General features: G+C 47.5%; 2 protein-coding genes across 3 annotated transcripts; both read right to left on the bottom strand.

Moving 5' to 3' along the window:
• Nucleotides 1–11144: 11144 nt before the first annotated feature.
• Nucleotides 11145–27168, bottom strand: L3MBTL2 (L3MBTL histone methyl-lysine binding protein 2). Its single transcript, XM_049771568.1, has 17 exons — nt 27078–27168; nt 23683–23923; nt 20805–20938; nt 18919–19042; nt 18420–18499; nt 17394–17511; nt 16107–16241; nt 15679–15767; nt 14583–14814; nt 14301–14377; nt 13965–14069; nt 13446–13590; nt 13276–13358; nt 12900–13134; nt 12735–12800; nt 12351–12440; nt 11145–11365 (listed from the first exon to the last, which is right to left on the bottom strand). Exons 1-17 carry the CDS (start codon nt 27099–27101, stop codon nt 11253–11255), a joined length of 2091 nt encoding a protein of 696 aa, XP_049627525.1. The 5' UTR covers nt 27102–27168; the 3' UTR covers nt 11145–11252.
• A 9097-nt stretch (nt 27169–36265) lies between these two features.
• On the bottom strand, nt 36266–121545 carry EP300 (E1A binding protein p300). Of its 2 annotated transcripts, XM_049771527.1 has the most exons (31): nt 121441–121545; nt 101341–101978; nt 96733–96909; nt 94607–94868; nt 90322–90435; nt 88568–88804; nt 84944–85037; nt 84338–84475; nt 82495–82612; nt 80959–81127; nt 78280–78354; nt 76648–76757; nt 74330–74467; nt 72141–72575; nt 69593–69775; nt 68910–69054; nt 67581–67699; nt 64274–64513; nt 63817–63905; nt 60847–60927; nt 56215–56271; nt 54840–54917; nt 52056–52123; nt 51088–51238; nt 50822–50968; nt 50121–50234; nt 47609–47774; nt 46580–46744; nt 44996–45157; nt 39054–39335; nt 36266–38857 (listed from the first exon to the last, which is right to left on the bottom strand). In XM_049771527.1, the coding sequence occupies exons 1-31, from the start codon at nt 121532–121534 to the stop codon at nt 36686–36688; spliced, it is 7218 nt and encodes a 2405-aa protein (XP_049627484.1). In that variant the 5' UTR covers nt 121535–121545; the 3' UTR covers nt 36266–36685. The 2 variants fall into 2 exon arrangements, with proteins under 2 accessions (XP_049627484.1, XP_049627485.1); XM_049771528.1 differs by lacking the exon at nt 88568–88804.
• Nucleotides 121546–125745: the final 4200 nt, after the last annotated feature.

Raw genomic sequence — 125745 nt, 5'->3', positions numbered from 1 at the left:
AACAGAGATCCCTAAGTGTGTTTTGTGGCATCAAGAGGATTTGGTTCCTCTAACAATGGCTCTTCTTTCTGTTTGGGGCAACACTATAAGTTCTCTTTTGTTTATTGCATTTGAGGGAGGGAGCCCCAAGCCCTGCTCAGGAGGCTTGGAGATTTCCTCAGTGAGACTCAGTTATCAAGTCAATTGCTAGCTTGGATTTTATGGTAGACAGTTTTGATGTAGGAATAAATGATGAAGGCCAGAGTGGTAGTGCAGTGGTTAGGGCATTTATTTGCCTTGCATGTGGCCGACCTGATGTCCATACCTGGCACCTCAGAGTGTCCCCTGAGCACTGCAGGAGTGTTCTCTGAGTGCAGAGCAGGAGTCAGCCTGAGCATTCCAAAGTGTGGCCCACAAACTAGAAAAAAGAAAAGAAATTCAACTAAAGAATCGGTCAACTCAATTCATTTCCTGGGCATGAAAGAACATTTTATTTAAAAGTTCTTTCCTTATTAAATTGGGATCATCTAATAACTTTAACTTTTACAGTCCAAGAAACTGCTAAGTACCTACATCAGGTTTATTGTGTTCCCTGGTAAAGAAAAGAAAGAGCATTTAAATCTGTTCCAGAACCTTCCAAAGTCAGTCCAAGAAACACGAGGCCAGAGAGATAGCATGGAGAAAGGTTGTTTGCCTTGCATGCAGGAGGACGATAGTTCGAATCTTGGCACCCCATATGGTCTCCCTGAACCTGCCAGGAGCGATTTCTGAGCATAGGGCCAGGAGTAACCCCTGAACGCCACCTGGTATGACTCAAAAAAAAAAAGGAAAAAACAAAAAACAAAAGAAATAGTAGAGCTCCCAGACTTGCCGGGTCTCATATCAACATAGTGTGTTCAGATCTTCAAACCCGCTGATCCTTCTACAGACGAGACCAAAGAGTTCGTGGACCTTCCCATGGAACATTGTCACAGATTTCAAAGTGAGTTTCAAAACTGTTCTCCTTTTTCAAACAAGACCTTCTGAGAGCTGTGTGCATATTGCCAACAAGACACAAGAATTCCTATCCCTGGTGGCTCTGCAGAGCCAGAGGACAGGTGCCAGGATGGGTTCCTGAGCTCAGCTCACTGAGGGATGACCCAAAGAGCTCAGTCATATTGGGGCCTTAGAAAGTGGTGGTGGGCCCGGAGAGATAGCACAGCGGAAGTTTGCCTTGCAAGCAGCTTGATCTAGTACCAAAGGTGGTTGGTTCGAATCCCGGTGTCCCATATGGTCCCCTGTGCCTGCCAGTAGCTATTTCTGAGCAGACAGCCAGGAGTAACCCTGAGCACTGTCCGGGTGTGGCCCAGAAAAACAAAAAAAAAAAACAAAAACAAAACAAAAAAAAAGAAAGTGGTGGCAAGGGAGATAAAAGACACTAAGTCACATGCGGGCTTGTACCCCTAATGCTTACAAGAGCCCCTGATCCTACCAGGCACTCACGACATGGAAGAGAGGAAGAACATAGTTGCAGACACAAATGTCTGTTCTCCTTAGTAGTAAGTTTCCACCAGCTCCCAGAACTTTTGCCTGTTTACTATGTCACCCAACTTGGCTCACTGGAAAATGTGGGGGGGGGCCTGTGAGAGAGATGAGAGAGAGAAATGAGAGAGAGAGAGAGAGAGAGAGAGAGAGAGAGAGAGAGAGGGAGAGAGAGAGAGAGAGAGAGAGAGAGAGAAGAGCATACCAAGTCTGCTGGCTTCTTTACTCCATGTCTTAGCAATCTATATTCCTAATGCAACTCTTGCCAGACACATGGTAGTAAGACCAACCCTAGTCGTGGCCCTGGACAGTCACAATTTGAATAAGTCCATCGAGCTTCCTCACAGTAGTGATGGGGCTTTTATGGGGGTGGGGTTAATCCTCATTTTACTACAATTGAAGGAATTGATTTGATCTATAAGTGTTTCTCAGTGCAGCACTATTTTCTGCACGGGGGAACCCTGGAAAGAGTAGTAGGGAGAGCTTTGTGCTTTTCCTCAAACCTGAGATGCATCACGATGTTTGTTCAGCTGGGGATCTAAACTATCTCAGTTACCATACAGTGACCCCAACACAACACTTGAAGCAATCCCCAACACTCTTCTGAACCTCATCTTCCTCCCACAAGATTAACAATGGACAAACTCCTGGGAAGAAATGCATAGGGGCCAGGGAGATAGAGCAGGGAGGGGTATGGGCGCATGCTCTGCCTGCAGCTGACCTGGGTTCAGGGTCGCTGTGGCATCCCTTGAACACCGCAGGGTGTGGCTCTGAAGGTCCCCAAAGCGTTTCAACCCCAGCACCCCGGACACTATTTACATCAATGTAAGAACAGTTCAGCGCAGATGAAGCTGGGAATGACAGCAGTGCAGATGAAAACTACCCACAGGCATGGCTTTACCGTATCTGACTTGAGGAGAGGCGAGACCCGAATTAGAATTGGACGTCCCACAGGCTCTACCCTTGACTCAGTCGGTATGATAAAGTGAGTCACACGGACAGTGACTGGCATGCCTGAAACCAAGGGATCACTACGTACTGTTTTTCTAGAACTCTCCTCTGACCCTGGCCCCTTCTGACCTGTCTTCTTCCTGTGCTCCCTACTTCTGTTTTACTGGTTGCCTTCCCTAGTCCTATGCTGTGCCCGTTCTTTTTTGGAGTGCTTGATTACACCGGCGATGCTCAGGATGCCCCTTGCTCTGGGCTCAGGGATCACTCCTGCAGTACTCAAGGATTACTTCTGACAGTGCTCAGGAGTTTCTCCCAGCTCTGAGTTCCAGGAATCGCTCCCCATGGGTGCCCCGGGGACCCTATAGGGTGCCGGGAATCCAAACCCCGGATCATCCCGCCCTTCCCGCAGTGCTCCTGCTTGGGCCTCTCCTTTGGGCAGTTCCTTCTCCAGCCCCCGCAGCGGCTGACTGGCCCGAAACCCCGAGGGAAAACACGCACTCGGCGCCCCCCAAGCCACCCGCACCGCTCCCGGTGACATCAGCACCCTTAAGAAACAGGATGTCAGCTCCATTTTTCTCAGGGCTTGAGTAATCAGTCTTTTAATTGCATATACATTTCAGTATTATCTATCCTGTTTCCTTGAATGATGTGATTAGAATTTTGATCATTACTACACTGAACCTGTACGATACCTGTATAACGTATTGCTAGGATAGCAATATGAGATTGCTAATTCTTCATGTCCATCAGCACAGAATATCTCTAGATTGCTCGTGCCATCTCTTTCAACTGTGACATAGTTTACTTTCATCTTCTTTGTTAAGCTTCTTCTTAGGTATTTATTTATTATAGATGCTGTTATTAAAGTTATTGTTTTCTTTCTTTTTGGGCCACACCCAATGACGCTCAGGGGTTACTCCTGGCTAAGCGCTCAGAAATGGCTCCTGACTTGGAGGACCCTATGGGATGTCAGGGGATCGAAACTTGGTCCTTCCTTCCTTCCAAATGCTCTGCCACTTTCACCACAGTTCCAGCCCCCCAGGAGTGATTTCGGAGCGCATAGCCAGGAATAACCCCTGAGTGTCACCGGATGTGGCCAAAAAAATAATACTATGTCTGGAGTATTATTTAAAGGTTTTCTGTGTTTGTTGTTATGGTCACATTATTTTTATCTTTTTTTAAATTAATTGGTTTTCACAGATTGAAAAATCCTTGTATCCCAGGAATAAATCCTACTTTGTCATGATATTTGATCCTCTTACTTTTGTGCAGAATTAATTTACGAGGATTCTATTCTGCAGTATATTTTTCGTCTATTTTTATGAGTTGTAGCTGTCTGTAGTTTTCTTTCATTGTGTGATATGTCTGTTGGCTTTTAGGATTAGGTTAATTTTTTCTGATGGAAACTGTTAGAGGTTTCTTCACAATTTAGAAGAGAAAGATGAGTTGAAGAGTTGACAAAATTTATTTTAAAGCCATTGGAGTCTCTGTCTCTGATTTTGTTTTTGTTGTTTTGAATAGAGGGGGTAAACATTTTTATTACCATTCCAGTTTTCTTGCTTGTAGTTAGTTCAAGTTTTCTGCTTCATTCTGATTAAATCTAGAAATATTTGACTCTAAAAGTTTTCCCATATCATCTAGGTTTTTCAACTCAGTGAAAAGCTTTTTGTAGGCCTCTTTCATGATATTTTCATGATATTGTGATTGCTTGTAAATTTCTCTCCTTTTATTTATTTTCATGTTTATTAAATATATCTTACTTTTGTCTTATGGAGTCTTTTCTTTTCATATGAGTTTGCCTATTTTATTTATAAATAAAATAAAACAAAATGATTCTTTCTAAGAAGCATCTCTAGTATTTTATTGTGATTAAATTTTATTTATGCTCTTTTTTAATTTCTACATTTCTTTTTTTTTTTTTTTTTTTGGTTTTTGGGCCACACCCTGTGACGCTCAGGGGTTACTCCTGGCTATGCGCTCAGAAGTTGCTCCTGGCTTCTTGGGGGACCATATGGGACACCGGGGGATCGAACCGCAGTCCGTCCTAGGCTAGCACAGGCAAGGCAGGCACCACCGCCCGGCCCCTAATTTCTACATTTCTAATTTAAAGTATGAAGTAAGGGGCCGGAGAGATAGCACAGCAGTGTTTGCCTTGCAAGCAGTCGACCCAGGACTTAAGGTGGTTGGTTCGATCCCAGCGTCCCATATGGTCCCCCGTGCCTGCCAGGGGCTATTTCTGAGCAAATAGTAACCCCAAAAACCAAAATAAATAAGTAAATAAAGTATAAAGCAAGACTCTTTTTTTTTTTTTTTTTTTTTTTTTTTTTTTTTTTTTTTGGTTTTTGGGCCACACCCGGTAACACTCAGGGGTTACTCCTGGCTATGCGCTCAGAAGTTGCTCCTGGCTTGGGGGACCATATGGGACACCGGGGGATCGAACCGCGGTCCGTCCAAGGCTAGCGCAAGCAAGGCAGACGCACCTTACCTTTAGCGCCACCGCCCGGCCCCAAAGCAAGACTCTTTTAGATATTTTAATATAGCTGTATTTCTTTTTTTCTTTCTTTCTTTTTTTTTTTTTTTTTTGGTTTTTGGTTTTTGGTTTTTGGGTCACACCCACCAGCACTCAGGGGCCACTTCTGCCTCTATGCTCAGAAATCACTCCTGACAGGACCATATGGGATGCCGGGATTCGAACCTAAGGCAAATGCCCTCCTGCTGTGCTATATCTCCAGCCCCTATAGTTGTATTTTTATTTACTTCCCCTTTAAGTACTGATTTTTGTACCCCATGTATTCTAATTGTTTTCTTTTTTAAGATTTTAAAAATATATACTTTTGGGAGGCCAGAGAGATAGCATGGAGGTAGGGTGTTTGCAGCTGCCCACAGGCCTGCTTCAGTGACAATTCCAAGCGACACATCACCTGCCAGCACCAGAACCTCACAGAGGTGCCAGATACCATCCCTGAGGTCACTGGGGGCAGTGGGCAGAGGTGGGGCAGGTCGAAAGGAGGCAGGGCTGGAGCACCTTGTCAAATCATAGCCCTCAGCCTGTTTCCATGGTGAAATGGAAATAGTCATCGATGTGGGTATCCTCTCCCCCAACTTCTTATTTATCCCACCTGAATGATCAGAACTGCCCACACCTGGAATGGGTGGGTAGAGGAGTTTGCAGGGGGAAGAGAGAGAGGATAAGAAGGAGCGTTAGAGAGAGAAGTGAATGACAGGTGAATGGCAGAAGCGAGAATCAACGTCGAGATTCAATAGAGATTCAGCATCAGATTCAGCATCAGCAATTGAGCATTATCAAAGAAGCAGCAGCAGTAACATCACCAAATTGGAAGCCTGGAAAAAGCAGCGGAAAGGAAGACAGAGGCCGAGAGAGCCAGAAGGAACAGAGAAGTGGCTGCTAGGAAAAGGCTTAGCATAGAAGACGTGTGAGGAAATGTATGTTAGATTAGGACTGTGAAATCAAGCTGGCTGACTCCTGGAACTTCATCTGACTGCTCTGTGAATCTCTCTGCCCTCACCCTGAAACCTTCAGACCTGCCAGGCTGTAGGGGCTGCGGGAGCCGGGTCGAACCCAGAAAGGCCTCACCATCTCCACACCAACACTAGACAAATTGCCTAATTTATATTAAAACAACAATCAACACTAGGAACCCGAGAAAGAGGACAGTAGGCCAGGCATTTGCCTCCCACTCAGCAGGTTGGGGTTTGATCCCCAGCACCACATACAGGCTCTTGAGCCCTGCCAGCAGTGACCCTTGACCACAGGTCAGGATGGGACAAAAGGGATAGCACAACAGTAAGGTGTTTGATTCGAACCATGCAAGGCAAATGCCCTACCTCCATGCCATCTCTCCTGCCCCACCAAGAGTAATTTTTGAGTGCAGAGTTAGGAGCTAAGCACCGCCAAGTACGATCCCAAAATTCAAAAATAAAAAAGACTATCGCTTGTGGCTGGAACAAATAGGTCAGTGATAAACTTGGGCAAACAAACAAACAAAACCCTGAGGGTCCCTGAGCTCAAACAGCATCCCGCGGGATCCAGAGCTGGCGAGAAAGCTTCAAGGCTAGGTGCGTTGGCGATGGCACGGGAGGGTGCCATGAGTGGGCCGAGGAGTCTTGGTTGGTCCCGGCACTGCCGGGACGGGAAGCGCAGCAAACGGGGCAAGGAAGGCGGCTTCCTGGGGGCGGTGCGAGGGAAGGAGTGGCAGGCGAGTGGGGAGACCCGGGGAGAGAGCCTTCCAGGTGAGGGAGGACCCCCAACAAGGCTGGCGAGGGCCCTGCTCCCCGCTTCACCCCCTGCTCAGCCGACCCAGCGGCTGGATCTCCGGGGCCACCTGCCGGCCGCCCTCCAGGTCCTGGGCCTGCGGCACTGCCAGGCGGGGCGGGTGGCCGAGGGCGCCTTCCTGGGCCTGGCCCCCCTGCTCGCCCTCCAACGCCAAGGCCGAGGGGGGCCTGGCGGACACCCCGGCCCTGCGCCGGCTGCCCCTGAGCGGCCACCGCCTCGCGCACCTGGCGCCCCGCACCTGCACCTGGAGCGCAGCCGGCCGGGGACTGCCGCGCGGGGCCGGGGCCGGGCTGCTCTGCTCGGCCTCCTGGAGCTGCGGCGTGGCTCTCGGGGAAACCCTCGGCTCGCTGCCCGCCGCCGCCGTCCGGGCCCTGGGCGGCGGCTGCGGCACCTCTTCCCCCACGGCAGCGGCCCGGAGCGGCAGGTGCGCACGGAGGGAAGGAGGCGCAGGGACCCCAGATGCCGGGCTGTGGCCGCCCCCGGTCAGCCACCGGAGCCCCACCGTCACTCAGGCCGGTGCACCACGGGGCCGGGGACGTGGGGCTCTCGGGTCACCTCCTGGTGGGCCCTCGGAGCGCCCGGCCGGTGGGGCCCCGAGAGGCTCCGAAGGATGCGCGGGGGCCCCGGGTGGGCAGGCCAAAGCTCACACCTGCTCCGCCCGCCCGCAGGTGTCTCCCGCGGCCTTCTCGGGTCTGGAACCTTCGCGCCGGGGCCTCCACCTGCAGGGGAACCGGCTGGCGGCGGGAACCCCTTCCACTGTGTCCCAGCACGGCACTCCACCGCGTGGCTCCCTTCCCCAAAGGGGCTGCGTCCCTTCGCACTCGCATGGGCAAGCCCTCGTGTGCGGGGCCGTGGGCTCCGTCCTGTCGCGTTCCGCTAAGAGAACCATGAGCAAGCCTGCCACCCGTCTGGGGCCTGTGGTCACGTCGGGGGTGATGGTCCCAGCCAGGCCTCCAGTCCCGTTTCAGGGAGACCCCGCCGCCCCCCAGGGCCTGCTCCCTGGCACGGAGTCCTCCCAACTCTCCCTCCTCGCGTGCCTGGCCGGGCTGAACCTGCAGGTGCAGGTGGATGGATGGGGGTGTTACCGATGCCTCCCCGCCGCGTGCCCGTGGCCAGAGCCTGCAGGCTGCAGCTGCCGCCTCGGAGGCCTGCCCAGGCCAAACTGCCCCGACGCATGCAGGCCGCTGGACGGACAGATGGCCAGAGCGGAGCAGGCGGGCCACGGAGCAAGTGGGCAAAGGGGCAGGTTCGGGAAGGGGTACCCCGCACTAACTGCGGGGCCCTTACGGAAGCCTCTGTTCACTGGCACCCCGTCCTCTCCCCGGGCACCCGCAGGTTTGAGGTGACCAATGCGTGTGCTCCAGGGGCCAATGTGGGAGTTCTGGACCCCGAAGGCCCTTCCCCACGGGAGCCTAAGTCTGCAGGAGGGGGTGGCAGTCATTGTAGCTGTACCCTCCGACTCCGAGATGTCCCGCGGGTGTGTGTGTGTGTGTGTGTGTGTGTGTGTGAGCTGTACCCTGTCCCGCGGGTGTGTGTGTGTGTGTGTGTGTGTGTGTGTGTGTGTGTGTGTGTGTGTGTGTGTGCCGGTCCTTGGGACCCATGTCCCCATGCACCAGCGGCTATGGCAAAAATAAACAGCCAAGAAACCACAAAGCAAAAAAAAAAAAAAAAAGGGCCAGGGCCGGAGAGATTGTATACAGGTAGGGTGTTTCCTTGCAAGGACAGTGGTTCGAATTCCAGCATCCCATAGGGTCCCCCGAGCCTGCCAGGAGCGATTTCTGAGCGGTAGAGACAGGAGGAAACCCTGAGCGCTGCCGGGTGTGACCCAACCCCTCCCCCCCCCAAAAGGGCGAGTGATAATACCTCAACAGTAGGGCGTTTGCCTTACAAGAGGCCAACCTGGGTTCAACCTCCGGCCTCCCGTAGGGTCCCCGAGCCTGATAGGGGTGATTTCTGAGTGCAGAGCCAGGAGGAACCCTGAGCACCACTGGGTGTGGCACCCCTCCCTTAAAAAAATACCACCACAGGGGCCGGAGAGATAGCATGGAGGTAAGGCGTTTGCCCTTCATGCAGGAGGTCATCGGTTCAAATCCCGGCGCCCCATATGGTCCCCCGTGCCTGCCAGGAGCAATTTCTGAGCGTGGAGCCAGGAATAACCCCTGAGCACTGCCGGGTGTGACCCAAAAACCACAAAAAAAAAAAAAAAAAAACCACCACCACAAAGCCATTTGGGTGGAGTGGGGGGACCCCTGCCTGTGGAGCCTCTGCTTGGGCCTGGTAGAAAAACAGAGCAAGGGCTCTCCTCCCTATGAATCTGTGCCAGGTCTGGGGTGACCAAGGCCAGTGGCTGTCTTCTCCCATCCTTGGTACTTGGTGTGATGTGTGGTCAGAAACAACTGTTTATTCTCTTCAGGGTTAGGGTGAACTGAGGTGCAGGGGGGCTCTGGACCCCTCAGGGCCCCACATGCCCACCTTCCCAGCACATCTGTTCTCATCCTTTTCCCTGGGCTGGGTTCACCTTACCAAGAGCCATGGGAAGCATATGTAGAGAAAGAACCACAGGGGGCCAGAGCTATAGCACAGAGGTAGGGCGTTTGCCTTGCATGTGACCAACCCAGGACAAACCTGGTTCAATTCCTGGCATCCCATACTGTCTCCTGAAGACTCGGGAGATTTGCAAGCAGCCAACTTGAGTTCAATCTCCGGGATCTCATAGGGTCTGCCAGGAATGATTTCTGAGCTCAGAGCCTGGAGTAACCCGAGCACCGCCGAGTGTGACCCAAAAGCCAAACAAACCAACAAAAAAACCTTAGGGTCCAAAAGTTTTGGAGGGAAACTGGAGGGTACCTGAAGAGTCTATGTCCCCCCATAAAGAAAAGCCATTCTGCTTGAAGTAGTGCTCCACCCAGCCACCCACTGACCCAAGCCTCCAGGCGAAATGTGGTGTCTCCCTCCCAAAGGCAATAGGGATGGAGATGGGGCAGGTTCCGGCCTACTTTGCTAGGTCACGAGGCTGGCACACCGCAGGAGTCTCCATGCCACGAGAGGTCTCTTTAATGAGAATCAATACCCGAGCCCTAGGCTGGTATTCCAGGTAGCACTTCCCTGGGCACAGAATGTGGAGCTGCTCAGGCCTCTAGAACTACAGCTGGGGACAAGGTGCATGACCCAAGCGGTATCCCCCAGATTAAGTGTCTCCGGCCACATAGGTAACGCTCAAGGCTGACCCAATTCTGCACTCAGGCATCAGTCCCTGCAGGCTCGGGGAATGCAGTATCAATCCTGGCTAGGCTGGATTAGGCACGTCCTCCTCCTACTCCCAGCCCCACAGTGCTAAGGCTCCACGCAGATCCCAGGGACTGTGGGACAGGGTGGGGGCACTTGCAGCACCCGCACCCATGGGAGCCACTCTGGGCCTCGACTGCTTGATCTGTGGAACCTAAGCCGGAGTCCCCTGGATGACAGGGCTGCAAGGAGCACCTCAGGGCAGGGGAAGGCCGAGCCCCAAGAACCAGCTCTGAAAAGTTGAAAGTGACACTTTTATTCTAAGGACTGAACACAGGTCAACAAGGCTGTGGCAGTCTCGGTGTGGAGGGCCTCAGGATATGGGGCCCGACACGGGAAGGGGAAGCTGAGCACTGCACCCCACAGCGGCAGGTTCGGTAGGGTCGAAGCAGTGCGGGGCCCCAGGGAGCCTGAGCACTAAGCTGCCACTTTGCTCAGGAAGGAGTGCTGGCAGAGGCCTGTCCACCCCCCACTCCCACGAGCCGTAGCTTTCCCAGCTTCCTGGCCACTGAGACATGGTGCTCACAGGCCACGGGGCTGAGGCCTCACTGTTCTCCCCAACTCTGGGTAAGGAATCGCCTTGCTACAAGCAGCTTGTCCCATCTCTGGGATGATCCCAACAGCAGGGTCCTGAGCACAAAACACGGCCATCCCCCAAAAGCTCAAGACACGAAGGCCTGAGTAGTGCAGGCTGTGCTGAGCATGCAGCCGCCGCCTCGTTTCTGTGCAGAGGGATGGAAGCTCAGGCACCATCACGGCCTGCACAGCAACAGGCCTGGGCTCCCGGGCCCTGGGAGCATCTTCCGCACTGAGCAGCAGCTCCCCTGAGCCTCAGTCCGCTCAAGCACCATGTTGGGGTCTCCAGCACCAGCCCGGAAAGGGAGAGAGGACATGGCATGGCTGACTTGCTCGGGCAGGCCTGGACACAGGGACATGTCCAGACAGAAGAGTTTGTTTGTTTTGCGCTCTCACAACTACACTGGTGCTAGGACCCAGAACTTCCTGCGTGTCCATACACAGTCCCTGTCCGATCCCACTGTCTTGTCTCTGTCTCTGGACAAGCCCAGCTCGGCAACAGTGAGACGTGGATATGGAGGTGGTGGAGGACTTGGGGACTCCAAGCCTGTCCAGAAGGAAGCAGAGACAAGCACCGGGGCAGGCCCAGCAGGCGGAGACAGACAGCTCTGCCTCAGGGTCCTCAAGCTGTCTGCAGCAGCTGAGTTCAGATGTCCTTCTCCTGCTTGATGCTGTCCACGGGGACAGGCAGCTCGGGGCTCGAGGCACAGTCAGGGCTGGCCGAATCGAGCAGTTCCTCCTTCACACGAACAGCGATGACTGGCGGGAGGAGCGCGTGTGGGTACCCAAGGATGGGGCAGAGGTGTCTTCCCTCCCTGCTAAGTGAGGGTGTTGGCTAGTGTTACCCCACCCCCCATTCTTCCTGTGCAACCTTACCTACAAGAAAGACCTGCCATTATTGGGAGGGGTTTTGGGGAGGTTTCAAAAAGTTTTGGCCAGAAGGCCAGGGGGAGATTAGAGGATTGATGGAGGATAGAGGCAGCAGAAAGAGAATGACTGAAAGAAGCTAAGACACGGGCCCGGAGAGATAGCACAGTGGCGTTTGCCTTGCAAGCAGCCGATCCAGGACCAAAGGTGGTTGGTTCGAATCCCGGTGTCCCATATGGTCCCCCGTGCCTGCCAGGAGCTATTTCTGAGCAGACAGCCAGGAGTAATCCCTGAGCACCGCCGGGTGTGGCCCAAAAAACAAAAAAAAAAAAAAAAAAAAAAAAGAAGCTAAGACACAGGGCAAGCTGATGAGGAGAGCATGCTTAAATAGGCTTAAGATAATAGGCCGGGGGCCGGGCGGTGGCGCTCGAGGTAAGGTGCCTGCCTTGCCTGCGCTAGCCTAGGAGACGGACCGCGGTTCGATCCCCCGGCGTCCCATATGGTCCCCCAAGCCAGGAGCGACTTCTGAGCGCATAGCCAGGAGTAACCCCTGAGCGTCACCGGGTGTGGCCCAAAAAAAAAAAAAAAAACAAAAAAAAAAAAAGATAATAGGCCACACATGTTGGCCAGGGCTGAATAAAGATGTTATCTCCAGAAGCCTGGCTGCCTGTGAGTTTTCTACCTGCCTTTATCCTGAAAGCTGCTGACCAGCCGGCGGGAGAGGGGGTTGCATACATGTGGTCCTGGGCTGGAGGAGAAAGGCCTCTCATCCCTCCATCACCAGCCACCACCATCCAAGCCCATCCAAAGGGCTATTATTCTACAGCTGGGGCTGCAGTTCAGCTGGGATCAGAGTGAGGGGGGACCCCAAACTTACTCTCATCGGGCTCCTCAGCCTTCTCATCCAGCAGCCGCTTCTTGGAGGCTTGTCTGAGGGGCCGGGTCTTGGCAGGGGGGACCCGCTTCCCTGTGAGTGAAGTAGGAGTTCATGGTACTGGGGCTAGTGAAGGATGCGTGCCTAGCCCAGGGACAGGGCTGAAACCCTCCGTAGGGGTCTGAACTGCTCCACCCAATACTGCAGGCCCCCCCGGCAGAAACAGTTAATCCAGGGTAAAAGGAAGAGGGCAGCCGGGGAAAATGTGCGGGGTCTGTCCACTTGTGGTCCTCAGCAGGTATAGGGACCTCTGCATTGCCCAGACCCTGCAGACCCAGGGTGCAGGCAGCAGGCCCAGGCACCAGGAGCCCCTCCGAGGCCACTTACTCTTCTTCCCAAACTGCTTCTTCCTCTTCTTTGTAGCCTCCTTGGCCTTCAGAGGCGTAGACGACTCTGGAGGGATGAGCAGGGCAGAGGTGAGGAGGGTCTGAGGGGCACAGGTCCTGGGGATGCCCGAGAAGGGATGGAAGGCAGGACTCGAGAAGGCCCTACCGGTGGCCACGGGCGGCTGCAGCTGGTAGCCGGTGAGCTCGCACCAGCCCACGGGGTAGATGTCGGGCGACTCGCAATCCACCCACTGGTCATACTCGCTGTCCCAGCCGTCAAAGTGAATGCTGAGGAGCCGGTGCACCACGCGCCTCACTGTGGCCACGCAGATAAGCCGCGGCTCCATCAGGTCCACGGCTTCCAGCTTCATGCCCACCTTGAAGCCGTGGTTCGGGCAGTCCTGGGCGGGTGGAGAGGGAGGTGGATCAACCCGCCACATGGGCCACACCTTTGGCCTCAATATCGCCCACCCCAGACCAGGGCCCCCTGAGACACTGCACCCAATGCAGCCCAGGTCCTGGCTCCTGTCCCTGAACCTCACCATGTTGAAGAGTCTCGAGGGAGCTGCCTTGGCCTTGGTCTTCTCCAAGTAGGAGTCCCAGTTGAAAGTGCCACGGTCAAAGCCTGCAGGACAGTGCCGTGAGGACAAAGGCAGGCATACAGGGGCCCACCAGCATGTCTCCCTCCCTAGGGGCCCCAGGTGGCGCTCACCTTTTGGAACCGTGAGCTCGATGTCGTTCTTCTGGCAGAAGGTGGCAGGGAAAATGGCGTGGGATGAGGCGTGGTAGCAGAACCAGTCGCTGCCGTCCGAGGAGGCCCCATCCACACAGATCATTAAGTAGCCGTCCAGGAGCACCTAGAGGCAAGAAATGGGAGCAGGAAGGCAGTGACGAAGCCTGAGGACAAGGACAAGTAACTGGCATGTTTGGGGCCTCTGATGGTGACTTCTTGTTCTGGCTAGACAGCAGAAGCCACAGCAGCAGAGACAGTGTCGGGCTGTGGCCACCTATTCTCATGGTGGGACTCACGGCTGGGGGGCTTCAGAACAGAGGGAGGCAGAAGCAGAGCAACCAGAATGCGGCTCTCAGCCAGAACAGCGCCCGATGGGGCAGGAGTGAAGGCTGGGAGTCTGGGCTGGGGATTCCGGAAGCACCTGTGCACCCCGGCTCTGGCCCCAACAGCACCAAAGGGCTGCATCCATGCCCCTGGACCCGAGGCCACCCAACTCACCTTGCAGATGGTGGCCACACAGATGTTGCCCAGATTCAGGGGGTCGATGGCCTCTAGCTTCATGCCCTCCTCAAACCAGCCACCTTCTGTGTAAACGGCTCGAACCTGGAAGGAGCCCAGAGGTTGGAGACTGTGTGGGTCAGCCCTGGAGGTGTAGGGGGTTGGGAGGCCCAGTCCACCTTACCATTTCTTTTTTTTTTTATTTTGGCCAGAGCACTCAGGGATTACTCCTGGCAGGCTCGGGGAACCGTATGGGATGCTGGGGATCGAACCCTGGCCAGATGCATGCAAAGGAAACCCTCCTCACTGTGATACCATTCCAGCCCCTCGCCTCACCTTCTTGAACAGGTAGGGGACAGCGTCACAGTAGATCTTCCGGAAGGTGGGGTGCTGGGCCATGTCCCCACGCCTCTCTTTGGGGGAGAGAGGGAAGGGGAGAAAAGAGAAGCTGAAGGCAGCAACCAATGCAGTCACAAACCCCCAGAAACACAGGGGCCACCTGCAAATGCCTGACTGAACCTTCCGCATCTGGGCCAAAGGGAAGAACCCCAGGGCTGTGTGCGGACATTGGGCAAATGAGGCACGATGGCCCCATCCCTGGGTTGGGCAGCTGCTGACCTGACAGCCGGATGCCATGGCCGACACGACGGGACCAGCCCACAGAGTGGATCAGGGGGCTCCACATGTGGCACCAGAAGTCATCGTCGCTGTCACCGTCCTCATAAAGGAGCCGCAGACGGCCCCCGATCACCGTGTCCACCACAGCCATGCGGGTCCTGGACACCTGCGACTTGTCCACCACCTCCAGCCGCATGCCCTGGCGGAAGGGGTACTTCATGCTTTCCACCATCTGCAATGACAGGACACAGATGCCAGGCCACAGGCCAGTGTAATTCCGAGTATTGCCAGGAGGGGGAGCGCCTCAGCAGTACAAAGGTCCCCTAGGAAAGGGTCTGCAGAGGTGCAGATGGGGAGTATAGGTTGCTGGAGGGGCCCCAGCCCCACCCCTAACACAGGCCCTTCCTCTGGAACCTGAGTGGTGGGGTCCAGAGTAAGAAGCTGATTTCCAATTGTCTCCAGCATCTGCCCGTCTTGGGGCTGTACTATCTCTATCCAGCCCTGCCATAAAGTGGAGCTGGAGCAACAGTTTGGGAGGATTCATGCTCTGCATCCCAAATGGTCCTCCCAACCTGTCAGGAGTGAGCCCTGAGTAACACCAGGTTTGGCCCCCAAACTAAACTAAACTAAACTAAATTAAAAACAACACAAAGGTAGCTGGAGAGATAGCACAGCAGTAGGGCGTTTGCCTTGCATGCAGCCAATCCAGGACAGACAGTGGTTCAATCCCAACATCATCATATGGTCCCCCGATCCAGCCAGGAGTGATTACTGAGTACAGAGCCAGGAGTAACCCCTGAGCAACGCTGGATGTGATCCCCCCCCAAAAAATACCATCACAAAGTCCAAGGCCCATCCCTGGCTAGGAACGAAGTTCCCCCCTTCCTAATGCCTACATGCTATCCACCGAACTATCGAAACTTTCTGCCACAGTGGAGTGGCCCCAGAAACAGCAACCCAATGACGGTTCCTCAAGAGCAGTTATGAGCCAAGGCAGGGGTCCAAGAGCAAAGGGCGGACCAAGCCATGTGAAGTGATGGGATGCGGGAGCCTGGGAGGAAGTGCTGGGACACAGGGCCGGGACAACCAGGCTGACCTTGATATGGAAGTCCACAGGCAGCGTCCTGGAGCCCACCAGGCGTTTCAGGAGGTAGCCCTTCCAGTCGGTGAACTTGGCATGGATGGCTGCGGGACACACAGAACCAGCTTAGCTGCCGCCCTCCCACCACCCACGAGCCCCTCACCCACAGGCTGGGTCCTACCTACCCTTCTCCCAAGAGCCCAAACCCCAAACATTTGGATCTGAGCCAAAGAGACAGACAGTACAGTGATAGAGCATTTGCCTTGACGCTGCCGACCTAGGACAGACCTCAGTTTGGTTCCTGGCCTCCCATATGGTCCCCCGAGCCTGCCAGGAACAATTTCTGAGCACAGAGCCAGAAACACTGCCAGGTATGGCCCAAAAACAAAACAAAACAAAACATTAAAGACAAAAACAAAAACCAAACATTTGAATCAACTTACTCCGTGGGGGCACCAGAATCTTGCTGTTGACAGCGCACCAGCCGATGGGGTGCACATCCACAGTACCCAGGTTACACCAGAAGTCGTGGCTGGCATCATTTTCGAAGCCTTCATATCGGAGCAGCACACGGTACCCTAAAAGATGAGATAGCTGGAGTGCTGGGACCAGCAAACATAAATAATGCCTGCAACTTATTCCAGAAGACCCTCTTGGCCAGGGGTCTGGGAGGAGAGTCTGAAACCCAACAAGCGAAGCCCCTTTCCGGAGACGCAGCAAGCATGTCTGGAAGCAACGTTATCACTGGGTCACTGTGGGAGTCACCTTGGTTTCCCCGTTTTCTCCCGTGTGTTGTTTTGTTTGGGAAGTAATACCCTACCAATGCTCGGGACTTGCCATTGGCTCTGTGCTCAGGACACAAATATGATGCCGGGGATCAAAGAGGCTGGGAGGAGCTTACAATAGTAGAATAGTACAGTGTGGTAACGTGCTTGCCTTGCAAACAGTCATCCGAGGTTGATCCAGAGCATCCCATATGGTCTGCCAGGAGTAATTCCCAGATGTGGCCCCATAACCAAAAATCATAAAGGCAAACAAAACCCTGGGTTGGCTGTGTGCAAGCAAGGCAAGGACCCTGACTTTTGTGTTCTCTCTGCAGACTGGGAAGCACCTTTACAAGGAGGAGCTCTGGGACTGGAGTGATAGAATAGTAGGCAAGGCCTTACATATGGCCAACCCAGCTTCAATCCCTGGCAACGAACCCAAGTGGTCCTCTGAGAACTGCCAGGAATAACCCCTACCTGATCCCTGAGTGCAGGGTAAGTCATGAGCATCACTGGGTATAACCCCAAATTCCCCCAAAAGTAAGTAAATAAAATAGAAAAAATTTAAAACGGGGCATGTCCGGAGAAACATAGCAGGTTGGAGCACAAGCTTTTCACCAGGAGGTCTGGGGCCGACACTGTGCAGCTAAACCCAGACATCAAGTCAGGAACAGTCCCATAGCAGTGCCAGAAGCAAAAGGAGGCAGGGGTGATGCTCAGAGATTGGGGGGGTGGGGGTAGAGTGATACCCAGAGGGCCGGCCGAGGGTGCTTGACAACCTGGCGCCCCAGAACCAATCCCACCAACACATCATCCCTGAGCACCAAACAGCAACCTCCCGCCATTTTCCCCCCTATGGGCATGGTCAAAGACACAAGGGGAAAGGGGAAGGTGTCCCCAGACTTGCCAAGCCCTGGTTCCTGGGGGGAGGCAGACTGGAAAGAAGTGGCAAGCCCATGGGCGCACCTGCGGCCTGGATAACCGATGCGATCCAGTACACGCGGCTCGGCAGCACCGCGTCGCTGTTGAGAACCTCCACCTTCATGCCCTTCACCACGTCCTCCCATTGGTCGTAGAGCGGAACCTGTGGGCAAAGGCAGGTAACCAGCCTGGGCCCCTTGGCATACGCCATGTGTGGGAGCCTGGCTTGAGGGGTAGTGGGCGGTGAGCAAGCCTGAAGAGGGTCCAGTAAAATGGGATGGGGGGCCTGGCCCAAGTCTGACCCCTAGCACCCCATATGGTCTCTAGCCCGGCCGAATGATCTCTGAGTACAGAGCCAGGAGTCAGCCCTGAGCATTAGAGTGTGGACCCCAAACTAAACAGGTGCAAAGACCTGAGCTGGGGGTGGGGAGAACCAGGGAGGATCAATGGGTCACCCCGAGGGGCCCGCTTCTCAATACCCAGCACCCTTGCCGGAAGCATCTGACACTCAGTGTGGGCCAAGCAGGCTACAGGAAGACTCAACTCCTTAGTAAGAACTGCAGCCACGTTCTTGGCCTGATCCCCGGGGCCCAGGACCAGTCCTTCTCCCTCACCCTGCGCCCTCTCCTGTCCCCAGGCAGGGCTGCAATCCCCACTCTGCAGTCCCCAGCTCCAGGAGGCCCGTCAGGAAGCTCATTCCACCCCTGGCACAGCAGGACCCAGACACTAAGCAGAGTCCAGATGGCTGCGCTACAGCACCAGCCCCGACCCAGATGTAGGGAGAGACCTGCTGTGGCTGACCGGGTCTCCAGCACTAAGATAGTGTCCTGGATGGAGGCTTTGTTGCTTTGACTCTCCAAGCAAGCCCTCCCCTCATTTTCCACCAAAGGGGGATGGCTCCGAGAATTCACATGAGCCAGTGGAGCAGCAGAAGGTGCAGGCTGGCCAGAACCCCAAAGCCAAGGACCTCTGAAGCCGAAGCCGCAAGAAGTGGACCCAGGATGACCACGAGGAGTGGGGTAGGGGGTGGGGAGGGGTGGGTCCGCCCCCATACAGCCCCAGCCCACTCACATGTTTGAAGCAGCTGACAGGGGCTGCTTTGTAACTGTGGTCCTTCAAGAACTTCCCCCAATCGAACCCCAAGACCAGCGCTGCGGGGCAAAGACAGGGAGTCAAGGTGGGCACAGGAGTCTACAACCCTCTCAGCTGGGCATCCTGCAGGGGCCAGACCCTTGCAGCCAACCCACCCCGCCCCCATACCTGTGTGCGCCATCAGAGAGCAGGGAGGAAAGGGTAGGTGGGGGGGGAGGTTCTCCCCAAAAGGCAAAGCCCCAGGGTGCATCCCAGCCCGCCCCCAGCCCCTCATTGGCCACAGGTGTGCAGCCGGATGCGGGCGGGGCGCAGCTCCCGCAGAGCAGCCGGTGCAAAGCAGAGCAAGTGTCCCCTTTCCTCTCCTGCCCCACGGCCAACTCCCAGCAAAGAGGAACAAAGCTGCCCAGAGCCCAGGGCGTGGGCTCCCCTTCTCCAGCCTCGACGGGGCTCTCGGGGCGCCCCCTCCCCGAAGCCATACCGTCCTGGCCCGTGGGAGTGCCGTCCGCCAGCTGGCCGGTGCCCTGCGCGTGGAGGAAGGCGCCGATCTTGGCCGACCATGCCGCCTTGTGCAGGACCTTGGCTTTCTTGGTGGGCGGCTTTCCCTGGAGGGGCAGGGAGGGGCGAGAGGTGGACCAAAGCCCTGCATTCAGGACATCTCAATGACAAAGCTGGACGGCTTCACTTCCTCGGACCCCTCCCGAGCCGCCTTCCTCTAGGCCTAGAGCATTCAGGAACTCAGGGGCCCACTCTAGGGAGTGCTTTGAGGGTAGGTAAAGTCACTAGTTTCAGGGACTCAGAAATAGGCACGGGGGGGGGGGGGGGGGGGGGGCTAGCACTTTCCTTGCAAACAGCCTATTCTAGCACTACCAAGAGTGAGCCCTGAACACAGAGCTAAGAGCAGCCCTTGAGCACAATCAATGGCCCCAAAAAGTCTCAGAGGCCAGAATGATAGTACAGCGGGGAGGGCTTTTATCTTGCAAATTTACTCCTCAGCATCCCTTATGGTCCCCCAGAGCTCCCCAGGAGTGATCCCCAAGCTCAGAGCTCAGAGCTGAGTAAGGCCTGAGCACTCCCAGGTATGGCCCCAAAACAAAAAATAAATTAAAATGCACTTTTTTCATTTTATTTATTTATTTATTGGGATTTTTTTTTGGCTTTTGGGCCACACCCGTTTGATGCTCAGGGGTTACTCCTGGCTAAGTGCTCAGAAATCGCCCCTGGCTTTGGGGGACCATATGGGACGTCAGGGGATCGAACCTCGGTCCTTCCTTGGCTAGGGCTTGCAAGGCAGACACTTTACCTCTAGCGCCACCTCCCAGGCCCCTATTGGGATTTTTTTTTTGTTTTGTTTTTGGGTCACACCCAGCTTCCTGACTGCACTCAGAAATTGCTCTTGATAGTACAGGGGGACCATATGGGATGCCAGGATTCGAACCACCCTGGATCCCTCCTGGATCAGCTGTGTGCACAGCAAATGCCCTACCCCTACCGCTGTGCTATCTCTCTAGCCCCACCAAAAGGCACTTTGTTTTGTGGGGTTTTTTTTTTTTTGGTTTTTGGGCCACGCCCAGTGATGCTCAGGGGTTACTCCTGGCTATGCTCTCAGAAATCGCTCCAGGCTTGGGGAACCGTATGGAACACGGAGTGGGGGGGATCAAACTGCTGTCCTTCCTAGGTCAGCCACGTGCAAGGCTGACTGCTGTGCCACCGCTCCACCCCCCAAAATGCACTTTTTAAAGGGACCAAATTTTGATGGGACCAAATGCAAAACTTGCAAAATGCAAGTTCCTCACCAAGAAGATTCTTCCTTGGTGTGTATTTTTTGGGGGGTAGAGGTGCCACTCCCAACAGTGCTGGACAACTGTGGTATCCAGGACTGAACCTGAGGCTCCCACATCCAAAGTAAGCGCCAAGCCTCGGAGCCAGGCATCTCCACCTGATGAGACTTCCTCATGTTTTGGGTTTTGGGCTGCATGGCAGTAATCACTCAGGGCACCATATGCAGTGCTGGAGATCAAACAGGCAGGTGCCATAACACTGTACTATCTCTCCAGCCAGGGAGAGGACTTTCCTATTCTCTTTTTGGTTTTTAGACCAAACCTGTTAGTGCTTGGGATTTACTCCTAGCTTTGTGCTCAGTGATCACTCCTGGCAGTGCTGGTGGGGCCATACGTGGTGGTGGGAACAAAATGGGGGTTGGCTGCATGCAAAGCAAGAGCTAAACCTGTGTGATCTCTTTGGCCCCAGAGTGGGTCAGGGTGAGAGTAGAAAGTCAAAGACTTTCTATGCGAAGGGCATTCCCGAGGGGCCTGGCCGACCCTCAGCACCTGCAGCCCTCCCCAACAACCAACGGCAGGCTCTTACCTGTAACCGAGCCAAAATGCTGGCTTTCTTGGAGTTGGAAGAGTAGCTTCTGGAGCAGGAGACGCTGCAGAAGCGCTTGGTCTTGGAGAAGAAGGCTTCCCGGGTGCCCACGATGCCACACATCTCACACACGGCTGCCGGAAACATCAGCAAAGAACTCTGGGCACGAGTCACCAGACTCAAAACCAGTTACAGGTCCCTGAGTAGTGAGCCCTGGTCCCCCACTCAGAATGCCAGGATAGGGACAGAAGAGGAGAATCTAGGCTGTGCACATGGAACCTAACTAAGCTGCCTGGAAGCCATTGGCTGCACAAGCAGAAGAGCAAAGAAAAAGCCTAGGCAGGAAGTGAGTGCCAGAAGTTGGTGGAGTTCCATGACAAGCAGCCCAGGGCTTCCCTTGGTTTCACTCCCACAGGTTTCACTTCGCCAGTAAAGTAAGACAGGCCACCACAGATGTACTCACTCGATGGGACGGCACAACCATGAATCCCAGCACCACAAAATTTCAATCAAGTTCAAAGATTATTTGGGGACCACATCCAGCAGTGATCAGGAGCTACTCCTAGGAGGTGCTCAGGAGTCAGGAAACAACTCCAGGCCCCATAGAAGAAAAGCCAGTGTTCCGGCCTGCTAAGCCATTTCTGGAGGCTTGCTGAGCTTCAAACATTTTTTACTAGGAGAGGTCAGAGAGAGTCCAATGGGAGGGCACTTGCTTTGCATGTGCTGCCTGGGCTCTATCTCTGACACCCCACAGAACTGCCAGGAGTGATCCCTCAGGAGTAACATTGGGAGGTGTGGCCCCTAAATAAAACAACAAAAATAGTTTTTCTTGGTGTCAGAGAGACAGTACAGGGCCTAAAGCAACTATCTTGCACAATGCTGACTCTGGTTTGATCCCTGGAACCACATATGTCCCCCGAGCCCACCAGAGTGATCTTTGGGCACAGAACCAGGAGTAAACCCTGAGCAAAAAAAAATAAAAATAAGAAGCCAGAGAAATAACTATGACAACTATGGTGACAATGTCAATGAGTGAGAGAAGTAGAATGCCTATCTTGAATACAGGTGTGGGGGGGAAGGGGAGATTGTGGACACTGGTGATAGGAATGTTGCACTGGTGAAGGGGGGGGGGCGTTCTTTCTATGACTGAAACCCAACTACAATCATGCAATCATGTTTGTCATCGAGGTGCTTAAATAAAGATGATATTTAAAAAAATAAAGGAGCCAGAGCAATAGGAGACTTGCCTTGCATTCATCCAACACAATAAATAAATAATGAGAATTAAAATAGGGGCAACCATCCTGCCATCAGAAAGCCCAGCAGCCCCCGTCCACCACTGCCACCTTTTTAGCAAAAAAACAACCGGGTTCCTCCCAAAACTCCCCCCAAAATTTATGACCACTGATAAGTCCCATGTAGCCAGGTCCAGCCTGATTCACTGGGGCCTTCTCAGAAAGGGGGCTGGGGGTGGGCAGAGTCCTCTTTCTGCATGAACCACATCCTACATCCTCTGACAGAAATGGCCCAGCTCCGAGACTAACCTCATCGAACTGCCCAGCCACCAAATTTGCTTCAGATCTAAATAAATCTTGGACCGAGCCACCGCACAACACCTCAATATTTTATAGTAATGTCAGCCCAGTAGGATCACAGGGAACCTGATGGGAAAGTTTCATAGAAGACCACAAGCTCAATGAGCCTAAACAGTAACATGGAAGGCTCACCTAGCACCAACCACAGCCCAGCAAATCCTTAAGACAAAGACTTTAGTAACACTGCGGGAGAATAGAACAATCATTTCAAATGGACCCCAGTTGATAATAACAGGCTCCATAATCCCATCTGCCTCTATATTGTAACAATATAAAATTAATTTGTTTGTACCTGCATGGAGGCAGGCTATGGTGGTGGGTGGGAAATTGAGGACACTACTAAATTAGGGACACTGGTGATGAAACTGGTGGGTTTTTTTTTTTTGGTTTTTGGGTTGGGGCCACACCCATTTGATGCTCAGGGGTTACTCCTGGCTATGCGCTCAGAAATCGCTCCTGGCTTTGGGGGACCATATGGGACGCCGGGGGATCGAACCTCGGTCTGTCCTACGCTAGCGCTTGCAAGGCACCTTACTTCTAGCACCACCCCTCCAGCCCCGAAATTGGTGTTTGAACTATTTTTTGTTTTTGTTTTTGTATCATACCCAGCAGTGCTCAGGGGTTACTCTTGACTCTACACTTAGAAATTGCGCCTGGCAGGCTCGGGGGAATCATTTGAGATGCCAGGATTCGAACCACCATCCGTCCTGGGTCAGCCAGCTGCTTACAAGGCAAACGCCCTACCGACTATGCTCTCTCCGGCCCCTGGTGTTTGAACTTTTAACGCCTGATATGACTCTGCTATGAACAACTAGGTAAATTGCGGTGTTATAATAAAAATTATAAAGAAAAATAGATTAAACTTCAATGGCATGAATAAAAGGGAAATAAACGAATAAAATGAAGTAGGGCTCCAAGAGAGTATATAGTTAGTAGGAAAGTTGCACTGCATGCCACCAACCCAGATTCAATCTGTCACCTTCTATGGTTCCCCGAGTCTCCCAAGAGTAATCCCTGAGCACAGAACCTGAGCAGCCCTGAGCATAGCCTGATATGGCTCCAACACAAAACCGAATCAAAAGTTGAAATCACTTCCACAGAGGAACTAATCCCTGGAATTTTCATGAGTGCTTCTGTGTCTCAGTCCTTAGAGAGCAGAGTCCCGAGAAACTACCTCCAACTGTCCTTAATCCCTGCAAGCCTCAGTGCACATGGCCTACTGCCCCCTTCACCCACAGCCTCCTGAACCTCACTGTTTTCAGGGAACACCTGTCAGAAGGTACCTGGCTCTGAACCGCTGCCATCCAAGGAGCGGGGCGTCCCGGAGTTGAGCAGGTGCAGTGGGGAGGTGGGCAGCTCCCCAGCTTCCCTCTCCTCATTTTCCGGTTCACTTGATTCCTCTAGGTAGGAGCTGCTCTCGCTGGCAGCGCTGCTGTTATAGCTCCGGAAACTGTCATAGCCACCGAAGAGCTCCAGGTCATCTTCTTCCTCCTCCTCCTCCATTGGCTCAGAAGATGGAGCCTCCTGATAGAGGGGGACACAAGCAGGCAGAAGAGCCAAGTCAGCCTAGGGTCTAGGCGCAGGGGTCTCCAACTCGCAGCCCTCCGTACAACATTTTGGGGCCCTGCCCTAGAGGAATCTTTTCTTGTTTTGTTTGAGTTGTTTGGGTCCCACCCCCCAGTGTTCAACGCTTACTACTGACTTTGCACTCAAGGATCACCCCGACTTTGCCTCCTGTGGCCCCCAGGTAAATTGAGTTTGAGACTCCTGGTCTAGGAAGAGCAGGCAGTAGGGCTATCACACCCTTTCCCGCTCTAGGTCAAAGTTTTGGGATGGAAAGAACAGCGGCAGAATGAAAAAGCCCTTTTACAGGCACAAGGGATTATACTTAGTCATAAATCAACAACAGTTTACACAACAGAAAACATACACTATGGGGTCAAGAGAGACAGTAGAGGGTAAAGTGTTGCCTTACATGCAGCAGACCCAAGTTTGATCCCTGCCATCCCATATGTTCGTTTACAGGAGCTCACTAGGAGAGCTCCCAGAATGCAGAGCCAGGAATCGGGCCTGAGAACAGCTGGGTGTGGCCCCAAAACAAAAACACAACAAACCACAAAAAAGAAAACATGCATTAGGAATTCACCAAGCTCCATCTGTGGATTTATGAGCCATGATATTTTAGCAGGATTCAAATAGAACACAGTAATGTGACCCTGACTTAGATATAACAGGAGACCTTTTGGGACCAGAGAATTGGAAAGGGAGAGGAAGCTCTTGCCTTGCATGAAACCAACCCTGGTTCAATTTGAAGTACCCCATAGGATTCCCAAGAACTGCCTGTTGTAACACCTATGTACAGAGCCAGGAATATCCACGGACCCTGAGTGAGGCCCCAAACCAAACCAAAACAGAAATTAGGGGCCAGAGAGATAGTTCCGGGGAAACGCTCTTGACTTTCTGGAGAAAGGCACACAGTTAACCATAGGTCAACCTCAGCACATAGCCAGGGGTAACCCATGGGCATCACTGGGTATGGCCCAAAAGCAAAACAAAACAAACAAACAAAGAAACTCAGACCAGTGGTTCACACAATATAGTAAGCACTCAATAAATGTGTGTTTTTTGGTTTTTTTTTTTTTTTTGGTTTTTGGGCCACACCCGGCGTTACTCAGGGGTCACTCCTGGCTGTCTGCTCAGAAATAGCTCCTGGCAGGCACGGGGGACCATATGGGACACCGGGATTCGAACCAACCACCTTAGGTCCTGGATCGGCTGCTTGCAAGGCAAACACCGCTGTGCTATCTCTCTGGGCCCATTAAATGTTGACCATTGCAACTAGTTAAAAAAAAATAGCATGGGAGGGGCCAGAGCAGTGACACACGATGTAGGGCATTTGCCTTGCACCTGCTAACCTCGGATGGACCTCGGTTCAATCCCCTGGCGTTCCATATGGTCCCCTAAGATTGGAGCAATTTCTGAGTGCATAGCCAGGAGTAAGCCCTAAGCTTCACCGGGTGTGCCAAAAGCAAAAAAAAAAAAAAAAGGCATGGGTTCACATCTGGAGAGATATAGTTCAGTAGGTAGGACACCCACCCGCTTCAATGCCCTGGGCATCACCAGGTGTGGCCCCCCCCAAAAAAAAAACAATAGATCGATTCTCCTGGCTTTTGGATCCTTTCTCTAGTCGAAATTCAGTTACAGATGACCACTATAGCTAGCGGACTTGGTGCAGTACTTCCTTGCTCTCTCTCTCACTCACTTCCTCACACTACAAAACAAGGCCCTACATGGAGGAGCTTGACCAAGAGCAGCAAGGGAAAGGCCCTCTCTGTCTCACAGCACTGAAGGGGTAGCTGAGTGAGAGTTCTTAAGTGAGTTCTTTCATTGGGGGGGGGGGGGAAGAGTTGGGTCACACCCAGCATCGCTCAGAGGTTCCTCCTGGCTCTAAGCTCAGAAATCGCTCCTGGCAGGCTCGGGGGACCCTATGGAATGCTGGGATTCAAACCATCAGCGTCCTTCTGCATGCAAGGCAAACGCCTTAACTCCATGCTATCTCTACAGCCATTAAGTGAGTTCTTAAGAGTTCTTAAGTTCTGAGTGAGGACTCCTGGACTCCCCCTTCCACACCCCATTTCCTACTTGCAACTTCAGCTGCAATGGGAAGGGGCCAGAGAGGAAGAATAGATAGATAGATGATAGATAGATAGATAGATAGATAGATAGATAGATAGATAGATAGATAGATAGATAGATAGATAGATAGATAGATGATAGATAGATGATAGATAGATGATAGATGATTGATAGATAGATAGATAGATAGATAGATAGATAGATAGATAGATAGATAGATAGATAGATAGATAGAGATATAGAGATAGAGATAGAGATAGAGATATAGATGCCTACCCAGCAGCTGAACTGGGCAGCCCCAGGTTTAATCCCCACCACCCATCCCATAGGATCAGATCGACCCCCATCCCCCCTCCCCCCCAATGCAGAGGTGTGGAAACTGGGCCTGAACACAGCTGGGTGTGGCCCCAAAAACAAAAACAAAGGAGCCTGAGAGATAGCATGGAGGCAGGGCGTTTGCCTTGCCTGCAGAAGGACAGAGGTTCCAATCCCGTCATCCCATAGGGTCCCCCGTGCCTGCCAGGAGCGATTTCTGAGCGCATAGGTTGGAAGAACCCCTAAGTACTGCCGGGTGTGACCTCCCCCCCCCAAAAAAAAGTGCAATAAAAGGGAAAACGGGCCTGGCCCACCCAAGAAAACGTTGACTGGCCCAGCTGAGCCGGGGCGTGGGGGGAGCCTGCAGGAGGGCCCGAGCCTCCTGGGCCACGAGGGGTCCCGGGGAGGCGCAAACCGGACAAGTCGGGGAGCCCTCGGACCCCGGGCCTGCGGCACCCCGCATCTCCCTGCCCGCTGGCCCGGCACGTGAAGCGCCTCGCGAGGGGCCCGAGGCCGAGCACGGCTGCAGACTCGGGAGCACTCAGCGAGCACTTCGGCCCGGGTGCGGGGCCCGGGGCCCCCCGAAATGCGGGAGCCCCCCGTTAGGAGGAAAGCCGGCTCCGGGCGCTGCCTGACTCAGTTTCCCCACCCCGCACCCTCCAGGCTAGCGCTCCCAAGCCGGAACGAAGCTTCCCTCCCTCGGGGACCCCCTGAACCCCCGTCTCACCTCCGCTCCCCGAGGCTTCTCCATGAGTCTCTTTCCTTCTTCCCCCAACTTCCTCAACCGTCACCAGGTGCAGGGAGCCATGTTGGTCGCGCCGCGCTCTGGGCGCGCGCTTATTGGCTGTCGGCTGGGAGCCGCGAGCCAATCGGCGGAGAGCAACGGGGAAACGTCGCTTCTGCGCTTGCGCGTTCTGAGACCCGGAAGCCGCGGGGCGTGCTGGGACTTGTAGTTTGGGCCGAGAGTTCGGCTGATGGCATGTGGGATGGGAGCGTTTACTAGGATGAAGGAATGAGTGGCGGTGGTGGTGGTGTGATGGTGGTGGTGATGGTGGTGGTGTGATGGTGGTGGTGTGATGCTGGTGGTGCAGGACTCCCCCGTCCCATGGGGAAAATCTTTGGCTGCGATAGGGTGTGGGTCACCCCTTACCTCCCCCAAAAAGGGCAGAGCACAAGGGATGAAGAGATAGTACAAGTGTTGAGCTGAGACCAATTTGATCCTCAGTACTATCTGGTCCACTGAGCCCTCCCTTTCTTTTGAGGGGCCACACCTTAGTGACGCTCAGGGGTTACTCCTGGCTTGGGGGACCATATAGGACGCCAGATAATCGAACCCAGGCCTGTCTAGATTAGCGCATGCTAGGCAGACGCCCTAGGCTTGTGTCACCGCTCTGGGCTCTCCAGTGCCCATTTTTTTTCTTCTTTTTTCTTTTTTTTTGGGGGGGGTTGTTTGTTTTTTTTTTTTTTTTTTTTTTGGGTCACACGCGGTGGTGCTCAGGGGTTACTCCTGGCTGTCTGCTCAGAAATAGCTCCTGGCAGGCACGGGGGACCATATGGGACACCGGGATTCGAACCAACCACCTTAGGTTCTGGATCGACTGCTTTCAAGGCAAACACCGCTGTGCTACCTCTCCGGGCCCGTCCAGTGCCCATTTTCTCCCCGGCAAAGAACCAGTAACCCCAGAATATCTTTTGCCCAAAGACAAAATCAGACCGAAGACACAGTACAGAGGTTAAGACAGCACAATTTGAATTACATTGAAATTACAATTTGAAATGCATTTCAAATTACAATCCCACATAGGACCCAAATACCATCACAGAGCCAAAAAGAACTGTAAAGCATCTCCAGGTGTGAACCAAACTGTCCCCCCTCAAATAAGACCGACTGTATGTGAGCCCCAGTATCCGTCTTTTTCGTGGTATCTCAGTGCACAGATCATCAACAACACAAATAAATGAAGGGGAAAATTAAATAGGAGCTGTCTGATTTAATATGTCAACTACTATGAGTTGTACCTTGTGGACTTTGGGGGAAGGAAAGGAGCAGAGTTGGGTCTTAGTGACAGGAACTGTTGATGGAAGTTGAAACGGCAGTTGGTGAAGAATTCGGTTGAAATATCTTGTTAAATACAGGTTGCTAAGCAACGGTGACCACTCGGAACAGAGCCACCAGTTGGTACTGGCTCAGAGCTCCTGGGGCTGTTTTTCGTGGTGTATGGGACAAAGCACCTCTTTTTGGCCGACTGGAGCCATGTTGCCACACATGTGTCCAGGCTGGTCTTCCCTTCCTTCTGCAAGCCACACTTGTCCCTCCTTCAGGATCTTCATCTCTCTCTAGACTCATTCCCAACAGAAACACAAGAATGCTCTTCTGTCACCAACACCATTTAGATGCCTCTAGCCCAGCTCCTTTGTGGTCCATGCCATTGTGCTTTCCCAGCAATAAATCATTTGAAGGACTTGTTTGCACTAAGAATTTTGTCGGGGGCTGGAGAGATAGCACAGTGGTAGGGCATTTGTTTGCCTTACATGCCAAAGGACGGTGGTTCGAATCCCGGCATCCCAAATGGTCCCCCGAGCCTGCCAGGATCGATTTCTGAGCGGTGAGCCAGGAGTAGCCCCTGAGCGCTGCTGGGTGTGACCCAAACGCCCCCCCCAAAAAAAAAAAAGAATTTTGTCAAGTTCATGTCCACTTGCCCTGAGATATAATCAAGCCTCTTTTCTCTGGGTGTTGAGGATTTACCCTTTCACAAATGCTATCCTTCTTAAACTCTTTCTTTCTGTTCCTCTGCCTCTCTGGCCAATCTCCCCTTTTGAAGGCTCCGTCTCTTCTCCATGATTCTACATACTGATGTTCTCCAGTGCTCAGCCTGAGGCTTGCTCATCACTGTTACATCAACGGTGTCCAGGTTTAGTGTAGTCTTGTTATGTCCTAGACTCACACCTCCAGTCCTTGTGTGTGCTCCGAGCTCCTCTCATATACCCATCTGACCAGATGAAAACTCAACATAGTCTCCCAAACCTATAAACACTGCACTGTCTCCCTACTCTCCTAGTTTTCACTTTTTTTGGGGGGGTGAGAGGGGCACATCCAGTGGTGCTCAAGGTTTACTCCTTGCTCTGTGCTCAGAAATTGCTCAAGGGAACAAATGGGATGCTGAGAATCGAACCCGAGCTGTATGCAAGGCAAAGGCCCAATTTTCACTGTTTAATGAGAGGGCAAAGCAACCATTCAGGAAGTAAATCTTTTTTTTTTTTTTTTTTTTTTTTTTTTGGTTTTTGGGCCACACTCGCGGTGCTCAGGGGTTACTCCTGGCTGTCTGCTCAGAAATAGCTCCTGGCAGGCCCGGGGACCATATAGGACACCGGGATTCGAACCAACCACCTTTGGTCCTGGATCGGCTGCTTGCAAGGCAAACGCGCCGTGCTATCTCTCCTGGCCCCAGGAAGTGAATCTTGATTCCTCCCTTCTCCAATCCTAACTTTAATTTTTTTAGATTTATGGGCCACACCTGGTGATACTCGGGAGTTGCTTCTGACTCTGCACTCAGGGGTTATTCCTGGAGGTGCTCAGAAGTCCATGTGGGATAATGGGGATACCAGGTTTTGCTTGCAAGGCAAAAGCCCTACCTTTTATGGTATCGCTCCAGCCTCTTTGTCCCTTCAATTCAAATATTTCCTTTTTTTTGTTTTTGGGTCACACCGACAGCACTCAGGGGTTCCTCCTGGCTCTACATGCAGGAATAGCTCCTGGCAGGCTCGGGAGATCATATGGGATGCCACGATTCAAACCACTGTCCTCCTGCATGTGAGGCAAACACCTTACCTTCATGCTCTCTCTCCAGCCCCTATTATTTACTTTTTTTTTTGTTGTTGTTTTTGGGTCACACCCGGCAGTGCTCAGGGGTTACTCCTGGCTCTACGTTCAGAAATCACCACTGGCAGGCACAGGGACCATATGGGATACCGGGATTCGAACCACCGTTCTTCTGCATGAAAGGCAAACGCCTTACCTCCATGTTACCTCTCCGGCCCCCCTTTTTTTTTGTTTGTTTGTTTTTTTTTGGGGGGGTCACACTCAGCAGCACTCAGGGGTTCCTCCTGGCTCCACGCTCAGAAATTGCTCCTAGCAGGCTCAGGGACCATTTGGGATTCCGGGATTCGAACCAATAACCTTCTGCATGAAAGTCAAACGCCTTTCCTCCATGCTACCTCTCCGGCCCCGATCACTCACTTCTTTTATTATTATTATTATTATTTTATTATTATTATGTTAAAAATGTACTTGTATTTGATCACACCTTGGCTCAGAGACCAATCACTCCAGCTGGGGCTCAGACACAGAACAGAACCTGAGTAGGCCAAGATGCCAGGCAAAGGCCCTACCTGCCGGACTACCATCTAATCAACTCAGTTCTGTCTGGTTTGTGCCCAGTTATTTATTTATTTATTTATTTATTTATTTATTTATTTATTTATTTTTGGGTCATAGCCGGCAGTGCTCAGGTGTTACTCCTGACTCTACGCTCAGAAATCGCGTCTGCCAATCTCGGGGGACCCTATGGGATATGCCAGGATTCGAACCACCGTCCTTCGGCATGCAAGGTAAACGCCTAAGACTTTCATGCTCTTTCCGGCCCTGCTCCCCGTTATTTTCTAAGACCTTTCCGAGGAGTCAGGGTGATTGTCTAATAAGGTTAGAAGAATCTTCCCTGCAGATCATTTTGGGGAGTCCAGTGAAACTCAAAGGATGGGCACCGCCACCCAATAATCCATCCTGATCAGTTCCATCCAGAGGCAAAGCGACTAGCGCTCTCGCTCTCTCTGGCACATGCCAAACAACCTCTTGCACGCACGCACACAGACACACACACACAGACACACACACACAGACACACAGACGACACACACAGACACACACAGACAGACACGCAGACACACAGACAGACACACAGACACACACACAGACAGACACACAGACACACACAGACACACAGACACACACACACAGACACAAACACACACACACACACACACACACACACACACACACCCGCGATCCGAGCTTCACGTAAGGCTTCGGGCCACCACTTCGAAGGCCTCCCGGTGGCTCCCGGGCACAACGGGCTCGGCGCGAGGGGGCGTGGTCAGGGCGTGTCCGTCCCACGCCACGCCCACTTTCGCCCGAAGGGGCGTGTTCGAGTCCACGTGGTCGCGCGGCGCGCGCTCCGATTCGAAGCGCCAACCGCCGGCCCCGCCCCGCCCGGCTTGGCCCCGCCCCCGCGGGAAGGCGGCCAACCTGCAGGTGCGAGCGAGCGAGCGCGCGCGGCAGAGCGGGCAGGTGGCGGGGCGGGGCGGGGCGGCGCGCGGGTGGCGGGGTGGGTGGCGGGGTGGGAGGCCGGGGCTGCGGGGCGGGTTGGGCCAGCCAGGCTGCACAGCCCTACGCCGGCGGGCTGGCATCCATCTCGGGAGACCCGGCTCCTGGTGTCCACGTAGCCCGAGGTGAGGGGACGCGGAGCCCCGGCCCGATGCGATGCGAAGCGATGCGACGCGATGCGGGGTCCCGTGCTGGGCTGCTTGCTTGCAAACCCCCCGGGCCGGCGGGGGCGGAGGCCTGGCCCCAGGGTAACCGCCCGGCGTCCACGCCACGTCCCGCCTCCGCCTGATCGGTGGCAGCGGCCCGATCGGCCCGAGCTGGGGCGACGAACCCCGGGGCACACGCGCCGGGCCGGCCGGGGCCCAACGTGGGCCCGGCGGGGACCGCTGCCCCCAAAGCCGGCTGGGGAGACGGACGTTCGAGCCCGCGCTTTTTTCCCCCTCCTCCGTCCAAACGGCCGCGGGCTGCTGCTTGTCGGGCGCTGCACCCCAATGGAGCCCCCCATCCCACCCTGTCCCACCGTTAAGTTTCCACCGCGGATTCGTTTTGGGGTTGTGAGTCGCCTCTTTTGGAAAGGGGAGAAGCGGGTGACAGACATCAGGGGCCAGGAGAGCACTTGCTGCAGAGGAATTGGGGGGGTTCGGGGACCCCCTCCAGCCTCGAGTTCTTCAAACTCGATTGCTGATTTCAAACCATACCTGGACTGTGAGCTGACCGCTGCTGCCCACCTCCACCACCACTCCCGCTCCAGCTCCAGCTCTCCCCCAAAACTCTGCAACTCCTGCGATGTGATATGTGTGAACTTCTACCTTTGTTTTGTTTTGTTTTGGGGTCACACCCGCTGACCCTCAAAGGTTACTCCTGGCTGTGCGCTCAGAAATCGCTCCTGGCTCAGGGGGACCCTATGGGACGCCGGGGATCGAACCAAGGTCCGTCCTGGATCGGCTGCGTGCAAGGCAAACGCCCTACCGCTGTGTTACCGCTCTGCCCCCCTTTATGTATTTATTTATTTTGGGTCGATGTGTGCATTTTAATGTCATTCTATGATGGTGTTTATTTGTGCTGGTTTGAGCTGGGCCAAGTCTGAGGGGCCCGCCAGGGGTCTCAAAGTCAATTTACCTGGGGGCCCACAGGAGGCCAAGTCGGCCAAGTTGAGTGCAAAGTCAGTAGTAAGCCTTGAACATTGGGGGTGTGTGACCCAAACAACTAAAACAAAACAAAACAAAACAAAAAAGATTCCTCTAGGGCAGGGCCGCAAACGCGAGCTTGAGACCCCTGCTAGGCCAACTCACAACTCGGAGGTGGTTGGATGGGGGTTGACAGAATTCTGAGAATTCCAACTGAGTGTTTTGCCTTTTTTATGTAGCAACCGTTTTGAAGGGCAGTGGGGATGCTAACGACTCTTGTCCTTTTGGTTGGCAGGTTCACCTACTAGGGAACTTTTGGCAACACCATGAGAAAAGTAAGTTGGGATGTTGAAGGAGCTGTTGAAGGATCCCAGATGGTTGTTTTTAGAATACTGAGAATACTGGCAGTTAATTTGGTGGAAGCGTTTGTGGAGGCTTGAGGCTGGCCTGCCTAGTAACTCTGGAGGGACTTTCTCTCTCTCTCTCTCTCTCTCTCTCTCTCTCTCTCTCTCTCTCTCTCTCTCTCTCTCTCTCTCTCTCTCTCTCTCTCTCCCCTCTCTCTCTCTCTCTCTCTCTCTCTCTCTCTCTCTCTCTCTCTCTCTCTCCTCCTTCTCCTCTCTCCCTCCCTCATTCTCTCTCTCCCCCCTCCTCTTTCTCCCCTTCTCTCTCTCCCTCCCTGTCTTACACAACTCCTTAACAAATGCTGGTTTCTGAGGAGTGACACAGACACACACACACACCCTTTGCCTCTGCCAACATTATATCCTGGGGGGGCACACCTGACAACACCTGACAGGGGTTATACCTGGTAGTGCTTGGGAGCATATGGGATGGTCGTAATCGAACCAAAGTTGGTTGCGTGCAAAGTAAACAAAAACACCCTTCCTGCTGTGTTATCACTCTGATCCTCAACTTTATTCCATTGAACGAGGAATTTAGATGTCCCAGCACTATTTGTTAAAAAAATTTTTTTTTATTTCTGTTGAGTCCAACCCACTTTCCCTCAAATCAAGTAAACATATGCATTTAATTCTGGAATATCAATCCTATTCTGTTGAACTATCCATCAGGTAGTATACTTAAAAAAATTTTTTTATAGAAGCCGGAGATAGCATGAAGGTAGGACGTTTGCCTTGCATGCAGAAGGACGGTGGTTCAAATCCCGGCATCTCATATAGTTCCCCTGCCAGGAGCGATTTCTAAGTATAGAACCAGGAGTAACCTCTGAGTGCTGCTGGGTGTGACCCCAAAAAACAAAAACTTACAGAGCTTTATTGCTGCATGAGCCCAGTTCTGCTAAGGGGCCAAGCAGCTTTGGGAATCAAAGACCCTGCTTGCCTTGCCTAAGGCCAACCAGGTTCAATTTCCAGCATCCTACATGGTTCCTCAAGCTGCGAATCCTCCATACTTCAACAAGATATTTTGGGGTCCAGCAAGTAAGTACAGGGGTTAAAGCATTTGCTTTGTATCGTCTCAATCCTCAGTACCCCCAGGTGCTGCCAGTCATGATCCCTGAGGTCCCCTTCAAAGCTTTATAGCAGAGGAAAGGATTTGGAGAAACGCAGAGGACCTTTTACTTACTGTGGTACTTTCTGGGCTGTGCATGTTTCCTCAAACGGTGTTTATGGGTCTCATCTGGTGGTACTCCAGGGGTCACGCCTGGCTGGCTTTAGGGAAATTAAATCTTTTGGGTGATGGAGTTTGGTGGTGCTCAGAGCTTAATCCTGACACAGAATGGACTTGATACTGGGCCACATACAGCTGTGCTCGGGGGACTATTACGGGGGTACCAGGGATGGAACCAAGGAAAGCCAATGATAGTTTCCAAGATGTATGCCTTTGATCTAACCCCGTTTTATTTAGGGAAAGGCACAGTGGACATATGGCTGTGCTTGAGGATCATTAATCATGCAGTATCAAGTTCTTTAAGCCATCTCCCCAGATGCAGACCTGAGCCCTTGAGTTCTCATTCACTTAAGAGATAAAATAGCTGGAGTCAGAGAGAGAGCATGGAGGTGGGGCGTTTGCCTTGCATGCAGGACAGTGGTTTGAATCCCGGCATCCCATCTGGTCCCCCTAGCCTGCCAGGAGCGATTTCTGAGCGTAGAGCCAGGAGGAACCCTGAGCACTGTCGGGTGTGACCCAAAAATATACACACACACAAAAGGTAAAACAGCAAGACCATCTATTTAGGTTCTGTAGATGAAGATGTCTGAAGCTACAGGAAACGCAAAGAGCCAAGTTTGACTCCAGGCACTACATAGTCCCCTGACTACTGGTAGGCTCAGAAAATAAAATTTTGGCCGAACATTGCAAGGAACAGCCCTGAGATTTAGTACTCAAGAGCTCCCGTGCCCACTTCTCCTCCCAGTACCGTGCTATTTTGCACTTAACAAACCAACAACAATCTGAATATTAACTCATTTTATCAAAGAGGGAGGCTGTGAGCTAGAGCCTATTTCTTTCTCTGAATATACTACATATATATCATAGTATAATAATGACTATGCAGGGCCCGGAGAGATAGCACAGCGGCGTTTGCCTTGCAAGCAGCCGATCCAGGACCAAAGGTGGTTGGTTCGAATCCCGGTGTTCCATATGGTCCCCCGTGCCTGCCAGGAGCTATTTCTGAGCAGATAGCCAGGAGTAACCCCCTGAGCACCGCTGGGTGTGGCCCAAAAACCAACAGTCAACAAAAAAACAAGAGACCCATCATTTCTGTCTTCACACAGTTTATTTAACAATAGGTAATAAGAAATCAAATTTAACAGTCTATACAGTGATCCGAAGTTCATATTTATAAGTAATCAATTTTAATTGCATGATTTACAACAGTTGAGGGTTTTTGCTTTCTATTTTCAAGTTTTACAGAAAGTATGGTGTTTTGGGGGTCGGGTGGGAGGCAAGTAAGGAAGAAGAAAGCAAGCAAAGAAGAAACCCCAGGGACATTTTGCATGTTAAAAATCACTCCACTGGAATCGTTTCTTACCCTCTTTTTAATTTTTTTTTCCTGTTAGATGTAAAAATAACGAAAAATCTTTCAAGAAACAGAACCACAATATATAATACATCAATTTGGCAGCTGCCCCTGTATAGTTTGAAAAAGTCGTGTCACTCTACATGTACAAATTATTTTAATACTTGAAGTTTTTACGCTCAAGACTTAAGGAATAGAAAATTTTCTGGAGCACAAAAGTTGACTTGGGGAGGAAAGGGGATTTTTTTTTCTCCTTTTTTTTTTTTTTTTACATCTTAAAAAGAATGAACATCTTTGCACCCAGAGAAAAAAATCGGTATTTTAATATATATTTATATATATATATATTTATATATATAGAATGTAATTTTAAAGTAACATTAACCCCTTTTGTCCTCTGGTTTTAGAAATGTTCTTTTTTTTAACTATTCAATAAAGTGAGGAAAACAGGGAAAAATGTCAACCATCTGCACCAGTAAATAATAACTATTAATATTACATATTTTCATTAATTTAAAAAAAATAATAAAACCTATTGGAGGTGCAAGGCAGGAGCATGTGGTTGGCATCACAGACCTCAGCCTCCTCCCAGTGCACACTTGAACCACACACACAAGGGAAAAAAAAGGCTGAGAGGAACCAGCCATAACAAAAATATATTCTTTGTAATCTATCGTCCCTCAGGTTCTCTTGCATGTTTGTTTTAACCACAAACAGACCTAATGCAGTCCTTATATGTTCCAAGGAAAATTGTCATTTAGGCTAAGAAAGATTCAAAAAATTGTTTTCAGTACAAAAAGTCTTATTAAGAGAAAATAACTTTTTTGCTCCCAAAATACTACAAGGTGTCTCTAGTGTATGTCTAGTGTACTCTGTGAAAGGTTCGGATTCAAGTCTGAGTTCTCGGTGCTGAGGCCCAGGTCCGTGGCACTTGCACCATGGAGGTTTGCCATGCCTGGATTGTTAGCAAGCTGAGAAAGCATAGAATTCTGGTCCGGGCTGGCAAAATGCCCTTGTTCCATAGGATTGGCCTGGGCAGCTACTAGTCCGGGGTGTGGGGAACTGGTCTGTGGGGAGACGTGGTGTGGAGAAGGTTGCGGTTGCATCCTTGGGGAAGGGCTGGAGTGGGGGGGCTGGGATTGTGGCCGCGGTGAAGGGACAGGCTGAGGAGAGCGCACTTGATTGGAAAGAGACGGGATCTGCTGGCCTTGCAGGTGCGGTGACTGGGCCTGGTTTGGGAGCATGTGCTGTTGGGGACTCATGGGGTTGGGCTGAGCAGGCGACCCCATTTGCTGCTGGAGGAGTCGCTGCTGATAGGCCTGTAGACTGCCCGCGTCTCCTGCCAAGGCCTGGGGGAGCTGGCCCATCTGTCCCATGCTGCCCTGCTGCATCTGCTGCATGTGGTGCTGCAATCGCTGCTGCTGCTGCTGCTGCTGTGGGGAGTAGCCCACACCTTGGGGCTGCTGAAACTGGCTGTGGTTGGCCATCCCAGGACCGAGGCCTGGGCCTGCCCCTGGCTGCTGCTGCCGTCTCAGGATGTCCCGGAACTGCGAGGGCATGGCGCCGTGGTTCATGTTCATCTGCTGTGCCTGGGGGCTCAGACCACCCATGGGCGGCTGCAGCTGCTGTTGTGGGGGCTGTGGGGGCAGGCCAGCGCGGGGGACACCTGCCTGCATAGGGTTCATGTTTTGCATGGTGGGACTGGAGTGGACACCCTGCTGCGCGGGCATGGCCGGAGGCTGCAGCCCAGGCTGGCCCTGGGGCAGGCCAGGCTGCCCAGGGAGGGGCTGTGGATTCGAGTTGGCATACTTGGCAGCCCGCTGCTTGATGAACGCAGCCAACAGCTGGGGGTTGGCATGAAGAATACTGAGCACCTGTTGCTGCTGTAGGGGCGAGCTGGGAGACCTGAGAGTCCGCAGAAGGTTCTGTAAGGCTTGTTGAGACACAGTGCCTGTCTTTAGGGGGTTCATGCCAACCTGGCCCAGTCCTGGCTGCGGAGCCATGTTCAAAGGCTGCCCATGCTGGGACACAGACATCATCGCTGGCCGTGGCATTCCGGACTGGAGTGGCTGGGCTTGAGGCAGTCCTCCCTGGGCCCAAGGTGGCTGCTGCTGCATCCCTGCAGGTCCCATCCCCGCTTCCAAATGCCCGCTGGGACCTCTGGCCATGGGTGGTGGGTTCATGCCCATGGGGGCCATGGGGGCCATCTGCGGCATCTGGTGCTGGATGGGCCTTTGGAAGATCTGCACCTGGGCCATCTGGCGCTGTGTCTCTGCTGCTCGCTGAATCTGCATGGCCATTTCTACCGCTGCTGGTGGGGGACCCGGAAGGGGTGGCTGTGCAGTTTGAGGAGGCGTTGGTGGGGTCACCTGGCCTGGCGCCTTCCCCTGGGACACAGGGACAGCTGCTTGAGTCCTGGGCATGTAGGGCGGCATGCTATTGGGAGGAGTGGGCTGTGGCTGCGCAGGGGGAGGCTGCGGTGTCTGGGGGGTGGTTGGCTGCTGTGCAGTAGGCGTGGTTGGCGTGGCAGGGGTGGGGGAGGGCAGGCCCTGCTGCTGCCCGACCACCCCCGTGCGCTGCATACTGGCCATCCTCCTGCGCAGCATCTGGGCCTGCTGAAGCCGGTGCTGTAGCTGCTGCTGCCGGAGCTTCTGCTTGATATTTAAGCAGAAGGGCACCGGACACTTGTTTTCCTGGCAGTGCTTGGCATGGTAGCAGCAGAGGGCGATGAGCTGCTTGCAGATGGGGCAACCGCCATTGGTTTTCCGCTTGCAACCCTTGGTGTGCTGCACCACGCGCTTCATCTTCTGGCAGGATGGCAGCGAGCAGTTGGCATTGCGGCACTGGCAGGCATGCACCAGAGACTGGATGCAGCGCTGGATGCTGAGGCGGCGCGAGTCGCCCGGGCTCTGTGTGGCTACAGCCTGTTGGTTGTTGCTCTCGTCGTCCAGGCCTAGGCCGAGCTTTTCCATCTTGTGGTCGTGGTTCTTAGTGTTATAGCAGGTGATACACAAGTCATAGTCCTGAGGGGCAGAAAAACAGGTGCGGGTTAACTCAAACGACCCTTTATGGTGCCAGCCCTTATACCCCCATCTTAGGTACTTGCCAAAGGGAGCTGACCGAGAAAGTCTCCATGTACCTAGGTCTCAGCTCTTAGGCTGTCAAAACTGCCCAATGCCAGCACCAACCAACCTCTACCGCGGTGCAGAAGACGCTCACCTCGCAGACAGTACAGTGCCAGCGTGTCTCTACATGGTGCTTGCACTCGTTGCAGGTGTAGACGAAGCGGTCCTGGCTCTGGGTGTGGAGCTCTACCAGCATGCACATGGTGGACCACTGTGCCCTTCGCAGTGAAGAGAACTCCAAGTGCTTGTCGCGGGCCAGAGTGAGGAAGGCATCCCGCCCGTCCATCAGGTCACAGGGAATGAGGGGGTCCGGGTCAACAATGGGAGGCATGGAATTGGCATTAGGGCTAGAGGTGAGACGGATGACAAAGAAGACCTGCAAAACAGACCATCGTGGTGAGCCTGTGGCATCTGCTGCTCGGCCCCAGGACAAGGTCACAACGGCCTCTCCTCCTCCACTGATGCCACAAATCCAGAGACTCAGAAACACGGGCCCAGAGCAACACCCAATTCACCTTTCTGACTCAAGTCATTTCTTCCAAAAGTGAATGAATTAAGTCAGGTTGAGCCACAGGCACAGTAAACATCTGGCATCCAACTGTTCTACTTTAAAGATGTGATTCATGGCTCACTGTACCCAAAAGGAAACAAGTGAGACAAACAACAAACACAGCTGATCCTACACCAATGACAACTGGCACAGGCTTCACATGGTGGCACTGGATACTTTCCAGTGTGAAACCATGTGGTAATTTAAGTGTGTGATCTATGAGAGATAATATGGGAAAAATAATACCGAATGGTAGATCTAAATGAAGGTAAGGGTATGGTGCGACGATTTTCCAAATTTGAGGGGAAAAAAAAACGGTGGAGGTGGAAAGCTGAAAGTAACCAGTTTCTGTCTGAAAACTCTGGATTAGCATTACTCCCTATGAACAGCAGCATAAGGCTTTGGCAAGCGGGTCCTGTCCTTACATTTAAAATTTATCTAGTGGGGGCTGGAGAGATAGCACAGAGGTCTTTGCCTTGCAAGCAGCCGACCCAGAACCTAAGGTAGTTGGTTCAAATCCTGGCGTCCCATACGGTCCCCCGTGTCTGCCAGGAGCTATTTCTGAGCAGATAGCCAGGAGTAACCCCTGAGCACCACCAGGTGTGGCACAAAAAAACAAAAAAACAAAACAAAACAAATCTGGTGTACACTAAAACAAATGGGCCTTCCACGGGCTCAGGAACACTAGTAGTAAAGCATTATCAGTGGAGACTCTTTTGATTTTGGGCCTCATCCGGCAGCACTCGGGATACTTATGGCTTTGTGCTGAGAAATTGCTTCAGGCAGGCTTGGATGCCAGGAATCAACTGGTCCATCCCGGGTGGACTACAAGCAAGCACTGCACCACTGTGCTATCACTCTGCCTAATTATTTCTGATTAGGATAAAAATCACTTACAAAAGAAAAGGACACAGAATGGAGACAAAGAAACTAAGTGCCAGAAATTTTTTTGTCTTTGGGCTACACTGGCAGTGTTCAGGGTTGCTTTTGGGGAGTCATGAGTAGAACTGGGACTTTGGCCACATGCAAACATTTTTTTTATAAAAATCAACAAAGGAGGGCCAAAAAGATAGCATGGAGGTAGGGTGTTTGCCTTGCATGCAGAAGGACAATGGTTCAAATCCTGGCATCCCATATGGTCCCCAAGTCTGCCAGGAGGAATTTCTGAGCGTAGAGCTAGGAGTAACCCCTGAGCTGCTGCTGGGTGTGACCCCAAAGCCAAAACAAACAAAAAAAAAGCTTCAGAGGAAAACAATAATAAAAATTTGCTGCACTGCGAGTAGTAGTAGGTTCTGGGTTCTGAAACCATATATCCATACAAGGAACAAACGAGACCATTCTATCAATCGCAACCACTGATGAGCACCCAAGGTATGCTAATACAGGCTTTTCCCCAAATTCACAACCTTAGACCCTAATTCCTAACAGATGATTGATTAGGAATCATCTATGTGGGAGGAGGTGCTCCACACCTAGTGGTGCTCAGGTGACCAATACGGTTGGTTGTGTGTTGAGAATCAAACTTCAGTTGTATGAAAGGCAAACATCCGGCCCAGGACCTAAGGTGGTTGGTTCAAATCCCGGTGTCCCATATGGTCCCCTGTGCCTGCCAGGAGCTATTTCTGAGCAGACAGCCAGGAGTAATCCCTGAGCACCACCAGGTGTGACCCCAAAAAGAAAAAAAAAAAGATGACTCCTGGCTCTCTGCTGGCCTTTTGCCTCCTGCCATACCTTCCAATTGTGTTGGTTTATTTCCTGCATTGGAGTTGCTACCAGATGAATCTGCATCTCTTGTCTACCTGGACAGGGGGCATGGGAATCCCTCTCCCTCATCTGGGGATTGTGGAACACACAACCCACCATTCAACAGGAGACCATATAGGATGTAGTCAATCGAAGCAGGGTCTGTCTGGGGTCGGCCACACGCAAGACAAATAACCTACTGCTCCGGTATTGCTTTGGCCCCTCTTTATTTTTAAACTAAATCACTAAGTTCATAATGACTTATACTAAATCTCTCACATGTTTATCTTAGATTTTTTTTTTTTTTTTTGGTTTTTGGGCCACACCCGGCAGTGCTCAGGGGTTACTCCTGGCTGTCTGCTCAGAAATAGCTCCTGGCAGGCACGGGGGACCATATGGGACACCGGGATTCGAACCAACCACCTTTGGTCCAGGATTGGCTGTTTGCAAGGCAAACGCCGCTGTGCTATCTCTCCGGGCCCTTTATCTTAGATTATTTTAAGTCTGAAAATCCAGGACCAAAGGTGGTTGGTTCGAATCCCGGTGTCCCATATGGTCCCCCATGCCTGCCACGCTGCCAGGAGCTATTTCTGAGCAGACAGCCAGGAGTAACCCCTGAGCACCGCCAGGTGTGACCCAAAAACCAAAAAAGAAAAAAAAAAAAAAAAGATTATTTTAAGTCTGAAAATGAAAGAAAAAAAATTTTAGGGGTCGGAGATAGCATGGAGGTTTGCCTTGCATGCAGGAGATCAGTGGTTCGAATCCTGGCATCCCATATGGTCCTGAGCCTTACAGGAGCGATCTGAGCATAGAGCCAGGAGTAACTCCTGAGCGCTGCCTGGTGTGGACACCCCTATCCACCAAATTTTTTTAAAAATATTTTCAAGACAGCAGCCTTGAAATTCTAAGTCAGACCTTAAACACCTAAGAACAGGGGTGGCGAACACGCGGCTCTCAAGCCGCATGAATGTGGCTCTTTGTCTCTTATGTGTTTAATATATTATTGTTAAGATTATATGCTTTTGTGTGAGTGTCTGTTTTGGAAGGTCACTGTGTGGTGTGGCTCTCTGACTCTCACAGTTTAAAATTTTGGCTCTTTGTTTCGAACTTGTTCGCCACCCCTGCCTAAGCAGGACCAGGGAGATAGCACAGCAGTAGGTCATTTGCCTTGCATGCGGCCAACTGGGGAGGAACAACAAACCCAATTCTGCTACAAATGAACTATAATAAGTTTAAAGTTTTAATTTCCCAGAGAGTGGGTTACATACAAGTGCATTCCTGATTTTTCCAGTTCACATTCAATGTATGACTCCCTTTATGGTTTTTGGTTTTGGGGCCATATATGGCAACACTCAGGGGATACTCCTGGAAGGATGGGGGAGGGGGGCTATATGGAAAGTCAGGGATCAAATCTGGGTTTGCCGCATGCAAGGCAACTGTCCTTCCCCACTGTGCTATCACTCCGATGCTCCATTTATGATTTTTTTTTTTTTGGTTTTTGGGCCACACCCGGCGGTGCTCAGGGGTTACTCCTGGCTGTCTGCTCAGAAGTAGCTCCTGGCAGGCATGGGGGACCATATGGGACACCGGGATTTGAACCAACCACCTTTGGTCCTGGATCGGCTGCTTACAAGGCAAACGCCGCTGTGCTATCTCTCCGGGCCCCATTTATGATTTTTTAAAACAGGCTACACCCAGAGATCTAGCCACGTGGAACTGGGACCAGAACATCTGAGGTTCGAGCTTGACTGCTTTGCCCTTTCCCCTGACACACACAGCTGTATTCAGAGTTATAAGCCTTCTATCTAGTGGGGAGGCTCTAAGGAGTGACCACCTGGGAAGCTGGGGGAATGAAACTGACTTGGACCCATGAACAAGAAGTACCTGTTCTACATTACTCTGCCCACAGCTCTACTTCTTCAGCTATCTCACAAAACTTAAGTCTTTCTACTTTTCTAGTTCTACTGCAGACAAAGTGGAGTGGTGCATGGAATTTTTAGGTCTGTGGTTTGAAACAAAGGAAGAATACCTAATAAGCCAATCTCCTGAATAATGAAGAATACTTATTTAATAAAGGGGCAGAGAGTATACAACAGTTAGGGAGATTCCCTGAAAAGCAGCTGAAAGATTAAATCCATTTTACTCTCTAAGATCCCCTAAGCTCACCAGAAGTTAATTTCCGGGTATTTAAAAAAAAAAAAAATCAATGAATGAGGCCAAAAACCTTTAAAACTCACATACAAACACTCAATAACGTGGAGTAGAGAGATGGAAGGCATTGGTGGTTGGAATGTTACACAGGTGAAGGGGGTGCTTTTTTTTTTTTTTGGGCCACACCCGGCAGTGCTCAGGGGTTACTCTGGCTGTCTGCTCAGAAATAGCTCCTGGCAGGCACGGGGGACCATGTGGGACACCAGGATTCGAACCAATCACCTTTGGTCCTGGATCGGCTGCTTGCAAGTCAAATGCTGCTGTGCTATCTCTCCGGGCCCAGGGGGGTTTCTTTTATGTAACTAAAACCCAACTACAAACACGCTTGTAATCATGGTACTTAGATAAAAATATTTATAAAAGGGATCAGAGAAATAGCGGTAGGGCGTTTGCCTTGAAAGCCGAGACAGGACCAATGGTGGTTGGAATCCTGGCACTCCATATGGTCCCCGTGGCCATGCCAGGAGAGATTTCTGAGCAGATAGCCAGGAGTGTGGCCCAAAAACAAAGAAAATTTTGTTTTGTTTTGTTTTTTTTGGGTCATACCCAGCAGCACTCAGGGTTACTCCTGGCTCTATGCTCAGAAATCGCTCCTTGCAAGCTCAGGGGACCATATGGGATGCCGTGAGTCGAACCACCACATGGGACGCTGGGATTCAAACCACTGATCATCTGCATGCAAAGCAAACACCTTACCTCTATGCTATCTCTCCGGCCCCACAAAAAAAGAAATTTATAAAAACAAAACAAAACAAAATACTCAATAAGATCATAAAAATCAGACCATCTAAGATCCAGAGTGATAGGACAGCAAGTAGGGTACTTGCCTTGGATGTCCAGAAGCCCAAAGAAGTGAATCCTGAGAACAGATAGGAGTAACCCCTTAATCAGGACCTCACAGAAAAGGACCAAACTATACTTAAAATCTTTTGTTTTTGGGTCACACCCAGCAGCACTTGGGCTACCCCAGGCTCTATGTTCGGAAATCATCCCCTGCAGGCTGTGGGACCATATGGGATGCCCGGAATCAAACCACCGTCCTCCTGCATGCAAGGCAAATGTCCTACCACTGTGCTATCTCTCAGGCCCCTACACTTAAAATCTTGAGACATAATCCACCCATCATCTTTACTTTAAACACATCTCATTCAAACTTAACATTTGCTATTCTCTACCAAGCCTCTTTTCTTCCCTCAAACTGCTGAAATAATTTCTTCCTACTGAATTTCAAGTGACCAGGTAATCTTACCATAAACACAAATATTGACAATATGGATGGCTTTTTTTTTTTTTGGGGGGGGCACCCACACCCGGCGATGCTCAGGGGTTATTCCTGGCTATCTGCTCAGAAATAGCTCCTGGCAGGAATGGGGGACCATATGGGGCAATGGGATTCAAACCAACCCACCTTAGGTCCTGGATCGGCTGCTTGCAAGGCAAACGCCGCTGTGCTATCTCTCCGGATCCTAGAGGGAGTTTTTAAAGCAACTCTGTCCCTGTTTGTCCTGTCTTGGAGGCTGCACCTGACTTACCTCTTTGTGTTTCTCCATGGTTGCATACAATTTCTGTGAGAGATCATTGGACACGTTGGGCATGCCAGGCTTCTTCTTATTGCCCCGACTCAAGCTGCTTTTGTTTTTACTGGTTTTCTTATTATTCTTTTTCTTTGCATTTTTGCTGTCTCCCTTTGTCACCTTAAGTTTAGAAAAAAAGATCAAAGAAATGTTAAGAAGTGATCTGGAAAAACAATTAGTATATGGCATAAAAGACATTACTACTTTTTTTGGATGATAATCTTTTGGGAAGTGGTGGGACAGTTCGGCCCTCCCCACCCCCCAGTGCCTGGGGGTTCTAACCTGGGGTGGTCCAATGACCTAAAAGGCAAGCACATGGGCCCACTGAGCCATCTTCATTCCCCTATTTAGCAGCCAGAGCCCTTCTATTTAGCTGTTTTCCTCTTTCTTTCTTTCTTTTTGGTTTTTGGGCCACACCTGGTTGACACTTTGGTTAGTAATCCTGACTCGGTGCTCAGAAATTGGTCCTGGCTTGGGGGACCATATGGGAACCAGGAGATTGGACCGGTCTGTCCTTGATCAGTCATGTGCAAGGCAAATGCCCTACCCATTTTTAAACATTTTTGATTCAGGGGCCCAGAGAGATAGCACAGCGGCGTTTGCCTTGCAAGCAGCGATCCAGGACCAAAGGTGGTTGGTTCGAATCCCGGTGTCTCATATAGTCCCCCAAGCCTGCCAGGAGCTATTTTCTGAGCAGACAGCCAGGAGTAACCCCTGAGCACCACAGGGTGTGACCCAAAAATCAAAAAACATTTTTGATTCAAACTTCCATTTTGTTTTTGGCCACACCCAGCAATGATTAGGAGATACTCCTGTCTCTGCTCTCAGAAATTCCTCCTGCAATATTGCTCCAGCCCCAATATGATTTATATTTTCACATTTAATTTAAATTAAATAAATTTCATTTCAATTAAATTTCTCTAATGGGTCTGGAGATGCCTCAAACTGATCTATCCCAGATTTGAGGAAAGGGAACAAAAAGCGGACACGTGAAGACCGAATAGAAGTGAGGAGCCAGCTATCTTGGTTTCTTTTACTGTAGGGTGGTGTTTAAAGAACTGGGGAAAATCTACCATTGACTTTCACTTACAGCACTATAAAGGACTCTTTTTAGAGTCTTTAGACAAAAGGCATAAACAGACCTCAATGAGGACAACACAGATCTACAGTGGAAAAATACTCAGCAAAATGAGCTAATACTCAATCTCTTTCAACAAAAGCCACGTTCTGCTGTGAACTGGATTTGTATTGTAAATATGAGTTAAAAAAGCAGGAGTTGAGGTGAAATTTTACAATCGATGCTGAAATGTTTAGAACCTCAACCAAAGAGGCTGCCAAGACTTCTTTCCAATTCAAAAGTTTCTTTCCCATGGGCTTTTGTTTTGGCACCACACCTAACTGCGCTCCCCTGGCTCTGTGCTGTGATGACCAAGATCAAATCCCTGCATTATAGCTTCGACCCACAAAGATTCAAGAAGATGAAAGGTTTAGCTCACTACTGCATTACACATGAGAATCACAGAAGAAGTTGGAAAGTCTTACGTCTGTGCTCTCATTGCTTGTGTTTTCCTCCCGCTTTCGTTCTTCCTCTTCCTGCTCAAGTTCCTTAATGCTTTCTTCAAGAACATTGGGCCAGAAATCACCCTCAAAGTAAGGCAATTCCTTGGCACTTGTTAATCGATCTTCAGTAGCTTGTTTAAAAATATCCTGTGAAAATATGCAAAGAAATTTCTTTAAAGGCAATTGTTGAGAAGCAATCACAGTTAAGGATTACACGGGAGGAAAACGTAAAATAAAGCTAAACTCATGCCTAATATTTAGACGCATGAACTAAAGTCACTCGCTGTCTTTAAATAAACATTATGTGGGGCCCGGAGCACCGCCGGGTGTGGCCCAAAAACCAAAAACAAAAACCAAAAAAAAAAAAAAAAAAAACCATATGTGGTGCAAACTAGGAAGTGTTAGAGGGACATTCACAACATTCCAGAGCAAAGTGAGTATTGTGCACCCAGCCACCTAGTCCCAGCATCCCAGTATTAAAAAACAACAAATCCTGGAAACTTTGACTATAATTTGATCTACTTCCATTTTCCATTCCATAACCTAAGATAAATCAAGAAATTTGTTTAATCAAACGAGCAATTTTCCCTCATGTTTGTGTAGCGAAGTACTTGAGGTGAGACTTTAAGTTACTCCAGGGACTAAGTGAAGCTCTCATATATGCTGCATGGTCTGAGCGCTCTCTGGCACTTTGGAGCTATTCTTTAGATGGAGTAAGTAGTGTCAGGTAAAAAATTTGGGTGTCTGTCTTCATGCAAAAGTAACTGCCATTTCTAAATTATCCTGTCATTAAAGTATAGAAAATTGTACTGCTTTATTTTTGGCCATACCCTGCTATATTCAGGGATCACTCCTGCTGGGGCTTTAGGAACATATGTAGTGCTGGGAATTGAATGAAGGCCTGCCACCTTCATTCTCGCTATACTCTAGCTCAGGCCCCCAAATCAGTGACAACAGGTGTACTTTTCCATCAGCAAACCCATTTTTCCACTGTTCTCCACAGCTGCTGACCTTATAGTCATGAACAATTCTCTCAGATGCAGCCTTGTCAAGCATCTTTTTATACCATTCCTGTAGTCGCTTAGGCTTGGGTATCTTCTGGTCTGGAGGATGGCAATGGAAAATATAGTCATCTCCTTCACTTGGGGGACAGGCCCAAATATGCCCTGTTGTGTATCTAGCAACATAAAGGAAAGAACATAGAAGTGAATAGATAATCCACCAGGGAAGAAAGAACACTAGGTTTTATTGACTTATAGTCTTTGGCCCAGACCTGGCTGTGTTAAGACCAGTAACGGTGGAGTCGGTGACCATATGGGAAGCCTGTGATCAAACCTAGGGAGGCTGCATGCAAGTCAAGTGCCCTAGCTACTATACAAACACTGCATTTAAACCAGAAGGTGGAATCAGTACAGAAACCAACAAATCCCCCTCAAAAAAAAGTGTACCAGCCCATGTTAGTTAATAGTGCTAATGATGGATCCTGCATCCATCTTTAGAGCATGGATTAAAAACCTTAAATATGGGCCCAGAGAGATAGCACAGCGGTGTTTGCCTTGCAAGCAGCCGATCCAGGACCTAAGGTGGTTGGTTTGAATCCCGGTGTCCCATACGGTCCCCCGTGCCTGCCAGGAGCTATTTCTGAGCAGACAGCCAGGAGTAACCCCTGAGCACCGCCGGGTGTGGCCCAAAAACAAACAAACAAAAAAACTTAAATATTTTGGGCGAAAGAACATGGCAGATAAGGAGTTTTGCCTTGCACACAGCTGATCTAAGCTCAATCCCTAGTATCCCATTTGGTACCCCAAGCACTACCAGGAGTGATTCCTGAATGCAGAGCCAATGAGCACTCCTGGGTGTGGTGCAAAAAGCAAAACAATCCCCCCAAAAGGCTTGGTTTTTTCCACTGAAAATGGAAGGCACTGGAGAATGTGCCCTGTAATGCACTAGAACTAGGTTGATCCAAGTCACCATTGGGTTCTGTGAGAAATATGTAGAGCTATGAGTAGAACCAAGCACCACATGTGGCCCGAAAACAAATAGAACAAAATCAAAGCTACATTGCAAAGGAAAAGTAGGTTTAAAATGAAGGAGTTAAAATAAAACAGGGAAAAACTTAAGAAGTAAAGTAGTAAATAGTCTCAAGAATGTAAATCCTTCAAAATCTGAGAACATGGTTGGGGTAGGGTGGTATCGGCATTTGTGCCAGTGCTCAGGAATGCTCAGGGCTCGGTGCCCAGGGGACTGACCGCGCACACAGTGCTGGGGAGCAAATCTGGGTAGGCTGTGAGAATGAAGCCTCGAACTCCAAAACCAGGACCTGGAGAGACGTAGGTCTGGAAGCAAACGTCGATGCAGGAAATAATCCACACAGTGAAAGGGGGTAAGAACTGGTTCAGGAATAACAACACTCAAGCCAGGAATTCCAACACACAAGCCTTCTGCTCCTAAGAAGGAAGGTAGCTTAGTGGGAGAAGACTGGAGAATGAATGCCCTGCCTTAGCAAGAACCAGACCACACTCTAGAGTGGAAAAAGAAGACTAAATAAATACTGTAGGACCCAATAATCCACAGGCTGTACCCAAGTAACACCTCACTGTATTCGAAGAATACACTCCTGGGAACTTGGTGCTGGGAATTGAACTCAGACCGGTCATGTGCAAAGCAAGTACCCTACCCACTGTACTGCTGCTCCTGCTCCAAGTTAAGCTCATTTGGGTAGAGGGGGAGCATTAGGGGTGGGATGGGGATTTGGGCCATGCCTGGAGTTGGGATCATTCCTGTGGGGATCAAACTGAGGCTGGCTGTAAGCAAGGCAAATGCCCTACCTGCTATACTACCCCATTTCTGCCTCCAAGGTCAAACCTCAACTGCTGTATTATTTTTCAAGTCTGACTAGTCAATTTTCACATTCCCCAGTTTCAGTGTTTGTTTTTTAATAGGGTAAAATACGAACAAACAAAGCCTACAATTCTGGTTATAAAAGAGATACCATCAGTCTTCAAATTAAACTATTTGATAGCAAATTAACAATAGCAAAATTAATCTAGGACGATACAATGAAGGTAAAACACACTTTTTTCTAAAGGCAAAATTAACATCAGAGATTCTCCAACCATTTGAGAATAGTTTTACTAGACAAAAAGCTATATATTTTCATTAATGTATCTCTTACACCTAATACTACTAAACTTAAATTTTTTTTAAAATGGGTCACACCCGGTGGCGCTCAGGGGTTACTCCTGGCTCTACACTCAGAAATCACTTCTGGCAGGATCGGGGGACCATATGGGACATCGGGATTTAAACCACAGTCCTTCTGCATGCAAGGCAAACGCTCTATCTCCATGCTATCTCTGGCCCTAAACTTAATTTTTAAATCAAAAATGGTCACTTATGGCTGGTCCGATGGCAGTGGTTTATCAGAACTTAACGTTAGTATCACAAAAGTTGATATACAAACCCCCCACTGATCAATTTGACTGGCTTTAAAAAAAAAAAGGCAATTTATAAATTCACTTACCCTAATTTCTTGACGTATTCCAAATATCCAATTAGAATTTCATGGTAGACTGCAGTCCTCAAACATTTAGGGCGGAAGAAGTGAACACTATCAAGGTATGATATGTATACTCGCCTATCCCAAAGAGAGAGGGATAACAGTGATACAAATATTTTTAATGTGTTCAAGACACATTTGTGATGTTAGTTCTCTCAGCTTTTTCTTTCCAGCTTATCAGTGTCACACAGTTCAGTACTCAAGTATATTAGTGAGCATATGATTTATGAGCTTCTCGATCCCTAACGGTCTCAGGCAACACTTTATTTTTGGACCATACTTCCTAGTGATATGCAGAGAAGTTACTGGCTCTGCATTCAGAAACTACTGGGGAACCTGGGGGACCATATGGGATGAGATGCCTAGGATTGGGACTAGATAGCTCTAAGTAAGGCTATACTACTACTTGGCCATTTTCTGAATTAGACATTTTAAGTGCTATACTTTAATTGCCTAGACACTGTTATATTTAGCTGGGGGCTATTCCAGCTCAGAGCTCAGAGATGGGTCTTCAAGGTGCCTGACACTGCCCCTGGCTAAAAGAATGCCCCTCACTCAGCTCATTAAACTATCTCCAAGCACATAACACTCCTCGGTACTTTTCTTCCCACGGTATTCACCACATACTAAAGACAAAGACCTCTCATAAAGGGAAGTCTTAGTACCTCTGGTTGGGTGGTGGACAATCAGAGCCATACTCCTGGACATGCATTCCAAAGAAGCACAGGTCGACACCATCAATCTCCTCAAAGGCAAAGAGGGCTTTGGTTCGATACGGAAAGGATTCCGCCATTTCACCACTATCCACAAACCTAAAGAAATTAATTTGAGAGAAAAGGCATAATGACACCATTAAATTAGGATCTGCAACCATAATTAGGTACAAGCAACTGTGGGTCACCCAGAGAAGAAAAGCAGAATCTCTACATACCTTGCTTTCATGCCTGGTTTGACTTCCACAGTTTTGTCAGAAGCATGAACTACCCGAACAGTGACCTCTCCTGACTCAGGATGATTCTGTCGCCTCAAAAAGTCATTCACCCGGTTCTCTAAGAAAGTGCCAAGTCTAGTAGGGGGCAACCCTAGGAAAGTAGGTTTAAAATCCATGAGAATTCAAGATGCAAAGCAAACAACCAACCAAAAGAAAAAAAAAAAAACATTCTTTTGGTGGCCATGGCAAATTTCTGAAGATAAATGGGGTTGGGTTTGGCAGGTGGGTTTAAGACTAAGCATGTCCCCTTCAGCAGAGGGTAGAAGACAACTGGAGACTATGTACACTGCTAGCATCCCAATCAAATAACCAGTATGACCCATGTATACTTTAAATTGATATATCATGTATAACCTAGAATAGTTTATTTTTTGGATTTTGAGCTACACCTGAATCTTCACTCAGGAATCAATCCTGGCAGTGCTTGGGGACCATCTGGAATGCCAGGGTTTGAACCTGGGAAGCCACATGAAAGGCAAACGCCTACCCCAGTGTATTATCACTCCAGCTCTGTGCTCAAAAATTACTCCTGGCTAGCTCTGGGAATTTGGATGCTGGGGTTTGACCTCGAGTTGGCTGTATACAAGGCAAATGCCCTACCCACAGTGCTATCTATTCACTTTGCCCCTGGAATACTTTTTAAATACACATTTGTCAAAATTTACCTGTAAAAGAACAAAACTTGGGGCCCGGAGAGATAGCACAGCGGCGTTTGCCTTGCAAGCAGCTGATCCAGGACCAAAGGTGGTTGGTTCGAATCCCAGTGTCCCATATGGTCCCCCGTGCCTGCCAGGAGCTATTTCTGAGCAGACAGCCAGGAGGAGTAACCCCTGAACCCCATCGGGTGTGGCCCAAAAACCAAAAAACAAAACAAAAAAAAAAAAACAAAAAACAAAAAACAAACTTACTTTTAGCAGAAAACTTGTTTTCTTTCCTAGTTCTTGCAGTTTTCTTTAAACAGCCATCACAGACAAATCTGAAATGTAAACCAGGACATTGCTTATGTGATTCAACTTAAATACAAAGGAGAAACATTTCAAAATATGTAAGCCAATAAAAACAATATACAGAGTCAGAAATACTAAGGATTGGGGCCAGAGAAATAGCATGGAGGTAAGGCATTTGCCTTGCATGCAGAAGGTATTTCGAATCCCGGCATCCCATATGGTCCCCCAAGCCTGTCAGGAGTGATTTCTGGGTGTAGAGCTAGGAGTAATCCCTGAGCACTACCGGGTGTGACCCCCCCCAACAAACAAACAAAAGAAATACTAAGGATATTAACAAAAAAGTTCTTTAATGGGGTGGAGAAGGCAACACCTGGCTCAAGGATCACTCTTGCCCCTGCATCTAGAAATTGCTCCTGGCAGACATGGGGGACCATACTGGAAGCCAGAGACTGAACCTAGGTTCATCCTAGGTCAGCTGCATGCAAGGCCAACGCCCTAATGCTGCTGGCCTACCACTGTGCTATCAATCCTGCCTCAGAGTTCTATTTTAAAAGCTGAAAATAACCTTTGAAAAATTTAGGTTTGCAGAAAAGTAACTTGGGGTTCAATAATAGCTAGGTTCTAAATCAGGGATCTCAAACTCGAGGCCCGCGGGGTTTTTTTTTTTTTTTCTTACTAATGCATTTTATTGCGAATATTCAGTAAGAGAAATCCCTTATGCAGCCCTGCCTCATCCCAACTTTGCCTCCTGCGACCCCAGGTAAATTGAGTTTGAGACCCCTGTTCTAAATGATAAATGATAAACTGATCATATGTATGCAACTGTCTCATTAGAAAACAGTATCACCTCTTTTGTTTTGGAGCCACAACTGCTGATAATAAGGGATCACTCCTGGCATTGCAAGGGACCATTAAGGGTTGCTGGAAATTGTATCTGGGTTAGCCACATGCAAAGATAATCTCCATAATCAATGCACTATCTCCCGGGACCCTCAATGTCACATCATCAATACAAAGAAATTCCTTTATATAGGTATTCCCATTTTACTATTACTTCATAAGGAATATCCATGATGGGCAAATTACATTACATCTCAGATCTTTCTGCTAGTTTCCAAGTATTTGTGATTATTCAGAAATTGCTTGGGGCCGGCGAGGTGGCGCTGGAGGTAAGGTGTCTGCCTTGCAAGCGCTAGCCAAGGAAAGGACCAGGGTTCGATCCCCCGGTGTCTCATATGGTCCCCCCAAGCCAGGGGCAATTTCTGAGCGCGTAGCCAGGAATAACCCGAGCATCAAACGGGTGTGGCCCATAAAAACAAGAAAAAAAATAAAATAAAAAGAAATTGCTAATATTCATTTTTTGCCAGTTTTATTTTGTCACACCAAAAACTAGACTCAAAAACTAAGTACTTTTAGGACTCAAGTGAGCCATGAGGGATCAAAACTGGGTTCACAACACGAGAGAAAAAAAGAAAAAGAGACCTGTTCCCTCACCTATAAAGAAGTATCTACAGCAGACATCATGAGGTGAGGGAGAACTCTTTTAGGGCCTGAGGGCACAATGGTTAGGGCACTTGCCTTGCATGTAATGCAACAGGGACCAATCCAGTTATCACATATGGTCCCCTGAGCACTACCTATAGTGATTCCTGAATGCAGAAGCCTGGATGGAGTAACACTAAGCACCTTTGGATGTAGCTCTAAAACCAATACCCCCAAAATTCCAACACATCACCACTACTATCTGCATGGCTCACATGTATTTACTCTTTAGGCACAAAGATTAATAACTTTTACAAAAGAAATCGGGCCCAGAGAGATAACACAGCGGCATTTGCCTTGCAAGCAGCCGATCCAGGACCAAAGGTGGTTGGTTTGAATCCCGGTGTCCCATATGGTCCCCAGTGTCTGCCAGAAGCCATTTCTGAGCAGACAGCCAGGAGTAACCCCTGAACAACGCCGGGTGTGGCCCAAAAACAAAAAAAAAAAAAAAGGGTGAGAGTTAAAAACACAAGACTCCATTCCTCATGTCCCATATGGTCTTCCAAGCACCAACAGAAGAGAACTGGGGGCAAGAAGTACGCCCTAATCACCACAGGCTACTTCCTGGACCACCACCCCATATAAAAAGTTAAATGCCATTAAAATATTGATAATGCATTAAAAGAATGGATGGGTTTGATCCAGTTCTGAAATATTAGGTTAATGTGTTTTTTTTCCTTTTTTCCTTTTTTTTTTTTTTTTTTGGTTTTTGGTTTTTGGACCACAACTGGCATTGCTCAGGGGTTACTCCTGGCTGTCTGCTCAGAAATAGCTCCTGGCAGGCACGGGGGACCATATGGGTCACACTGGGATTCGAACCAACTACCTTTGGTCCTGGATCGGCTGCTTGCAAAGCAAATGCCGATGTGCTATCTCTCCGGGCCCTCCTTTTTTCTTGATTATACATATGATTGTAGTGGATTAGAGTCATATAAAAAACAACCAAGGTTAATGTATTAAACTATACTTTAAAGACATTTTCCCCAATTCATAAAATTTTAGAGAGCAATTAATCACACCAAAAAATAGTTAATAATTATGATCAAGAAAAATCAACTGAGGGCCAGATAGCACAGCAAAGAGCTCCAATATGGTCCAAGATACTGCCAGGAGTGATTTCTGAGCACAGAGCTAAGAGTAACCCCGAGAACTGCTGAGTGTCCCCCCCCAAAAAAAAAACCCAAAAAACCCCACAAAACTCACCCAGTTGGCCAGATGATTTCATGGTGTAGGACACATATCTGATGCATTTTTCTTCCACATTCTGTACATTCAACAAACCTGGAAATAGAGCCCAAACTTCAACTTAATATACTCAAAATATTAACACTTCCTTTAATTTGTTTTTAAACTTAAAAGTCATGATCACATACGAATATTGAAACAACAGAGATTATATTCAGAGCTATATGTCATGCTTTTCCTATGTACAACCCTGAAAGCCCCATACAGACACAAAAATCTGGTGTTGGGAATTCTTTACTATTACAGATAGAACTGTCAAAAGCCATAAAGTTCAGATATTAAATACAATGACAATTTTTAAAATGGTATTTCTAGGTTATAAAAAGTCTCACAAAACCTAGAGAACATCACTATGTATGTATCTAAAATATAACTGAAAGATTTGTAATCCACTATGGTCAAAAAATTATTAGGAAAAAAACCTAGAGATGGGGCCAGCGAGGTGGCGCTAGAAGTAAGGTGCCTGCCTTGCAAGTACTAGCCAAGGAAGGACAGTGGTTCAATCCCCCAGCGTCCCATATGGTCCCCCCAAGCCAGGGGTAATTTCTGAGCGCTTAGCCAGGAGTAACCCCTGAGCATCAAAAGAGTGTGGCCCGGAAAAAAAAAAAACCTAGGGAACAAACTTTCATAAAAATATAAGTGACGGAGCCCGGAGAGATAGCACAGCGGCATTTGCTTTGCAAGCAGCCGATCCAGGACCAAAGGTGGTTGGTTCAAATCCCGGTGTCCCATATGGTCCCCCGTGCCTGCCAGGAGCTACTTTCTGAGCAAACAGCCAGGAGTAACCCCTGAGCAATGCCGGGTGTGGCCCAAACCCCCCCCCCCAAAAAAAATATATATATAAAAGGGACCGGATCATATGATACCACAGGAAGGTAGGCTGGTGCTTCATTGGACAGATCTAGTGAATGGCAGATTTAATAATGTTGTCGTTTATGCCAGATGCAGGTAACGTTGATTTAGCCCAAATCTAGCCATCTCACCACAATATAAATAAAAAGAATTAAAAAAAAAAAAACCAAAAGCGGGGCCGGAGAGATAGCATGCAGGGAAGGCGTGTTTGCCTTTCATGCAGAAGGACAGTGGTTCGAATCCCGGCATCCCATATGGTCCCCCGAGCCTGCCAGGAGTAACCCCTGAGCACTGACAGGTGTGACCCAAAAACCTGAAGAAAATAAAAAAGAGGAGAGAGGGAGAGGGAGAGAGAGAGAGGAGGGAGAGAGGGAGAGAGGGAGAGAGAGAGAGGGAGAGAGGGAGAGAGAGGGAGGGAGGGAGGGAGGGGGAGGGGGGGAGAGAGAGAGGTGGGGGGAAGAAAAAAAGAGGGATTACTTACAGTTCTGGATCCAGTGTATCATTTTTTCTCTTGGAAAATTGTTCTTTATTTATTGTACTAAGGGAAGAAAAGGGACACGATGAGAAAATCTTAAGAGAAAGAATAATGTGACCACATTGTTTTAATACAGACCCAGCAAATCTCATATGGAGGTTTTAAAACATTAAAAAGCACACTCTAACAATATTCATTCATTTATCAAGAATCTTAATCTGGGGCCCGGAGAGATAGCACAGTGGCGTTTTCCTTGCAAGCAGGCGATCCAGGACCAAAGGTGGTTGGTTCGAATCCCGGTGTCCCATATGGTCCCCCCCTGTGCCTGCCAGGAGCTACTTCTGAGCAGACAGCCAGGAGTAACCCCTGAGCACTGCCGGGTGTGACCCAAAAACCAAAAACCAAAAAAAAAAAAACCAAAAAAAGAATCTTAATCTGGGGCTGGAGGGATAGCATGGAGGTAAGGTATTTTCCTTGCATGCAGAAGGACGGTGGTTCGAATTCCGGCATCCCATATGATCCCGAGCCTGCCAGGAGCGATTTCTGAGCACAGCCAGGAGTAACCCCTGAGCGCTGCCGGGTGTGACCCAAAAACCAAAAACCAAACAAAAAAATCTAAATCTACTATGAAAAATTCAACACTGGGCCAGAGCAATAGCACAGTAGGTAAACCATCTGCCTTCTATCTCTGGCTTTCCATGTGGTTCTGAACTGGCAGGAGTGATTCCTAGGAGCAGACAAGAGTAACTGATAAGATCCAAAAACCAAATCCACACCACCACCACCACCACCACCCCACCCCACCTCCCAAAAAAAAGAGAAAAAAAAAAATTCAACATTAAGAACACATATTTAGGGGCCGGAGAGATAGCATAGAAGTAAGGCGTTTGCCTTTCATGCAGAAGGTTGGTGGCTTGAATCTCATTATCCATATGGTCCCTGAGCCTGCCACGAGAGATTTCTGAGCATAGAACCAGGAGTAACCCTTGAGCGCTGCCGGGTGTGACCCAAAAACCAAAAAACAAAACAGAACACATAATTAGGCGCCTGCGCGATAGCACAGCAGTAGGGCATTTGCCTTGCACGTGGCAGATCCAGGATGGACCTAGTTTGGTCCCCAGCGTCCCATATGATCCCCTTATCTAGGAGCGATTTCTGAGCACATAGCTCTAGGAATAACCCCTCAGTATCACCAAAAGAAAAAAACCCCACATATTTGGGACTGGTGTAGTGGCACAGTGGTAGGGCATTTGCCTTGCATGCGGCTAACCCAGGACGGACCAGAGATTGATCCCTCGAGCCAAGCCAGGAACAATTTTTGTGTGCAGAGTCAGGAGTAACTCCTGAGCGTAACGATCCCCCGAAAAAGAGAATGTCTTCAAGTTACTTAGATATTTATGACTATAGTTAATCACCCAAAAAGTTAAAATTCCTATGTTCTGATGTACAGAGCACAGGAGTTGGGTGTTAAAACTGTTCTTTTGGGGGCCAGAGAGATAGCATGGAGGTAAAGCATTTGTCTTTCATGCAGAAGGTCAGTGGTTCGAATCCTGGCATCCCATATGGTCTCCTGAGCCTGCCAGGAGTCATTTCTGAGCGTAAAACCAGGAGTAACCCCTGAGCACTTCCAGGTGTGACCCAAAAAGAAAAAAAACCTATACTCTTGGACTAGAGCAATAGCACAGCAGTAAGGCATTTGCCTTGCATGCAGCTGACCCAGGATGAACCTGGGGTTAGATCCCCAAGTCCCATATGGTCCCCAAGGTAGGAGTGATTTCTAAGCACATAGCCAGAATAAGCCCTAAGCGTCATGGTGTGCCCCTCTCTCCACCAAAAGAAATAAAAAGAAAAAGAAAAAGAAAATAAAACACCTGTCCTCTTGGCGGGTCGGAGCTATAGCACAGTGGTGGGGATTGTATACGGCCAACCTGGAACAGACCCAGGTTTAATCCTGGCATTCCATATGGTCCCCAGAGGATTAACCATTGGGCATCACCAGATATGGTACAAAAGCCAAACCCCACCCCCAAAAAAACATAGGACAAAAAAAAAAAAAAAAAAGGCAACATTAAGAACACATTTAGGGGCTGGAGAGTGGCGCAAGCAGTAAGGTGTCTGCCTTGCATGTACTAGCCTAGGTTGGACCATGGTTCGATTCCCTGGCATCCTATATGTCCACCACCCCCCCCACGCCAGGAGCGATTTCTGAGCGGATAATCACCGGGTGTGGCCCAAAAACCAACCATACACACAAAAAAATTCACACACATTTAGGGGCTGGCGCCATAGAGCATTTGCCTTGCAAAGGTCCAGGATAGACCTAGTTCAATCCTGGGTGTCCCATATGGTCCCCCTAGAGCAAGGAAAAACCCGAACGCCTCCGGGTATGTCCCAAAAACAAACCAAAAAACAAACAAATGAAAAAAGCAAAAGCAAAAAAAAAAAAAAAAAAGTGCTCTTGGAGGGTCAGAGGTCTAGAGCAATAATACAGCAGGTAAGGTGCATCCTTGATATCCCACAGGTTCCATGAGCATAGTCAGATACAAATCTTGAGCACTGGGTAGCCCAAGAACTTTATCAGCAACTAAGTTTACTCTTAGGTTCTGATAGGAGGTCCTGTGTCTACTAACCAGTTGTGAAGCAACGTATTAAGTCGTTGTCCCTATTTCAATTTGAAAATAGAGCTAAGGTAATTTTCTGGCTTAGGCAAGGGCTAGAAGTCTTTTTTTTTTTTTTTTTTTTTTTGGTTTTTGGGCCACACCCGTTTGACGCTCAGGGGTTACTCCTAGCTATGTGCTCAGAAATCGCCCCTGGCTTGGGGGGGACCATATGGGACGCCGGGGGATCGAACCGCAGTCCGTCCAAGGCTAGCGCAGGCAAGGCAGGCACATTACCTTTAGCGCCACCTACCCGGCCCCGGGCTAGAAGTCTTAAAGCTCTCAATGTTCTAGAGAAAATGTTTCACAACCTGGAAGTCAGATTCGATTTATGGCACTGCCTGGCCTTAAACCTCATCAGAACTGAGTACAACAGGTAAGATCTTGCTTTGCACAGGACCAATGCTCTGTACCCTGTATATGTCCCAAGCCAGTGTGCAAACACCACCAAAACCCTATGCCATAAACAAGAATGATCAAAATTAAATTAAAAAATCTACCCTCAAACTTTACGGATTAAGAGGGGTTCATTATCTAGAGATGATCACCAACACACCATTCTATATTCTATTTTAATTGTGACGTGAATGTAATTTATAGGGGCCACAGCAACAGTACAATGGGTTGGCATATGCATACAACTGACTCCAGTTCAAGCTCTAGCATCCCAAGTCCCCTAAACACCATCAAGAATCATTGAGTATAAAGCTAGATGTGAACCCCATCGCCCACAAAAACTTTATTTCCATGATTCTATTTAGAAAAAGTTTGTTTTAGGGGACGAGCCAGAGAGATAGCATGGAGGTAAGACATTTGCCTTCCCTGCAGAAGGACGGTGGTTCGAATCCCAGCATCCTATATGATCCCCCCCGTGCCTGCCAGGAGCAATTTCTGAGTGTATAGCCAGGAGTAACCCGAGCGCCACTGGGTGTGACCCATTAAAAAAAATTTAAGTTTAGTAGTATTAGGTAAGAGATACATTAATGAAAATATATATCTTTTTGTCTAAAAAATAAAAAAAAAATATTTTTCATAAGTCTTGTTTTTACTATTAATATATTTATCCCCTATTTTAGGGGATGTTCTGAACAGTTTTTGTTGGTTACATGTTAAACAAGAGAATATGAGAACTATTAAAAATGTTTTCTAAAAATTTAAAATATAAAATCTTAAGGATTAAAAATTCAAAGTACTTGGGGCCGGAGCAATAGCACAGTGGTAGGGATTTTGCCTTGCATGCCGCTGACCCAGGACGAACCTGGGTTTGATCCCCAGGTTCCCATATGGTCCCCCAAGCCAGGAGCCAATTCTGAGCATCACTGGGTGTGGTCCAAAAACAGGAAAATAAAATAAAAAGCAGAGTACTACATTAGGCAGGTACAGCTATATCTGAAACTATTCTTGGCAATTGATAGTTTTATGAGAGGGCCCGGAGAGATAGCACAGCGGCGTTTGCCTTGCAAGCAGCAGCCGATTCAGGACCAAAGGTGGTTGGTTCGAATCCCGGTGTCCCACATGGTCCCCTGTGCCTGCCAGGAGCTATTTCTGAGCAGACAGCCAGGAGTAACCCCTGAGCAACGTCGGGTGTGGCCCAAAAACAGAAACAAACAAAAAAATAGTTTTATGAGAGTACAAAACTTCAAGCAGTTATAATAGGTCAGGCTATATGCTAACCCCTAAAAACCTATTGTTTTATCATTGAGAAGATGAACTTGATTATTTGATGAATTGTCAAAATTGAGACAGCTAATAGTTTCTATCTGGTCTGAGTAATAAAGCTATTAGCCAAAGATGTCAATTGAGAACATGAAATTTGGCTAATGCAAGTGAGGATTTTTAATTTTTAATTCTTTTAATTTTTAATCTTTTAATCCAAGTAGCCAACAGAGGCTATGACACTTAACTGCTTTACCCAAGAAATACTGCATAATCACCTGTTAGCAAGACAACTAAGATGATTCATTTCAAAGTAACTACTTACGTTTGAGGCTGGGAAGGGTCATCCCCCAAGGAAACGCTCTCCCCTTGGATTTCATTGAAACACTTCTCACAGAAATGATACCTGTCGGCAAGAAGGCCATACTGGGGTGAACTGTTCCGTTCACACAACACAGCCCAAGCCAAGCAACGAAGCACCAATCACAGCAGGCCAAGGAGGGGAACGGGAGCAGAGAGCAGGTCATCAACGGCGACAAGGACATTCAATGATGCAGATTTATGGGCACCACAGTTTTGGGTTTTTTGGTTTGTTTTGCAATCAAAGCCAAGTGCAGACAACGACAAGCATGAGGGAGGAAAAAAAAAACACAAAACAAACGAAGAAATGAGGGATTGCAAGACAACAAAAAACATAAGCAAGACAAGACAACACAAAGCAGAAAGCCAAGGCAAAGCAGATTAGCATTAAATATCTCAAATGGGATTACAAGTACCAAATGACTATAGCAAATAAAACAAAAATGTTTCACTTACATATATACTTTTTATTCATTTTTATAATTACTGATGCATATACTCAAAAACAAGGCTAATGATAGAAATGGAAGGAAATCGCTATTCTATTACCTAATTATATGTGAAATCATAATTCACAATCGTCTCTCCAGTACGGGGCACAAAATATACTATGAACAGTCAGTCATCTGTAAGTAAGCACCAAAAATCAGGAATTGGTTGAAAAACACCAAATTTAATACTTCTTTGGGGAGAGGCACTACTGGCAATGCTTGGGTGATAGGGACTAAAATGGGGCTGGCTGTAGCTTAACCCCTGTGCTAATCTCTGAGTCACAAAATTTCTTTTTGAAACCTAAAAAAGTCAGTATAGAAATAATTGTTTTTCATCAAAAGCACAAACATATATATGCTGATTGCAGGGTCTAAAGCAATTGTACAGCAGTAAGGTGTTTGCCTTCCTCGTATGTGGGATGGCCCAGGTTCAATCCGAAGCACCCTCTATGGTCTCGTGAGCCTCTTAAGTGATCTTTAAGAGCAGAGCCAAGGTAAGCTCTAAGCAGTGCTAGGTGTGACCAAAAATCAAAAGCAAAAAGCAGCAGGAACTGATTGCGGTCATAAACTGCATTTGTTATTAAAAAATAAAAGAAAGTATATGAAAATTAAGATAGTAGAATGGGAGTAGGGCATTTGCTTTGCATGAGTTGGACCCTGGCATTCTCTATGGTCTCCTAAGTACTGGGCAGGTGATAATTACTTTTAGTACCAAGATTGAAACAAATTGAAAAACTTTTAACAACAAAATTGTAGTATGAGGACCAAGGGACCAAAGATCCCCATATGGTCCTACAAACAGCCAAAATGATCCTGGAGTATAATTAGGAGTAGGGACTGAGTAGTTGGGTGTGTCCAAAATAAAATAAATCCACCCAAAAAAAAGGTAACAAAACAAAACAAACCACAACCCTCTCCAAAAAAAAAAAAAAAATCAAATTATGGCATGGGAAGTTTCATGCCAGTTACTTGCTTTTTAAACATAAGAATCATTAAAAAAATCTAGCTTCATGTTTTCCTTTGTTTTACTAACAAAAGCCTGTTTTCTAAGAACTACAAAGCATTAATTTAACTTTTAAAATCTAACATTTAAAAGATAAAACAAATTGTGACTATCTAAATGCTAGAAATGCACCTGTAGCACACAAGTTCAGCAAGAAAACCACAGCCACCAAGGATTCGCTCAATAAAATGTTACAGATGAAATCTTACAATTACCACCTCAGTTGCAAATAATTTAGACTAGACTGATTACTGAAAACAGAAACCAAATTATGGTTATAATCAACCATGGAATACAATTTTGATGATTTAAAATACTGTAAGGGTAGAAGAAAATAAATAGATGGGGGCTGGAGTGATAGTGGAGAGTGTTGGACGCTTGCCATAACGTGGCTGAACATGATTTGCTAAGGGTCAACTCATATGATCCCCAGAGCACCACCAGGATTTATTCCAGAGTACAGAGCCAGGATTAACCTCTTGACTATTGTCACATAAAGTGAACTAATGTAGTTGCCAGTGATACTTCAGTGTGAACGGTGTTTTTCCTTGCACACGTCTGACCGGGACTCATTCCACCATATTCTCTCTCCCATCCCTGCTACCAGGAGTTTCTTTCCTGAGTGCATTGATCAGAGTCCCTAGGTACCACACCATGGTTTTTTCCCCAAAAAGAAAAAAAAAGTGGGGGCTGGAGAGATAACATGGTGGTAGGGTGTTTGTCTTTCATGCAGAGGGACGGTGGTTCGATTCATATCTCGGTGGAACCTTAGGTTTGGGGCCGGGTACGTGGCGCTGGAGGTAAGGTGTCTGCCTTGCAAGCGCTAGCCAAGGAAGGACCGCGGTTCGATCCCCTGGCGTCCCATATGGTCCCCCCAAGCCAGGGGCGATTTCTGAGCGCTTAGCCAGGAGTAACCCCTGAGCGTCAAACGGGTGTGGCCCAAAAACCAAAAAAAAAAAAAAAGGACGGTGGTTCGAATCCCAGCATCCCACATGGTCGCCCGGGGCCTGCCAGGAGTGACTTTTAAGCGTAGAGCCAGGAGTAACCCCTGAGTGCTGCTGGTATGAACAAACCCCTCACACCCTAAAAAAAAGGTGGGAGAGAGAAATACCTAATGCATTATAAGAACTCTAACATCTACCGTAGTAACAAAGTCTTATTTTTAATAAGTCTTAGTAATACTCAGTCTTTGAATGAATTAGGCTCATGATGAAGTATCTTTTAAGTGGTGTTCCTTTAAATGATAAAATTAAGAGGCAGCATTATGCTAGAACATTTTACAATCCTAAAAACAAAGGAAGAATCAAAGACCAGAACTTGTGCTGTACAGCTGTTTTCAAGCAAGTCACACAAAACCCACGATGGCATGTGAGCTGGTCCTTTGGCATGCACTCTTCAGACATGGACACAGGGACCATGATCTGCACATGGCCAAGCTTACCTGTTCTGGTAACTGTAATAAGTGGCATCACGAGGTATTGTGCATAACTGTTTGCCATAACAACAAAGTGTCTGTGGAGAAAACTCCAACTGCAAAAGAAACCATTTGTTACAAAGTACAGAGCATTGGAGGACTAGCATGTCCAGTTAATTCCAGAAAAAACAAATAAGTCAATGTTGCTTTCATTTCTGTTAATGGTGCTATGGAAGCCCCCAGCATAGTTTCCAACTACATTACCCTATGGCCCTAAGGTAGACTTAGTAAGAGGCCCTTCTTGCCACCACTAACCAATTCAATCAGCCAAATGCAACTCAATACAAACTGGTTAGTAAAAGAATATCAGTATGTGCCAGGCAAACAAGAAAAAAAAAATCCCTATTTCAGAAGACCCCAGATAATCAAATAATTCAAGGTTCAAATTGTATACAATGTTAATATATGTACAAAAATCCCTTACCTTTCTCCCACAACAATATCCAAGGCTCTGCATCACTGGGTCAATTTCTTGTTCAAAGACCTCAGATAGTTTGGAGCAGTATTTATATACACGAGATGTTTTTCTGTTATATAACCAGGCATTGTTGAACATAAGCCAAATGTCATCCACATATTGCCAGGGTTCCTGATACTGTCCAGTGTCTAACTTCCTCTTAATGGTAGAAAGATCCATAGGGCTCTTCACAATATCAAAGTAATCCTAAAAGTTCAAGCGAAACCAAACATTACACAGAAGATTCATGAGGCCACAGTGATAGTACAGGAGTTTCGTGCCTGCCTTGCATGTAACCCCAGGTTCAACCCCCTCTATCTAGTTCAGTCCTGAACACAACAGGAGTGATACAGAGTACAAGGGTGGTGGAGAGTGGTCCAAAAATTAAAACCCAAATAAAACTTCCAGTACCTCATATCACAGCCATCTTCTCTTATTTCCAAATAATTCACTGATACCCATTACTTTGTTTCGTTTTGGAGGCAAACACCTGAAAGTGCTCAGGAGTTACTCCAAACTCCAGACTCAGATATCCTGTCAGGCTCAAGACCATGTGACAACAGTGATGGAATCTGGGTTGGCCACATACAAAGCAAACCACCACCCCGCTATACTATCATTCACTCTGGCTCCACTATCACTGCTTTAATTGACTAGAACAGGGCTTTTGGTCTCTTTTTCTAGGGGGCTTGTGCACAAATTGTTGGGAAGGGGAACCATGCAATGTTTTGCCTGGCATAGGGACTGAACCTAAACCTCCATTATTTAAAGCATTTCCTGCCCTGAAAGCTAATACTCTGGCCCCATTTTCAAAATTTATTAAAAAGGGGGCAAGAGCAATAGCGCAACGGTAGGGCGTTTGCCTTACTTATGGCTGACCCAGGACAGACCACGATTAGATTACCCAGCCCAAGCCAGGACCGATTTCTGAGCGCAAAGCCAGGAGTAACCATGAGCTGATGTGAGCCACCCTCCCCAACAAAATTATTAAAAAGAGAAGTAATTCGGGCCGGAGAGATAACATGAAGATAGGGTGTTTGCCTTGCATGTGAAAGGATGGTAGTTCGAATCCCAGCATCCCATAAGGTCCCCCGAGCCTGCCAGGGGTGATTTCTGAGTGTAGAGCCAGGAGTAAACCCTGAGTGCTGCTGGGTGTGACCCAAAAATGAAAACAAAAAAAGAGAGAATACTTTAAAGAAAAACTGAGCTATTTCCAGATAGCAGACTGAAAGGCTTCAGATGCTTTACTGTGGCCCCATCCCCCATTCTTCCTGGGTAACTTGAAAGACCCCTCCCATTTTCTTGGGAAGGTTAGATAAGGCCTTTGAACTAAGGGATTAGGGAGCAATTTCTGAGCCTGGAGCCAGGAATAACCCCTGAGCACTGCTGGGTATGAACAAAAAACCCCCACAAAAACAGTGCAATTGAAGATAGCACACTGGGGTTTGCCTTGCAAGCAGCTGTCCCATGACCTAAGGTGGTTGGTTCGGAATCCCGGTGTCCCATACGGTCCCCGTGCCTGCCAGGAGCTATTCCTGAGCAGATAGCCAGGAGTAACCCCTGAGCACAGCCGGGTGTGGCCCAAAAATGAAACAAAACAAAGAAATAAAAGCAAAACGTGTAATAATACAGTACAAAAATGGACTTAATAGATGAATAGGAGTCAGCTCAGAAAGATTCTGTGATTCAATTAAGCTTATACTTATAAAGGGGGGGGGGGGGCCTGGAGTAACAGCATGGAGGCAAAGCATTTGCCTTGCATGGAGAAGGATGGTGGTTCGAATCCCAGCATCCCATATGGTCCCCCGTGCTTGCCAGGAGCGTTTTGAGCAAAGAGCCAGGAGGAACCTCTGAGCTGCTGGGTGTGATCCAAAAAAACAAAAACAAAAAAGGTTAACCCTAGCAGCCATCCCCAGCCATCCCTTTGGCATCTAAAAGGTGCAGCTTCTCAACTGAACCTTTACAAGTCAAGAAGGCACCAAAGTGACTCAGCTCCAATGCACCTGGACAGAACACCTCCAAATTCTACGGCACTTTTTTTGGAGGGTTTTGGGCCACACCCAGTGACACTCGGAGATTACTCTTGGCTATGTGCTCAGAAATCACTCCTGGCAGGCTCAGGGGACCACATGGGACCCTGAGGGGGTCAAATAGTGGTACCTCATAGGTTAGTACATGCTAGGCAAACACTCTACCACTTGTGTTATCACTCCTGACTGCCAATAGGAGGCAGAGCAAATTTGATGGGAAGTTAACAGAAGCTCACCAAGATAAGTGAGCAAAAGCAGTAACTAAGAAGTCTCAACTAACAAGAACAAACAGCTCAGTAATCCTCTGCAATAAATTTAATGATCCCATTGAGATATAACAAATAGGCTTTTATTATCTTTTTTATTGGCTGGTTTTGTTTTCTGGGCCACGCTCTGCAATGCTCAGGGTGGGCTAGGTGGATAATATGGGGTTCTGGGTATTGAAACTGGTCAGCAACATGCTGGCATATGCTGTCCTCTCCCTCAGGCTTATAATTTGATAATTTGCAATTTTGTTGTAATTAGTAACATGAAGTAAATTTGTTCTTAGTGAACCTGAGGACTAGGTAGGAAAATAAAAAGAAAGGGGGTTGTGGTGGTCCAGATCGACATAGCAAATGGTAAGGTGCTTGCCAAGTACGCAGCTCAGCTGGGTTTGATCTCAGCATTCCAGGTGATCTGAGCCCTGCCTAGAGTAATTTCTGAGTGCAGAGCCAGAGTAAAAACTGAACATTAAAGGCCGGAGTGATAACACAGAGGTAGGGTGTTTGCCTTGCACATGGCCGACCTAGGACAGACCCGGGTTCCATCCCTGGTAACCCATATGGTCCCCAGAGCCAGGAGTAACCCTGAGCGCCACCAGGTATGGGCCACAACCCAAAACAAAAATTGAATATCACTGGCTGGGTGCCCCAAAACAAAAACAAAATAAAACTTCCCTAAGTATGGGCCAGAGATTGCACAGAAGTTGGGCATTTTCCCTGCAAGCAGCCGATCCAGGAAGGATCGGTGGTTCATATCCCGGCATGTCCTCTAGTCCCCCGAGGCTGCAGGAATGATTTCTGAGAGCAGAGCCAGGAGTAACCCCTGAATGCCACCGGATGTGACCCCACCCCCCCAAAAAAAACCTAGTGTTGAAACTCCAGTAAACTATTATACATGTAATATGTAAGTTTTAGCTAAATAAAATCATGACTAATTTCTAAGAAGCCCAAAAAGGTGAAAGAGATGATCAGCATACTCACAGGGATTCCTAGAAGCTGAGGGTCCACAGGTTGGCGGAAGGGAAGAGATTCAGGATCCTGCCGGTAGAGTGCCTCCAAGGTTGGCATCAATGCCTGTCGTAACTCTTCCGGCTTGAAAACTTGGAGAGCATTAAGTAAGGAATTAATGAAGTAAAAGGGAAAAAAGACACACAACTTCAAGTTATGCTACAAAAGATGATGGAGATAGGAGATGCTCAAACCAAAACACAAAAACCTCAATTTGTGATATTGTAGGCCAATAAACCCAGTGTCTACCTGCCTGGAGACTCCCGGGAATGGGCAGGTATGCCGGCTGCCCCAAATAACAAACCCAAGTATCCTTGAGCTTCCTTGGTCCTCTATCCTCAAGAATCAGAGGATTTCTCTGCTATTTGGTACAGAAGGGGTGACAGGAGGGCATTGAGAAGTTCTTGTATTGGGGCCAGAGCGACAGTACACTACATAGAGACCAGTCCTAAGCGATCCCTGAGTGCAGAGCCAAGAGAAAGAAAGTATTGAGAGGTACTGAACTGGGGTACAAATAAAAGCTCTAGTACCAATAAACTTTGGAGATTTGAGTTTACAACTGAAACACAGCTCTGGTTGTTGGTTTTGCTGATAGATGATGACCATCAGAGTGGTTCATTTACCAGTTGTGAAAGAGAAGACAAGAAATGAATTGGACTGAGCTCTGGTTTGAAAAGTGGACTTAAATTAGGGAATCGTCTGCTTTGCACGTGGCCAATCCAGATGGATGTGGCTCAATTCCTGGTATCCCTTTTGGTCCTCCCCAAGCCTGCCATGAGCGATTTCTGAGCGCAGGGCCAGGAGTAACACACCAGGAGCGCCACCAGGTGTGATCCAAAAATATAAATAGGGGACGTAGAGATAGCATGGAGGTAAGGCATTTGCTTTTCATGCAGAAGGACAGTGGTTCGGGGCCCGGAGAGATAGCACAGCGGCGTTTGCCTTGCAAGCAGCCGATCCAGGACCAAAGGTGGTTGGTTCAAATCCTCGTGTCCCATATGGTCCCCCGTGTCTGCCAGGAGCTATTTCTGAGCAGACAGCCAGGAGTAACCCCTGAGCACCGCCGGGTGTGGCCCAAAAAAAAAAAAAAAAAAAAAAAGGGACAGTGGTTCAAATCCCGGCATCCCATATGGTCCCCTGTGCCTGCCAGGGCGATTTCTGAGCACAGAGCCAGCAGTAGCCCACCCCCCAACCTCCAAAAAAAGAAAGAAAAAGAAACAGGTCCAGACTAGATTTCTGAAATGGGAAGCAGGTTCAGTCTGTTCTGTGCTAGTACGCCCTGCTAAGAACCAAGAGCCTTACTCTTCTTCTTGGACTGTCCGGGGGCTGGCGAGGACTGGGTTGCCGAAGTACTTGGGGGGTCTTCCTCCTCTTTCGTTTCAGGTTTTAGTTCAGTGCTTCTCACTTCCGTTTCTGTAGGTTCCATTTTACAGTCTTCTGTCTTAGTCTAAAAGATATAAATTTAGTATTCTGAAGATTAATGAAATGAGAAGCAAAAAAAAAAAAAAAATCACCGTATACTTTATCCCTGAGACATACTTGAAGGTATTTTCTCACATGAAAATCAATATAATATAATCTAACTATCCCATACAGGCCAGAGTGATAGTACAGCGATAGGGCATTTGCCTTGAACGCTGCTAATCCAGGAAGTTTCTAACCCTCGGCATCCCATACACCGTAAAGCCCGAGGCAGGAGTGTTTTCTGAGCACAGAGCCCGGAGTGACCCAATTAAATTTCCCATACAAAATGGTTGATGGTGGGGCTGGAGCGGTGGTGCAAGGAATAAGGCATCTGCCTGCGCGGGCTAGCCTAGGATGGATCACAGTTCAATAGGTCCCCCAAAGTCAGGAGTAATTTCTGAACACATAGGCAGGAGTACCCTGAGCGCCACTGAGTGTGACCGAAAAACCAAAAAACAAACAAACAAAAAAAAAACCAAAATGGTTGATGGCTGATACTAAAATAACACCCATATTCTTACCTCAGAAATATCCTCTGGCTGAGTCTCTGCTGGTTCTGGCTGTTGATCCACTTCCATCTTGGCCTCTATTTTAACTTCCTGCGAAGGCTGCTTTTCAGGAACAGTCTGAGAATTCACTTCTGTGCTACTTGTAGATGGAGGGTTTGAGACCTGCCCCTCAATACTTACAGCTGGTTGAGAAAGCTGGGCAGAGAGAGGGAAACACAATTCTTCAATAACATAATCAAATTTTATTTTTGTTTTAGAGACACACCTAAAAGATTAGTCCTGGAGGGATGCAGAGACATATGTCGCGCCAACTAAGGAAACTTAGCAATCAAGTGCTGTAGAATCAAATAATTAACGATGGGGCTGGATGGCGATGAATGGAGGCCTTTGTGCTTAGGCCCCAGCCACGTGGCTTCATACCCCATCCAGCCGGCGGGTCCCAGGCCCAGGTGAAAGGCGAAATCACTCACTCACAGGCAGGCATCAGGAACCATCAGCTTTATTCATGCCCTATCCACCACATGTGTGTGGCCTACTCATAACCTTTCAAGCACAGCAATACTTTGCTAGCCCTGCGTCTTATCTCCTGTTAGCCATCTTCCCTTTGGGCTCCATGCTGGTCAAAGACCAGAACACAGAGGCCCAAAAGCCAGAGCACCCAGCAGCGCAGAAAGGGCAAAGAGTCCCTAATCCCCTGGCTCCAGGGTTTATCTACCTATTCCAAGACCCCTCCCAGAAATGGGCCGGGTTTGGCAGGTAAGGTCACACCTAATATCCGGTTTCCAAGACCCCCCCCCCCAGAAATAGGTGGGTCTTAGGTATCTACGCCAAATCCAGGGTCTGATAGGTATACCAACAAAGTGCCATATCCAAAACTTATGGAACAAGAATAAACATATTTAGTGGTTTTAATGATTCCTGATTTCTAGTAATGAAAGAAAGACTCCTGTCTTCCCCCTAAACCTTCCAGCCTATTTAATTTGTTCTTGTGCCATACCGCTGACGCTCAGGAATTACTGCTGGTCTGCATTCAGGATTCACTCCTGGGTGAGTGGTGGACCATATGGGTTATGCTGTGGATGGAAACTGGGTTGGCTGTTTGCAACGCAAGTACACTGTCCACTCTGGCCTTCAAATAAAAAATTTTTAGTGAGATGTTCGTATTTTCAGTAGCCATCCCACTTGAAAAAAAGAAATATTTTTTTCATACTACACATCCCAGAATGAAATGTTACTAAGGAGCCGTGGATCTTATGGGATGCGGGAATTGAACATACAGGTCAGCTGTGCTCAAAGCAAGAACCAGCCACCAAACGTGTGTGTGTGTGTGTGTGTGTGTGTGTGTGTGTGTGTGTGTAAGTCACAGGAGGTGTTTAGGTGTTACTCCTGGCTCTGAGCACAGAAGTCATTTCTAAAGGTACTCAGGGGACTCATATAAAATACTGCGATTGAATTTACTCAGCTACATGTAAGACAAACACTGCTACCTACTGTGCTATCGCTCTTACCTTTCAAATTATTATATAGGAGTGGGATGGGGGCATGCTACACCTGTCGGCACTCGGGCTACTCCTGACTCTGCTCAGAAATAGCCCCTGGCAGAATCAGGGGACCATATGGGATGTGGTAGATCAAACCTATGTCCATCTTGGCAGATTGAAAGGCAAACATCCTACCATTGTGCTATAACTCCAGCACCTCACATTGTGTGTTTTTGTTTTTGGGTTTTGTTTTTTTTGTTTTTGTTTTTTTGTTTTTAGGTCACACCTGGCCAGGCTCAGTATTTACCACTGGCTCTGTGCTCAGAAGTTGCTCCTGGCAGTATCAGGGGACAATCTGGGATGCCAGGATTCAAACCAGGGTCCATACTGTGTCGGATGCATGCAAGGCAAACGCCTTACCGCTGTACTATTGCTCTGGCCCATCCCTGAATTATCAGCTTACCAAGATTAAGAACAGATGTGTATCAGTGATAAATAAAGTTCTAAGTTTTAATAATCAAGAATCAGAGCGATAGTATAGCAAGAAGGGTATTTGCCTACAATAGCCAAGCTGTTTTCAATCTCTGGCATCCCATATGGTCGCCAGGCTGCATGCAAGGTGTGATCCCTGAGTGCAGAATCAAGAGTAGCCCCTGAGGCTGGTCCAAGTGCAGTCAGTGGTGTTTACAATTAATTGATCACACCCAGTTACAGATTCCTTTGATCCTTCTCTACTCCCACTGCTTCACTTGATTAGCCTTAAAAAAAAAAAAAAAAAAAAAGAGTAGCCCCTGAGCACTGTGGATGCAGCTTATCCCCAAAACCAAGTTCTAATGCAATGAATTCTACTAGTGCAATTACAGTCATTAGATAATACAAAGAAGTCTAAATTAAAAACAAAAATCACACAAAAGAAATTAACTTTGTAGCATAACATCAAAATCTAACTTTGTCACAGAACACTGAAATAATCCAACTTCTAGTCTTCCACAGAAGTAATCTCACTTTTTCAGTAACACTAACATGAGCTGGTCTAAACAATTTCACTGCAAAGACCACAGAAACAGAGTTTCACTTACTGGAGTTGCAGGCTGTGGAGGCAGCAGTGGCGCTGTCGGAGTGGGCACAGATGCAGCTGTGCTCTGCTGGGAGAGGGGCTGCTGCTGAGTGGGGTCAGCAGAGGCAGCAGCAGGGAGCGAAGGCTGCACTTGAGGAGGAAGTTGCGCCGTTGGCGGAGTAGGCGTCTGACGAGGTGGGTGTAGGGTCTGGGACTGCGGCCCAGATGATATGGCTGGAGGTGTTGGAACAGGAGCTGGAATTGCTGTTGCTGGTGGCTGCTGTGACCCGATGCTCGGGGGAGTGTGGTGAGGAGTAGGGGTGCGACTAGGCACAGGAGATGGTGAGTTCTGGTGCAGTGCTGACTGAGGCAGAGGTGGACAGTGAATGTGGCTCCCCTGAGACCCTGGAGGCATGATAGGCGAATTCACAGGACAAGAACTGCTGGACATTTGTGCCTGGTCAATGAAAAACAGAACAAAATAAAGAAAACGGCAACGAATGTTCCCAAATCATCTAATTGGGAGGCTGATATTTACACAATGTAACAATAATCACATAAGCTGAAAAAACCCAATAGGATACATTTAGCTGACCTGAGTTGCTCTTTTCTTTTTTCTTTTTTTTTTTTTGGTTTTTGGGCCACACCCGGTGATGCTCAGGGGTTACTCCTGGCTATGCACTCAGGAGTCGCTCCTGGCTTGGGGGACCATATGGGACACCGGGGGATCGAACCGAGGTCTGTCCTAGGCTAGCGCAGGCAAGGCAGGCACCTTACCTCTAGCGCCACCGCCCGGACCCCTGAGTTGCTCTTTTCAAATCAAAGTTCCTTTACCCTAAGAACTCTAAGGGTTTGAAGGAAGGAAAAATAAAAGTTGTGATGGGGTGAGGAACTTCTCTGCCAGTGAACTTTTTTTTTTGGGGGGGGGGGTCACACCCGACAGTGCTCAGGGGCCACTCCTGGCTCTGTGCTCAATAATCGCCCCTGGCAGGCACAGGGGACCAAATGGGATGCCGGAATTCGAACCACCGCCTTTCTGCATGAAAGGCAAACGCCCTGCCTCCATGCTATCTTTCTGGCCCCCCTTTTGGGTTTTTATACTATCATTTGTGTAAATACAGGTAGAAGGTCACCGGAAAGCCAGTGAGAAACAAACAGTCTACCTGTACCCTACCACAAAGCAGGGTCAGACTACAGGATTTCAGGCCTTGTACTGCCAAGTCAAAGTTTTCGTCTTCTCTATTTTATAGGGGCCTCACAGAGTGGTGTTTGCGGACTCTAAAAGCCATGCCTGGGAGCACTAAGTGTGGCACTTGCTTTTTCTGGCTGTGGGAAGGTCTCTACTACTAGTGTGCTGCTCAAGGGATCATGTTATGCCAGGAAATGAACATATAAAACATTCCAGCCCACTGAATTATTGCCTAGACCCTGAAATATCATTTTGGGGGGGGGGGGGGCTCTGTTCAGGGAATGATATAAAGGGGCAAAGTACAAAATGGAATTAGCCACCTTAACAATGTATAGCGTTCCTCTAGCCCCATGATTTTATTCTGAAATGTGAAATGGGTTCCTAAGTAAAGCAATATAAAGAAGCTGGAGCCACAAAGATACCAGAGCGGTAGGGCATTTGCCTTGCACGTGGCCGACCTAGGCTGGACATGGGTTCGATTCCCAGCATTTCTGAGCAGAGCAAGGAGTAAACCGAGCGTCACTGGGTGTGACCCCCAAAAAATATTATTTTCTAATCTGTAACAATTAAACCAATGGTATCAGAGTTATCTACATTAGTCAAGCCATTAATGTTTTTTAAATTACTCATTTGAGGGCCATACACAGCTAAACTCAGGGCTTACTCCTGGCTCTGTACTCAGAGAGAAGTAACTCTGGGTGGGTTTAGAAAACCCTATGACAAGCACCCTACCCACAGGCAGCCACAATATTCTCTACAGACCCATTATTTGTTACAACCCTTCCTAGTAAACACCCCCAGATAAAACTTTGCTGCTGTTGCTGAGGTAGTGGGTTGTGCACTTGGCTGTTAGGGTGACTACTCCAAGTCCAAGGGGCCATATATAGTGCCAGTTTGAATTAGGGTTGTCCAGGTGCAAATTAAGTGCTTATCTTGTACACTATTCCATCCAATGAATGAAATTTTTTAAAGAATCATAAACTAATTTAAAACAAAAACAGCACACAAATTGGGGGACATACTTGAGACACTGGTACTTGACCGCCAGATGCAGCCAAAGGCATATTTGTTACATTCATTCCCTGTGCCGGGAACTGAGGCTGGGAAAGGAATTGGCTCTGGCTTGGAGGCTGCTGCATCCGAGGTCCGTAGCCCATCGGCTGAAAAAATTAATTAAAAGAATTAAGGATATAATCAACACCACACAGATAAAATGGCTTTTTTAAGTTATAGCAAGAATTACCAACTATTATCAACACTCTAGCCTGCTATGGGGTAGAGGGGGAGAAGCAAAGCAAACCGTGATAGTTAAGATTGAGACTAGATTCCATTTTCCTACTGGCTTACAGGAAAATGGAATCTAGTCTCACACAACCGTAGCCTATACTACAGAATAAAAGGCACAAACACTCCCTCTTTACACAAGCTGAACAAGGTGCTGATATGTACAATCTATCAGGTCGGGTGCATACAAAGCAAGTAATGCCCTACTCATTGTACTGTCTCTCAGACCAAACTCACCAAGACTCAAAAGAATTTTTCTTTTCTTTTTTTTTTGTTTGTTTGTTTGTTTGTTTTTTTGGGCCACACCCGGCGGTGCTCAGGGATTACTCCTGGCTGTCTGCTCAGAAATAGCTCCTGGCAGGCACGGGGGACCATATGGGACACCGGGATTCGAACCAACCACCTTAGGTCCTGGATCGGCTGCTTGCAAGGCAAACGCCGCTGTGCTATCTCTCCGGGCCCAGAATTTTTCTTTTTTTTAAATAATGATTTTATATACATATATACATATATATATATACATATATATATGTGTGTATATATACACACACACACACACACACACACACACACACACACACACACACACACACATATATTGGTTCTTGGGTCACACCCGGCAGCGCTCAGGGGTTACTTCTGCCTCCACGCTCAGAAATCACTACTGGCATGCTCCGGGGACAATATGCGATGCCGAGATTCGAACTAATGACCTTCTGCATGCTATCTCTCAGGCCCCTCGAAAGAATTTCTTTTTTTTTTTTTTTTTTTTTTTTTTTTTTGTGGTTTTTGGGTCACACCCGGCAGTGCTCAGGGGTTATTTCTGGCTCCAGGCTCAGAAATTGCTCCTGGCAGGCACAGGGGACCATATGGGGCGCCGGGATTCGAACCGATGACCTCCTGCATGAAAGGCAAACGCCTTACCTCCATGCTATCTCTCCGGCCCCGAAAGAATTTCTTATGGCTAAAATCCTTTCTTTCATTCACTCCTTCCCTCTTTTTCTTTTAAGGAGGGGAGGGAAGTGTAAGTTCAAACCCAGTGATGCTGCTCAAGGCTTGATCCTGGTTTTGCACTTCTTTTGGGGTTTGGAAAGTAAACCAGGATTGACTGCACTAGGTAAGGAAAGCTCCTTACCTGCTGTCCCTCAAGCCCTGACATCTGTAAAACTAAACTGAACAATCCAGGCCTTTGATAAAAAGGGATGATGAAATAAGATCCAAAATTCATAAGGAAGGAAGCTACTTGTATCTAGATATATGGATAATACAGTAGGTAGGGTGCTGGCTTTGTATGCAGCCCACTCAGGGTGGATCCTGGGCATCTTAAATGGTCTGAGTCAGGCCCGGAGAAAGCAATGCATCATTTGCCTTGCAAGTAGCCGATCCAGAACCAAAGGTGGTTGGTTCGAATCCCGGTGTCCCATATGGTCCCCTGTGCCTGCCAGGAGCTATTTCTGAGCAGACAGCCAGGAATAACCCCTGAGCAATGCCGGGTGTGGCCCAAAAACCAAAAAAAAAAAAAAAAAAAAAGGTCTGAGTCCACAAGGAATAATTCCTGAATGCAGAGCCAGTTGTAACCCTTAAGTACTAAAGGGTTAGGTGCTCAGGGGTAAAGTTACTTCTGAGTCTACACTCAAAAATCACTCTTGGCAGGCATGAGGTAACCGTATGGGATGCCGGGGGTTCGAACTTCATTCGGGATCAGCTCCATACAAGGCAAACGCACTATCACTATGCTATCTCTTAGGCCCAAGATAAAATAAATGTTAAGGATGTTAGTAGTTAAAGTCAAATTGTAGTCTATCATTTTCTTTTCTTTGCAACACTTAGTTCTATGGTTATGTTTGGCTTTTGGATCCTATTTAGTGATGATGGGACAAGGGCTAATCGAGCGCCAGGGGGCAATGTGCACATTAGCAAGTCTGAAACTTTCCAGGCTTCCCCAATACCAAACAAAATTCACAATTTACATATTACTAAAAGAAAATTATTTCCTCATGTTTATATTAAAGATCATTCACAATTAACTTACATAAAGAAGTGACATAAAACTTACTGGATTGAGTGCTCCAGGCTGAGCTAACTGTCCATGGTGCTGAAGAGGAGAGGTTTGCCTGGGTCCGATAGGGGGTTGGGGCATACTCATTTGGCCAAATTGATTCAAACCTGTAAAAATGATTAAACTTTAGAACTGTATGTATACCCAGGGGAGAGGTGCATGGGGAGGAGGGCGGGCAGACATCTGGTTTCCGGTTTCCTCTTTGATTCTGGAGACCAGCTCTTGCCAGGTATGGGGTTTGGGGAGCCCCTATACCTAGAGCCTTTCTCCCTAGCCTGGGGAGTGCTGGGAGGCTTGGCAGCTTGTCTTTTTCCCCTGACTCCAGGCCTTCCCTGGGTGCCAGCTCAGATGGCCAGATGTGGGTTCAAGTGGACTCTTAGTGGTCCTCAGGCTTCCCCTCTCCCTCTGTACTCCAGGGGGGAGGTGCATGGGGAGGAGGGCGAGCAGACATTTGGCTTCCGGTTTCCTCCTTGATTCTGGAGACCAGCTCTTGATAGGTATAGGTTTTTCTCCCCTAAACTTCAGTCTTTCCCTGGGCACCGGTCTAGGTGGACTCTATAGGGGTCATCAGGCTTTCTCCCTACACTAATGGGAATGCGCTCTGGGAGGAGGGCAGGCTGTTCTAGCACTGGTTTATGTTGGGACAGTCAGTGTTTTCATATTGATAGTATTGTGTGCATATATTCTATATATCCATAATACCCATCTTGTATTGGGACCTTGATACTGCCTTACAAAGCTCATTTCTAATATTTTACTGCCTCAGTCCCAACCCTTACTTCCCCCCATCCTCCCATGTAGGTGCAGCTAATGACATGAAGCTCACTACATAGAGTGATAAGTGCAGTTAGAGAAATAACTACCCTGAAAATTATCATAACAATGTGAATGAATGAGGGAAAAAGAAAGCCTGTCTAGAGTACAGGTGTGGGTGGGGTGGGGAGTAGGTAGATCTGGGAAATTGGTGGTGGGAATCCTGCACTGGTGAAGGGGGGTGTTCTTTACATGACTGTAATCATACAACTACAAATATATTTGTAATCACCATGTTTAAATAAAGATAATTAAAAAAAATAAATAAAAAAAAGAATTGTATATCTTTATTATGTCAAAGAGTTTAAAAAGTTACTATCTGGGGACCGGCGAGGTGGCGCTAGAGGTAAGGTGTCTGCCTTGCAAGCGCTAGCCAAGGAACGACCATGATTGATCCCCCTGCATCCTATATGCTCCCCCCAAGCCAGGGGCAATTTCTGAGTAACCCCTGAGTAAACAGGTGTGGCCCGAAATAAAAAAGTTACTATCTGAACCTTTTCAAACATATAATCTGTGTTTCCAATGATTTGGGGCAGGGTCGCACCTAGTGGAGCTGGGGGTTATTCCATAGTTTGTGCTGGTAAAACCGAGTAACTGTGGCATGCAAGTATCCAAATTCCTCTATGCTCTCTAGCTGTTTTAACACAGGTGTGTAAACACTTAATGTTCTTTGTCCCCCAACAGATGAAAGACTTTTCATCCTGACCTTGATCTCCAAGAAGGGTTGTCTGATTTCTCACACAAATAGTCATAATACTTGTTGCTGACCAGCGACCAGTATAATCTATTTTACAAACTTCTTATTTGTCTCCTTACCAGACTGTGGAGGCATTCGAGACATCATCTGGTTTGGCACACCAGCACGGATCATAGGATCAGGGAGAGGACCATCTACAGCAGTAAAAGAAACACAGTTAGAGGGGCCGGGCGGTGGCGCTGGAGGTAAGGTGCCTGCCTTGCCTGCGCTAGCCTAGGATGGACCGCGGTTCGATCCCCCGGCGTCCCATATGGTCCCCCAAGCCAGGAGCGACTTCTGAGCGCATAGCCAGGAGTAACCCCTGAGCGTCAAATGGGTGTGGCCCAAAAACCAAAAAAAAAAAAAAGAAACACAGTTAGAAAAGCAAGTATTAGATAAGATCTTTAATACAATTTTTGAAAACTCAAATTGAAAACAATAAAATGACAAATACACAAAAAAACGTTAGTTGTGTGTTGGTTCTTTGGGTTGGAGAAGGGAGATTGTGTTAAGCCACACACACTAATGAACAGTCAGTATTTAATCCTAATGGTGTAGAGCAGGGGTCTCAAACTCCGTACAACATTTTGTGGCCCTGCCCTAGAGGAATCTTTTTTTTGTTTTTGTTTTTGGGCCACACCCGGTGGTTCTCAGGGGTTACTCCTGGCAGGCACGGGGGACCAAATGGGACACCGGGATTCGAACCAACCACCTTTGGTCCTTGATCGGCTGCTTGCAAGGCAAACCCCGCTGTGCTAGCTCTCTGGGCCCTAGAGGAATCTTTTTTTTGTTTGTTTTGTTTTAGTTGTTTGGGTCACATCCCCCAGTGTTCAAGGCTTACTATTGACTTTGCGCTTAAGGATCACCCCGACATTGCCTCCTGCGGCCCCCTGGTAAATTGAGTTTGAGACCCCTGGTTGTAGAGGGTTCAATAAGGTGCCAGGGATTAACCCTGGGACAGCCAACTACTAGGCAAATGCCTTACTCCTGCCTCATAAACATTATTTTTAAAACTGAGAAAAATGTGGCCGAAGCAATAGCACAGTGGGTATACCCTTGCCTTGTATGTGGCCAGACTGGGTTGATTCCCGGTGTCTCATAGGGTCCCCAAGTCTACCAGGAGTAATCCTTGAGTGCCACTGGGTGTGGCCCAAAAAACAAAGAAAAAAAAAGAAATTGAGAAAAATGCATCAAGACACTTTTTTAAATCCAGAATTTACTCCAGCTCTGTGCTCAGATGACTACAACTAGCCAGCTCGGGGGACCTGAGATGCTGTCAATGGAACCTGGGCTGGCAGTATGCAAGGCAAATAAATATCCTACCCACTGTGCTATTACTCTGGCCTCAAATACTAAAAACTTAAATGCATGTATTCAGCCACAACTATCCCTCTAGCTCAGGACATCCCTTGATAAATGGAGTGCTTTCATTTTAATTCTTAAATGTTAAGGAGTCAGATTTGATGGCATGCCTTATTTAATTAGGAGTCAGCTATCCTTACGCTACAAATACTTTAGTTTGCAAAAAATTTTTGGTTTCTAGTAGTTTATTTTGTTTTGGGGCCACACCCGATGGTGCTGATGGAGAGGTCACACCTGGCTATGCACTCAAAAGTCAGTCTGGGCTTGGAGGATCATATGGGATGCCAGGGAATTGAGGTCCTGGGTCAACCGCAAAAAGGCAAATGCCCAACTGTTGTGTTATCGCTCCAGCCCCATGGTTTCTAGTAGTTTTACACACTTCCATTATTAAGGGCTTCAGTCTGTCCACACTTTGACAATATCTTTGTAAACTTTGACTTTAAGTGATATACTTATTACACAGTACAGAAACCTCTATCGTGTACCTCAATATAAAAAGTAAATGTATCAGGACAAAGAGATAGTAAAGTGGTTAGGGCGCTTGCCTTGCAAGTAATTTAATCAGGTTTGATCCCTGGCATTCCATATGGTTCTCTAAACACTGTTAGGAGAAATTCTTCAGTGCAAAGCTAGGATAATCCCGAAGCACTGCTGGGTATGGCGCATAATCAAATGAGGGTAATGTATTCATATATGCTAATGTTGTGCTTGCCAAAATTTTTTTCTTAATCCATTACAGGGAAAAACTATTATGGCATGCTGGGGAAAGATAGGAAATGTATTATATAAGGGCATATAACAACTATACTACTGGGTTGTTGAAGCTCTCAAATCTGTTTTTCTTTCATTATTATGATATGAATGTTCTTTTCTACATCACTTTGCTTTTTTAGCTTGAGCTAAGGAGTGGTTCTGATGTTCAACAAGGTATCCCAGCAAAACTTGGCCAAACTGGCTAAAGTTCAGTGCCTGAGGATGTAACACTGGTCATACAGTGCTTGGGTAATATTCAGACCTCTAAGGTTACAAGTGGTGGTGCCTAAAAGGCCTTAAAGTGCCCAGTATTGAATCCAGGGTAAGTACATGCAAGGGATGACCTCTCAGTTAGGTCTTAGTTTGGGGGGAGATGGGGACAGGATAATGAAGGGAACTGTGCTTCACCAGGTGTTAAGTGCATGCTCTGCATGTGGAGGCTCAGGTTTTTTGGGTACATATCTAGCAGAGAATCAAACAGTAATAAAAGTATGTCCGAAAGTATAACACCGTGGCACACTGCATAGCATATTGTAAACGAAATCTAATGAGGATTCTTAGCTTGCTTTAGTATACAACTATTGCTGCCTACCACTCGAAGGCAGTAAGCAAGTTAAATTCTATCACTATCGAAAAGGACTTACTTGTAGTCATTCCTGGTTGTGGTTGCCCCATGTTAGGTCCTGGGTTCATAGAAACCATGCCTGCAGCATTTGGTAGCATATTCTGTTTTTGCAATCTTGTCCTTCGTTTTTCCTCGAGTTCTTTTTGGATCTTATAGATCTTCTCAGCTAGCAGATGATAGTACTCCGCCTTTTTGAATGTTGGACATTTAAAAGAGATAAAGGGAAAAAGAAATAATCATTATATGAACAGGGAAAAAAACAAGGGCAGATATTAAGCTTCATATGGAAAGGTAGAGAGAATTTAAAAAGTAGGAAAAACTATACTTTAAGATTATTGCAAGCATACAATCATTGCATTCACTTCTCTGGTGTAGTGTACCCGAGACCCTGAATTTGGTGTAGATACCTAAGACCCACCCATTTCTGGGAGGGGTCTTGGGAACCGGATATTAAGTGTGACCTTACCTGCAAGACCCTGCCCATTCCTGAGAGGGGTCTTGGAAAAGTTAGATAAGCCTTGGACCAATGGGATTTGGCCCCTTTTCGGTCCTGCTGAGCTCGCTGGCTTTGGGGTCTCTGTTTCTGGTCTTGGACCAGGATGGAGGCCAAGAGGAAGATGGCTGAATTATAAGATACAGGGCTAAGAATGGCCGAATGCTTGAAAGGTTATGGATAGGCCACACACCTGTGGTGGTTAGGGAATGAATAAAGCTAATGGTTCCTGAAGCCTGCTTGTGAGTGAGTGATTTCGCCTTTCACCTGGGCCTGGGACCCGGCGGGCTGGATGGGTTGCTGAGCCACGTGGCCTGGGATGGCAGAAATAAATCCATCGCCATCCACCGCCATCCAGCTCAATCCGTAATTATTTGATACAACACTCTGGGAATGACCCAATGAAAAGCAGCTTTATGATGATTCAACATTTTAAAGGTAAAGCAAGATCTTTCAATGTAGCCTTGCAAAGTACCTACATAAGTTTTAAAACATATGCAAAGTTAGAACATACATTTAGAAAATGTGCTAATTTAGAAAAGTTTAAGTGATACAGAAATGGCTATTCCTGGAACTAAGCTGCTGATTCACCATATTCTAGTGAAAATAGCACAGGGTTAGCAGCTTAACCACTGTCCAAGCTGACAGAAGTACAGCAATGATAAAGTGCCACATGCTTGTGCTGTATTTATTAAGTGGAGAAATTAATTTTAAATAACATACAGTTTTAAATAAAATTACTCAAAATCTATGTTCAGGGTGAAATTAAAGGAATAGCTAACCGGTGGTTTTTTTTTTTTCTTTTCGTTTTAGTTTGGGCTCACGCACAGCATTGCTCCAGGCTCACTCCTGGCTCTGTGCTCAGGGACAGTTAACCTCTGATTGCACTCAGTGAACCATCTGGGTTGCTGGGGATAAAACCCATTTTGACAGCAAGCAAAGCAAGTGACTCTCTGGTCACTAATGAGTATTCTTAATTACACTGTGATTTGCTACAAAGAACTCCAGAACAATTGTGCTTCAGCCTTAAGTCAAAGAAGAAAAAGAAAAAAGGACGCTCACTCGGTTGTTCGCAGATTCATACATGTCCCCCTCCACTTTCCGGGCATACGCAACCAGGTTTTCCATCCTTCTGTCTTTTAAAGCAGCCGGATCAGGAGTGGGAAATATGGCTTGAACACTAGGAAAGAAAACATCATGTTACTCCTGGCTTGGAACTAAAAGATGGGACTCAGGGAATATACTTAAAGACAGGTTGGGGCCAGAGAGATAGAATGGAGGTAAGGCGTTTGCCTTTCATGTAGGAAGTCATAGGTTCGAATCCTGGCGTCCCACATGGTCCCCCGTGCCTGCCAGTAGCAATTTTTGAGCCTGGAGCCAGGAATAACCCCTGAGCACTGCCGGGTGTAGGTTAACTAACCCCAGGTAAATAAACCACATACAAAGCAAACACCTTATTCACTGTATCACTTTTCTGAACCAAGTATAATACTATGAAACACTGTTTTATTGTACACTTTTTTTTGCCAAAATTTTACCAAAAATTAAAAAGTGTGATGTACTCAAACCAAATATATATACTGATCTAAGTTTTGTGGTCAAAAGGTTTACCTTATTTCCCTAAAATGGGGACTTCTCTTCAAGTGTAAGGCCCTGGTTTGATATTCTAAATCACCACCTTGCATTGCCAAAAGTCAAAACACTAGCAATCTTTCTAGATGTAGAACAAAATAAATAAAAAATATGCCCTAAAGTTTGCGTGAAGGAAGAAATGAGAATGATGACCGTCCCCAAATGGTTTGAGGTAATTTCAGATTACACACTCTATGTGCTTGTAACTAAAAATGGAGTAAAAATTGATGGTAAATCACTCTTAAACTCACAATTTTCTGCAAAATGAATGATTGATACATCATGATCAATAGTATGATTTCTAGGTTTCTGAATTCACTATTAAACACACAAGGAATCAAGGAGGTTTGGCAGTGTTTGCCTGTGCTGCATTTCTTGGCAGTATGCTAGGTAAGCACTCAGCCCATGTCCAATTTCTATAGCCAGAAACTGAGAAGTTTTCACCAGCACCAGGTAAACAAACCAAACTTTTTTAGAAGCTGAAAAACTGTTATGTTGTCGATACAGTAACAAGAACAGAAAAGTTACAAGTATCAGTTAGTAATATCTAGGCAATAGAAAACTTAGAAATATCCTTTGTGGGCCCGGTGAGATAGCACAGCGGTGTTTGCCTTGCAAGCAGCCGATCCAGGACCAAAGGTGGTTGGTTCGAATCCTGGTGTCCCATATGGTCCCCCGTGCCTGCCAGGAGCTATGTCTGAGCAGACAGCCAGGAGTAACCCCTGAGCACCGCCGGGTGTGGCCCAAAAACCAAAAAAAAACAAAAACAAAAAAAAAAGAAACATCCTTTGTATTTTTTCATGGATGTACTTGGGCCATACCTGCTAGAGACTTCTCCTGGCTTATGCTCATGAATGACTCCTGGCAGTAGTCAAATACCATGTAGGCCACTAGGAACAGAACTAGGATCCACACAAGTAACACATGCAAGTGCCCTATCATATGTACTAGTTCGGGGCCAGCGAGGTGGCGCTAGAGGTAAAGTGTCTGCCTTGCAAGCGCTAGCCAAGGAAGGACCGCGGTTCCATCCCCTGACCTCCCATATGGTCCCCCAAAGCCAGGGGCAATTTCTGAGCGCTTAGCCAGGAGTAACCCCTGAGCATCAAACAGGTGTGGCCCCAAAAACCAAACCAAACCAAAACAAACAAACAAACAAAAAAAGCCAAATGTACTAGTTCTCCAGCCTCAATATTTTTATGGCCAAGGGCCTGGCATATTAAAATTATTGATAATGACAAATATAATAATGAGTAAGATATGTATTCAATCTTACAGTTTATGAACAAGGTGATTTCGAAGATCCTGGGTTATATCTTCATGCCACTGTTTCCGAATTCCAGTACTGGATGGCTGAGCTGCTGTTGGCATAGGACCCAGGGAGGCCACATTGGCATTTTCATTCATCATCGGGCTTTACAGAAAGGAATGAAATGGTTTTAGTAAAGAGTAGGGGGGGTGTCTTATATAAATACAGCTGACACTGATGACAGCAGTGGGTATAATAAACCATAACTACTGTTTACATAAAGAAGTCGGGAGAAATACGTGTTTCTGTATTACTTTTGTGAAGAAGCCATACATTTCATTTGCAGAGAAGAGGACTAAGTACTCTTGTTCAAACGAATATCCTCCGGAATCCAGTGGGTAATGGACACTAATATACTATAGCAGCTACAATCTTGCACCCTCCTACTATATGGGAAAGTGCAGGTTATGCAAGATAGATTTCAACTAAATTTATAGAACATCTTAAGTACAGGTTCAAACATATTATCTGTCATAATATTCATCAAGCATGCTTTTTAATCAAGGAAATTAAAGAGCACAAACAAAAAATTCTATAAAGTATTTGAAATATAGAGCACAAACCCAAACTTACTTCTGAGAATTTATGGCTGAATGCAGCATTGGGTCAGAAAGAAGACTTGATGGTTGAACGCCCACACCTCCATTCACTCCCATAGGGTTATTACCTAATATCAGAAGGAAACAACAAAAGTGAGGGGGATCGAAGGAAAAGTCATAAAAGGAACTAAAAGAAACTACCACAAGAAACTTTCCTTCCTAAGAATGCCCCAAATTCTGAAGCCTGAAAAATATTTAGGACTGGACCTGTGTGTGACACATGGAAGGCAAGCAGCCTATTTACTATATTATCACTCCACCACAAGGCTACGTGGAAATCTAAGGGTTTGAAAAAAGTTACTTTCACTACAATCAACTGTATCTGAAGGCAAATACATAAGCTAACTGCACAAACCAGATGAGAAAGATATGAAGGAAACAGGTTAATTCACAGGAGCAAAATGTGATTAAAATAACTGCAGCTACTCAACTGAACATGAAATAAAATTGAGACAATTTTTTTTCATGTGTAAAATCATCCAAATTAGGCTGAGGCAATAGTACAGCAGATAAGACTATGCAACTGACTGTTTGATTCTTAGCATACTATATGGACCCGTCAGCAGTTTAGGAATAATTCCTGAGTGCAGAGCTAGAAAAACTCTGACTATTGCCAGGTGTGAGCCGAAAACAACAACAAAAACAATCAAAAATAACAAAACTTCCCCTGAAAGTGGTAAGTACTGTGTGCAAGTCTAAGAAAATACATACAAACATTGAACTGTACGCTTAAGACAGGAGTTTAAAAAAAAAAGGACAGGAGTAAGCTTTGAGCACAACGATGTGTCCAAAAGACCAAAACAAAGCAAACCGTCAATCTTAATGGGACTGTCACAAAACTGTGTCAATGACATCATTGAGGGGCTAGAGTGATAGCACAGTTATAGGGTGTTTGGCTTACAGACAGCTGACAGGGCCTACCCAGGTTTGATCTCTGGCATCCCAGTAATCCAAAACCTGCCAGAAGCAATTTCTGAGTAACTCCTGAGGGACACCGATGTGGCCCAAAACTAAAAGAAGTGGAGCTGGGGGGGGGGGGGATGTTTGCGGAAAGGGGAGGAGGAGAGACAGAAAACATTGAACAAAAAAATAAACACCCACCTAAAAATTAGCAAGAAGCCTTTGCTTTAGTTCTCAACCAGAGTAGAAATTCCATACTAATAAAACCTTTAAACAAGGAAATTCAGTAAGAACTAGAAGAATAAAGATGTGGACAAATGAGGTCATAAATTCAGAGTAAAAGAAAAAAATTTATTTTGGGGGGGCCCACACCCTAACTCCTGGATGTGTAAGATGACACCCAGCAATTAACCCAAAACAAAGATGATTCCCCATCTTCCTCTTTTCCTTAAGCCTCTTCCTTTGATAGGTACTTGGGTCTCTCTGCCTTCCTACTCCTGATAAATCTACAGCAGTACTGTATAGCCAGCAGTACTGGCTTTGGAAGCTACCCTTCTCTTCAGATCAATCTGGCATGGTGTTTAGAAACACAGTATATAGAGCCGGAGAAAGGGCATTTGCCTTGCAAGCAGCTGATCCAAGATGGATGGTGGTCTCGAGCCTGCCAGGAGCGATTTCTGAGCATAGAGCCAGGAATAATACCTGACTGCTGATGGTTGTGACCCAAAAACAAAAAACCAAACAAACACACACAGTATCTAGAGTGATCTTACAATTCGTGAGTTTTTATTTTACAACTCTGTGATCAGACCTTAGCTCAGCACAAACTCGAGGGACCATATGGGATGCCATGGATTGAACCTGGTTTGGTCAGGTGCAAGGGAAATACCCCTCCCCCCATCTCTTGTAGAGTGAGGAAGACAATACAGTATAAAGGTTAAGGCAAAAGCATGCCATCAGTGCTGGTTCAATCCCCTCGGCCACCAGGGGTCACTGCTGAGCACAAAGCAAGGAATAGCCCAAGAGTCCCTCCAAGTGTTTTTTTACCACCTTATTTTTAGGTTCCAGGGTTTGGAGAGACAGTCTGAAAGGGACAGAGAGGTAGGAACTAACACCTGTAACTTTGTTGAAAGTGACCTGGTAACAGCAGGAGATGAAGGTGCTAAGGGCTTACTCTTGGTTCTGTTTGAGGATCACTTCTGTTAGGCTTCAAGGAACCATTTGGGATACTGGGCCAAATACAGATCAGCTGCAGCATTCAAGGCAGGCACTTTACCACACACAGTATTATATCTCTGGCTATCAAAACCAAGTATTGCTATAGGCAGCTTCTGGGAAAACTAATCACTGCTTGGGGAGCCCACAAGGATCACTGGGAGCTGGAGTAATAGCACAGCAGTAGGGCGTTTGCCTCACACGCACCTGACCCAGGATGGACCTGGGTTCGATCCCAGGAGTCCCATATAGTCCACCAAACCAGGAGCAATTTCTGAGTGCAGAGCCAGGAGTAACCCGTAAGTGTCATCGGGTGTGGCCCCAAAACACAAAGAGCACTGGGAGAATAAAGTATATGGGGTGATTGCCCTAGCATCTAAAACATTTTATCATTATTGGGGGGGGGGGGGCTTGAGCAGTGCTAAGAAATTGCTCAGAGATATAAGCAGTGCTAGAGAGATCAAACATGGGCCCTCCTCTATTTAGTGCATGGATTCAGGTTCAGGATTTGAAATTCCTAGTATAAATTCTAACAAGCAAGAAAATATAGCCACCAACATTTAGGCTGTTTAACAATATGTCTGGGGTGGGAGGCAGGTGGACAGAGCGTGCACCTGGAAACAAACTTAGCATTTCTTGTGGGTAGGGAAACACGTGGTAAGGGAGAGAAAATTCGGGCATCAAATATTCAGGACATAGCCTCCTACTGCTAGAGTTCTCGTCTTTTTCTTTCTCTTTATGACCAGTTTCACAATAGGTTCCAGGTTCCAACTCCCGTCAAATTTACCACCAAAAAATTTAGTAAATTTCTAGTAAAATCCTTTTATAAAGATGATGAGAGAAACTTAATCAGCTAAAGCACTACAGACGATATAAAATATGGCCAAAATTTGAATTAATACTCATTAATCATTGAAAAAAATGGGGAGAAAAACATTATAAAAGTAAAGTTTAGGCCACAGCAAAATCTTTATAATGGACACTTAAAATTCAAAAAGATGCATTCTATGGGGCTGAAAGAGAGGGAGTTCGCAGAGTGCTGGCCTTGCACATGGCTGAAATGGCTCATATGGGAGAACCGATATGGTACACTATACAAGAAACCAAAAGGTTTATAAGTGCACGGAAGTCAAACTGGATCCAAACACCAGCATCCCATAAGGTTCGGAGAGTGCCAGAAGTAATTTCTGAGCTCATAGCCAGGAGTAACACATGAGTGCCACCAGGTATAGCCCCAAAACAAAACAAAATATCAATCATGCAAAAAAATATGCACAGGTCCCAACAGATAGCAAAAAATAAGAGACCAAAATTTTACATGCTGTAGTTCAAGTCTGATTGCAGCACTGAACTTGGAGCAGGTCAAGCACAAGAACGAGGGACAGACACAGACAAAGATGGGTACACAAAACCAAAAGTAAAACCAAGAAATTTCCCCTGTATTCACAGGCATTATCCAATCTACATCAAGGAAGAAACTTACTGATGTTGCTCATGGGCCGCATGCCTTGAGGAGATTGCCCAGACTGCTGATTTGGCTGGTTCTTAGCTTGTACCTGGGGCTGTGTCTGCATCTGATTAACTTGATAGGGGAGTCCTAGAGCTGCATAGGCTCTTTCTATAGAGCTGGGATCAACAGTGCTTAGGCTAGGAGCAGTTTGCTGCCCAACCCCAAGAGAGCTGGTATTTCCAAGCCCTACTGGTGCTCCAGTTAGAATTGCTAAAAGGAAAAAAAAAAAAAAAAAAAAAAGACAAAAGAAATTATTTAACTTTGAAAACCGAGAGAAAAAAAGATGAACAAGGGTCCATGAATTTTTAAAAACTACAGTTTATGTGATAATAAAACATCAAGTAAGTGCATCTTGTTCCCCATGATTTACTTAAAATTTTTTTAGCATATACAACTAATATGATCAAAAGAAACCACTGGTATAAAAAGCATTTAAACCAAATTATCAAAGGCATTTCTACAGGCCATTATCTATGTTTGCTAATCTGTAGTGTACGAATGCCTTAGAGATACATAATATAAATAATAAAATATATTAAAAAAAGAAACACCAGAGCCAGCATCATTTCTGCCAGTGAGTTTTTTAGTCAAATTTTTAATTCAATCACTGTGAGACACAGCTAAGAATGTTGTTCATAAATTTCAGTCATATAATATTCCAACAACTGTCCCTTTACCAATGCACATTTCCCGCCACCAACTCAGTTTCCCTCACACCTGCCACTGTCGGTGGACAGTTTTCTTCTCTCAGAAAACATTTGCTATTACATTTATATTTTTAGTTTTTTGAAAGCGAGAAATAGGGGCTTGGGAGATCATATGGATGGCAGAGATCAACACCAGATCAGCGACATACAATCAATGTAAGTCCTAAATAACTCCCACATCTATCTCTCCGGTTCCCAAGGTATTTCAACTTTTCTCTTATATTCCTGGTTCTGCACTCAGCAATCACTCTTCGTGGAACCCAGAGGAACATATGGGGGTTAAGTATCAACCAGGTCCAACATTGACAGGGCAAACACCCTACTTGCTGTACTCTGGTTCCTGTCCATGAACTACTACTGATAAGTATTTTACACATAAAAACTCCTTCCTCGGGCCGGAGAGATAGAACAGCGGCGTTTGCCTTGCAAGCAGCCGATCCAGGACCAAAGGTGGTTGGTTCGAATCCCGGTGTCCCATATGGTCCCCCGTGCCTGCCAGGAGCTATTTCTGAGCAGACAGCCAGGAGTAACCCCTGAGCATCACCGGGTATGACCCAAATACCAAAACCAAACCAAAACAAAACAAAACAAAAAACAAAAACAAAAAAAAACAAAAAAAACCAAAACTCCTTCCTCAGATGCTGCACCAATTCCACAGTCTTTCTAAAAAGAAGCTCTGGGGGCGGGAGTAATAGGACAGCAATAAGGCACTTACTTGCCTTGCATAGATCCAGGTTCACTCCCCGGTATCCCTTATGTGCCAGGAGCACTTTCGGAGCACAGGAGTAAGCAGAGGGCAGTCAGGTATAGCCCAAAAACAAAAACAAAACAAACAAAAAAAGGGAAGGTCTGGTAGCTCTACATAATATTTTTACTTAAAACCTGTAGTTTTTCAAGGACAGCTCTTATCCGCTTCAAGATAAAAAGGAATACATGCTCTTTATGTGGAAAACCCAGGTTCAATCTGTACTTAAAAGTCTAATATTTTGTTATAAAAGCATTAAAAAACTAATTACTTACACTGTTGATTTCGCTTATCCCCAGCATTCTTAAGAGGAAGACACACAGGACAATCATGCCTTGTACAATTCTTCCAATGTGAAATGATTTGTCGAGAAGATGCACAGTGTGCCACTAAAAAAAGAAAGGAAAAAGTAACCTATTTTCCCAAATGCAGATTATACTTAGTACCATCAAACTTATCAAACACTTACATGGGATAACAAGCCCTAACATTAACTGATCATCCTATCACACCAATATGATCACTATTATACACATATGATAAACCACTATGCTTAGACAAAGTTACAAAACACATGAAGTGCAACTAACTCTAGGAATCTGGGTAATTTACACTCAAATAAGTTTTTTTTAGGGGCCGGACAGCATAGTGTTAGGGCTGCATTGCATGCAGCCAATCTGGACCACTCTTTTATTTTTTTGGTTTTTGGGTCACACCGAGCAGTTCTCAGGGGTTATCCATGGCTCCATGCTCAGAAATTGCTCCTGGCAGGCACGGGGGACCATATGGGATGCCGGGATTCGAACTGATGACCTTCTGCATGAAAGGCAAACACCTTAACTCCATGCTATCTCTCCGGCCCTTGGACCACTCTTGATTTGATTCCCAGCATTCCATATGGTCCCCGGAGCCTGCCAAAAGCGACTTCTGCGCACAGAACCAGGAGTAACCCAAGTGCCCCGGGTTTGACTACCTCCAAAAATAATTATAAATTATGATTTATAGTTATAAATAAGTTATTTTTCACTAGAAAAAGATTTCTAGACTTGTCTTCAAGCTTCTGTGCTCTCTCTAGAGTACCTTACTTGCTTTATCTAGTGTATCTTTGCTCATTTCCACACTGAAGAAGCCTAATATTTCTTCTTTCTCTCTTCACATCTTTTTTTTTTTTGGTTTTTTTGTTTTTGGTTTTTGGGCCACACCCGGCGATGCTCAGGGGTTACTCCTGGCTGTCTGCTCAGAAATGGCTCCTGGCAGGTACGGGGACCATATGGGACACCAGGATTCAAACCAACCACCTTTGGTCCTGGATCGGCTGCTTGCAAAGCAATCGCCGCTGTGCTATCTCTCCGGGCCCTTCACATCTTTTTTTGAAGGAACCACAACTGGTGATAACTCAGAAATCGCTCCAGGGAGGCTTGGGGTACGCTATCGTATGTTGGGATGGAACCCAGGTCAGCTATGTGCAAGGCAAATACCCGACTATCAGCTGTGCTATTTGCTCACATCTTTCTAAACAAATTTCATCGATGATAAAAAAAAAAACAGGGGCCGGCGAGGTGGCTCTAGAGGTAAGGTGTTTGCCTTGCAAGCGCTAGCCAAGGGAAAGGACCATGGTTCGATCCCCCGGCGTCCCATATGGTCCCCCCCAAGCCAGGGGCAATTTCTGAGCACGTAGCCAGGAATAACCCCTGAGCATCAAAAGAGTGTGGCCTGAAAAACCAAAAAAAAAAAACCATTGCTATGGGGCCAGAGTGTTAACACAGCGGTAGATAATTTGCCTTGCAGGTGGCCAACCCAGGATGGACCCAAGTTCTGTGCCTGGCACCCCATATGGTCCCCCTGAACCTGCCATCCTTTTGCATGCAAGGCAAATGCCCTATCTCTATGCTAGCTCTCTGGCCCCATCAATATTTCTTTTATCCTATCTTATTTCACCCTCAAACTTCTATTTATGGAAATAGCAATTTCATCTTTTTATAGATGCATTTTTGAAAACATACCCTTACCTTTCTCCAGCCATTTATGAAATTTTTCCATATTTTTAAGTAACACTGCAATAAACAATGGGGTGGCTCTTTTTGTTTTGTTTTTTTTTTTTGTTTGTGAGGGCAACACCCAGCAGTACCCAGTGATCACTCCTGATGGGGGAATATGTATCTCAAAGTCCCCTGATCTGGTGCTATTAAGTGAACTGATACCCAAGTATGAGGAATATAACCTGGGAGAGGGGGGGTGGGGCAGGGAAAAAATGTTCATAAATTTAATGCCTCATTAAACAAGATCTAAAGGAAGAAGAGCTGGAGACCTGGGCCGGAGAGATAGCATGATGGTAAGGCATTTGCCTTGCATGCAGAAGGACAGTGGTTCGAATCCTGGCATTCAATATGGTCCCCTGAGCCTGCCAGGAGCGATTTCTGAGCGTAAAGCCAGGAGTAACTCCTGAACACCGCTGAGTGTGACCCAAAAACAGAAACAAAAAAAGAGCTGGAGACCTACAGCTGGTAGGGGACTACCTTGCACACAGCTGACCCAGCTTCCTTCATTATCACCCCATATTATCCAACAAGCCCTGGCAACTATAATCCCTGAGAGAAGAGCCAGAAGAAAACTCTGAGCACAGCCAGGTGTGAGCCCCAAACAAACATGATTTATAAATGAAGTCAAATCAAAATATGAGAATATCCAAGAGTATTAACTCTCCCCGCTGAATTCTGGTAAAAATCATGCTGCACACAGGATGAGAATGTGGTGACGTTTATATTGTACACTTACTTATGCAGCACAAATAATTTGATTTAGCTGAAGAAAAGAGTGCTACAGCACTCCTTCACAGAGCAAACAGTGGTCCAGCTGTTCAAGAAACAATGATGTAACTTCAGCCTGCATTTGTATCTCTTGGCTAACTGTGCAGATATCCTAACTCAGGGCAAACATTTTCAGTATATGGAGAGCAGGAGATATCACAATATATTTGCAAGGGACCAGAAAGGTGCTTGTCTTGCATCTATGGTTGATTGCTGGTACCTCAGATATATTTGGTACCCCCAGTATATTTGGAAGTGATCCCAAACACAAAGTCTGGTCACTACTGGGTATGGTTCCAAAGCCCAAAAAATGTTTCCATTTTTTTTAATGTTTTCATTTTTGGTTTGTTTGGGGACCAAATTGAATTCAGAACTTGGTCCCAGTGGTGCTGACTAATATACTGGGGACAGTGTCTGGAGGCAGGGATGAAACAAAGTTGGCTGAAAGCAAGACAAAACAACCTCTATATTTTCCCTCTGGCCAACAAAATAAAAATAAATTTTGGAAAATTAATGATAGCATTTAAGAAAGCATTCAGGGTATTTAATTTAAGGAACAAATAATATAGGTGCAGGGCCCTAGTTAAAAAAAAGTAGAGAGGTTTGGGCCAGCGAGATGGTGCTAGAGGTAAGGTATCTGCCTTGCAAGCGCTAGCCAAGGAAGGACCGCGATTCAATCCCCCGGTGACCCATATGGTCCCCCCAAGCCAGGGGCAATTTCTGAGTGATTAGCCAGGAGTAACCCCTGAGCATCAGATGGGTGTGGCCTCAAAAACCAAAAAAAAAAAAAAAAAAAGAAAGAAAGAAAAGAAAAAAGAAAAGAAAGAAAAGTAGAGAGGCGAGGCCGGAGAGATAGCCTGGAAAGAAGGCGTTTGCTTTTCATGCAGAAGGTCGGTGGTTGGAATCCCAGCATCCCATATGGTCCCCTGAGCCTGCCAGGAGTGATTTCTGAGCATAGAGCCAGGTATAACCCCTGAGCACTGCTGGGTGTGACACAAAAACAAAAAAAAAAGAAAAAAGAAAAAGAAAAAGAAAAAGAAAAAGTAGAAAGGCGTGGCCACAGAGATAGCATGGAGGTAGGGCATTTGACTTGCACACACAAAGACAGTGGTTCTAATCCAGGCATCCCATATGGTCCCCTATGCCTGCCAGGAGCAATTTCTGAGCATAGAGCCAGGAATAACACCTGAGTGCTGTGGCCCAAAAAGAAAAAAAAAAGTAGGGGCCAGAGCAATAGCACAACCATAAGGCATTTGCCTTGCATGTGGCCAACAAAGGATGGACCCTGGTTCAAATTCTGGCATGCCATATGATCTCCTGAGTCTGCCAGGAGCGACTTCAGAGCATAGAGCCAGGGTTAACAACTGAGTGCCGCCAAGTCTGATCCAAAAAAAAAAGTAGAGGGATCCAAGATGTGATGCAGAATGGTATGGCGCCTGCCTTGTTGGAGCTAACCTAGGACAGACCTCGATTCTATCCCACTGCGTCCCATATGATCCACCAAGTCTGAAAGCATAGCCAGGAGTAACCCCTGAACATCAGCAGGTGTGCCCCTCCCACCAAAAAACCTCAAATTTCAATTTTATGCTTCATAGCTATCAATTTATCAAGAAAACTTCCTCTGCTACTCAAACTTTATACTCAAAACAGTGAAATGAAACTTTTAACACATGCTAGTCTAGACAGAGACTTAAGAGGCATTTCCAACTCTAGTTGGAAAGTGACCGAGCATACCAACTTTGAGCCCACTCACCTTGGCAGGACTTGCCCGACTGGCAGTGGGTCATGTGGTTGAGGACATTCTTCATGGTGCGACAGTGTGGGAGGTTGCACTGCCTCACCTCACCATTGGCCTGTTCCCGGCGCTGACACTTATGGGCATGCAACAGGAGAACCAGCTGCTGCTGGATCAGCTTCCGCTTCTCAGGGTCTGCGGTGTGGGCCCCAGATCCCATCCCTTGGGCTACTGGATTCACCAGGCCTGGCTGTTGGACCTGTGGAGCCTGCTGCTGGCCCTGCAGGATAAAAGGGTGAAGAGAGACTTATGTTGCATGTGCTATACGATTAGTAAGTATGAGTTGGAACTTTTTCCATCAACACCTATAAGCCTTTGATAAAGGGTATTTGAAAATAAAACGGTGATGGCTACCAATTTAGTCAAAAAATAAAGAATCCATCACCACATAATATAAAGTAATACAAGGAACAGAGGAAAGGGCCAGGTCAATTATCCTCAAAAAGCAAGAAGTCTGAAGTGGAGAATGTATTCCTGCTGGGGGTAGGAATACTGAGACAACAGCAAGATGAGGAGGTCACATTGGAGGAAGGTGTGAGCTGGAATGTGTCAGGCAGGAAACCCTATCAGTAGATGTATGGTAAATCACAGCACCTTTAAGAGGGCAAAGCAGGGAGGTAGGGGTCACGGGTTAAAAAAAAAAGTATGGGGCCGGGTGGTGGCGCTAAAGGTAAGGTGCCTGCCTTGCCTGTGCTAGCCTTGGACGGACCGCGGTTCGATCCCCCGATGTCCCATATGGTCCCCCAAGCCAGGAGCAACTTCTGAGCACATAGCCAGGAGTAACCCCTGAGCATTACCGGGTGTGGCCCAAAAACCAAAAAAAAAAAAAAAAGTATCTGTCTGGGGCCGGGCGGTGGCGCTAGAGGTAAGGTGCCTAGGACGAACCTCGGTTCAATCCCCGGCGTCCCATATGGTCCCCCAAGCCAGGAGCGACTTCTGAGCGCATAGCCAGGAGTAACCCCTGAGTGTCACCGGGTGTGGCCCAAAAACTAAAAAAAAAAAAATCTGTCACAGAAATCGGAAGGAGTGAGGTGGGTGGAACATTAGACACACTGGTAGGAAAAGCAAACACTTTTTGACTTAACTTTGTAAAACATAGTGGCCTTAAAAAAGAACTTTAAATTAGGGGTGGAGTAATGGTATAGCAGGGAGGTTGATCCCCAGCAGCCCACAGCACAGAGGGCACCACAGGGTGTGGCCCAAAAACCTAAGTAAATTTGGGCCCGGAGAGATAGCAAAGCGGCGTTTGCCTTGCAAGCAGCCGATCCAGGACCAAAGGTGGTTGGTTCAAATCCTGGTGTCCCATATGGTCCCCTGTGCCTGCCAGGAGCTATTTCTGAGCAGACAGCAGGAGTAACCGCTGAGCACCGCCGGGACATAGCCTTGGAGGGTTTTGTACCAAAGCCCACCCAAGGAGAAAATTTCCTCTTTATTCTCACAGAAAGCTTCATAATAGAAACTGTACAAATAAAGGCTCTAAAAACTTATTGCAGCAGTCCTATTTGCTTGGATTTACACCAATATCCATATTAATCAGTCACTAACAACAAAATACTAAAGAAATATTAAAGGCAAGCCTGCCTGTTGACTCTTAGAAACCACTAATCACGGGGCGGTGAGGTGGCGCTAGAGGTAAGGTGTCTGCCTTGCAAGCACCAGCCAAGGAAGGACCGCGGTTCGATCCCCAGGTGTCACATATGGTTCCCCCAAGCCAGGGGCGATTTCTGAGCGCTTAGTCAGGAGTAACCCCTGAGCATAAATGGGTGTGGCCCCCCAAAAAAAAACAAGAAAAAAAAAAAGAAACCACTAATCACATCCTTCTTTTTTTTTTTTTGGTTTTTGGGCCACACCCGGTAATGCTCAGGGGTTACTCCTGGCTATGTGCTCAGAAGTTGCTCCTGGCTTGGGGGACCATATGGGACACCGGGGGATCGAACCGTGGTCCGTCCAAGGCTAGCGCAGGCAAGGCAGGCACCTTACCTTTAGCGCCACCGCCCAGCCCCCTAATCACATCCTTCTATGTAACAACATAATCCTTTTGTTAAAGAAACTATTTTGATAGCCACTCTTGGGCCACTACCCACCATGTTGGGCATCCCTCCACCAGGAACTGGTTTTTTGTCCATTGCAAATGAAGACAGGCTATTTGGAAGTACCGGCTTTGTCTGAATCTGGAGGCCGAGGCCACTGGCGGTGATCTGCTGTCCAGAATTCTGAGTGTATGGTGACCCATAGGGATTAGGATTGTTCATCATCCCCATCTAAAATAAACATAAAAACTTAAGTTACTCCCATCGATTTAACAGAACACATAAATTGCTTTTTCTTTCCAAGTCCTGGCTTTACAAAGACAAGTATCAAGAAAATTCTCTGCATATAAAACTAGACAGGACCGGAGATATAGCACAGTGGTGGGGCAGTTTCCTTGCAAGCAGTATGAATGGTAGCTCGAATCCCAGCATCCCATTTGCCTGGGCCAGCCAGAATTTCTGAAGCACAGAGCCAGGAATAACCCGAGCGCCGCTGGGTGTGACCCCCCCAAAAACAAACAAACAAACCAAAAAAAACAAAGAAAAACAATAAAACAAAACAAAATAAATATGCAAAAGTAAAAAGTAGACAGAAAGAAAAGTGTGAAATATACTTTCTTTCATAAGGTTTTGTTTGTTTTTTGATTTTTGGGTCACACCTGGCAGCACTCAGGGGCTACTCCAGGCTCTATGCTCAGAAATTGCTCCTGGCAGGCCCAGGAAACCATATGGGATGCCGGGATTTGAACCACCAAATTTCTGCATGCAAGGCAAACACCTTACATCCATGCTATCTCTCCGGCCCCCTTTCATAAGATTTAAGCTGATTTTTCACCTGAGGTCAAATGTTTTGGAACAATAGCTAAGCCCACCTTTACATAGTTCAAGGTACAAGGAGCTTCCGTGACATTCACCTATACTTTTAATGTCAGGTGTCCTTTATTGTACAAACTTTAAACTAAAAACCAACAGCAACAAAAAGCCACACGATCCCTTCTTATACCAATCTAGTATTTTGTTTACATGAAAGGTAGTAAAACAGTGGTTTGAAACTATGTCCCCATCAAATTTAAGAACATGGTGATATGATTTTTAAACTTCTGGAATAGAAATCCCTTAAACAAATTAAGAATCCAGACTACCCCTTTTTATAATAAAGCAACACTTAAGTCCTGATTCTTTGCAACCCGTATGTATTTTAAAGTTAATTTTTCTGGGGCCGGAGAGATAGCATGGAGGTAAGGTGTTTGCCTTTCATGCAGAAGGTCCGTGGTTCAAATCCCGGCGTCCCATATGGTCCCCCGTGCCTGCCAGGAGCGATTTCTGAGCATAGAGCCAGGAGTAACCCCTGAGCACTGCCGGGTGTGACCCAAAAACCAAAAAAAAAAAAAAAAAAAAAAGTTAATTTTTCTGTTATTTATATAAGTCCATCTGGATTCATCATACCATATTAATGATTAATTCAATAGATAGTATGAATTGATGAAAAACAAATGTTTTACTAATAATGATGTAAGTTACAACTCTAGTCCATATAGAATCCTACTTTCTAGTAGTCTAGTAGTCAGTCGTTACCTTCTAGAAAAATATACATCAGATACTCCAAAATCAGAGTAAGGACACAATTACCTCTTAACTCAGAGGATTTGTCACGGATCCATTAAATGAACAAGTTCTTCAGACTCTACCCTTAATCACTTACCATAATTATTCCAACATATTCAATAAGGAATGAATCTTTCCCTTCTCTAAGCTTACATAACCTGTGTCCAACTAGTTTTCTTACCTTATGTCTTCATTTATTTCTATTAATGTAGATAGATTCTAAAAATAAAGCTTATCAGAGCTCTCATGATTTTCTTGAAGCCTAAGGAAATCTCACCGGCATCTTAATGACCTATGATCACTGATTTGCATATTTGAGACAACATATTCCTGAGCCTACAACAAATAAACAAATGGCACTTACTACTCCTAATCAAGAATGATGTTCACAGTGGGGCAATGCAACTTCGATTTGTTGTTGTTGTTGCTTAGTAATAGGTACAAGTACTAAGTAGGTATAACTAAGAAGCGGTTGTGAATCCTGTTCATTCTTTAAGAAAGGTTTCAGAAGTTAACATCTCTTTGAAGGGTATGTCTACAGTTCTGGATTCTTATTTCTAAGCCTATCACAATGGTCAGGTCTATATAATAGGTGACAGAAATCTGGTAAAAATACTAGCAACCTGATCATAGGGCTGAGCACATGTTCCTGGGGCCGGCGCAGTGGCGCTAGAGGTAAGGTGATGCTCAGGGCTTATTCCTGGCTATGCGCTCAGAAATCACTCCTGGGGGCCGGAACGGTGAAGGAGGCAGAGCATTTGCCTTGCACAATAGCCTAGGACGATTCAATTCCCCGGCATCCCATATATAGTCCCCTAAGCCAGGACTCCTGAGCGCATAGCCAGGAGTAACCCGAGCGTCACCGGTGTGGCCCAAAAACCAAAAAAAAAAAAAACCACCAAAAAAAAACAGAAACCAAAGCAATGCTGGTGTGTCCAAAAAACAAAATTCAGTTCTGATATGCAGAACTTACACTATAAACCAGTGGTCCTCAAACTATGGCCCGCGGAGAACCCCTGCTATACACAGTATGACATCTTAATCAGTTACAATACTTTGCTTATAATAAAAACAAATGCTTTAAGACAAAGTTATCTTTTCCCCTTTTTTTATTTTTTGGGTCATATCCAGCAGTGCTCAGGTGTTACTCCTGGCTCTATGCTCAGAAATAACTCCTGGCAGGCTCAGGAGACCATATGGGATGCCGGGTGTAAGTGTTTGGAGAACCATGCAGTGCTGGGCATCCTAAAAGTTATCTTTCCTATGGCTTATACAAGGTGAAGTTCAGGACTCCTGGTTCTGACTTCCTGGTGTTCAGAGACCCTATGGACTGTCTGTGACTGAATCCAGGCCAGTGACATGCAAGGCAAATATCCCAAATGCTACACTATCTGGTCCCAAAAGGTTTTACAACAGGAAAACCTTTCAAAAAATAGCCAAAATTAGACTGACTGGAACACCGAGTTGGGGTTCCTAAGTATACTTTCCACAGGATAAAACACTACAAAACAAAAACAAAACAAAACAAAACAAAAACACTACTTTCTACCTACTAAAAGAAATGCTTTTGAGGGGGTGCCCAGAGAGATAGCATGGAGGTAGGGCATTTACCTTGCATGCAGACGGACAATGGTTCGAATACCGGCATCCGATATAGTCCCCCTCCCAAGTCTGCCAGGAGCAACCCCTGAGTGCTGCCAGGTGTGGACCCCCCCCCCAAAAAAAAAAAAAAAAAACACCAAGAAATCTTTTTTTTTTTAAAGTAAACATTTCTTAAAAACCAGGAAAGGGGGGGCCGAAGAGATAGCATGGAGGTAAGGTGTTTGCCTTTCATGCAGGAGGTCATTGGTTCAAATTCTAGCGTCCCATATGGTCCCCCATGCCTGCCAGGAGCAATTTCTGAGCCTGGAGCCAGGAATAACCCCTGAGCACTGCCGGGTGTGACCCAAAAACCACAAAAAGAAAAAAAGAAAAAAAAAACAGGAAAGGGAAGCTAGAACAATAGCACAGTAAGAAGGGCCTTTGACTTGACTAAGCTAAGTCCAGGCTCACTCCCCTGGCATCCCATATGGTCCCCTAGCCTACAAGGAATAATTTCTAAGCACAGAGCCAGGAGTGGCGCCAAAACAAAAACTAAAAACCAGCTAGGGCTCGGGTGAGAGCAACAATACAGTGGGTAAGGTGTCTGTCTTGCACGTGGCCAATTCCAGGCATCTCATATGGTTCTCCCGTGCCCACCAGGAGTAATGCCTGAGGTGCAGAACCAGAAAGTTACCCCTAAGAAATTAGGGTATAGATGCACAAGAAAGCCAGTGCTGAAGATAGTTCAAAAGGCTGGAAGAGCATGTGGTTCGCACAGGACTGGATCCCGTCCCTGATAGCTGCATCAAGTTCCTCAAAACCAAACAAAACAAAACCTCAAAAGAAATTTCCAAACAGGAATCAACAACAACAAAATGTAAAGGTATATAATACCAGTGGATTGTAAAAATTTCACACTTCAAATTTATTCTAAGAGCTTCCTTATGATATTTTACAAAGTACAATGTTTTCCTTTTTGTCACTCCAACCGCCTAAGTATAATATCTGTGGTAAAAGACTCAACATAGCATAAGATTGCACCCAGGCAACAAAGACCAAATGAGTGAGACTGGTCAAACGGTTGAAGCACATGCCTGGCATTAGCAAGGCCCAGTGTTTGGCCTCTTGTGCCATCAGCTCACTCCTTCCAGCACTGCTAGCTGGGTGTGGCAAGTCTTTTTTTTTTTTTGGGCCACGCCCGGCGTTGCTCAGGGATTACTCCTGGCTGTCTGCTCAGAAATAGCTCCTAGCAGGCACGGGGGACCATATGGGACACCAGGGTTCGAACCAACCACCTTTGGTCCTGGATCGGCTGCTTGCAAGGCAAACACCGCTGTGCTATCTCTCCGGGCCCGGGTGTGGCAAGTCTTACAAGGCACTACTGGAGTCTCCAAACCCCCAACAAAAAGAATAAACAGCTAACTCAACCTCCAAGTAAGGGTGCACAGAATGCAGCTAACCCAAAGCCACACCTACCTTCATGGGCTGGGGGCCTCTCAAGCCCGTCTGGCCACCCATCTGCGGTGAGCCTTGCTGCATCGGTTCTGTCATCAGGCTGCCGGCATTTCCCATGCCTGGGTTTGGATACTGCATATTTGGTCGCCCCCGGCCCGATCCAATGGAGCCGTTCATGACTTGATTGGGCATCATCCCCTGCCCATTGCCTGCAGTCAACATTCCAGGATTCATGCCAGCATTCATCCCTGTGTTCATTCCCATGGCAGGCTGATTTACTGGACTGTTCATAAGACCTGTTGCAGAAGGTGCGGGACCCTGATTTGGTCCGCTGGTGCCCATCCCCATGTTGGGAGAGGTCAAGCCTGCCTGTGTCATCGGGCTTTTGACCATGCTATTTATCAATCCTAATCCAGGACTGTTCTGTTGGGCCTGGCTAGCCATACCTTGGCCTGGGCCACCAACCCCCATATTGAGGTTCGGGGAACTACCGGACCGAAGCAATTCTGACAACTGTTTGTGTTTAGAGGCTGCATCTTGCACAATGCCAAGACTTGTCTGAAGCTGATTAATGTCACCACCATTGGTTAGTCCCAGTTCTGTCGAGTTGATCAATTCATCTGGTAAGTCGTGCTCCAAGTCAAAGAGAGAGCCAAAATCTAAGAGAGAAAAGGCAAAGGTTGAAGTTTTAACAGAATCAAAATTAAAAAAATATGTCCAAACATAATACTATGGGCTACATTAACATTTTGTCATACTAATAAAAGTTTTTCTTTTGGTTCTTTTGCAGGGGAATACACCAGTGGTGCTCAGCAGTTACTTCTGGCTCTGCATTAAGCACTCCTGACAGTGTTTGGGGGAACCACATTAGAAGTCAAGGATGGAGGCTGGAGAGATAGCATGGAGGTAAGGCATTTGCCTTGCATGTAGAAGGTCTGTGGTTCAAATCTCAGCATCCCATATGGTCCCCCGAGCCTGCCAGAATTTCTGAGCATAGAGCCAGGAGTAATCCCTAAGCGCTGCCGGGTGTGACCCAAAAACCAAATGTCTTCCTATGTACTATGGTTCAGCCCCTGATCATGATTAAAAAAATTGTTGGGATTTTTTTTTTCTAATTTTGGGTCATACCCAGTGATGATCAGGGGTTACTCCGACTATGTGCTCAGAAATCACCCGCATACAAGGCAAACGCCCTACCACTCCCGCCCCAATGCTAATTTTTTTTGGGGGGTCACACCCAGCAGCGCTCAGGTTACTCCTGGCTCTACACTCAGAAATCGCTCATGGCAGGCTCAGGGGACCATATGGGATGCCAAGATTCGAACCACTATCCTTCTACATGCCAGGCAAACACCTTACCTCCATTTTTAATTAGAATATTAAACAGTACAGCACCCATGGCATGAGCATTCAAAGTATGTACTGAAAATCCTGAAAAGTAAATGAAATGCAATTAAATTTTACAATATCTGGGCCTGGAGAGATACCACAGCGGCGTTTGCCTTGCAAGCAGCAAGATCCAGGACCTAAGGTGGTTGGTCTGAATCCCGGTGTCCCATATGGTCCCCTGTGCCTGCCAGGAGCTATTTCTGAGGGGACAGCCAGGAATAACCCCTGAGCACCCGCCGGATGTGGCCCAAAAACCAAAAAAAAAAAAAAAAATTTACGATATTTGAGAATATTCAGTGTAAACAAGATAAAGACAGTGTTTGACCATATACTACAAAATTTATGTCCGTGATCTACTATCTAATTTGTTTTGACCTGACAAGTAACTTAAAGACTAGTTTCCCAAAACAAAAATCTAGCCAAATATAAAACTCAAGGTAGAGAGGCCAGAGCGATAGCAAAGTGGTAGGGTGTTTGCCTTGCATGCAGCCAACCCAAGAGGAAGGCAGGTTCAATTCCTGGCATTCCATGTTGGCACTGAGCCAACCCAGTTTCCATCCCAGTATCCCAAATGGTCCTTGGAGCTTGCCAGAAGAATTTTTATTTATTTATTTATTTATTTATTTATTTATTTATTTATTTATTTATTTATTTATTTATTTATTGTTTTGGTTTGGTTTTTGGGTAATACCTGGCAGTGCTCAGGGGTTCCTCCTGGCTCTACGCTCAGAAATCACTCCTGGCAGGCTCGGGGGACCATAGGGGATGCCGGGATTTGAACCATTGACCTTCTGCACGCCCTACCTCCATGCTAACTCTCTGGCCTGATTTTATGGTTTTTTTTATGGATTGGGCCCCAGGCAGAAATGCTCCTAGGTTACTCCTGGCTTTGCACTCAGGAATTATACCTGGCTGTACTCCAAGGATCGTAGAGAATCAAATCCAGGTCTGACTGCATTCAAGACTGTTGTGGTAGCGTTTGCCTTGCATGAGGACAACCTGGGTGGAATCAGGTTCCATCCCAGCATTTTTTTATGGTCCCCCAGTCTGCCAGGGTTGCAGAGCGGGAGCGAATACTGAGCACTTCTGGGTGTGGCCCAGAAACCAATCAAGCAATCAATAAAGTTAAAAAAACTTTTCTCAAAAAAAAAAAGGGGGGGTGGCCGGAGAAATAGCATGGAGGCAAGGCAAGGCATTTGCCTTGCATGCAGAAGGATGTTGGTTTGAATCCTGGCATCCCATCTGCCAGGAGTGATTTCTGTGCGTAGAGACACAGTGACCCCTGAGCATTGCTGGGTGTGACCCAAAAACCAAAAAAAAAAAAAAAGAAAAAGAAAAAGAAAAAGAACCATAAAATCGATTTCTGAGTCAGGAGGAACCCTTGAGTGCTGCTGAGTGTGACAAAAAAAAAAAGAATCATAGTTACCAAGATCAAACTTAAGATGAGCTTTGGAACCTAGCAAGGAGTTTTAGAGAACCTTGGGCCAACACTCATAAAAATCACCATACAAAGGATAAAGAAACCTAGCATTCAGCCTATGTCATCTCAGATTAAGAAAACGAGGAGAGGCCAGAGCAATGGTATAAAGGTGGGACATTTTTTTATTTGCCTTGCCGTTCCCAGTTTCATCCAGCATCCCATATGGTCAAACAAGCACTGCCAGGACTCATTCCTGAGAACCCTTGAGTACTCCCAGGTGTGACCAGGGGAAAAAGCAAATAAGGAGGCCTTTTGCCTCATGAGAGATGCTGTGGTCTCTCTTAAACACATCTTTCTCTCCTTCACATTTATTGTTTCAATAAAATCACTTTCTTCAATTAAAAAAACTGTATGAACTTCCTTAAACTGATAAAAAAATTTCCAAAATCTAAAAGAAAACAAGAAATAATAATAAACCGACAGGGGCCCAAGCAATAGTCCAGTGGATAGATTATTTGCCTGCATGCAGATGACCCAGGTTTGATCCCCAGCATCCCATATAGTCTCCCAGCCTGCCAGGAGTGACTCCTGGGCGCCACTAAGTGTACACCAAAAAGTAAAAGGTTAGGAACCTGAGAATGAAAGTTAAGATGCTTGCCAGGCAGGAGGCTGCACCCCATATGATCCCCTAAGTCCCTCAGAAATGATCCCGAAGTACAGAGCCAGGAGTAATACCTGAACACTGACAAGGTGGCCCCAAAACCAAAAAAAAAAAAAAACCTAGCACAATTACTACATGCCATAAATATAAACAAAACTGCTTTCTTCTATTTTTTTTTTTTTGGTTTTGGGGCCACACCCAGTGATGCTCAGTGGTTACTTCTAGCTATGGGCTCAGAAATCACCCCTGGCTTGAGGGACCATGTGGGACGCTGGGGAATCGAACCATGGTCCATCCTAGGTACGCGCATGTAAGGCCAATGCCCTACTGCCGGCACCACAGTTCCCTGGCCCCCAAAATTGCTTTCTTGATGTCAGCAACAACTCAAAATAATTCATAGAAGATAACTAAGGGCATAGCACATGTAAAGCATACGGGGTGTTAAGTGTCTCCAAAACAAAGAAGAAAGAAATTAAAGTACCTAATAGCCCAGTTTATCAGACACTTTTCATGTTTCACTGTCCTAGAACCTTAATGATTGACTATTTCTCACTTGTCCCTAGTAATCTCTGAATTAGGTAATGGTCACACATAAATAGAATTTACCAGAGTAATCAACTTCAGAATAAAAAGTCTCATGTTAGGTTTTAGAGTCTAGGTTAATTTAAGCTGTACTTTAGTCAAACCTACAGTACTAGTTTCCTGGGTTGTTTTTTGTTTGTTTTTGATGATCTAAGGTGGCTTTTATTGAATAAAATTTACTTAGAAAGTTGGGAGAGAGGGCCCGGAGAGATAAGCAGCTGATCCAGGACCAAAGGTGGCTGGTTCGAATCCCGGTGTCCCATATGGTCCCCTGTGCCTGCCAGGAGCTGTTTCTGAGCAGACAGCCAGGAGTAACCCCTGAGCATCGCCGGGTGTGGCCCAAAAACCAAAAAAAAAAATGAAAGTTGGGAGAGATGGGCCCGGAGAGATAGCACAGCGGTGTTTGACTTGCAAGCAGCCGATCCAGGACCAAAGGTGTTGGTTTGAATCCTGGTGTCCCACATGGTCTCCCGTGCCTGCCAGGAGCTATTTCTGAGCAGACAGCCAGGAGTAACCCCTGAGCACTGCAGGGCGTGGCCCAAAAAATAAAAAAAAATAAAAAAAATAAAAAGAAAGTTGGGAGAGGAGACAGAGAAAGTAGATGTTCAAGAGAGAGCACAGGCAAGGCAAAGCGAAGGAACAGACAACACATGTGAAATAAGTGGTCAAAGAAGAACAGGGACTTAAAGCACAGAGCCTTGTTTTTTTTTTTGTTTTGTTTTGTTTTTTGTCTATATTTAAGAGATAGCACAGTGGTAGGGTATTTGCCTTGTAATCGGTCGACCCAGGATAGGGGAATGGGAATCAATTTCTCATTCTGGGAGCTCTGAGGATACACGGATAACCAATCAAGGGTAAACGAGACCCAACAGTCCGCCAAGTTTACCAGGAGTGCTTTCTGAGCACAGAGCAAAGCCAGGAGTAACCCAAGTGACACTGGTTATGGCACAAGCCCCACCCAAAAAAAAAAAACCTATTGGAACTGGAGAGATAGTATGGAGGTGGGACGTTTGCCTTGCATGCACAGAAGGTCGGTGGTTCAAATCCCACATCCCATATGGTCCTGGGAGGCTGCCTGGAGCAATTTCTGAGCATAGAGCCAGGAGTAAACCCTGAGTGCTGCCGGGTGTGACCCAAAAATCCAAAAATCAAACAAACAATTTAAGCTTCAATTACCCAAGTGCAGAAGAGAAAGGCTGGGTTCTCTTTTTTTTCTTTCCCTTTGGGTTTTTTTTTTTTGGGCCACACCCGGTGATGCTCAGGGGTTACTCCTGGCTATGCGCTCAGAAATCACTCCTGGCTTGGGGGACCATATGGGACGCCTGGGGATCGAACCGCGATCTGTCCTAGACCGCGATCTGTCCTAGGCTAGCGCAGGCAAGGCAGGCACCTTACCTCCAGCGCCACAGCCCGGCCCCTCCCTTTGGGTTTTTGAGCCACACCCAGAAGTGCTCTGGGCTGACTCTAGATTCTGTGCTATGGATCACTCTGGGAACCATGTGGGGCACTAGGGGCCAAACTCAGGTCAGCTGCAGGCAAAGTAAGTGCCACTTTACAACATTCCAAGTCCTAAACCCCAAAACAGTCAATCTTGGCATGTTTTTTACTATGGGCTGGGGTACTAAGGGCAACATCTAGAAGAAATAGGGGGCTACCCCCAGCTCTGTGCTTGGGTGATCAGAGTCCTTAGGTGCCAGGGTTGCTACTCAGCTATCTGACCCAGTTTCACTTTTTTTTTGGGGGGGGGGACACACCCAGCATCGCTCAGGGGCTACTCCTGGCTCTACACTCAGAAATTACTCCTGGCAGACTCAGGCGACCATATGGGATGCCAGGATTCGAACCACCATCCTTCGCATGCAAGACAAATGTCCTACACCTCCATGCTATCTCTCCGGGCGCCCCAGTTTCTTTTTTTTTGGGGGGGGGGTTTGGGTCACACCGGCAACACTCAGGGGTTACTCCTGGCTCTCTGCTCAGAAATCGCTCCTGGAAGGCTCAGGTGACCATATGGGATGGGGATTCGAACCACCGTCCTTCTGCATGAAAGGCAAACGCCTTCTATGCTATCTCTCCAACAGCCCCAGTTTCAATTTTTAAGCCTCAAGAGGCACAATAACTTGTCAAGGATGTGCCCATTTCTAGTTGTTTTACATTGTTTTTTGTTTTGCTCTTATTCAACTATTAATATAATGAAATGTCTTGGTATGAAATTAGGTATTATTTATTAAAGTCGCATTTTCAGAATCAAGTCATATATATAGTTATATTAACCCTAAATCCTATGCATATTTAACTCATTTTGCTTATGGGCCACACCTGACTTCCTTCTGGCTCATACATACATACAATCAAACAATCAGGCATTTACAGGTAAGGGGCTTGCTTTGTATACAGCCGACCTGAGCTGAGTCTCCAGCAATTCCAATAACAATTAACAAGTCAAATGGTAGGGTGTTTGGGGAGGGGGGTTGTTTTGTTTTGTTTTTGGGCCAAACAGGTGATGCTCCTGGCTATGAGCTCAGAAATCACTTCTGGCTTGGGGGACCACATGGGACACCAGGGCAATGAACCGCGGTCCATCGTGGGTCAGCAGCGTGCAAGGCAAACGCCTTACTGCTGCGGGTGCGCTGTGACCCAGTGGGTTGTTTTGTTGCTAGCTTAAGGCTCTTGCCCTGCATGCAAGCAACCCAGGTTTAATCCCTAAGCACCATGGGGCGTGGCACAAACACAAACAGTCCAGAAAAAATTATCATCTCACGTGTAAGAAAAAAAAAAAAAAGGCTTGGATCTTCCTTTTTTTACTTTGTAATTACAAATGACATCCCTAACACCAATCTTCTGGCCATTAGATTTTCTCTCCCTATCATTTACTAATCCTATAGATAGATGGCACCAAAATGGTTCACATCACCCTACAGGATCCTAAAATCTTTATCAGCATCTAAGATAAATCCCAAAGCATATTCTGCCTTTCATAAATGAACCAACATCCTTTTCTGTCTCCCATGAAAACACCCCATCATAGTTTTCTAGTGCAGCAGAAGCACCTGCATTTGTTTCACCCCGAAGACTTACTTCTTAGTAATAGAAAAGTGAACAAACATCAATTTCCTTTCAGCTGCCCAATCCTGTTCAAATTCACATTTTTCCTATGAAATTTTCTCCAGCATTCGCATATCTTGTCAGAAATCATCGCTCTTTCCTGCCTTTATCCAAATTTTTAAAAGCCTTGAAGTTTAGGAGTCGGAGCAGTTGCAGTGATTGGGTGTTTGCCTTGCACGTGGACGGACCTGGGTTCAATCTCCAGCATCCCATATGGTCATCAGAGCCTGCCAGGGGTGATTTATGAGCACACAGCCAGGAGTAACCCCTGAATGCTGCCAGGTATGGTCCAAAAACCAAAATAAATAAATAATAAATAAATAAATAAAGCAAGCAAGCAAATGAAGTTTAGCATGAAAAAACTATGCGTAACAACCCAAATCCTAAAAGCTTTGAGCCTAAGAACTTCAGCTTGATGCAGTATTATACATGCCTAAATGATGGTGGATTTTTCAGTGTCTGTTGTCTTAACCCAGAGATACAGCTAAGCAGTAGCACACATGCCTAACTGGTATGAGGTTCTGGGTTTGTTCCTTGGCATCCCAAATATGAACAGTATGTGTTCCAATCGGTTTGAAAGTCACAACAGGAACCGGAATGATAGTCTACTTTAAAATTAAAACTAAGTAACACCAAATAAAAACAGTGACACTCAATTCAGGACCATCACACATCGTGAAGTCCGAAATCTAACATCTCCCTGACCCCAATCATACCCATACACAAACTTTTATTCCTGTTAGCTCTCAAAGTAAACCAATCTCAGAATCCTCCATGGTTCTTCCACAACTGCACTCTGACCACTTTCTACTTCCTCACTCACCTTCCCTTCCCTTAAATCTTTTTCACAACTATCAACTCATTCAGTCCCCTTTCAGCATGAACTAGTCATCTCACTAGTGTTCCTGACTCATCGTAGTTCCTAATTGCTTTTCAAACTATCCATTCTCATTATTCAATCAAGATACAATTCTGCCATCCTGGGGCCGGAGAGATAGCATGGAGGTAAGGCATTTGCCATTCATACAGAAGGTCATCAGTTTGAATCTTGCTTCCCATATGGTCCTCCCCCGTGCCTGCCAGGAGCAATTTCTGAGCATGGTGCCAGGAGTTTCCCCTGAGCACTGCCGGGTGCGACCCAAACCCCCCCCCACACACACACACAAAAAAGGCAATTCTGGGCCCGGAGAGATAGCACAGCGGCGTTTGCCTTGCAAGCAGCCTATCCAGGACCTAAGGTGGTTGGTTCGAATCCCGGTGTCCCATATGGTCCCCCGTGCCTGCCAGGAGCTATTTCTGAGCAGACAGCCAGGAGTAACCCCTGAGCACCGCCGGGTGTGGCCCAAAAACCAAAAAAAAAAAAAAAAAAAAAAAGGCAATTCTGCCACCCTCCTTTGAAAGAAAGAAACTGGAAGTCAAGACTCCAGTGCAGATTATAAACCCTCAAGACCTTCCCTTGCTACAGTGATAGATCTGGCAACTGCCTTCTCAGCTAACCAGGTGGCTTTTTAAAAAAATATATATGGGCCCAGAGAAGTAGCACAGTGGCATTTGCCTTGCAAGCAGCCGATCCAGGACTAAAGGTGGTTGGTTCGAATCCCAGTGTCCCGTGCCTGCCAGGAGCTATTTCTGAGCAGACAGCCAGGAGTAACCCCTAAGCACCGCCAGGTGTGACCCAAAAACAAAAACCAAAAAAAAAAAAAAAAAAAAATCTTTATTTAAGCACCATGATCACAAACATGATTGTAGCTGAGTTTCAGTCATAAAAAGAACACTCACTTCACCAATGCAACATTAACCAGGTGGCATTTACAGGTTCCCTGAACAGGCCCTAGCTTAAGCTCACTCTTACTCGTGCCTATCCTCAGATCCCAAAACCAGATGGCAATGCCTTAATGAAAAGTAGTACAAGTTAGATCTCCCATTTTTTCTCACGTTCTTCCCAAATACAACTGGTCACATTAGTCTTCCTAAATGTCACAATTTGGGATTGGGGGGGGGGGGGTTTGGGCCACACCCGGCAGTGCTCAGGGGTTACTCCTGGCTGTCCGCTCAGAAATAGCTCCTGGCAGGCACGGGGGACCATATGGGACACTGGGATTCGAACCAACCACCTTTGGTCCTGGATCGGCTGCTTGCAAGGCAAACGCCGCTGTGCTATCTCTCCGGGCCCTAAATGTCACAATTTGTCACCCCTGTCTGCTAACTTCAGGAAAGAGGCCTTTACTTCTACTTGTTTGAACTAGCAGAGTCCCATACTGAGCCTGAAGGAACCTGAGAAGCACCACTGGTATGGCCCAAACTCCCTTGCTCTCCTCCTCCCAAAAAACATTCTTTTAAATAAGAAAAAGGAAAAAAGGGGCCAGAGAGATAGCAATAAGGCATTTGCCTTGGACACAGGAGATCCAGGATTGGTGGTGGTTCGAATCCCAGCATCCCATATGGTCCCAAGTCTACCAGGAGTGATTTGAGAGCAGAGTCAGGAGTAACCCCTGGGTATGACTCAGAAACCAAAAAAAAAAAAAAAAAAAGGAAAATAAATAGAAAATACTGGGTCCAGGGGCCAGAGAGATAGCACAGTGAACCTAAGGTGATTGGTTTGAATCATTGCATCCCATATGGTCCCCCGTGCCTACCAGGAGCTATCACTGAGCAGATAGCCAGGAGTAACCCCTGAGCACCGCCAGGTGTGGCCCAAAAACAAAAAGAAAATACTGGTCCCATACAGGACACCTGACATCCATCTAGTCAGCCAATATAAGCCTTTTCAAAAGGTGTACAAATAATAATGACTCATTAAATCAGTATAGAGATATAACAACCAAAAAGGAAAAAGAAATGTGGGGCCAGAGAGATAGCATGGAGGTAGGGTGTTTGCCTTACATGCAGAAGGTCAGTGGTTCAAATCCCAGCATCCCATATGGTCCCCCGAGCCTGCCAGGACTGATTTCTGAGTGTAGAGCCAGGAGAAATCCTTGAGCACTGTCAGGTGTGACCCAAAAACCAAAAAACAGGGAAAAAAAAAAAAAGGAAAAAAAGGAAAAGAAATGCAACAGAAAAACATTTGATGGCACTTCTACTTTTCCCCCTTCTCTTTCATAAGCAAGTCTTCTTTTGGGGGTGATAGTACAGCAAATAGGGAGTCAGCCTTGTACACAGTCAACCCTGTTTCGATCTTACGCATCCCATATGGATCCCCAAATCATGCAAGGAGTGTCTCAAGTGAAGAGCAAGAGTAACTAACCACTGGGCACTGCTGGGTGTGGCTCCCCCCTCCAAGAAAGAAAGACTTTTCTAAATGCTAACTAAAAGACAAAAATTAAGAAAGGGAAAAAAACACATTTTAGGGCCTGGAGAGATAGCAAAGCGGCGTTTGCCTTGCAAGCAGCCGATCCAGGACCAAAGGTGGTTGGTTCGAATCCCGGTGTCCCATATGGTCCCCCGTGCCTGCCAGGAGCTATTTCTGAGCAGACAGCCAGGAGTAACCCCTGAGCAACGCCAGGTGAGGCCGAAAAATCAAAAAAGAAAAAGAAAAAGAACACATTTTAAAATTTGCGTTTCTATTGAGAATGTGCCTCCAGTGGGCCACTGGAGAAAAAGCGCAGCAGATAAGACACTTGCTTTTTGCTCAACCTGGGTTCAATCCCGAGCACCCCATGTGGTGCCGAGCACATCAGGATACATCATGAGTAGAGTCAACACACCCAGATGTGGCTACAAAACCAAATAAAATTCTCTGATTTCCAATCCAAATACACATGAAAAAAAAAGAACTGCATTAAAGTATATGTAGGGGGGCCCGGAGAGATAGCATGGAGGTAAGGTGTTTGCCTTTCATGCAGAAGGTCATCAGTTCGAATCCTGGTGTCCCATATGGTCCCCTGTGCCTGCCAGGAGCAATTTCTGAGCATGGAGCCAGGAGTATCCCCTGAGCACTGCGGGGTGTGACCCAAAAACCACAAAAAAACAAAACAAAACAAAGTATATGTAGGGGGGCCGGAGCATTAGCACAGCAGTTAGAGTGTTTGCCTTGCATGCAACCAACCCAAGTTCAATCCCCACCATCCCATATGGTCCCTGAGCCTACCAAGAGTAAATTCTAAGCAAAAAGCCAGGAGAGTAAATCCTGAGCGGTGCTGGATATTGCCCAAAAACAAACAAGAATCATATTTAGTACTTTTACTCTTCTTTAAATTTCAGCTTCTATAACCTTGTTTTCAAAAAGACTTAATTTGGGGGGTCAGAGTGATAGCGCAGTGGTAGAAAGTTTGTCTTGCATGCAGCTGACCCAGGACAGACCTGGGTTAGGTCCCTGGAGTCCCCTATGATTCCAGAGCCTGGCAGGAGAGTCACTGGGTGTGCCCCACCCCCCAAAAAAGGCTTAATTTTGCTCTGGGTATGTACAGAGAGTAATCTGCATCAGAAACTTTACCACTCTGAATGTCATGTATTAGATTTTCTATCTACCAATTTTATCTATAAGTCCATCAAAAAAAAAAAAATCTATCGCTGCCAGACAGGCAATGTGCTAGTGATAGAGTTCAGGCTTGCATAAACCCTGGGTTTATGGGGGCGGGGGGGGGGGGGGGCGTAGGGGAGTGCCACCGGGAAGGTGGCACTAGAGGTAAAGTGTCTGCCTTGCAAGCATGGTTCAATCCCCTGGCGTCCCATAAGGTCTCCCCAAGCCAGGAGCGACTTTTTTTTTTTTTTTTTTTTGGTTTTTGGGCCACACCCGGTGATGCTCAGGGATTACTCCTGGCTGTCTACTCAGAAATAGCTCCTGGCAGGCAAGCGGGACCATATGGGACACCGGGATTGAACCAACCACTTTAGGTCCTGGATCGGCTGATTGCAAGGCAAACACCGCTGTGCTATCTCTCTGCAAGCCAGGAGCAATTTCTGAGCGCATAGGCAGGAGTAACCCCTGAGTCAAACGGCTAAGGCCTAAAAACCAAAAAATAAAATAAAATAAAATAAAATAAAATAAAAAAGGGGCTGGAGATGCAGTTCAATGATAAAATATATGCAATATATGCCTTCCATGCAAGTATCTTGGGTTTAATCCTGGATATCAAGATCCTGGATAACAAGTTTACAATACAGTAGTACAGCAAGTAGATCCTTTGCCCTGCACCACCAGGAGTGGTTCCTGAGAGCAGGCCAGGATCATAACAGGTGTGGCCAAAACAAACAAACAAACAAAACCTTAAAAGCAGGGGCACAGCTGGTAGGGTGTTTGCCTTGCAAGCACCAGGGCTTAATCCCTGGCATCCATATCTGCATCTTGTTTTTTTTTTTTTTTTTTTTTTGGTTTTTGGGTCACACCCGGCAATGCTCTGGGGTTTTTCCTGGCTCCATGCTCAGAAATTGCTCCTGGCATGCACGAGGTACCATATGGGACGCCGGGATTTGAACCGATGACCTTCTGCATGAAAGGTAAATGCCTTACCTCTATGATATCTCTCCGGCCCCCATATCTGCATCTTGTATGGTCCCCCAAGCCTGCCAGGAGTAGAGCCAGGAATAACCCTGAGCACTGTAGGGTGTAGTCCAGACAAACAAATAAATACAAACAAATAAAACCTAAAAGCATACATACAGACCAAGTGTTATAGCTTAATTGTGGGGTGATGAATGGGCAAAATAAGCCCTGAATTGGTTTTGTAAATATATCAGGGGAAAATATTTTACACCCACTTGTTTTGGTGGTTATTTCTGCTTGTTGGTTGGGTTGGTTTAATTTTGGTTTTGGGACAATGCTCAGGGATCACTCCTGACTCTACCCTGGGGGTACTCAAGGGATCATGTAGGATACTAGGAATTGAACTGGATTGGCAAAGCTCAAAGCTAGCACCTTCACTGCTTTCTGTACTATCACTCCGGCCCTTTTCCTTTTTGACTTTACTTGACAAACACCACTGTGCACTGGTTTTCAAGATCTTCTCTTTTTATGCAAGGAAAGGTATTGAAAAGATAAAGGAATGAAGATAGTACAGCTGGTTAAGTGCTCCCCGTGCACAGGACTAACCAGGATTTGATTGAGCCCTGATATCACATACTTCTCAGAGCACTGACAGGAAAGATCCCTGATCAGAGCCAGCAGGAGGAAGCCCTGAGCATATGCAAGTGTGGCCAATGCAGCAGGCGAAGACCTTTTCATCCATTCAACTGAACCAAACAACATATCTTTCCTTTTGCATAAGAATATCCACTGCTAGGGCCGGAGAGAGAGCATGGAGGTAATGTGTTTGCCTTGCATGCAGAAGGTTGGTGGTTCAAATCCCAGCATCCCATATGGTCTCCTGAGCCTGCCATGAGCGATTTCTGAGCATAGAGCCAGGAGTGACCCCTGAGCACTGCCGGGTGTGCAACTGTTATCTATGCCTGCCATACTGCCTCTTCAGCCCTTAGAAATGACTTTGTGGGGGCTGGAGAGATAGCATGGAGGTAGGGCATTTGCCTTGCATGCAGAAGGACGGTGGTTCGAACCCCAGCATCCCATATGGTCCCCCGAGCCTGCCAGGAGAGCAGATAGCCAGAAGTAAGCCCTGAGCACCATCGGGTGCAACCCAAAAACAGAAACAAAAAAACAACACTGAAATCTAGGACCTTAGTGATAGTACAATGGGGTTGGGTGTTTGCCGGGCTGACCTGGGTTCAATCTGGAAACCCCAGATGGTCCACCAATCCACCAGCAGTGGGAGAGGACTCCAAAAAAAAAATATCTCACCAAACCAAGAAGGCATGTTTGAAAAACTTCAGAAGCAGAACTGTGATTAAATACTCATACCTAAAAAATATAACTGAAACATCACTGGTTTAAGATCTGAGAAAGGAAAGCCTCTAATTTTTGGATTAGTATAAATCAGAAGTACATACATAGGAGTGTTCTGAAAAAAAATCTCTGGAATAAAACCTATACCTAGAAAAACCCTGCCACTTTTATACTGTGCACATTAAGCTGGTGGTCTAAATATAGGCATATTAAAGACTACCTGTCCTTTTTCCTTAAAAAAAAAAAAAAAACTTTGAGAGATTGAGTTATATAGTACAGCAGAACACCTGCCTTATACAGGCCAACTCTGTTTGATCCCAAGTCGCACCAGGAGTGATCCCTGAGCTGAGGAGCTAGCCCTGAATACAGAGGGAAGGCATTTGCTTGCCTTGCACATGGCAGACACTGGTTAGATCTGGAATCATTCCGGAAGATGCCAGGTCTGCCAGAATTGAGTTCTGAGGGCAGAGTAACCCCAGAGCATCATTGGGTGTGGCCCAAAAACCAAAAAGTAAAGCATTTAAAAATAAACGTTAGGGCCCGGAGAGATAGCACAGCGGCGTTTGCCTTGCAAGCAGTCAATCCAGGACCAAAGGTGGTTGGTTCGAATCCCGGTATCCTATATGGTCCCCCATGCCTGCCAGGAGCTATTTCTGAGCATAGAGCCAGGAGTCACCCCTGAGCACCGCCGGGTGTGACCCAAAAAACAAAAAAAAAAAATAAAAAAAAAAAAAAATAAACGTTAATGGGAGGGAGAAAAATACACTGTAGGGGAGTGCACGTAAGTGCCACAAAACTGCAAAGAACAAAGTCTTCACCCTGTACTTTTTTTTTTTTTCCGTTTTTTGGGGCCACACCCGTTTGATGCTCAGGGTTTACTCCTGGCTACATGCTCAGAAATTGCCCCTGGCTTGGGGGGACCATATGGGACGCCGGGGGATCACTAGCACTTACAAGGCAGACACCTTACCTCTAGCGCCACCTCACCGGGCCCTTCCCCCTGTACTTATTAGGTGGGACTGTTCTCCTGTCATAGAGAGCATTAAGTATTCACAAAGCAATGCTACACATGCTCATTGAGCAATGATGGCAGTTACCATCCATATTATTTATTCCCTTCACTCAGGTCACCGTCCAAATTAGGCTCAAGTAATAGTTCCAGAATGGAAAATTAGTACTATGAATGGTACTGTTCGCCTTGCACACAGCGAACCCAAGTTCAATGCCAGGTCTGGTGTAAGGTCCCACAACACCTCCAGAGAGTGATCTGAGCACTGGGCCAGAAGTCCCAAGCACAGACAGATAGTGGCACAAATATAAAGAGTAATAATTCCAGAACTTGCCTATTATAAAGAGTAATAATTCCAGAACTTGCCTATTATCTTTAGTCTTAATCCTTTTTTTAAAATGAATGACATAGGGAGTGCCTTTTTTTTTTTAAATAAAAAAACATTTAGGTGGCCAAAGAGAGAGAGCACACTAGAGAGGTAGAGTGTCTGCCTTGCATGCTACCGACCTGGATTCGATCCCTGGTGTCCCAGAAGCCAAAGACTGCCAGGAGTAATTTCTGAACCAGAGCCATGAGTAATCCCTGAGCTCAGGCTCAAAACAAAACAGAACAAAACAAAACAAACAAAAAAAAAGACATTTGGGGGCTGGAGAGATAGCATGGAGCTAAGGTGTTTGCCTTGCATGCAGAAGGACTGTGGTTAGAATACCGCCAACCCATATGGTCCCCAGAACCTGCCAGGGAGCGATTTCTGAGCATAGAGCCAGAAGTAACCCTGAGCGCTGCCGGGTGTGACCCAAAAACCAAAAAAAAAAAAAAAAAAAAAAAAAAAATTTCAATTTAACAGTGCAAATAAAACAGTATTTCCGAATGCAGAGTCAGGAGTAACCCCATTACTCGCTGGGTGTGACCCACAAACTTAAAGAAAAAAGTTAGGGGCCAGATAATGATTTGGCTTAGGCCTCAGAAGAATGGGCATTGCCCATACACCCCTGAACAATGGATACCATCTATGGAAAGAACCACAATTGTCTATAACATTACCGGGATCCAAACCTCTACCAGGGAAGACCTACCACTCACTGCTCTGGCATTGACTTACTCCAAAGAGTGCTCCGTATCTAATGGTGTGCTGAAACTAGAGGATGCTCCACAACAGCCTGACTTCGATGAAAGAAATGCATAGAGTCCAGAATCTTTAAATATAGGAAACCTGATACCAGCAACAGCTAAAGTGTGAAAAAGTTTCACCGGGACTACGGAGAATGACTCGGGTTGGACAGACTGAAATGCCTGGAGCCCAGAGTCGGTAAACTTCGGGGGTGAGGCCTTCTTGTAATCAGGCCTAGGATTTTTTCCGTTTTCCCCATATTTTTCTGGGCCTATGCAAGCAACAGCAATCGTCACTGTCACACCTTTACTTTTTTTTTTAACCCTTATCCTTTAAGGAAAAAAAATTCACTGAACTTAAAAACAAATAACTGTAGTAGAATGCCTGTTTCGAATACAGGCAGGGGATGGAAGGGGGAGGGGGTACCGGGAGGGGGGAATGTTACAATGGTGAAGGGGGATATTCTGTTTGTGACTGTAACCCAACTATACTCATACTATTTAAATAAAAAATATATTTTTAAAAAAGTAAAAAAAAAGTAGGAGCCAGAGAGATAGCACAGTGGTAAGGCATTTGCCTTGCAAGCAGCTGATTCAGGAGGGATGATGGTTCGATTCCCAGCATCCCATATGGTCCCCCATGCCTGACAGGAGTAAAACCTGAGCGCTGCTGGGTGTGACCCCCCCCCCCAAAAAAAAAACAAGTAAAAGTACAGCAGTAGGGCATTGGCCTTGTATGTGGTTGACCAGTTCAATCCCTGACATCCCCCAGCACTGCCAGTAGTAATTGCTGAGTATAGAGCCAGGAGTAACCCTTGAGATCTCTGGTGTAGCCCAAAAGCAAAAACATTCATGCGACAATCAAACTGTAAAAATGAGGAAAATTTACAAAGTGAAATACGTATTAACAAGCTATCTGGAGGCTTATTTATGTTATACACTGTAAAATTCACTAAAAACTATAAAAATGTGATCCTTTCTGACTTAAAAGTCCACAGGGAAATATTTCCTTAATACTCATCTCGTCGTTAACAAAATCCCAAACTCCTTAGAACTTGGACCAGAGTAAGTCCTGAGTAGCATCTCAATGAAAAAGAATCAATCCTCACCACCACCGACTGTAAAGAACGGTTACTAATTCTGGGATAAATTCTGAGCACTAATACTAAAACTGACTGGACTCATCTCAAAGTTAAGAATCTGCTTTATTAAAGGCGTTTGCCTTGATTGCAGCCAATCTGGGTTTGATCCATCCCCAGCACCCTTGTGTCCCAACAGAAGATCCCGGAGCACTGAGCCAGGGGTAAGTAAGCCCAGAGCTCTGTCAGGTGTGGCCCAAAACGAAAGAAACAGTATTATAAAAACCACTTGATACATTTAAGGACTCTTAATTATCCCAAGATATTTCAAGTTGCAAAACAGTTTCTATGTACTGGAAGAGTGATACACTATCAAAATGAGTTAACTCAAGTTACCAAGTACACAGGTCCAATATGACTGGCTTGTGCGCCAGAACAAGTGTTTGGACAGAGGGACCCCCTCGGGGTTTTTTTTTTTTAATCACTCCAAAAGTAAGCCAAGTCCAAACCAACATCATCCAAATAAAGGATATTAAAAATGTTTTCTCTACAGTGCTCCAACTCACTACGCAATTCAAATGTAAAATCCTTTCCACAACACACACACACACACACACACACACACACACACACACACACACACACACACACACACACACCCCTACTACACTTTATATAACAGAGAGATCTGGGGCCGGAGAGGTGGCGCTTAAAGGTAAGGTGTCTGCCTTGCAAGCGCTAGCCAAGGAAGGGCTGCGGTTCGATCCCCTGGCATCCCATATGGTTCCCCCAAGCCAGGGGAGATTTCTAAGCGCTTAGCCAGGAGTAACCCCTGAGCATCAAACGGCTGTGACCAAAGGGGAAAAAAAAATAAAAAATAAAAGAACAGAGAGGGGCCCGGAGAGATAGCACAGCGGCGTTTGCCTTGCAAGCAGCTGATCCAGGACCAAAAGTGGTTGGTTCGAATCCCGGTGTCCCATATGGTCCCCCGTGCCTGCCAGGAGCTATTTCTGAGCAGATAGCCAGGAGTAACCCCTGAGCAACGCCGGGTGTGGCCCAAAAAAAAAAAAAAAAAAAAAAAAAAAAAAGAACAGAGAGATCTATCTATAGGTGCAAATGTGTCTGCAGGTGACCTAAAAATCCTTCTAAGTGGCATCTTAGTGAAGCCAAAACAATCTTCAGGATGTGCAAGTATAGGTATTGAGGGAACGACAACTTTAAAGGAAAGAAAAAGATCCCAAGGACTCCACAAACTTCAAGGATCCATCACAGATCAAAGTTCATGGCGCAGCCCAGGCTCCCTCCAAAAGCCAAGTAGAGAAGGTCGCAGGATGCCCACTTCTCAATTCTGGCGAGTTGTCTTCGACGTAAGGAAAACAAAGACTCCAGAAGATCGCTTCTGGTCGCCTCTGACAAGTTGGGCCTCTCTGAAGCGCAGCCTGCTTTGAAAGGAGCTCCCGAAGTGAAGTTCCCCACAAACTCAAAGGAGCCCCAAGTCCATTATGCACTCTCACTGGCAGATGGAGGGAGTTCAAGAGATGCTCCGTGCCATCACGTAGTAAGGGGGAGCAGCATCTTGGGGACTGTCAGATGGCCACCCATTCTTCCTCTTCATTATCCCGGCAGCTCAAACCACCCCGGCAAAAAAGGGGTGGCCACCAGCATGGCACTAGGGAACTGCCCCGAAGAAGAGGAGGATGAAGATGAGGGTCCTTGAATGTCCTGGCCAGAAAGAAGGAAAGCCTCGTCCGCAACTCAAGAGCTTTCCTAAAGCAGCCTTAAACTCCGAAATGCTCAATGCGTAAAGGGGCAAAAAAAACAAACAGAAAAAAAGCCCACAAATCTTCGTGGATATTTTAATCTTTCGTATCATCCCTCCGCAGTTCAATGGCTGGGACTCTTCGACCCTTGAATCTCGATTTCCAGGTACGTAGCCCCCCACAAAAAATCGTTTTATTGTTCTCCATCCCAATAGGGCAAGTGATCACACACGGGGAGGGGGGCAGAGAGGAAGCCTCCGCTCTGTGGACCTAAAAACCCAGAGTTTTCAGGCATTTCGGTTTCAAACCGGAGATGCGAGATTGGAAAATGAACTGCGCTCCATATCGATTCTTAAAACAAATAAGGGGAGGGAGAAAAAAAAAAAAAAAGGAAGAAAAAAAAAAAAAAACAAACTAGTGATGGTAGGAAAATGAATGCAAACCAGATTCCAGGTTTGATACGAAATGTGAAATCCTGAATCGCACACGGAGAATACACACACACACACACACACACACACACACACACACACACACACACACACACACACGTATATCCCCACATCTCTAGAAGACCTTTACCTGAAGAAAGCTTGGCCAAGGAGAGAAACCTCGGAAAGGAGTGAAAAGTAAAAACAAAAACAAAAAAAAACCCTCAAGTGCGATCAAGGAAGGAGAAAGGGTTCGCCCTTCCCCGTTTGTCAGCGGCGACGAGGACGACCACCCCAAAGAGAAGTATAAACACACACAGACACCACACACTCAGGCAGGACTCGCGGCGCAATCCCTTCCGTCCCCACTCGTGCGTGCACCGGCGGGCAGCTCCCATCCCCAGCCCTGCGGAGCAAAGTGCCTGCATGGAGCTGGAGCAACAATGAGAGAGAGCGCCCGTGGCTCCGGCGCCGGCTCGCTCGAGAGCTCCCAATTCCAGAACACGGCGAGATGATGACAAGAGCGGTGTTGCAAGGGAATGGGCCCGGCAGCGGGGCGCCGGGAAGCGGGGACGGTGGGTCGGTCGGCTCGGGCGAGGCCCCTTCCAAGCCCCCTTGGAGAGGCACCCCGGGGGCTCGGAGGAGCGGCCCGGCGAGGGGACGGGGACGGGGACGGCGAGGCGGGCGGGCCTCTCCCGAGCCTGGCCTGGACGGGCGGGCGGGCGGGTGGGGGTGTCGAGGGGACGCCCCCCGCAGCCCGTCGCAGGCTGACTCCTTCCCTCCCTCCCTCCCTCGCTCACCTGTGCCGTCGCTGGCCGACGCCGACAGGGCCGGGGAGGAGAGTTTAGGCCGCTTGGCCGAGGGCGGCCCGGGTTCCACCACGTTCTCGGCCATTTTTAATTCTTCCCCGAAGACGCGGGCGGCCGAGCGGGCGAGCAGAGGAGGAGAAGGCGAGTCGTCGTCGGCCACTCGTCGTGTTTTTTTTTTTGGGGGGGGGTGAAAAATCAAAAAAGCAAAAAAAAAAAAATCTCTTCTTCTCGGAGAGAAAAAAAAAGGGGGTGTGCTGGAAGAGGGGGGCGGGCGAAACCCCCGAGAGGAGAGGAGACGCGAAGGGAAGTCGGAGCGAGCGAGCGAGTGAGCGCCCTCTCTCTCTCTCTCTCTAAGACAGACTGTGGCCCGCTGCCGCCGCCGCCGGGCCCGCCGAGGCCGAGGCCGAGGCCGAAGCCGAAGCCGGGCCGGGGCTGGCTGGCCGGCCGAGGCGAGGCGCGGCGCGGCGCGGCGCGGCGCGGCGCGGCGCGATGAGCTGGCCCCGACGCCGGCAGGCAGGCGAGCAGCTAAGCGCGGCTCAACTACGCGAGCGAGCTACGCCGAGCGAGCGAGTGAGCGGGCGGCCCAGCGAGCGAGCGAGCGAGCGAGCGAACCGAACCCCGGGCGGGCGGGCGGGCGAGCCCCGAGCGAGCTTGGCCGAGATGGCGCGGCCGCTCAGGCGCGCAGTCCCCGGGCCCCCGCGGGCCGCGGCCGCCGCTGCCCAGCCGCCGCCGTCTCTCGGAGCCGCACCGCCGCCGCCTCAGCCGCCATCAGCCTCTTCCTCCTCGGCGCTGTCCTCCTCCTCCTTCGCATCGCCGCCAGGAGGCGGGCGGCGGCGAGGGGGGGGGGAGACGGGAGGCGGAGGCTGAGGCGCCGACGCGGGGTCCCCGCCCGCCTCCTGCCCTCCTCTTCCTCCTCCTCCTCCTCCGCCTCACAGTGGGCCCAGCCCGGGCCTGCGCCCCCAAGTCTGCTTTCCCCCCAACAACGGCGCCGTAGCCGCACCGTGCGGCCCCCTCTAGTCGAGGCCCAGAAGCCCGGAGCTCCCCGCCGCCTCACATCGCGCGAGAGCCGCCGGGCGAGCGAGGGGGCCGGGCTGGGGAGCGCCTCACGGCTCGGAGGTTAATCAAAACGGGGACGGGGAAGTCAAGCCGGGCTCGATTAAACGCGGGGGGGCGGTGGCGGCGGCGGCGGCCGGCCCCCCCTTTCGGGAGCGCTGAGCACTCAGCGCTCCGTCTGCTCGACGGCGGGACGCGCGGGCTTTATATAGCCGGGAGCTCCCCCGCCCGGGCCCAGCCGGGCCAAACCGGACGGAGCCGGTCCGCGCCGCTTCGGGGCGGTCTGTGTGTACGAGGCGCGGGAAGGAAAAAAGAGGCTGAAGCTGAGGTTTCGCCGGCTCGCTCGCTCGCTCGCTTCCCGGGTCACTCGTCTCGCTCGGACCCTGCCTGCCAGCCTGCCTGCCTGCCTGCCGGGCGGCGCAGCCCGCAGCGGCCTCTTCCTTCCTTCCTTCTTTCTTTCCTTCCTTCCTTCCTTCCGCACTCCGGCTCCCTCTTTCGCTCTCGCTCTCGCTCCCCCCCGGGCCGAGCGCACAAACAAGATGGCGGCTGTTGTTTCTCTCGCTCGCTCGCTCGCTCGCTCTCCGAATCCTCTCTCTCTCTCCTCACAGGCTAAAGCGGTAGCGGCGGCGGCGGCGGCCGGAAATGAGCCAAGGGAGGGGAGGGGTGGGTACGGGGAGGAGGGGCGTGGGTGGGCCTTCTGGGAAAGGGGGCGGGATCTGAGCTTGAGCGGCTCCTGCATTGGAGGAATGTCAATTAGGGGCGTGGCCTAGCGCTCATCACGGGATCCGCCCCGGGCAGGCCTCCCTCCTCAACGCGCTTGGCGCTTCCGCAAACTCCTCCACCCCACCCCACCCCACCCCTCCCCTCCGCCCCGCCCGGCGTTGCGTCCGTCCCCCGGTGGCTCCCTTTTAAAGGGGAGGATTTTTTTTTTCTCCCTCCTCACGTACCGCCCCCTCCCCCCCCCCAACCCGGCAACCCGGGAGCTGTTTTCTGTCGGAGGATATTAAAGAGGCGGAGGAAAGGTGTCAGGGCTGCTGGGGCTCTGCGTCCGGGAAGCGTTTGATGGGAACTTGGGGGGGACTGATGATGGAGCCCTGGATCGACGCTTGGGCAGGCCAAGGCGCAGGCAGGGACCCTTGCCTAGCTTCCTTCCAGGCCCAGGGGGTCCCCCCTTCCTCCGTCGCAGACCTGGAGGTGCATCTCCACCTCCACCCCCATGGCTTTCCCCTCCCCAGGGAAAGGTTCACTTTTCCCCCAGATCACCCACATTACTCGTCGAGCCCTCGTCTCTTACTTCCACCCTAAGCATCTGTTCTTTCGATCGCCTGAAAGCAATCACAGCGGGTGGAAAGGTTTATTTTATTTTTGGGGGGTGGGTTTTGAGGGAGGCTCCCAGGTGCTACTCCTGGCTCTGTGCTCCAGAGATTGTCATTCTCATCAACCCCTGTGGGATGCTGGGAATCCAACTCGGGTCAGCTGTGGACCAGGCAAACAAACGCCCTACCTGCTGTGCTTAATCTGTTGCTCCAACTCCAGGAAAGATATTTTAGGACTCTTCTTAAATAAATGCATTTTTTTTTTGTTTTTGGGCCACACCCGTTTGACGCTCAGGGGTTACTCCTGGCTAAGTGCTCAGAAATTGCCCCTGGCTTGGGGGGACCATATGGGACGCCGGGGGATCGAACCGCGGTCCTTTCCTTGGCTAGCGCTTACAAGGCAGACACCTTATCTCTAGCGCCACCTTCCCGGCCCCAAATAAATGAATTTTGAATCTCTTTACCCCCCCCACTCCCTTGTTCATGCACCCCTGGACCGGGAAGGGGTCCTTGTCACCCAAAGAACGTTCAGTTTGGGGCCGGAGAAATAGCATGGAGGTAGGGCGTTTGTCTTTCATGCAGAAGGTCATAGGTTCAAACCCTGGCATCCCATATGGTCCCCCGAGCCTGCCAGGAGCGATTTCTGAGCATAGAGCCAGGAGTAACCCCTGAGCGATGCCGGGTGTGACCCAAAACAAAACAAAACAAACAAAAAAAAAAATTAAAAAAAAAAACCTTCAGTTTACTCTGAGCAGGTCTGGGGCCTGAGATCATTAGGTTGAATTTCTTTTCACCTACCTCCAGTGGAGTCCTTTAATCAAAGACCATGTTTAAGCTGATCAGCAGCGTGCAAGGCAAACACTCTACCGCTGTGCTATCTCTCCTGTCCCCTGTTAATTCGTTTTCATGAATGATGAAAATAAATACTCTACGTGGTTTTATGTATATATCTCAATAAAGAAACTCAAGTAGTCAACAGAGGAGGAAATCGCCCAAACTGGCAGCAAAGTAAGCAAATTAAAGAAAATAAAATAAACTCCTTATGTTAGTGTTGTTACAGTACTACAGGATTAACTCAACAGGCAGCCTAAAGTTAAAATCAGCCTTTATGGGTAAGCAAGCTGTACAGTGGCTGGGGCAGAGAGTATAGTCAGGAGTGATCCCTGAGCTTTGAGCAACGACTAAGTCCTGAACACTGCCAGGTGTGTGCCTGCCTGCCCTCCCACTCAGGAAAAAAAAAAAAATTAGCCTTATCTTTGATTCAGTGATTTTTTTTTTTTTTCTTTTGGAGGAGGCCCACACACAGCAGCAAGCAGAGGTTACTCCTGGCTCTGCACTCAGGATTCACTCCTGGCAGTCTTGGGGGACCATATGGGTTGTTGAGGATCAAACCCAACACAATTGCCCTCCCTTCTATACTATCACTCCAAACCCATTAATTTTTTTGAAGTTACCCACACTGACAGAAAAGAGGAAATAAATATGGACAACTACTGGAAACTTACTCGGAGCTTGCCCACCTGAATTCTGAAAGTTTCTGAGTTTGGGGAAAGAATGACTAATTCTGTAGCACAGGCAGCTTGAATATGGCATGTTGAATAGATCTGGCCAAAAATATTGTGAGACAAGGGTACAAGAAACCAAAGAACCGAGGAACACCTTGAGAAAACTACTTAGTGAAGTCAAGGACCAAGGCCTACCCAGAGGGAATTCCCCTATGGACTTCTGTTGGGTTCATTTCTCGGGCTTGGACAACCCAGGACCCTGGCCTGGAAGAAGTTGACTACCCTGACAGTGGCTGGATCATACAAACACAATCAAGATATCAGGACTAGGGACTGGAGAGATAGCGCAGCAGTAGGACCTTTGCCTTGCACACAGCAGATCCAGGACAGACCGTGGTTCCAATCCCAGCATCCTATATAGT

Source organism: Suncus etruscus, chromosome 4, assembly GCF_024139225.1.
Source record: "Suncus etruscus isolate mSunEtr1 chromosome 4, mSunEtr1.pri.cur, whole genome shotgun sequence".
Taxonomy (NCBI): Eukaryota; Metazoa; Chordata; class Mammalia; order Eulipotyphla; family Soricidae; genus Suncus; species Suncus etruscus.
The sequence above is the reverse complement of the archived record's forward strand: the minus strand, read 5'-3'. Positions and strand labels throughout refer to the sequence as shown.

Excerpts from the sequence above, each read along its gene's own strand:
- L3MBTL2 (XM_049771568.1), bottom strand. The coding sequence starts at position 27,101 with ATGGAGAAGCCTCGGGGAGCGGAG. Across the intron at positions 18,500-18,918 it reads CACTCCCACGGGCCAGGACG|CGCTGGTCTTGGGGTTCGAT; the intron begins GTATGGCTTCGG and ends TTTGCCCCGCAG. Across the intron at positions 15,768-16,106 it reads GATTCTGGTGCCCCCACGGA|CCATCCATGCCAAGTTCACC; the intron begins GTAAGTTGATTC and ends TGTGTCCCGCAG.
- EP300 (XM_049771527.1), bottom strand. The coding sequence starts at position 121,534 with ATGGCCGAGAACGTGGTGGAACCCGGGCCGCCCTCGGCCAAGCGGCCT. Across the intron at positions 101,979-121,440 it reads GTCGGCCAGCGACGGCACAG|ATTTTGGCTCTCTCTTTGAC; the intron begins GTGAGCGAGGGA and ends TTTCTCTCTTAG. Across the intron at positions 72,576-74,329 it reads GTCAAGTACCAGTGTCTCAA|GCACAAATGTCCAGCAGTTC; the intron begins GTATGTCCCCCA and ends TTCATTGACCAG.